Genomic DNA, 144,179 nt, shown 5'->3' with positions numbered 1-144,179 from the left:
ACTTTGTACCTAACCCAATACATGCTTAATAAATGCTTGTGAATTGATCTGGAAGGTATAGTGAATATGCATGCAATTAATATGGCTTCCAGTTAATAGAGACACCAATTATTATAGTTACACACTGAAGTCCACAGGGAAAGATTCTTTGATTAGGCTCAATGCCAGTAAAAGCTTTTATATCCTGCTAAGTAGAGTTGACTCTCTGGAATGTTCCTTGCAGGTCCATGTGGTCATATACCCCTTTGACCCAAGCTTAGTGATGTTCCAGATGTTGTTGTTACCATTTAGTGGGAGACTGATTAGAGTTAGTTGGACATATGATAACATACCAGTAAGTACAGTCCCTGACTTGTCTCAGAGGCTGCTCCAGAACAAAAGCATATGTTCTGTCGAGTCAGTGCATCTCTGAAATGCATGGCTGTGGGCCAAGACGTTTTAGTTAAAAATAAACTAAGAGCATAATGATAGACTGGGAAATTAGTGCTGTCCACTCTCCAGCCAGTAGCTCTACTTGCTGTTGCTTGGGTTATTTTTTTTTTAAGTGTCTCCCATCATGCTTCAGCAGCTGTAATGGGGTGTTACTCTTTTAGAGCGACCTAGTTGACAGGTATGAATCGCCTCCACTTTAATGGAAATATAACCCACAATGCTGCTATTAACCTATGGTTTTTTTATTTTAACCTCCTGTGCTCTCCAGAAGAAAACCATTCATTTCCTTCTGGGGAAATTAGAGCTTATATAACATTCTCAGTTCTGTTCATTGCATGGCAAGTCATCTTTTTTTCCCTCCCAGATGTGTCTTGTTATTCATTGGTGTTACTCTTTGCTGGATTAAAGTCCCTGATTGCGACTTAAGAAGGAGAGAAGTTTTGTAAGTTGTAGCAGGATTTCCAGGACTGGCTGACTGTGTGGTAAGAGATTAAGTATCTGTCCACATGGATTCAAATGGCCTGTGTGTGATAGATCGGTCACTAACAACAATATGGGAACCATTCTTAGATTCCTCTTCTTGTTGTAGTCTACAGTGTAGACTGTTATTGCCTCATGAACCAAAATCTAGGCTGCAAATTAACCACTCCAACACTGATGACTTCATGGCAAGATAGTCCAGCTATAGGTCTCATTTCTCCACAGTCACAGGTCATCGGTTGGAAGGCTCAGATCGCCAATAATGTGAAATGACTAACTGCAGAGAGGGGATGTAGGGATGTGAAGACAGAGTAACTCACACTTCCTACCTCCACTTCCCACACCTTACTCCATTATCCCTAGCAAATGACTTTAGTCTCTGCGGTTCTCTGCAAGGTCACCAGCAACCTCATATTCAGTGACCTCTACTCAGTCCTCACCTTCTCTAGATCTTTTGGTCAGTCAGTCAATTAACATTTATTAAGTGCTTACTATGCACCATATACTATAAGTACTGAACACATAAATAGAAGTAAAATAAAAAGAAAGAACCTTCCCTAAAGGACATTCCAATATAATGGAAGAGAATATATGAAAGAAAACTGAAAAGCAGGGGATGAGTTAGGAGGTGTAGGAGGGTGTGTGTGTGTGTGTGTGTGTGTGTGTGTGTGTGTGTGTGTGTGTGTGTGTGTGTGTATAAACTGCAGAAGTGCCCAAAGATCCAAAAGCAGGGCAGCCAGTGTGATATGGGAAGAAGATTGTGCCAAGCCCTCTCCTAAAATGGAGTTTTTAGAGCTCATGGCTCTGCCCTCCCCGTCCGAGGATCCACAAGAGCAGTTTCTGTAGCATCTGACACTGCTAACCTCTCTCTCTTTCTGTATACTCTCTTCTCTTAACTTCTATGATACAACTCTCTCTGAGTTTTCCTCCTGCCTGTCTATTTCTTTTTCTCATTTGTTTAGTCCTCTTTTCCCTTGCAGCCCTTATATGTGAGTGGTTCTTAAGATTCTGCCCTTAGTCCTTATCTCTCTCTCTGCATTTTATTTCCAATTACGTACTGGGCCTCAGTCCCCCAATCTTGATGTAGCCCAATCAAAACTCATCATTTTCTGTTCAATGTCTACAGCTTTTCCAAATTCCTTTTTTTTTTTTGATGGAACCTCCATTTTCCTAATTATCAAGGCTTGAAACCTCAGAGTCATCTCTGGCTCTTCTCTTTTCCTTCCCTACTCCCCCCACATCCAATTAGTTGACAAGTTCTGTCATTTCAATATCTGCATTATCTCTCACATCTGTTTCCTCCTCACCACTCACATTTCATCACCCTAGTTTAGGTTTTATTATCTCTCACCTGGACTATTGTAATAGTCTCCTAATTCATCTCCCTACACCTGATCACTCTCCTCAACAATACATCCTTTACATTGATGCCAAAGTAATTTTCCCATTGCAGAAGCCTAATCAGATCACTTCCTTACTTTAAAAAAATCTTTAGTAGTTCTTCATTGCCTACAACCTCAATGCTTTCACTGGCATTCGACACCCCTCCATCACCTACCTATAATTCCCAATCTTATTTCACAGGATATCCTAGTAATACTCTACATTTTGGGCAAATTGGACTTCTTTTTGTCCTCTGATTTTGTCCTATGCTTCCCAACTCTTTCACTTTGCATCCACCATAGTATGCCTAGAATGGACTCTACCTATTTAAAACCTTAAAGCACCAGGTCAGGTGCTACTTCTTGTGTGGTCTTCACTGAGGTACCTAGATGGATCTGATCTCATCCTGGTCTCATTCCATCCTTCTATGCACATCCATTTTCTAATTTGGATTATTATTATTTGTTTAGTCTCATTCTCCTGTTAAGAACCTGCCTACTTTATTTTGACATTGTCATGATTAACAGATGAAATCCTGTTACTTTCTAGCTATTTGGAGGGGAGGAGGGTGTACATAGTGATCCCATTCTTACACACAGCACCAGTCATGAAAATGGACTTTAATAAGACATGTTGATTGGATTGGGGAGGTAGCTTTCTGTTGTGAATAGGGAAGGATCCCTTCGGTTCAAAGCTAACGTGTTTCCCAGAAATTGAAGGACATCTTCAGGTCTAACAGGGCTTAAAATGAAAATTAGAGACTATCTCAAATTCTAAGGAAGGGAGGATCTAAGAAGTGATCAAGAAAGAAAATGACTTAGGCACTTGTGATCAGGAAACAAAAGAGAGGCTTTAAGGGGTCTTCTAAGTTATGTTCTCAACATGGTTAACATGGTGGAAGGGAGAAGAGAAGCTGACTGGCATGCTCTCACCCTCTCTCTTCTCTCTCTTTCTCTCACCCTTTCTCTTCTCTCTCTCTCTCTCTCTCTCTCTCTCTCTTTCTTTCTCTCTCTCTCTCACTCTCCCCCTCCCCCAATTTCTCTCTTGGTTTCTCTGTGTCTCTATCTTTCATTCTGTTTCTCTTCTCTTCTTGAAGACTGAGCAGCAGGGAGTATAATAATTTCCCATTTACTTCCTGTTCAGTGGTGTCTAGAAGGCTAATTTTCTGGCAGTAAAAAGAGTAATCAACGGTATTTTTCCCTTCTTGAAGTTGGGAATTCTCCATGGCCTCCTTCCAAGTTAGGACTAACAAGACCCAGGAGGGGTAACCATTGCCATCTTCCTTTCAGAAATAATTTTTAAAAATATTTTCAAGATTATTTCAAAAATTATATTTTTATTACATCAGAATCATTTCTGATAGATGCACATGTTTGCATTACACTCACATTCTCTCCTGATAGTCCTACACAATCTATGTGAATTCACATTCCCTGGTAAATCCTTGTCTCATGAACAAAATTGTTTGTTTTTATTTAGTGCTACATTGATCCTCAACAGATTTGGAGTATGACAAGCTCAGTAGCATGCTACTAGCATGTAAACTCTTTGAAAGCAAACAATCAATCAACCAATCAATCATTAAGCAGCTACTCTGGACCAAATACTGTTCTAGGATCTAGAATCTAGGTGCTAGACATACAAGTACAAAAATGAAACAGTCTGGTCCCCAAGGACCTTATGTTTCTTAGAAGGAAGCAACAGGTATATATAAATCTCTGTCTATATGTATGTCTATATAAGCATATGTAAGTATATATAGGTGTATATATATGTATGTCTATGTATGTATATGCATGTACACATACACATACATGCATATATACACATACACCCATACACATATATATAAATATATATAATACATGATGCACATATCAAATAAAACTATTGGTGATTTTTATTTGGAAAAACTCCATGTAGGACAATCGGGACTTTGTCTTATTCATCTTTCTGTTTCTAACGTCCAGTGCAATGCCTTTTCTCTAGTGGATGCATAATACATTTATAAATTATCCATTTATTAGTGTATAATGATACATTATTATATATACATAATATATATTATGTATCAAATACATATTTGATTATTGAATCCAATTGAAAGGGGTATTTGTAGCAGTGGTAGCATTACTGCGGGTAAGCTGGCCTTCCTCATTAGTGGTCTTGCATTTTGATTTAAAGTTCTGTGGGACTTATAGATAACATCACTGAGACCCATCATAGCTAAGCCAGGTTTCAGGGCCTGTTCAAGCAGAGTCCCTTTAACACCACTAGGGGAAAGGGTTGCCACAGGTATTAAAAGGAAACTCTAGCATGCAACAAGTTGTCACTTCATTATAGGGGGATAAAATTTGATCTAAAAAGTACTCTAAAGACTCTGTGGTTTAACTCCCTCATTTTATAGAAGACAGAACTGAGGCCCGAAGTGGGAAGGGGGCTTTCCCAAGGGGGCCCAGCTAGTAGATGGCTGTGCTACATCTGGGGTCCTTCATCTTGTGGTATGCATGAATCTGACCTGCTTCTTAGCCTTATTCTTCTCAGATCTGGTTAACTTGTGACTAGTCATAACTTGGCACCTAAATTAGGCCAGTACTGCCTCAAGTGGGGTCTGGTACCTCAGATTCAAGACTGAAATGAAATAAGATAGTTCTTGAATGTCTAGCAGTAAACAAAGGGAGGTTTATTTATCCATAGCAGGGGAAAGATAATTTAGAGAGGGCACTGAGTTAATTCAGCTTCGCTGTGCTGACACCGGATTTTCTCATCTCCTGGTCAGAAAGCCTGAGGGATGACCCAGGTGAGTTCTTCTGCCCTGAATTTTCATAATTATTCCTCCAGGAAGCTATAGCAATACCATGAACCTTTAGTGCCTTAATTGAACCAATTACATCTTGAAGATAGTTTCAATACATTTTAAGGAGAAACTAGACCAGCTAGTATAATAATGTCTACATAATAGACATTAGAACATTACTCCTACCAAAGCTCCCTGACTCAAACTCCAGCTCTGCTCTCTGCCTTGCATTAGATTCTGATAATCCTTCCCTTCTCTATCCAGGTGAAAGGTTTTACTCTAACTATCTAGGTCCCCTACAGCAGCTATGTACCAAACTGTTAGCCAGGCTCCCCAATACTATTGCCTTTCCCAGAGAACATCTTGTGACCCTAGATAGTCTCTTGCACTGTAAGTTATCCCATGAAAATTGTTCACAAAGCCAGATGGGAAGGCCTAACTGAGCCATGGGAAGCAGTTTGCCCTTTAGAGACCCATAGATTCTCTGTAACTGGACCATCATATTCATTCATCCCTGTTTGTATTAGATGAGGGATGAAGGGTGGGTGTGGCAGGGAAAGATGCTGAGCACTACCATCTTCAAAATGGTTATGAATATTTTATGAATATGAATATGAACAAGTTCATTTCCCCCAAATGCTAGGGAATGGCCCATATGGTAGTCATTTCCTCCTTTTGAACAGAGGAATTGTAGCAGACACATTACGTGACTAGTTCCATGCCACAGAGAAAAAGCGTGTTAGTGAAAAGGAGGGTTAGATCTCAAGAGTGACTCCCTTTCCAGTTGGGGATCATGAGGCTTATTTGCATATATTCCCTCCAGATGGGGTTTCCCATGAAGACACAGATCAAAAGATAAGATCAAAGACCTAGAGCAGGAGGGACTTCAGAGGTCATCTAATCTCACCCTCATTATTTTAAAGATTAGAAAGCTGAGGTCCTGGGAGGTCATGATGTTAAGGGGGAAGGAAGCATGGTTAAGTTGGAAGATTATTGTCAGAGCACTGAACCTGAATCTTGGCTTTCACATTTACTATCTGTCTGCCTTTAGACAGGTCATGTAGACTCTTTGGGCCTCAGTCTCCTCATCTGTAAAATTAGAGGGATTGAATTAGGTGACCTCCAACTCAACATCTCTGATGCTATGAAGTCTCAAAAGTAGTAAGTTTCCCCTTCTAAAAACTCCTGTTTTGTAGTCACTAATGGGGTGGAGTGACTGTTCCTGAAGCCATCTGGAGTAATTCAATGTTTTTCTCATAGTAATTGGAGATGGGTTGAAGTGATAGGTCCAGAATCAGGGTTGGGTTGTCTATAATTCTTTCATATGGTTTATTTTTGCCTATTAGAAAAAAAAAGAAATTATACTTTTTTTCCCTCTCTTAGTTGATCAAAAACAGGAAGCTGAAGGTATGAATATTCTTCCTGTGAACTGTAAGAGAAACCAACATGCATACCAGAGTATAGGACAGGCACCTGGTTATTTGAGATACTATAGTAGACACTTGCAGTTGTCTCCCTCCCTCTCTGGTCAGAACCAGAGCCCATGGGAGCCAGGGCACAGTGGGCTGGATTGCACTGTGACTCCTTAATCTGCTGATTTCCAAGATAAGCCTCAGTAGAGGCGGATAGTATGAAAACTGGGTGCGGTCACTAAAAAAAAAGCAGCCCACATGGCAGTCCCCAGAGTAAGGTTGTAGGAGCCCAGGCAGGGGGAGTAAACTTTACTCCTGGGGTGTGTGTTAGAGATAAAGTGTCAGGCATGTGCTGATGAGTAAGCTGAGGAGGCAGTCCCATTGTAGTAAAACTGGTCCAGGAGTAGGGGAGTAGGCATAGATACTCTGGACAGCTGTCCCTGATAGGGAGAAGGGAACTTGGAGACCAGGGACATTTCAACATCGCGTGCAGAATCAAAAACCCACACACTACTGTTGCAGGGAATCCATTTGGCTTCCCTAATTCAGCTCCCCAATGACTCCCTGGTTACTTAATTTCTTCATTTGTGATTAGTGATACATATTTCAGAACTGAGCTTGTGAGTCATAAGTATCAGGGAGTAAAGGACCACAGTCCTTCCATGATGTCATCTGGACTGGAGCTAAGCTGTAGGTTCACCAAGGTTGCTCATCAGAGAGGATACATTCTAGCATCTCTTGTAGAAACAGGTCTGTCCACTCTGGTAGCGCAAGACTCCTTTAGGGGGAGGGAGAAGGAGAGGATCAGTGAGATCGTATTCAGAGAACACTTGGAGTTCCTTAAAGCAAAGACACTATATAAATGGTAAGGCCTGTTTAAATTAGCCCTTTTCATAGGGGCTGAAAAAGTATGATGGCATTTATGCCCCAATTCAACTAACCTTCTTTACCCTCTCCTTTTACCTGTTAGAGAAATTGGCTATTGCCATCCTTTGTCATTCTATGTGTACCACCCTCTTTCCCCTACCTTTAGTCAGAACTTTGTAAAACAATGAAGTAGGAGCTTTCTTTGATCTTTGATGCCCTATCTTCCCTGGTCTGGGAAGTGTGCTTCCAGAGTTACCACTCAGGTCTACCTATCTTCCTTGTTGATATGTGATGCCATCTCCCAACCGCTAAACAGATGCTCTTACCATCTTCTTCCAACCATGACCACCCTCCTCCCAATGAGATTTTCCTGTCCTATAAATTTCATCCCCTCAAAGGTTTTCTTTACAAAATGACACCAAATATTATAAGTGACTAGTCAGTGCTCCTGTGCCAATTGAAAAGTGAAAGCGGTAGCATGGTACATAATAACAACAACAACAAATCACTTTATTGTACCTAATGCATTGATTTATTCGTTTGCTAATTTATTTAGCATTTATTAAGGGCTTTCTATGTGGTAGGCATAGTGCTAAGCTTATACATAGAAGACTGCCCACTTTCTAATGGGAGAAAGGCAATAACAACATAGGAAGGGGTGCTGGAAAGAGGGTGGAGAGGAGAGTGGGGACACGCATGGTGACATGGTGAGGAGACTACAGGAAATGGAATGGATGCCTAGGTCCTTTCCAGATAACTTGTCAAGTCAACAAGCATTTGTTAAGTTTTTACTATGATGTGTCAGATACTGTGTTAAGGGTTAGGGATACAAACAGAAGCAAAGAGAAAGATAACCCCCGTTCTTGAGGAAAGTCTGGGTCTTTTCTCCAAAGAGAAATTCTGGGAATAACTCATGGAAGGGAGAAAGCAGCTGAGGTGTGGTGGGGAGGGATGAGGTCAAAGTCACCTTATCAGAACTTGGGCAGTCACTCTGCTTTGTGCAAGATGCTGCGCTAGTCACTGGGCATAAGAAGATAAAAATGAAACAGCTCCTGCCCATGAGGAGCTTATGTTCTACTTAGGTAGAGTTTAGGATGCAGAATTAGGAAGACCTGGGTTAGAAGCTCTTCTGAAATACTTATTTATCTGCATGGTCCTGAGCAAATCTCTTAGCATATTTCTTAGTCCCAGTTTCCTGATTGGCAAAACAAGAATAACGTATGTTAAGTTTAAGTTGAAAAATTATAAAGGTCAAGTAAGAAGATGCGCAGAGTGCTTAGGAGTCTAAAACATTAACAAAGCTCAGCTATGTTATTATGATGATAGAACTGTAGGATAACCACTTATCATTGTTTGTTACCAATATTTATGCAATACCTTTCATGAATATTATGTGTAACTGATGGAGGCTAGGGAAATAATGGGCATCCACATGAGTATCCATGTTGGTCTGCCAAATTTTCCTGCTCAAGATTCAAACTCTGCCCTGGTGCCACACACACACACGACATGTGTATATACACATGTATACATATATGTATACATACAGGCACATGTACACATACACATGCATGCACATATATATACATACATATGTGTGTATACATATGCACACACACATCTGATGTTGTACAACAATTATAGTCTCCTGTGCAAACAGCCTTTCAGCAGCTCTGTTCCTAATGAGACTAGTTCAGATTTAGGGTGAGGGAGCCACATTAGGGATACTGCCTGATAGAACATACGCTTTTTATTTCTTAGGCAATAATTTACACTTAGAGAGAGAAAGAGAGTGTGTGCCCCTGGGATTTCTTATCCTCTCTATGGGATTAGGGTTGGGGAAAGTTGGGGAGAAGTCAGAGAGGGAACAAGACATGAGGGAAAATGATAGAAACAATTTACAAATGAGGGATTTTTATGAAGGTATTTCCCTCTTAAAAGAAGGAGATTTCCTCTTTATTCTCAGAATTCAGGACCAATTCGCAGTAATTGATAATTGCAGGAAATTCTTTTTGTCTGTCTTTCTTTGACTTTACTAATGTGTAATCATTTCAAGGTGACCATAGCAAAGTAGGGAACTTTTATATCTTCTTCTTGTCTGAATTATTGCTTTAAACAAATTCTTAATACACATACCCTATTACTTGACCCTTTCCCTGGTATCTACAGTAGCTCATAGCTATGCAGATCCTTTGCAGTATCTCTTGTTTCTCAATATCTATTGAGAGGTCTATGTGTTCTCCATTCCTGAAGTTTTAGACCCATCTTGGTTTCCCTCTAACATGAATGGTTGTGAACTCTTATTCCCTAAATCCTTTGTCTCTACCACCATTCACTTCTAGTTAATTCTCCAGGATAGCATCCAAGTTCAAGTATTTATCAGTTAGTGAACACCAACTTAAGGCCTTTAGCTTAAACTTTTTGGTGACATGGCCTTTCATAGTTTCATAGTTTTTTTTTTTTTTCAGTTGCCATACTCAAATAATTCCTTATCTTGTCATCAACCTGCCACTACTGAGAGACTTTCCATCCTTACCAGCCTGGTTTCTAAAAAATGTTGTGGCTGGCACTGTCCTTAAAGTCTTCCTAGATTGATAGAACTTTCTAGAGCTTGTGAGCTATCTTTAACAGAAATCAGGGTCAAGTTTACTCCACAATGAGGCAGCAGGACAGAACTTTTATAGAAACCCAGAGGAAAGCTTCATCACATCAGTCAAGGAACACTTCTATGAAACAATGATAAAAGAGCCAAGAATAGTGTTGGGGGAAAAAGGGGCATGGATTGGTTCTAACTTATGAGGATAGTGAACACGGGGATGAAATCACAGATCTGCTGAAGCACTGAAATATAAAGAATACTATTCAAGTGAAATTTTCTTGGTTTTTGAGTTAATTTTTCTAATGCAACCCAATGTCATTCCTGTTTAACACAGTTTGACTGGAAAATATTGTGGATTTAAGAAAGAGGAAAAAAATGTAATGAAACATTCTATAGCATTTTTCTTTTGTCTAGGGATCCCAGGGTTTATTATAAACCAGATCCTCAAAGACATCTGAATAGGGAATTGACATGGATACTTTATGAATGAAGAAGTGCTAGGCTAGAGAGATAAATTAGATATTGAGGCATGCATCATTATTTATCTCAATGGGAATTCATTCATTTGTCCATGATACCTATTGAAAGAGGATAGATTTTGTCAGAATAAATAGCATCTTTTTCCATATATAATCAACTCCTCTTTCCTATCACATAACAAATTGTGTGTCTCATAACCTATACTATGATTTCTAATTTGGAGAAAGGTGTTATGCAAAAGCTTTGTATAGGTCCACTGGAAAAAGATGAGTAATCTTACTAAAAAGATATTGTGTGAAAGGAAAAAAATGGAAAAAAGTTATCATTGCCCCATATCAATTTCTTGACTTTTCTTATCTTTTCTTTCCATCTCTTTTCCATACTTATTTCCCACTTTCTACACAAATTATGTATGCATCTTTTTTTTTAAAGATAAAAACTGTGTTATGGATGGTCAGAAAATAATTATATAATGGGCAATAAGGTCTAGAGCTAGATGGCACAGTGGATGGACTTCCAGGCCTGGCATCAGGAAGACCTGAGTTCAAATTAGGCCTCTGACACTTACTAGCTGTGCTACTCTGGGCAAATCACTTTAACCCTATTTGCCTCAGCTTCCTCATCTTTAAAATGAGCTGGAGAAGGAAATGGCAAACCACTCCAATATTTTTTGCCAAGAGAACCCCAAATGGGGTCATGAAGAGTTGGACAAGATGGAAATAACTGAAAAACCACAGTAAGGTCACCTTTTGAGTGATAAAAGTTTATATATAAATCACACATGTAAACATACATGCATATACACATTTATGTATGTTTGTACCTATATCTGTTTAAATAGGACTTCTGATTTCATTGGTATGTGAGACTTTTGGTGAGGAATTTCTCTCTACCAATAGGAATCAATACTTGCATTTCAATTTCCAGCCTTAGAGCATTGTGCATGGTACCGAAACTTTGTGACTTCTCCAGGTAGTATGTTTCTTATGTGGGCTGTGATTCCTGATTCCAAGGTTAATTTTTTGTCCATTAGAACACACTGCCCCTCCTACACATATGTGTATATATCCATGGATATGCGTACATAGTATTACCTCTGTAAGGGACTATATAGATCTTCTAATCCAACTCCCTCATTTTTATGAATGAGGAAGGTCAAGTGATATCATGCAACTAGTAATAGAGAGCTAGAAATCCAGGGCTCCTGAGTCTCATTCCAGTATCCTTTCCACTGTACAGCCCATTGTCTTACTATACTTTGGGCTAAATTCATAAAAAAAGAAGTGATCATAACATCTTAAAATAATGCAGTCATATTTTTGCTGCTTTCAGTGAATTTACCAAAAATATGATTCTTATTTTGCTCTTTGGCTTTCCATTTCTAATGTTCTTGAGAAATTTATTTTCCCATTGCTGCTATGGTCCATTCTCCTTACACAGTCGGGCCACAACCATGATAGTTCTATACTTCAGAGACTAGACAATGTCCAAGGTAAGTCTGTCTCCAAGTTTCCTTATCACGAACATAAAATACATAGTTCTTTGATCAGATCTGGGCTGTAGTCCTAACTATGTCACCAACTAGCTGTATGACCTTGGGCAAGTCACTCATCCTCTCTGGACCCAAGTCTATATGTGCATAAAATTAGGTATGTTAAGTTTCAACTCAGAATAAAATGTGTACAGTTCATTCAGAACCCTGAAAGATAGTGATTAGATGAATAGCATTGGTATGTATCTGCGAACAATGTTACTTTGTATTATTACCCTACAAGGCACACGCATTTCTACAATTTAATGAAAACGTAGTGAACATGGAGGAGATCCGGAGAACAAGGAAATAATTTAAGGAGGCAGAATATGGATGGAGGTAGGAAAATTGATGAAAATTAGCTTATTCAGAAAAATTTTTGTTAAATCAATGAAGAACTCTAAGTCAAGGATCTTATTAATATGTAAAATAAATAATATTAAATAATATAAAATGAAATCAGAAGTCCCTCCATAACTAGGACTTCTAAACTTTGTAAATCTCATGCAATGTAGTCATTAATCTCTGTAGATCCAAGAGTTGAATCACATTTAAATGAAAATGATTTATAGAAAATTTATAGCTACTTCTCTTGGAAAACTTTTGACTACCATTTTCTTCCAACATGGTAGATTTAACCACAAATTAACATGATGTCCATTAGAATAATGCCGCATTTGGTCAAAATCTGCTATGTCCCTTAAATAGTATGCTAACCATAATGTTAAGCATGTTCCCAGAAGAGCTTCTCTACATTATGTATCCCTGACAAGGTATGAATTCCTCTTGTCCTGAGTTCTTGCACCACCATTTATTCTGGCACAGATTCAAGTTCATGTCTAGTTCACTTTAGGGAGGTCAGGTCTGAGGCAAAGATTGGACAAATAAACACAGAGAGTACTTGCAAATAATTAAGGTCTTGAATTCTTAGGAGCTAGGTAGAGGTTCAGGCCTCTCTTCAGGGAACCACATAGCTCTCCAGAAGAGGAAGAATTGGAACCAGATGGTGACATAGACCAATTTGGAAATACAGTTTGACGGAGGTGGAGTTGTGGAGGAACAATCAGCAGATGGAAATGTGGAGGAGAAAAAGGTTTGGCATGACAGGGAACCATAATATGGAAAACCAACTTGGACCATCCTTCCCCATTGGTAGGACCCCACTTATGCTAATGTTATAAGTCAGGAAAATTGTAAATAATCTTGTGAGAAAAGAGGCCTACAATAAGGAAGTTATTCAACTCTCTAGTTAATTCTTGAATTATTTTTGCTTGTAGGAGGGCACATCTAAAACAGTACTCTAGATTGAAATAACAGAGAGGGTAGGGCTTAGTAGAGGGTAGAATTATATTGATTACTTAAAATTCAGGTGGAAGTCTTTTTAGGGTTTTTTTTTTTTGCTAGATTATATAGAAACTGTCCTATATTCTATATTTTGTCAATCTGAGTGTTTACATGGAAGTGAAGGATCTTTTGAGAGACATGAGCCTCATTATGATAATTGCAGGATACAATGAGTGGGGGCAAAATAAAATAACTCACACATAACCAATATATAATAGTATTTTTTGATACATACACAATTTCCTGAGAGGTAGCCTCAAAAAGTTATTTTCTTCTCAGTGATACCTCAGGTGATACTCTTAAAAATTATCAATATTTTTGTTTTTTATATCATCTGCATGACCTGAAATATCCTTCCTCCTTTCCCTGTCCCAGAGAACCATTCCTTATGGCCAAGAATAAAAAAGGAGAGGGGAAAGCCAGTTTTGCAAAACTAAGCAACACATTCCCAAAGTCTAACATCCATAGTATTTTATACCCATAATCCCCCACATTGCAAATAAGTGGGTGGATGGGGGTTCTGAGGTAACTGTCTCAAGACCATAAATTACAGAATTGTTGTGGTTATGTATTGTAGAGGGAATTTCCAACCTGGGAATGCCTTAGACTAATGACATCATAAGTCTGGTTAAAAGAAACAAAACAAAACATTAAGAGATTATAATCTGAATCTGTGATTTATTGGCGTGAGGAAACTCCCTTGGTCAATTGAGATGGCAGCTAGTCTGTGGCATTTGATAGAGGGCTTCCTGGAATAGGGTCATTCAGCTGATTCCCTGGGTGGGCCTCTAACCATCTTGCCAGGCTGCCTCTTAAGAAATTACCTGCGTAGCAGAAATACTTATGTCCTGTAGTTTATTTTTTTCGTTCTTGTTTTTTAGAATGAAACTGGGCCATGGCCAGATGTACAGACTGTTAGGCATGGTGAAGAGCTTCCGATTTGTTCCAAGGGCAGGGGTGTCATTTGCCTTTTAAAACATTGAAAAGGAAGGCCCTGTGTGGATTCCAATGTAACCTAAAAGATAACCTGATAATACTTGACAGCTGCATTTCTTACTGCCCCAACATCCCTGATGCAATCACCTCCCAATCTATCGCGCTCCGCACCCTGGTTCAACACAAGTCTGTACACGTTCTCCCCAGAACCCTTTCATTACTGCCTCCTCTCATCAGCTGTCTCACCCTTCACAGTCTGGCTATTACAATAAGTGCTTAATATCTGTTCTTGCCTTGTTGTGGGATCACTGTGTTGACTGCACGCTGTGCTGACATGAAGCAGAAGCGGCTCGTGACAACAGACTTGCTGGGGGATTCATGGGATGGGATGGTGGTGAACCTCAAGCATCCCAGAGATTCAGCCCTATTTGGGGTGCTTTCCTCATATTGCCCCTTTCCGTCCTGGTAAATGGCCAGGAAAACACTGCCTGACAATGCGGTTGGTTTCTCCTTTCCTTGGGGCTTTTTTTTTTTTTTTGGTCTTTTTCTTTTAAGAGAGTATTTAAATATTGAATGGGATATCAGCACCAGGATACCATCTTCTGGAGCCATGCCTTTTTACTGCCTGTCTCCCATACCTGGAATGTATTTCCTTCTCACCTTCACCTCTTAGCATCTCTGGTTTCCTTCAAAGCTCAATCCAAGGGCCACTTTCCATGGGAGACTTCTTCTGATCCCCCACTCCCAGCTTTGGCAGTGCCTCCCCTCCAAGTTATCTTTTATCTTTTTTGCATTGACCTATATGTACCTGTCAGTCTTCTTTATCAAGTCAGGCAACATCACAGAATGCTCAAGTGGCTACCATAAAAGTCATGTGATCATCTTGATGTCATGGTCCTCCTCGAGAACAAAGGACAAACACAACAACATGTACCTGTTGTCTCCCCTCACTAGGTCAGTGCCAAGAGGTCATTTTAGTTATTTCTGACCCCAGCAACCAACTCAATGTTTGGCATATAGTGGGCACTTAGTAAATGCTCCTTGATTTGCATCTAGTCCTAGCAGATTTATCAGAGTGGAATCTTTTCTTTTTTTTTCTCCCTTGGAGGAGGAGGTAATGTTAAATGGTAAGTATTGCATTACTGTAATATGTCCAAGTCATGGGTAATGGGTGCCTGGTCTGCTGTTAGAGATTTTTGAATGGAGGAAATTCCAAAAAGACAAGGCCTGTGCATGAAATACGGACCTTGTTTCTCTTTATGTAACTGCAGCACAATGACTCACTTATTAACACTCTTTGAAAATGATGTCAGTCTACACTGATTCTTTATCTGTCCTGAATGCACTGAGGCATTTCACAAGCACATACAATTTGCTTCTCCATATGCCTGTCCAATGGCATTGTTGTTAATCATTTCTTTATGAATGTTAAACAGTAATTATTAAAGTATGTGTGCAGAAAGCTATATTGAGTCCTGGGTGAGTAATTATTATAACAGGAACCCTTTTCTTTAAACACACAGACACATACACATATTCCTCCTTCCAAGGGGCAGCAGGTTTCTACAAATGCATGGCAGGATCCACAGTAGAAAGCTTTATATGGAGGTAGGATTTTCTTCCTTAGCAAAAAGGCACAACAGCTCAGCATGTGGCCATGAGATACCCGCAGAAGCTTAGACATCCATTTTCTGTAAAATGGGATCAATAATAACGGTGGAATCTAGCTCAAATGAGATAATGTATGCAAAGTGATTTACAAACTTTAACTATAAATGTCAGTTAGGATTTTTTTTCATTCCCTAAAGAGATTGCAATCCGGAGGTAGGTGACCTTAATATGTAGATGACTTAACAGCCTTGCTGCTCCCTGCATTGGTGAGTAAAACCCTCCACTGTGCCTTGTGCCTAGATTCTCTGCCTTTTATTGCATCTTCAATTTTTCTGTTTCCATTGGCTTCTACCCCTCAACCTACAGACATACTCTATTATTCTAAATTAAAATTTTCTTCTAGTCATCACGTGAGCAATGGTTCTCCTTTTCTCCTTCCTTTCATTAGCGAATTTCACGTTCCCTAATGCCTCTTCCTCTCTCCCCCACTCACTAATTATCCCTTCTAGCCCCCATTACTACCACTTAACTGAAACTGCTTTCTTTGAGGTCACCAAGTGACTACTTAATCTCAAAATGTAATGGATTTCTTACATTCCACATATTCCTTGACTTCTCTTTAATGTTTGACACTGTTGACCTTCTTAAAACTTTCTTCTCCCTTGGTTTCTTTGATAAATCCCTCTCCTGGTTTTCTCCTACATCTTGGACTTTTCCTTCTTGGTGTACACTGTTCATTATTCCTCCTCCCACTATAAAATAGGTGTTACTCTGGCTTTGTCCAATTCTCTTCCCTTCCCTTCCCTTCCCTTCCCTTCCCTTCCCTTCCCTTCCCTTCCCTTCCCTTCCCTTCCCTTCCCTTCCTTCCTCTTGCCTTGCCTTGCCTGCCTTTCTCTTCTCTTCCTTTTTCTTTGTCTCTGTTCTTTTTCCCTTAGTGATATCTACTACCACAAGTCCAACTATCTGTATTGATAGATACTTCAAATTTCACATCTTAAAATTTTTTGCATATTAAATCTCAACATCTCTGTCAAATTCCAGCCCTATATCTTGACCTGAATGTCCCACTAGCACCTCAAACTCAACAGACTCCAAACTAAATTCATTATCTTCTCTGCCAAACTTAGTCTTCATTCTGACCTGTTTCTGTTAATGTCACCACCTTTTCTCCATGTCACTAAAGCTCCAACACTAGAGTTCTGCCTTTGGTTTTGTCATCTTCCATTTCCAAAGATCTAATCAGTCCTATTGATTCTGTTTCTATGGTGACTTTCACATGTGTTCTTTCTCTTCTATTCCTATAGCTACCACCCTATTTTAAAGCCTGCTCACCTCACATCTAGACAATTGTAACTGTCTCCTAATTGGTCACTCATTTCCTCTCTCCAATCCATCCTATACACCAGAGGTGTCAGACTTGGGACCTACAAAAGTCCATAGTACAACTGAATTATCAAAATGTAATTGGGAAATGTTTAAAAACATAAAGAAAATTGCAGTACAATATAGATAATGTTGATTTGTGGTTTTCTAAGTCAATATGGTATCAGCAAGGATCAGTTTCTAGCTGAGTTTGGCACCATTACTATGTACCATTCCCAGATTTAGCTTTCTAAAACAAGGTTTTCATTAGATCACTGTCTTGTTCAAATGCCTTTAATGACACCCTATTGCCTACTGAATAAAGACTATATTCCTTACTCTGACATTCAAGGCCTTGCATAATCTGGCCCCAAACTACTTTTCTATCCTCAGTTCATAACAACTCAATCAAATGAAATGCTCCAATCTCCAGATAGATCTTTATCTAAATTTAGTGTTCAAAGTTAAATGCCACTTCTTTGTATCTTCTAGGATTGCCCAAGACAGATCTTCTCTCCTTTCAACTCTTAGAGAACTTTTAAAATATACATCTCTCATGACACTTGAAGCATTAGTCATATGTGTTTTATATTGCAATTACCTTGGAATATCTTGGATTTGTGTGAAATTCCCTCCCTTTTCAGTTTGGAACTCTTGCCAATACCAGCTCCTCTTAAGGCCCAGTTCAAGTAGCATCTCTTTCAAGAGATTTTTTCCTGATACTTAAGTCATTAGTACCCTCTTCCAAATTCACTACCTATTCATCTTGTATTTACTCATTTGTGAACATTCTGCATCTCCCCATAGATAATAAACTCTTTAAGAACAAGATCTATCTCCCTTTTGCACACACCCTCTGGCACACAATAGGCACTCACTTCCTTCCTTGCTTGATAATCTAGTCAGTGGTAACATGCTTTATCTCTTTATTAAACTGGGGAGCCAGCCTGTTCCAGGGGGAAAAGCACGAAATTTGGTGTCAGAGGGCCTGGACTTAAATCTTGTATCTGCTACTTACTACTATGCCAGTATGACGTTGGGCAAATCCCCTTTCTAAGTTTTAGCTTCCTATCTGTGAAAATAAGAGGGTTGTATTAGAGCAGCACAGTGGATAGAGTGCTGGATCTGGAGTCAGGAAGATGAATCTTCCTGAGTTCAAATTTGGTCTGAGACATTTATGAGCTGGATGTCCCTGGGCAAGTCACTGAACTTTGTCTCAGCTTCCTCATCCATAAAATGGACTGGAGAAGGCAATGATAAATCATTTCAGTATCCTTGCCAAGAAAACCCCACATGGGGTCATGAAGGGTTGGACATGACTGAACAACAACAAAAGGTCCTTTCCAGATCTAAATCTATCATCCTATTATGGTGATTGCTTAGAGAGCAGGAACAATGTTTTGTACATTTTTGTATCCTCCATAACAACTAGCATTGTGTTTTGTATGTAGGAAGCACGTAAATTAGTTAATTAATTAATTAGTCACAAGAATGCATGAATGAATGACCTCAAAATGAATAGGGCAGTTTTCTTCCTCAATTCTTTTCTATAGTTTGGCAACTTTGGCAGACAATCATAAGCTGACCACTTCAGCGTCATCTACCTATACTTGAATATATTAGTCCTCAGTGGATTAGAAACCCTCTCTCTTATCCATCTCACAGATGTAAAACACTTCAGAGACCTGTAACTGTTTCCTCTTGTGTCTGAGGTTTTCTTGGCTCTGACAGCTTCCTGGGTTTGCTGACATCATCCTGGTGTGGAGGAGGACTTGGCTGACCTGCTGAGAGCATATATGTAATTGAACAAGTTCTATTAAGAAAAAGGAAAAGGAGGGAAAAAAATGTAACAATCCAGCCACACCTTCATAGCCATTGTTAAACACTACTAGTGTGTGATACCACATGGCGAGCTGAAAAGGAAGAGGTTACCCTGGGAGGTATTTCCTAAGCAAAGATTGAAATAAACCTTTGGGACTGGACGTGGTCAAGAGGAAATGAAGAGGTCATATTCTTCCTTCAAATAGGTCTAGTCTGTTAGGAAGGAGTGAATTTCAACACCAAAGAAAACATCTAACAACAGAGAAGTTAGCAACAATACAACAACAAAAACTCACAACTCATGGACTTTCCATAAAATCAGAGGACAAGGAAGGATAAGTCAAGGTCATATAGTCCATCCCCTTGCCTTCAGAGGAGATCTCAGACAAACTAGGTTTCCAGCAAAGGTTTCACAACCTTTCCTTTGTTAACATTCCAGTGGCTAACATTCCTCAGACTGGAAATTCTTTCTCATGTCTAACCTGAATCTCTCATGCTGCTACTTACATTCATTTCCTCATCTGTTCTAGTGGAAATGGAAAACAGCTTGTCACCATCCCCTACATAATAACCTTTCAGAAACCTGAAAGCTGTTAACTGCCATTAACCTCTGTAGAATTTATGCTTCCTTTAGTGAAGAAATCTGAGGACCCATGGCAAACTTTGAAGATCAGGAAATTGTTTTAAAATTACTAAAAACAAAACAAGCAAAAAAAAAAAAAAAGAAAAGAAAAGAAAAAAAAACCTTAACAACTGGCCCTCTTCTAATACCCGAAGAAAAACCCCTCCCATGAAGTACACACTTTTACTGGCCCATTTTTAAGCAGGAGACAGGGCAGTGCTTAGAGAGGGTTTTGTCTTTCCTTTCTCTGCCAGTTGTATTTCTCCTTTAAGATAAAGAGTGTCGCGGTTGTGCTACCCTGGAATTGCTCATGCAGACCATTGTTAACTTGCAGAAAGATGAATAAAGCTGTCTGACTGAGGTGGACAGAATGGTTGGGGGTGGGGGCTGAGGGTGGACTGAATGGGAGGAGAGGGATAGCCTCCTTCCAGCTTTCTGCATTTTCCCTGTCTATTTCTGAGTCAGGAGGCTGTCCCCACTGTGACACTCACACACCATGGAACAGAATAATTGTTGGCAAGGTCTGAGGGACAGTGCGCCAGACTGGGCGGGGAGAGCATTCCATTACTATAACACAATGCCATAATAGGATACAAAATTCTTTTCATATTATTTCTTGTACAATAGAAATTATTTTTTTTTTTTTAAATTCCAGCTTTCACATTGGGCAGGGAGGAGAAAGGCAACCCCTCTTAACAAGGAAGTTTTTCTTCTTGTCCTGCCCTGACCTGGTGAGACCCTGGACAGCCCCTTAGCTGACTGCATTTCAGTCACAAGGTGGGCACAGCCCAGTTTTGGAGAAGTGGTCAAGTGTAGCTTATGTCTTCTCCCAGGAAATCTTTTCTGGATTACTTCAAACTCAAAGAGGGAAATAGGCCATGTTCCAAGTCAGTGCTTTTTCTGTCTGTCTATGGACCAAGGGATAAAAAAACTAGGATATCAAGATTAAAAAGGGGCTAGGATCGTTTAATATGCCCAGCCTTGGGATATCTTCAAAGAAATTCACATTAGAAATTCTTTGGTGACTCCAGGGGGTTTAGGGTGGGCCCTCTCTGAGCTCGTGTTATGAAAGACAGCAAACAGTGTATTTCCTTTGTCATTCCCTCGGTGCCTAACACAGTGCCCTACACATGGTGGGTACTCAATAAACATTGTTGACAGTCTGACTCATTGACTGGGCATGATGACTGGGCTCCAAAAACCTGGATCCTATTTCCATCTTGGCTGTTAGGGAGCTTGCACATGTCATCTTTTGCACCTCGGTTTCCTTCTCTGTAACACAAGCAGAGCTTATGCTGGGCAGAATCTCAGCCCTGAGACTGCTTCAGGGTGGATACTAGGAGAATTCAAGCCAAGATAAGCACCCAGGGACTTTGTCATTAAAAAAAAAAAAGAAAAAGAAAAGAGAGCAAAGAACTACTTATAATCTGCGTCCAGAAGTTTGATCTCTAACTAAGATGTCAACTACTTTAGAGAAATTATTTGTATTAACCTATACTCAGGAAACTCCTTTCATTCATCAAGCAAATATAGTGTTTCTAATACACCTCCCCCATGGTGAATATACTTTCTCAGAACTCTCTTCCACCCCCCCAAATAATTTTTGTTAACTCTAAATGATTTCCCTATTTACAGAGGGATTCTTCTTTTAGTGGGGATTTAGAGAGTAGGCTTCATTCTAAGTTCCTTTCACTCAGTGAATAAATGTGATCATTCTTTTTTTTTTTTTTCCTGATGCTTTTCTTTAAAACAAAGCCCCAATCTCTTAGGTTGTTCTTGTCTTTTAACAGGAATAAAGGCTATTTCAACAGTAGAAAAAAATTCTATCAGATAATAGAATAAAAGGAAAACCAATGAATTGGTTTTCTATAGATAGAAATTCTATAGGCTTTTCTATAGATGACCACTTACCTTGTGAGACTATAACACCAAGAGTCACATAACCCTGATTAAATGAAGTGGCACTCCGTCTGATCAATGAGTGGAGCTTGGCATTCTCTTCTGCCTAAATATCCTTGTTCCTGACAATGCCACCCATATGAATTTTGAGGTTGAATCCCCTCCCAGTCCAAGTGAGTTGGCAACAGGCTTTATAGGACATTCCATTGAAATCAGGACATCAAGCTCCGAAGACAAAGACCATTGATTCAAGCACACCAAACTGGAGTTTCTCTAATCAAATATATTAAATTTGCCATCATTCTTGATTGTTTTGGTGGAAAGAAAGGGCAGCTGGATGGGTTCATGTTCTGGATTCAGTCCCCTGAGGTTTGGGGCTGGATATGTGTGTATACTTGGGGTGTGTATGTGGAGGGGGGGGCAGCAGGGAGAGGAGAAAAGGGTAGAGATGGTTAGAAAGCTCTTTGTTGTCTAAGAAAAATGATATTGTACATTATCCAGAAATTCTTAAACTAGGGCCTGTGAACTTGTTATTTGTTTTTTTTTTTTACAAAGAATATTTCCATAATTACATTTCAAAATAATTCGTTTTCCTTCAGGTCCTATGTACTTTATGTATTTAAAAACATTATTCTGAGAAGGGGTCCATAGGCTTCCCTAGACTGCCAAAGGGGCCCAGGACACACACAGAAAGCTTAAGAAACCCTATTTTAATTCATACAGAGGGGTCTAAGAACTATCCTCTAACAAGAAAAACCTTGACTAAGTAGGCTAGGAGTGTGTTTCCATCTTCTGTTACAAGTACATCAAAGAAATTGGGATCTAAATATTGAGGCAAAAAGAGAACACCAAGGGCCACCACCAAGTGTGTGCCTTTGACTTCTGATTATAAGAAATTGATCAGCCCAGTATCATTCCCAAACTGAAAGCTTTGGTCCCAAGGGTTGACCATTTATGAAACTTGGGGACCAGCCTCTCTATGCCTTTGAAAAAATCAAGTTCTAATTGTGGATCTGTAACGTCTTCCTCCATCATGTGACAGACACATGTTTTTAAACCTGAGAAACCCATAAGCAAACTACTTTTTTTTAAAGTTCTCTCAACACATTTAACAGGGATGTTTCCTGCCCAGCAGTGAGGGCTGAAGTTTCTTGCTTGGCTTCCTCCGCTTCAAACAAGACCCTGGGTCTCTGATGTCACTTCCTTTGTCTGCTTCTTTGATAACAGGATAAACCTGAACTAGCTATGAACCAGGCATTCCACTATGTAATTCATTATTTCTCCCCATTGTAGGAAGGATACTCAGTTCCAAACATTGTTTTAGTAGTTAGGGCTTCACACGCATACACACAGGCACACACACACACAGACATGTGCACACACAGACATGTGCACACACGCACACATATGCATGAATACAGGCACATACATACAAACACATACACACAAATGTAGTTTGCAAAGAAAATCATTTGTAAGAACTTTAGGATGAGCTAACAGACTCTGCCTGCAGGCAATGTGACCAGTCCACAGAATGGTCTTTGCAAAGAAGCTGGTGCCTGTTACAGCCTGGAGTCAGTCTGTTTCTGATCAGGAATGTGAAAGGCAGCTGGCTATGTTAAAAGGGCAGAGAAGAAAGCAGGCTGTGTAAAATGAAGACACAATTAAGCACAGACAAAATGCTATGAAAATGTTTCTGTTCCGTATTCAAGCTTGCTCTTGGGATCCCTTTGGGAAAGGAATTATTCTATTCTGTTCTAATTTCTCTTGGTAGGGAATTTTTAATTTGATGAAATGTGATGGTTGTCTTTTTTATCATTTGCCATTTAAATAATAATAATAGTTAATAGCTTTAAGGTTTATAAAGCACTTTATATATATATATGGTTATATTTGTTATGATTCTTAAAACAGCACTATATGAAGAAGGTGCTAATCTCCATTTTAGAGCTATAGAAACTGAGGCCAACAGAGGTTTTGTGACTTGCTGAGAGTTACATAGTTAGTGTTCTAATTCAGGCCTAACTCAGAGGTGGGGAATCAGTGGCCTCAAGGCTACATGTGGCCCTCTAGGTCCTCAAGTGCAGCCCTCTGACTGAATCTAAACTTTACAGAACAAATCCCCTTAATAAAAGGATTTGTTCTGTAAAACTTGGACTCAGTCAGAAGGCCTCACCTAGAAGGCCACATGTGACCTCGAGGCTGCAGCTTCCCCACCCTTGCAGTCTATCCCTTCCCTAGCTACCTGTAAGGAAAACAAAGGAACTGTCTTCTTTAGCTCAAAAACATTGAGTCAGGCTACACTTGGAAGGATATAGAGCCTTTCCTGAGGAAATCTAAGTTTGACCCATTGGTCTTGATCTCTTGCCATAGAGAGGGATATCAGATTCCACTGAGCATTCATTCCCCAAGTGCCTTCCTTCAAATACCCCAACACTGATGAGTTTCTAGTTTCTTCCCTTCCATATCCTTGCCTTATCCAACAGTTTCTCTTTATTCCCTACACATAAACATATTTATAACTATACCTGTCTGTCTGTCTCTCTCTCTCTCACTGCACTGCTCTGTTTTTCACTTTGTGCTGTGATCCTTAAGGAGCATGGATCAAACCAGAGTGGAGTGAACCACCATAGGACATATTCTATCATCCAATGTGCCAGTGGTGCCTTCATCTCCTTAGCAACCTAATATAACCCTAAAGATATAGGCTTAGAGATTTAGACCTGGGAGAGACCATAGAGGACATCTACCCCAATCCCCTCATTTTACAGATGAAGTATGAAGCCCCGAGAGGCTAAGAATCTTGCCAAGTTCCCACATGTAAGAAATGGTAGAGTTGAGATTTGAATCCAAAGTCTTTCAACTGTACCATGCTTTCCCTTTCTACTTTCAGGAATCTATAATAGGAGTTTATAGACTATGATAGGAATTCCAGCCTTCTTTTCCATATGCTACCCCAGATGATCTAGAAGTGTGTAAGGTATATGTCATCTCCATGACCAGAGCTAGCATCCTCCTGGATCAGAAAGAAAAAAGAAAACTATTGGACGATGAGCAAAAACCACTTAACCTTGCCACAGTGGGCCAGTCACAGAACTCTCAATATCTCCTTTTTCTCATCTGTAAAATAGAAGGTTTGGAAAAGATTCTCTCTCAGGGTCTTTCCAGTTCAAAAATTGGATGATTCACATACAAAATAAATGCCTTTATTACTTCTTCAGAAAAAAGGGGAAAGTTACCATAAAAGTCCCTTGAGTTCAGGAGGCTTTCCATTACAAAATAAATTAATCTTATGTCTCAAACTTCAATAAATGATGTGTGTCAATATATGTGTATCCACTATCTTTTCATTAATTTTTCTTTTTTTCTTTGTCTTTTAAAAAAGATCATTTTCCTTCCCGCATAGGTTTCTCTACATATTCATATGAATACTTTATGTTTCTTTTCTACTTGTCTACACTTTGATTCTCTAGGAATGCAGGAAGTGCATCACTAGTGTTTTAAATTCATCCTCCCCGCTTTCAGCCCCACACCCCAAGCATTTCAGAAACCTTTGTTGACTAAAAATTGAATCCATCTCCTACCGAGAGAAGGCCCCTCCTTTCATGGGTCCCCTATGCATTTCCTGGGCTGCTTGGACTGTCTCATCACCCATTCACTTTGTGCAGGATTCAAAGAAAATATCTCAAGCCCTTTGATACTTACTCTACTTTTATTGATCTAAATATCTGGCCCTGTGCTACTTTAGAGCTCTCTCCTTATACCGAGACTTCCTCACACTGTCTCTTTTTACCCCAGCTCAGTCACCACATAACAACAACAGTAGTGTGCTTAAAGTTTGCAAAGCACTTTGCAAATACTATTTCATTTGTTCCTTGCAACAGCTCGGTGAGGTAGGTATTGTTATTATCTCTGTTTTAAAGACGAGGGAATTGAGCCAGATAGAGGTTAAGTGACTTGCCCAGGGTTACATAGCTAGGAAGTGTGGGAGGTAGGATCCCAAGGTCCAGCACTCTATTTAGAAACCTTTGATACAAATCTCTTTTAATGATGGCTCTTCTCTCATTCCCTTCCTGAATACTGAAGGTATGAGAAAGATAGAGAGTAAACTGAGGTTGGAGGCTGCAGATTCAGCTACTTTGTTAAACAAGAAGACGACAGGGGGGAATAGTACCATCACTCCCCAGCATGGAATGGAGGGAGTGGGACGATAAAAGGAGGGGCAGAGGGCGAGACATGATGGGAGTGCTGGACAGTTTTCCAGCTCCTGCTGATCTGAGTCTTCATACTCTGGTGCAGTTATGAGGATGCTAGACACATCCACAGTCAAATGTTAAGTACTAAAACTCCTTCTAACGCCAAACATATATCAGCAACTTTGAAATTATCTTTTGATTTGGGTCATCCATGTACTGCTTCCTCGTCTGGTGCCTGTAATCAAGAGTTTCATGTCAAACTGCCTTTTTTGGGGGGTGGGGGGTGGTGCTTTTTGGGGGAGTAGGGGTAAAGGGTTCTTTCCTGCAACTTCTGGGGGGGCCTTATCCTTCTCCAGTTCATTTTACAAATGAGGAAATGGAGGCAAACAGTGTCAAGTGACTTGCCCAGGGTCACACAGCTAGTTAGTCTGAGGCCAGATTTGAACTCAGTCTTTCTGACTTCAGATCTGGCATTCTATCCACTGTGCCAATCTAGCTGTGAAATCTCTGCCTGGGGAAAATGGAAATCAGCCCTAACTCCATGGATCATTGGACGAAAAAGGTCCCCGGGTCCTCAGGACTTGAGATCTAGCTGAAATTAATATCATCCAGTGGGATTCTGACCCAGACATCTTACTCCAGTAAAAAACCCATCTGGCCTAAAATAATTCAACATGCTAATATTAGAAATCCATATATATATACATACACATACATACATACACATACACACACATACATGTATAGGAAGGGCTATTTCCTTCTATCCTGCCCCCTCACTCTTTTCAGACTTCTGCTTTGGCATAAGCAGTGGGTGGGGGTCTCTAAAGGAAACGTGGGGCCGTGCTGTTCATTTCAGTACACTCTCTCACAGGTCACCACATTTTTTGGTTTACAAATCCCAAACTGCATTGGGCTGATTTCGGTGTTGCTTAGCAATGGGGCTTGTTTTCCTTTTAAGACTCTACTGATCTACCAAGAAACTTAGTTAAGTGTTTAGAAGCTCACTGAGGTTAGTGTTCTCCCTCTTTATGTGGTGAAAAATTCTCATGTTGTAGTTTTTTTGATGTGGCCGCTGCAGCCAATGAAAGATTCTTTTCTTCTTTATTTTCAAAGTTTCAGGTTAGGCTCTTTTGGTTTCTCTTCAACATTTCCTCTTCAAGATAGCTGAGAATAAATGTATTTCTCCACTCTCCCAAAGAGTTTAGCCCTGTTTATCATTGTTAACTCTAGAGTTGTTAACTTTATAGTTATTAATATGACAGACTATGGCAAGGGAGAAAGTGAGTCACTGTCTTGCAGTCATTACACATATTCCTATTATCAACAGGGAGCATCCAAGCAATTTCCAACATAAAATGATGAAAAAATAAATAGCTGACATCTATATGTCACTTTAAGATTGTCAGAGCTCTTTATATGTGATGTCATTTGATCCTCACAACAACTTTTTGAGGTAGGTGTTATTTTAGCCACATTTTGTAGATGAAGAAACTGAGGACTCCCAAATCTAATTTTTGTAGAACTTTAGAATTGGAAAGGATCTCAGAAATAACACACAACTCAGACCTGAATTGGTGCTTGATCTGATAAGTGGTCATCCAGATTGAAAAATTCCAACTTTCAGCCATACTTACATAGCATGAGGTCTTTCACCATTGTGGTTGCTGGTCTCTGAACACCATCCTGCTTTCCAATGTCCTTACTAAAATGTGATACCCAGAACTGAAGATGATGCTCCAGGTGTGGTCTGACTTGGATAGAGGAGACTGAGACTATTACTCTCCAGTCTGGAACACTACATTTCTCATGCCAGCTAAGATCCCATTCCATTCCATTTCTTGGCTTCCACATTGTATCATTGACAAGAGTTTGAAATCCACTAAAATTCCAGATCTCTTACTGACAGTTGTATATCATCTTTATTTGATAACTCTATTTGCTATCCCTTTGTCCCAGTCATTGCTTAAAATATTAGGTACCATAAGACCCTGGACACATTCTATTGGAAATCTCCTTGACATTGAACTTCGGGCTCAGATTCTTGAGATTTGGTTATTCAATCAGTTCAGAATTCATTTAATTATACTTTCATCTTATCTATGTGTTTCCATATTTTCCACCAGAATAAAATGAGAAACCTTGCCGAAGTATTTGCTAAATTTTAGACAAACTATATCTGTAGCATTTCTCTTATCTTCTAGTCTAGTAACCATGTAAAAAAAAGGAGTGAGGGTCATCTGTTCTTGATTAAGTCATGTTATCTCTTTGTAATGACTATTTGCTTTTCTTGATATTCACTAGCCAATTCTCTAATAACATATTCTAGAATTTTTTCGTCAGTTAAAATCAAACTTACAGATTCTCTTCTCTTTGGGAAAATCATGACATTTATCATTCTCCAATGCTGTGACACCTCTCTAGCTCTCTGTAATTTTTTCCCAGGCAATCCAGATATTATTTTCTTTAAAAAAAAAAAACTCAAAAAACCCCCTTATTATTGATAACTTTCATCTTCATATCATGGTTATTTCAACTCCCTCATTTTAATAGTAAATGCTTTTTTTGTGACAAGGAAAAAAATAAGATGCTTTTATCTGACGTGGCAACTACATCTTACATCATATTAAATATTATGTCTTAGTAGTTCTCCTTCTGTCATTCTCATTGGTTTTTCAAGTACTGGGAGGTTAAATTTCCTTTACCCATCTTTTATTTGCATTCTTTTAGTCACTGTTTATTGTTCTTTGGTTTCTACTTATCACTCAGTTAAGAACATTTTTCCCCCCTAAACACTCACTATATGCCAGGCACTGTTCTATATACTGGGGACATAAAGAAAGGTAGTACCTGCTCTAAAGGAATTCACATTCTAATAATGGACAGAGCATGCAGATGACTCTATACAAACAAGTTATACACAGGATAAATTTGAAATAATCAGTAGATGGAGGTATCAGTTCATGCAGGTCTTCTCAGGTTTTTCTGAAATTTTCATATTTATTCTTGGTTACTGAACAATACTACCATATTTATATGCTATTTTTCTTCACCATCCACCAGTTGAAGGAGTCCCATTTTTTTTCTAGATCTCTGCTTCCACAAAGAATGTTATTATGAATATTTTGGAGCTTTGTTTCTGTCTTTGATTTCCTCAGGGCCATGGTGTCCTGTCATCCCATACTGTCTTTAGCATAGACTATTTTTTTTTTTTTTGCCATCTTTGCCATTTTGCATGATGTCAGGTAAAAATTCAGAGTTAGTTTAATTTGCACTTATCTTACTATTAGTTATTTGGACATTTTCTCGTGTAGTCATTTATAGCTTGAAATTCTTTGGAAAACTTTTAATATCTTTTGACTATGTCTATTGGGGAATGGCTCTTGGTATTATGTTTTTGTCAGTCCCCTATATATTTTGGATGTTAGACTTGTGTGATTGATATTTGATATGGATGTTTTTCTCTCTCTATTTCTCTTCTAATTCTATATAGAATTAAGTGATTGTTTTCTGCAAAATATTTTTAATTTTGTGTACTCAAAATTATCCATTTCATATTTTCTGATCTCTTTTATCTTTTATGCTTTTGGGATTTATCCTCCTAGTGATAATTATTGTCTATGGTATCCTAATTGAAAATGTGTTTTTTACTGCAATCCTTTTTCTTGCAAAAACTCAGTACTGTTGTGCGAGTATTCCAACCCTGGTTTCATGTTCTCTGTTCTATGGGAAATACTAGGGTTGGATGAGATCAATATCCTGTAAGAATTAAGGGTAACCATTATGCAGGGAATTTTTCCCTTTAATTTTTAAATTAATGAATTTTTAATACCCATTTTAAAATTTTTGATTTCTAAATTTTATCTTTCCTCACTCATTGAGAAGGCAAATATCATTATATCAATTTTACATGTGATGTCATGCAAAACATTTCTATATTAGCCATGTTGCAAAAAAGCATGAAAAATAAAAAAGTGAAAAGGTATATTTCAATCTGCACTCAGAGTTCTCTCTCTGAAGGTGGATAGCATTTTTTATCATGTGTCCTTTGGAATTATCTTGGATCATTGTCTTGATCAGAGGAACTAAGACTTTCACAGTTAATCATTATTGCAACATCACCGTTACTTTGTACATTATTCTCTTGGGTCTGTTCATTTCACTTTGCATGAGTTCGTATAAGTCTTCCCAGGTTTTTCTGAAAACATCTTACTCATCATTTAATAGTGTTCTATCATGATCATATACCACAACATGTTCAGCTAGTCTCTGATAGGAATCCCCTCATTTCCCAATTCTTTGCCACCACAAAAGAGCTGATACACATACACACACACACACACACACACACACACACACACACTTACCTATAGATCTCTTTCTTTTTCCTTTGATCCCTATGGGATACAGATATAGCATTGTTATTGTTGTATCAAAGGGTACACAGTTTCATAGCCCTTTGGGCATAATTCCAAATTGTTTTCTAGAATGATTGGACCAGTTCACAACTCTACCAACAGGGTATTAGTATATCGATTTTTTTACATCCCCTCCAACATTTGTGGTTTCCCTTTTTGTCAGGTCAGCCAATCTAATAGGAGTGAAGTGGTGCTTCAGATTTGTCTCAATTTGCACTTCTTTTATCAATAGTGATTTAGAACATTTTTTCATGTGACTATTAATAGCTTTGGTTTCCTCTTCTGAAAGCTGCCTCTATCAGAGAAACATCCTGTTCAAATTTTCCCCTAATTTTCTGTTTTCTTCCTAATTTTGACTGCATTGGTTTTGTTCACGTGAGCCCTTTTTAATTTTATATAATCAAATTATCCATTTTACTTTCTGTGATCCTCTCTATCTCTCATTCGTTCTTAAATTCTTCCTTTACCCATAGGTCTGACAGGTAAAATTTTCCATGCTCTTCTAATTTCCTTATAATATTACCTTTTATTTCCAAATCATTTACCCATTTTGAGCTTATTTTGGTATATGGTGTGAAATGTTGTTCTATGCCTAGTTTCTGCTAAACTGCTTACCAGTCTCCCAGCAATTTTTGTTAAATGGTGAGTTCTTGCCCCTAATGCTTGATCTTTGGTTTTATCAAACACTAGCTTATTATGGTCATTTACTACTGTGTAGTCTATACCTAATCTATTTAACTAGCTTTTTAGTTGATTTCTAGGGTTCTTTAAATATACCATGATATCATCCACAAAGAAGGATAGTTTAGTTTTCTTATTGCCTATTTTTTGCCTTCATTTTTTCTTGTCTAATTGCTATAGCTAGCATTTCTATTACAATATTGACTAAGATCAGTGAAAATAGACATTCTTGTTTTGTCCCTGATCTTATCGAGAAGGCTTCTAGTTTATTCCTAGAGTAGATAATGCTTGCTCTTAGTTTTAGATAAGTACTACTTATTTTAAGAAGGGCTCTATTTTTTCTCATGCTTTCTAATTTTTTTTAATAGGAATGGATATTTTATTTTGTCCAAAGCTTTTTTTTGCATCTATTGATATAATAACATAGTTTTTGTTATTTTTAATATTGATATAGTCAGTTATGCTTATATATTTCCTAATGTTAGACCAATGCTGTATTCCTAGAATAAATCCCACCTGATCATAGTGTATGTTCTTTGTGATATATTGCTAGTATTTTATTCATTTATTTGTTTTGCGTTGATATTCATTGGAGAGACTGATTGATAATTTTTTCCCTTTGTTTTTACTTTCCCTGGTTTAGGTATAAAAATTATATTTGTGTCATAAAAGGAATTTGGTAGGACTCTTTTGCCTATTTTTAAAAATATAGTTTTTATAGTATTAGGATTAATAGTTCTTTAAAAGTTTGGTAGAATTCATTTTTAAATCTATCTGGTCCTGGGGATTTTTTTACAAAGTTAATTTATGACTTGTTCAATTTCTATTTTCTACAATCAGGTTATTTAAGTATTCTATTTCCTCTTCTGTTAATCTAGGCAATTTATATTTTTTTGTATATCTTCATTTTACTTTCTCAGTTTCACTGGTATGTAATTGAACAAAATAATTCCCAGTAATTGCTTTAATTTCATTTTCCTTAGTGGAAATTCACCCTTTTCATTTCTGATACTGGTAATTTGGTCTTCTTTCTTTCAAAATCAATTTTTAAATCAATTTTATTGCATTTTTCATAAAAATAGCTCCTATTTTTATCTATTGGTTGAATTTTTTTTTATTTTCAATATTATTAGTCTCCCCTTTGATTTTTAGGATTTGCATTTTGGTGTTTGTTTAAGATTTTAATTTTTTCTTTTTCTAGTTTTTTTTTAGTTGCCTTCCCAATTCATTGACCTGCTCTCTCCCCTTTTACTAATGTACATATTTAGAGATATAAATTTTCCCTTAAGCACCACTTTGCCTGCATCCCATAAATTTTGGTATGTTGTCTCATTGTCATTCTCTTTAATTATTGATTGTTTTTCTGATTTGTTCTTTGACCCACTCATTCTTTAGGATTTGATAACTTACTTTCCAATTAATTTTTAATCTATGCTTCTATATTCCATTCCAATAATTCCATTATTTAATATCATTTTTATTGCATTAGGGTCTAAAAAGGCTGCATTTAATTTTCTGCTTTTCTACTTTTATTTCTGAGTGAGTTAATAGATGATCAATTTTTGTGAGCATGCCATGTGCAACTGAGAAAAAGATATATTCCTTTCTATTCCCATTCAGTTTTCTCCAGAGGTGTATCATGTCCAACATTTCTAAAGTTCTAATCATTTCCTTAACTTTTTTCTTATTTATTTTATAGTCATATTTATGCATCTTTGAGAGGGGAAAATTGAGGTCTCCCACTAGCATAGTTTTACTGTCTATTTATTCCTGTAACTCATTTAGCTTTTCCTTTAAGAACTTTAATGCTATAGCATTCGGTGCATGCTTGTTTAGTATTGAATATATTACTTCAAGGACTATGGTATCTTTTAGCAATATGTAGTTTCCGTGTTTATTTCTTTAAACAATATCTGTTTTTGCTTTGCTTTGTTTGAGATCATAATTGCTAGGTTTGTCTTTTTTTACCTCATTTAAAGCATAGTAGATTCTGTTCTAGCCTCTTATTTTAACTTTGTGTATTTGTTTGTTTGTTTCAAGTGTTTCTTGCAAACAACATATTGTTGAATTTTGATTTCTAATCCATAGTGCTATGCTCTTCTGTTTTATGGTTGAATTCATCTCATTCATATTCTCAGTTATGATTACTGTGTATTTTTCTCCATTCTATTTTTCTTCTATTTATCCTCTCTCTTTCTTTTCGTCATGTTCCTCCTTAAAAGTCTGTTTTTCTTTTGGCCACTTCCTCTACTAATCTATTTTCCCTTTTATCACCCGCCCTCCTTCTCCTACCTCCTTCCCCTCCTACTTTTCTGTTATAGATTTCTATAGCCAATTGACTGTATACATACATACATATATATTTCCCTCTGAACTCATTCAGATGAGAGTGACATTCAGGCATTCCCCACCCCTGCAATTTTTTCCTCAACTACAAAAAGTCCTTCCTTGCATACCTCTTTTATGTGAGATAGTTTCCCTCATTCTTTCTCTCTATTTCCACTTCTCCCAGTGCATCCCTCTTTCTTGCCCATTCATTTTTTTGAGACCATCCCAATATAATCAACTTACTCCCATGTACTCTATTTAGAGTCCTTTTCATTGCCCCAGTAATGATAAAGTTCTTAAGAGTTACATGTATCACATTTCCATATAGGAATACAAACAGTTTAAATCCTTTATTGAGTCCCTTATGATTTCTCTTTGATTTTTACTTTTTTTAAGCTTCTCTTGAGTCTTGTATTTGAAATTTAAATTTCATTAGAAATTTATTCTTAGAATAAAAAATATTATTTCATTAAAAATACTTGAATGTTTTCTATTTCATTAAATGTACATTTTCCCCCCTGAAGGTTTATATTCAGTTTTTCTAGGCAGGTAATTCTTGGTTATAATCCTAGCTTTTTTGCCTTCAAGTATATCATATTCTAAACCCTCTGTTCCTTTTACATGGTAAAAAGATTTTATGTGGATTTTATTAAATGTTGTGTGATCCTGACAGACTTCATGGTATTTGAATGGTTGCTTTCTGGTTACTCTGTGACTTGAAAACTCCAAAATGTGACTTTAATGGGAGTTTTCATTTTGGAATCTCTTTCAGGAAGTGATTAGTAGATTCTTTTCATTTTTATTTTATCCTCTGGTTCTTGGTTATCAAAGCAGTTTTCCTTTATAATTTCTTAAAATATGATGTCTAGGGTCATGATGTTTAGGTAGTCCAATAATTTTTAAATTATCACTTTTCATTCTCTTTTTCAGTTCAGTTGCTTTTCTGATGAGATATTTCACATTTTCTTCTACTTTTTTATTCTTTCAACTTTGTTTTATTGTTTCTTGATATCTCATGGAGTCCTTAGCTTCCACTTGCCCAATTCTAATTTCTAAGGAATTATTTTCTTCAGTGAGTTTTATATCTTTTCTCCCATTTGATCAATTCTGCTTTTTAAGTAATTATTTTCATCAATGAAACTTTGTACTTCTTTTACTACTTGGCCAATTCTGTCTTTCTAAGTGTTATTTTCTCCAGTAGTTCTTTGGCATCTTTTACTAAGCTGTTGTCTTTTCATAATTTTCTTCTCTTGCTCTCATTTTTTTGCTTAATTTTTCCTCTGTGCTATATTAAGAGTTATCCTTCAACTTTGAAATCCTGGGTAGACTAGGTCCATTTATATTTAGGCAATATCCAAAAGAACTACCCCAATTCTTACATCTGTAGGATCATTTTTGTTGCGTTCATGCTTTGTTTTTGAAGAAGAGGAAGGTCACCAGCCTCACTTTCTCCTGGAATCAGTGACCAGATATTCATCAGGATGACTGGAGATGGCTCAGGAAGCAATGAGAGACCTTGGCCTTTTCAGGTACTCACTTAGAGTGAGATAATGCCCATTGAGTGAACAGGCCTCTTTAAGAAGGAGTCAATGAGAAAAGAAAAAATAACTAAATCAGACTGGGAGGGAAAGAGAAACAGTTACTATTGATAATCGCTCTAAGCCAGGAGGGTCCAGAAAATACTCATTAAGTGGAGCTTGGGCAGGGATCTATTGCTGTCCAGTCTATGGGCTTCAGAGTGCACTAGGTGTAAGGTCTTAGGAAAGACAAGAAAGAAAGAGAGAAAGAATGAAATCTAGCCAATAAACCCCAATTTAACTGGGCATTCTCTGGTGATCCAAATTTGCTTTCCTGTGGAGAAAAGAAGGAAGGGGAGAGGGAAACAGAAGGAAGAGGATGAGCTAAGTTACCCAGCTAATTGGTCTCCATTCAGGTAGCTTGGTCTACTCACAGACTGTGTTCATTCTTTGTTTTCAAAGAAGACCATGACATCAAAGAAATGATGACATAACTTGCCCTTGACTTTGTTTTGAGTGAGGGAAGGCTGTGCAGGTCACCAGCCTCACTTTATCTTCCTGAGCCATCTCTGTAGGGTCATAGTGTTTCCCTGGACCAATGTGCCTACTACCTCTTGGGGAAGGGGAGTAGGAGAGGTGGGGTGTTTGAGTCAGGGTTTTAGGGTGCAAATTGCCTCCTCTCACATTAAGAACGAGGGACCTTTTGGGAGATTTTCAAGGGGTTAACTCTGCATTAATTACCAAGATTGCTTCAGCCTTAGGGATCACAGGACCATTCTGATCTATAGGATTTGGGAGACCTTGAGAACCCAACAGTGAGAGTGAGAATGCCATAGGATCCTAGGAACAATCACTTTTCCTATTCCTGTCACTGCTAAATTCTCTGATTTGGGGGAGTCTTTATTTGCAATATTTGTATGGTGATGAGGAAGGTGCCTTTGGAAATCTCTCTCCGAAATCTTCCCAGGATCCACCTCCTACCCCTTCTTGCCACCCCCCCCCCCCCAAGTTTTTCAAACATCTCTGATTGTGGCTTAGCTGTCACAATGTCACTTTTGTCATTTTCTTCAAAACCTTAAAATGTAGTACAGTGTCTAATACATAGTAGGTGCTTCTTTTCCTTTCTTAATCTTTTTCCCCCACATAAAGTAGAACTATTACCACTTCCTCTTTAGTAACTAATTTGTCCTTGTTGGTGAGAATTGGATCCCAAATATGTCTCTTTTATTATAAAAAGTCTAGAAATTGTTTGCTGCTGTGCTTTGGGCACAGAAAGTTTGGATACTTACAGTCCCTATCACAGTTCTCTCCTTCTACCATCCCAAGCCAGTGATCTGTTGCCTTAACTCCAAATATGTTTCTTCTTTCTCTGTAGGAGGTCTGCCTTACACTTTGCTGATAATATAACTTCTGTTTCTATTCCTAATGACCTTGTCTCCAAATTTTGCTTTTACCCCAGTACCTTGCACAATTCTCTGCATACTATAGGCACTTAATAAAAGTTTATCCAATTAAATTGAATTGAATTCTACCTCTAATATTTAAAGAAATTAATTTGGGCTATTCAATGAAAGGTCAAATACTGAAACTTAAACACTTTTTCCACATGATGAGAAGATGAGACTCATTAAAAAAAGACCCTGATGCTGGGGAAGATTGAAGGCAAAAGGAAAAAGGGGCAGCAGAGGATGAGATGGAAATAATGAACCTGAACTTATAAATAATGAACATGAACTTAGACAGACTTTGAGAGATAGTGGAGGAGGGAAGGGCCTGGTGTGTTATGGTCCATGGGGTCATGAAGAGTCAGACACAACTGAATGACTGAACAATAACAACAATTCTATCTCCTTTTAAAATCTGAGTTTGCTGATGAACATCTGTATATCCATCTTATCTTTTTTAGATGCCTCCCCCTCTACTTCTCTTCCTTCTCAGTCATTTGTGATTACATAGCCAGAAATTCATTATGGAAAGCCTCTAGTTTCTCTGGAGCCAGCTTCCTTTTCATAGCCTCAGGCCATGGGATCCTAAAAGTACCATCTCTTAACTCTTTAAATTTGATTTAATTTATTTAATAGTTACGTGCAAGTCACTGTGCTAAGCTGTGAAGATACAAAAATGAAGCATTTATTGTCCCTAAAGATCCGTTCTCAAAAAGGCATATATACTCCTCCTCCTCATCCTTTTCTCCCTCTTCTTCCTTTCCACTTAATCATCATTAACATAAAATGTTTTTAAATTTGGAAAAAGTGTTTTATATATATTATCTCATTAGATCCTCATACTCTCTAAGCATGGAGCTATAGGTATTATCATGTCCATTTATAAATGAGGATATTAAGACTTACAGGAAAAGGTTTACTAATTAATTATCTACTAATTGCTAATTAAATGTTTACTAATGTGCCAAGCATTGTGTTAAATTCTGGAGATATAAATAATAGATGGGATAGTTCCTGAGCTCAAAAAAGTTGCATTCTACTAGGAGGAGATGGTTGTTGTCCTCCATTTTGAAAGAGGACCAGAATGACATCACCATTGAAAAGTGAAATTTCAGTGTTTCCAACTGCAGCTGATCAAATCAATATGAGCTCAGAATGTTCTACCACAGGTTGGGCACAGATAGTCGTGTAAATATTTGGGGTGGATATCCCAAATTTTTGAATCCTGCATTTACTTTGTGCTGTCTCAAATCTGCTTTGCTCAAAGAGCACAGAACCTTTTCTGATGTGGGCACGCCATGCTGAGTGGTCCTGTGCCAATGTCTCCCATATTGCACAGTCCAATCTGGAGTTCTTGAGAGAGACCTTGACAGTGTCCTTGTATTGCTTCTTGTGACCACCATGTGATCTCCTGCCCCATGTGAGTTCTCCATAAAATAGTCTTTTTGGCAAGTGTACATTTTGCATTTGAACAACGTGGCCAGCCCATCAGAGTTGCTCTCTCTGAAGCATAGTTTGAATGCTTGGCAGTTCAGCCCAAGCAAAGACTTCATTGTCTGGTACCTTATCCTGCCAGGTGATCCTCAGAATCTTCCTAAGACAATTCAAATGGAAGTGATTCAGTATCCTGGCATGGTGCTAGTAGACTTTCCATGTTTCACAAGTGTATAACAATGAGATCAGCACAACGGCTCTGTAGACATTCAGTTTGATAGTTGGTCTAATACCTCTTCTCTTCCAAACTTTTCTTTGGAGCCTCCCAAACACTGAGCTAGCTCTGGCAATGCATACGTCAACCTCATTGTCAATGTGTACATCCCTGGAAAGTACACTACCAAGGTAAGTGAACTTATCCGCAGCATTCAAAACTTCTCCATTTGTTGTAACCATTGGTTCCATGTATGGATGGTGTGGTGGTGGCTGAAGGAGCACCTGTGTTTTCTTGGTATTAATTATTAGGCCAAAATTAGCACAGGCAGTAGAGAATTGATCCATGCTTTGTTGCATCTGAGCTTCAGAGGCTGCATTGAATGCACAACCATCTGCAAACAGAAAATCATGCCTGAACACTCCCTCCACTTTGGTCTAGGAGGAGATAACACACATAGGGGAGTGGTTAGCCCAGGAGGAGTGTTTTGATATGGGAACTCATAGGGATGGTGAGTGGAATCAGCTAGGTGCTACAGTGAACAGAGCACTCGAGTTGGAGACAGGAAGATCTGTGTTAGAGTCTTGCTTCAGACACTTTAGCTTGGTGATGTGGAACAAGTAACTTAGCCTCTGTCTGCTTCACTTTCCTCATCCATAAAGTGGGAATAATAATAGCACCTACCACACAGGGTTGTTTTGAGGATCAAATGAAATAATCTTTGTAAAGCATTTTACAAACCTAAAAAGCTCTATATAAATGCTAGTAATAATAATAGTAATGATTGTTATCATTAGGAAATCTATAGAGCCATTTTCAGAAGTAATTCTACTATTGAGTAGATTGTGGTTCCCAGAGGACGAAATGAAAAGCCGAGTAAGAAGTGGTTTTGGTATATGGCATCAGGGCAGATGGCAAGAAGTTGGCTGGGGCAGACAGCTAGATGACATATGAATTATGATTTTATTGGTCTCATAAAGATCAAGTGACTTTCCCAGGGTCATCTAGGTAGCATGTATTGGAAGTATGATTGGAAATCAAGGCTCTCCTGACTCCATGTCAAATATTAAGACTGTATTTGACTTTTCCATCTGTATCTATTATAAATGCTAAGATGATAGGATCACTATTTTCCAAGATTCTCAACATTTGTGTTTCCCCAAGTAGCTCCTCCTTATTGGTCAGAATCAGAAATAAAAGAAGACAGGAATATTTGAGAAGAAGATTTTCAGGCTCTGAGATTTATTTATTCTACCCCCCTCTCAGTTGCTGTATTTTACATTATTGTTTTAGTTGCCCATAAAGTCTTTTTGGAACAACTCAATCTCGTCTTGTATAAATAAAGGGTTAGTAGAAGTTTATTTATGCCAAAATTATTGCTAATCTATACAAGTCACAGCATCTCAGAGATCAGGCATGGGTTGGTGGTAGGTAGCAAGAGAGGAGCCACCTGTTGTATCCACTCTATTGGAGTCACTCCAATCATGATCACAGCCAAGGCCAGCAAAGAGAAGGTACAATGATTGTTTATTGAGCAGGGTGGAGAGGTTGCTAGGCAACTATGTCAGAAGCAGAGAGGCAAATGGTGGCCTCACCAACATACGAAGCCAAGGGTCATACAAAGGAGAGTCCAAAAGAAGTGTTGTCAGTGAACATATCAGAAAATGGGAGTCACGGTTTATAGTTTTAATCGATTCCTAGACTCTGCAAGGCAACAAAATGGTTCCTGATCTCAAGCTGTTTACAATCTGGGAGGTGGGGGGGAGATTCAACAATTTTCTCTGAGTATGCTCCAGACACATTCAGGCAGAGGGGTTCTTTTATCCCTTCTAGTGGATTCCCATATAATGGTCACATCACAGGCTAACCTATTAAATGACAAGATTCAGTACAAGAGCATAAAAACAGTTCTGGGTAAGCCTCATTAGAAACCAAAGGAAAACTAAGCAGTATCTTATGTGGGACAAAAGTTGAGGCTCAGCTGTCAATGCTGGCCTACCCTTTCCCTCCCCTTCCTAACTGAGATGTTAAGTTTCTTTATAGGCTGGAACATTCTCTATGTGAATATTAGAAACTTGGTGGTTTTAGAATTTTCAGAGACAATTGGTAGTATTGATTCAGATACAGTTCCTAGAGTAAGAGGTAAGATATAAAGTAAGGGGGAATATGATCCATGGCACTGGGGCAGATGGCAAGAAGAAGGCCTGGGTGGGCAGTTGGAGGACATAATGTGGTAGGTATCAGAGAAGTTAAGTGGTTTTGCTCAGGGTCAACCAGGTGAAATATTAGAGGCAGAATGCAAACTGAGGTCTCTCCTGACTCTAAGTCTAATGCTGTAGATCTGATTTCTTCAGCAGTGAAATGGAAAGTCTTTATGTAGTCAATTTTGAAAGCATTGCTTTCCTATTACTTCTGGAGCATGGATTTGGGTCTCAATTTCAATTACCCTTGGCTCAGCCACTACCCATTGGAGCCCCCTATCTAGAAATACCCTTTCCAAAACTTTTAGACCTCATCTGTGCACTGTTTACTTAGATTAGGAAAAAGTTGTGGCAATATAAAGAAACATCAAGCTGTAGCTAATATAAAATATGCCTTCACTTTCATTCACCCCTTATCTCTTCTACTCACTATGACGGAGTTCTGTCTCCTTCTATCTGCCATGATGGAGTTCCAACTCCCTCTATACTTCATGAGAGAGTTCCATCTCCCTTTACCCTTCATAATGGAGTTCCATCTTCCCCAATCCTTCATGTTGCCTCTGAACCCACAGGAGGGTACCCTTTGTACCCACAGGTAGGGAGTTCAGATACTACCTCATTAACTTCTGTGTTTCCTACTGTGGTCAGAAAAGATTTTAGGAGAACAGCTGAGTCATTCATGGAAATAACTCAGTAAGGTGTCATCAGGTCTTGAGGTGTCCTGATCTATCATTTTAGCAGGAGAGGAAGGAAGTTTCACTTCCAGCAACTATAATGCATTCCAGAGAAAGATTATTGTCTACCTCAGGGGTGTCAGACTCCTCCAAGTACACCAGAACCAGAATAAAATATAATTGGGAAATGTTTAACAAAATAAATAAAATTATAATACAATATAGTTAATTTATGGTTTTTTTAAGCCAATATTCCTCCCACAGGGATCTGTTTCAATTTGAGTTTGATACGATTGGTGTACCCCACTTTGGCCCCAGGGAGGGGATATCTGCAACCATATTAATTCCCCACATCTTTAACCACACTCATCCTTTCCCTCTCTCCCTTCTTCGATTCCTCCTCTTCCTCCTTTCTTCTAATCCTCTTCTTCCTCCTCTTTTTCTCTCTGTCTCCCTCATTGTTTCTTTTATCTTCAGTTTGTCTGAACAATCTAGTTTCCTTTTCTATCAGGCACCAGGCAAGCTGAGAAAAGGGACAGATAATGTTACATTGGATGTGACTACCAGTAGGGATTGGAAAACACCCTTCAGAGAAAGCTGGCATCAAATCTGTTCAGAAAACATGTCCCTACAAGAGTAATAACAGCCAGACCCTGGTGCTCTGAAAGATTCCCTGGGCACCAAATATTGCCACAGAATAGCATGGAGGAGGGGGAATTGTTGAGGATGCTCTGGCTTAGAAGGAGAAGCAATTTTCAATGAAATAAAATTACAAGGATCACTTTAAAAAAAGAAAGCGGAAAATGTGCAAAATAAGAAAAGAGGGCAGCGCTCAGTTTGGTCAGTGACACCACTTGCTTTATTTCTGTTGGCAGAGGCCTCTGTCATTAACATTCACAGTGTTATTGCAGGCACTGGCAGCCTGAAATGATCAGCAGATTCTGATGCAGAATGGGTACTTTAAATATGCATTTACATCTTATTACTTGAATAAAAAAGAAAATGGTGCCGAATCCAGAGATCATGTGGTATGAATCAGGGTCAGTTCTTGAGCTTACCCATAGGAAATTATTGTATGCTTGTACATATGTATGTACTTGTGCATACGCATACACACACATACATACATATACACGTACATATATACATATCTATATATCTATATCTATCTACCTATCTATCTACTTACCTACCTATCTATCTACCTACCTATCTATCTATCTATCTATCTATCTATCTATCTATCTATCTATCTATCTATCTATCTATCTGCCTGCCTGCCTACCTATCTATCTTTCTATCTATCTATCTATCTATCTATCTATCTATCTATCTATCTATCTATCTATCTATCTATCTATCTATCTACCTATCTATCTTTCTATCTATCTATCTACCTACCTACCTATCTATCTATCTATCTATCTATCTATCTATCTATCTATCTATCTATCTATCTATCTATCATCTATCTATCTATACATATTCACTATCCTCTGCCAGAGTGTAGACACTTAAAATAAGGATGTTAGGGTAATGGTTTGGCCTTATCATTTACATATATTAATATGTTCATAGCCTCCCAGTTCCCTTATTATGTTGTAGTCAACTGTTGTAAGTCAGGCTTGACTGGTGGTTCAAGTTCATCATCGTCCTAGCATTTATACAACATTCTAAGGTTTGTAAAGAACTTTATAAATATTGTCTCATTCTATCCTTACAACCTACCTGGGGAGAAAGTGCTATTATTATCTCCATTTCGCAAATAAGGAAACTGAGACACACAGAAATTAGGGTCACCCAACAAGTAAGTGGCTAAGGCTGGATTTGAACTTAGGGCTCCCTGACTCCAGGTTCAGCACTCAATTAACCATAACGCCTAGTTGTTGTTCTTTAGCCATTTCGGTTGTGTCCAACTCTGTGTGACCTCATTTAGGGGTTCTCTTGGAAAAGAAACAAGAATGTTCTGCCATTTTCTTTTTCAGTTCATTTTGCATATAAGGAACTGAGGTAAATAGGGTTAAGTGATTTTCTCAGGGTCACACAGCTAGAAAGGGTCTGAGGGCAGGATTTGAACTCATGAAGATGAATGAGTCTGATTCCAAGCCCTGTGCTCCATCATCTAGTGCTCATAAAACCTAGTTGCCCTATCATAAATCATCTAGGGGTTAATTTAAGGAATTTTAATTAACCATATCAAGGTAGCTAGGTGGCATGGTGAATAGAATGCCAGGTTTAAAGTTAGGAAGACTCATCCTTCTGAGTTCAAATCTGACCTTAGACACTTACTAGCTATGTGATCACAGGTAAGTCACTTAACCTGCTTTGCCTCAGTTTCCTCATCTGAAAAAATGAGCTGGAGAAGAAAATGGTAAATCACTTCAATATCTTTGCCAAGAAAATCCCAAATGGGGTCACAAAGAGTTAGACACAACTGAAAAATAACTAAAGAACAACCAAACAACAATAGCATTTAACCTTATCATGGAAAGGATATTTAACAAGGGGATAGCATTAACACATTTTCATTTGCTATGGTGCTGTTCTGGTTATAAGCATTTATACAGCTTGGGAAAGGAGTGGAGCACCCAATTCCTGGTGTGATGGGTTTTGTATTTGGACCAATAGGAAACTAGAGTCAGTGGTTAGAGCCTTAGTCACCTGGAACAATTCTTAAGTCTTAAGGGCAGTTGCAGTACCTTTAAAGGAAAAACTAGGTTCTCTTTCATGGATTAGGGCTATAGCAGCCTACTTGGCTGGGTCCAGAAGATATTGTTCCTGCTTTACCGGCTATGGCCATGTTTCTATACACGTTGACAGAAGAAATGAGAGTAAGTGGTTTGATTAATTGATTGTCATAACTCAGTACAATTATGTGTTATAATATATTATATAATATATATTATATCACATATAATATGTGGTAGATATTATATATGAAATATGTAACATATAATATACACCACACATGTGATACACATATATCATATACATATACACATGTGTAAATGTGATACATATACGTATAAGTATATAGAATATGCATATCATATATACATACACACATATATATATATATACATGCATACAATGGTATTTAAGAGAAACAGGGGTCACTGAACTTGCCTAAGGAGCGTAGTCCAGGCATTTTGACTTAGAAAACCACATGTTAACATTATGTATGTCCTACTGCATTTTTATTTATTTTGTTAAATATTTTTCAATTACATTTTAATCTAATTTCTGCCACAGATCAATGCAATCTGAACCATATTTAATACTTCTTCTGCAAAGAGTAATGCTTTTTATGACTGAAGAGCCAAGTTCAAGTCTTGGCTCTAACTGGCCCCTAAGTGATGAATATGATAACAATAACTGATATCATACTTTAAGCAGCTTACAAAGCACTTTACATTCCCTCTTTACCATAACCCTGGGAAATGAGTGCAACCAATGTTATTTTCCTTATTTTAAGATGACAAAATTGAGACTCAGTCATGCTGTTATCATCTGCATGTGTCTGATATGGAATCTGAACCCAGCTCTTTGTGGTTCCAAGCCTAGCACCATGCTATGTTGCATAATTTCTTTGGACCTTAGTTTCCTCATCAATAAAATGAGGTAATAGGTTGTATTACCTTCAAGAACCCTCCCTTCTAGCTTTTTTGTTCTATGATTCTATGACAAAATTATTTTATCTTGCCTTATTGGACCTTGAAATAGATGTTACTTTGGTAACTTGAAGTAATCAGAGTTCCTGCATCTATTGTGCCCATGTATGTTATCTCCTTTGATTCACTCAACAAACTCATGAGATGGGTAGAATAAATATGACACCCCTCATTTTAGAAATGAGGAAAGTAAAGTTCAGAAACTTCTATGAACTGCTAATAAATATAGTTAATCAGTAGCACTTAAGTCTTGTTTTACTTCAATTCGAGTGCCCTTTTGCTGCACCACAGCTCATTCTACATCACTGACGTAATAGAGCTACAGTGAACTGGTGATATTGAATCCTTTGGTCCAGGGCTGCTTAAACTTTTCCCACTCATGACCCCTTTTTGCATTTAGGCTGCATTTGCTGGTGTTGCGTGACCTGAGGCATGAGCAGTGAGTGCCAAGTGTGTATGTTTTGTGTTCAGAACCAAAGCTGCATGCAGTCAAGTTGCCAACGCAAGATGGGCAAACGCTGCTAGAAACAACTTGGATTCATCACATCTTTGATTTTTAATTAATTCTTGGTCATTGCATGCTTAGAAACCTTTTACTGCTGCCAAATTTTTCACAACCTCATGTGAAGTCTCTATCCACAGTTTAAGAAGCAGTGCTCTAGTCCCATCTCATCAGGCCATGTACGTCCATAGACACAGCCATAATAGCTAATGTCCACATTCGAGGTTTGTAAAGTGCTTTACACATGTCTCATTTACTTCTCACTACAGCCCTGTGAGGTATGTGTTGGTATCATCTCCATTTCGGAGGTAAGGATATAGATACTGAGGAAGTTTAAGTTACTTGCCCAGAGTCACATGGTAAGCATAAATCTGAGGCCAACTTTGACTTCAAGTCAGTGGTGTTCCGTTTTCTAAATTAGAGGTGCGAAACTGGAGGCCTACAGATGGCAACAAAACTCCTGAGTGAGGCCAGAACAAGCAATGTTTGAAATAAATAAAAATGCAATACGACATAGATAATGCTAACGCGTAGTTTTCTAAGTCAACATGACGGAAGCATTTCTATTTGAGTTTGACACACTGACCAAACCACCTTGTTAATACTTAAATTTCTCCAAAGACCTATGGTTTATCAGCAAGGGCATGCTTCCCACCAGTACAGATTCCAACTTTTCTATACTTTAAAGTGAAATGTGTGTGTGTGTGTGTGTGTGTGTGTGTGTGTGTGTGTGTGTGTTTCGAGGTGGGGGGAAGAGGTAAAAAACAACAAAACAATGAAAAACAAAGCTTCATTAGCTTGTAATCAACCCTGGGTGATAAGCCTCTCCTAACCTAAGCTCAATCTAGTGATAATTTATCACCTAACCTTATTCAAAGTCTTTCTCATTTGATTGAAACTACTAAATTTTGTGGTCTACTGATATAACCATTGGAAATAAAAATGGTAAATTAATACAAATTAAACTAATCTTTGACTTTTAGCTTCAAGTAAATGTGCTGACATCTTTGAGCGTCTTTAAGGCAGTAGGAGAGAGAGGTAAATCTTACATATTTAGGTGCCCCAATGAAGGTTGTGTAGGATGAAAGCTCAATGCTTCCCATTTGAGACTAAGGCAATAGGGTTGGGGGGGTGGGGATAGGTAGGGAAGGGGAAACCTGGCTCAAGAAAGTGATTTCTCTGTGAAGAACAAGACTTGAAACTTCAAAAAATTAACAGGTGCTCTATTGACTAACATCTCCCCATCTTATAAATTAAAGGCCCAGCTGGACTGAATGAATGTATGTTGCCAGATGGCTAATGAGAATGTTATCTACCATTTGGGATGTTTCCTTGACAAATGAATATATGTCTGAGCAGTGATCTATGTTTATTTTTTTATGCATTTGAAAACTTTTTTTAATAATGAGATAAACATTGAAGGAGAAATCTGACCTTGGACATGGATAGTCTTGAAAAAGCAAAAAATGTCCTTTATGGTAATTGTACTATTTTTTCTTTATTAAAAAAAACCAAAAATGAGTTATAAACAACATTTCTTTTTTGTGACCTTTTAGTGTTTGTTTGCTTTTGAAAACATATTTCTGCTCTAGCTAATGTGAAAATTTAATCACATTATAATTGAGTTATGCAATTATAATGAAATTCAAATCTTTTTGCAAAGACTTTTGTAAGACTGCAAAAATGCAATGAATCATATTTGTTGTGTAGGTACTCTAAAAATGATACTTTCTCTAAAATAACTAAGTGAACCATATTACATATCAGCCATCTTTAACTGAGTTACAGTTACTCTGATTAATTACGAACAATTAACTCTGAGTTGTTACCCATGTGGTTCATGGTAGAATTGGTCACACTTTGGTGATTGGTTGGAGAGATATGGCTTCATCAGTATGGATGCTGTATCCACTGATATATAGAGATCACAACCCCATTGCACTGTCTTAGCCTATGTAACTTCTTGTCCATATTCCACCTAAAATTTTTCATTATCTTCCAAAAGCCATGGAGGTATTTTTTTCGTTCTTTTTAATACCTTGAGAATGTCTATGTAGGAGATAGATCTTTGAACTCTTTTGCTCCATTCTCTTAAAAAAAATAAGCCAGACCTATGATTTCATGTGTATAGGGAGCTTCCAATGAGGAATTCTGTCTTCCAATGCAGATCTGCAACTGTGCTGACACACTTTGAGAAAATTGTGCAGGAGGATCCAAGGGGTTTTTGAACTTTCTCAGGCTCACACAGCTAGTCTGTGTCTGAGTTTGTTGCTGAATCCAGGTCTTTTGGACCACAAAGCACTACCTGGCACTGCCTCTATTGTCTACAATAATGGTTTTATGTAAATTCTTACATACTTAAAGAGGCCTATTCATTGAATGGATGTATCTCACTCAAAGTGAAAATCTGATCAGGCCTTAGCCTAAAATGGCCAAGGTCCCGCGTTGCATCCTGGGCTATGTCCAGTCATCCTAATGAATATCAGGCCACTGGACTCAAATGACTCTGGAGGAGAAAATGAGAAAGTGACTTTGCGCAGCCCTCCCTCACTCATATCAAAGTCAAGTGCAAATCACGTCATCATCTTGATGTCATAGTCCTCTTCAAGAATGAAGGACAAACACAACATACATAACATTTTTTTGTGATGTGCATCAAACTGTTTTCACCCTCCATGAGTCTTTCCATTGCCTTTTGAGTTATTTGTAATTTTAATTTTTCTGGGATTGTGGTGTGCCATGATGTACAGCCATCTAGCAACCCAGGAGGTGGCTTTGGAAAGCTTTTGTCAGTTTGGAATCACTGAAAACAAACTTCATTGTTGTCTTATTTTAAGAAATTGCCACTTCCCAACCTTCAGCAACCACCACCCTATTCAACATCAAGGCAAGACCTTCCATCAGCAAAAAGATTATGGCTCATTGAAGGCTCAGATGATGGCTAGCAATTTGTTTTTACCAATAAAGTGTTTTTTAATTAAGGTATGTGCATTTTTTAGAAATAATACTATTGAACACAATAGACTATAGCATAGGGTAAACATCACTTTTTTTGTGCACTAGGAAACCAAAAAATTCATGTGACTTGTTTTATTGTGGTGATCTGGAACTGAACCTATAATATCTTTGAGATACGCTGAGTAACAGTGAGGGAGGGAGGGAGGGAGGGAGGGAGAGAGAGAGAGAGAGAGAGAGAGAGAGAGAGAGAGAGAGAGAGAGAGAGAGAGAGAGAGAGGAGAGACAGACAGACAGAGACAGAGACAGAGACAGACAGACAGACAGAGAAGACAGAGACAGAGAGAGACAGAGAGAGTTGCATGTAAAGACCAAATTATAAAGAACTTTCAGTGCCCAACAGAAGATTTTATATTTGATTCTAGAGGTGGCAGGAAGCTCATTGACTCCAATTTTGAAAGAAGTTCTACTGTGGGGAAAATTCTATCAAACAGCATCATGTGCTACAGAGAAATCTTTCAAGAAAGGAAGAGTCAATTGATGCAGCACATGAACTGATTCTTCCTTTGGTGAAAACAATTACAAAACAATTAGGATAGTAACATCAAAGATCCGTGATCACAGATCACCTTAACAGATATGATAATTATGAAAAAGTTTGAAATATTGTGAGAATTACCAAAACGTGACACAGAGACATGATGTGAATATACGCTGTTGGAAAAATGGTATTGGTAGATTTCCTGGATGCAGGGTTGCCACAGACCTTCAATCTGTGGCAAAACAATATCTGTGAAGCACAATGAAGTGTAGCACAAGGCTTTATGTATTTATATAGGTAGTATATTAAGAACTAAGGATACAAATAGAGACAGAAAAACAGTCTCTACCCTCAAGAAGCATATATTCTAATAAAAGAGAAATATAATGTACAGGAGAGAAGGGAGGTAATCCCAGAGGGGAAAGCTCTTGTAGCTACATTTATATATATTTAAATCTATATCATCATCTGCATCTCTGTCTCTGTCTCTCTATAGCTCTCTCTGTTAAATGTATAACTGTTAAGACAGAGTCTCCTGAAGAATCTGCCTCATGTTTTCATGCAGATAACCTTGAAACGTGGAGTCATTCTCTTAAAAATTTTAGAAAGATGAGAAAGCAGAAAGCTGAGTTAGTAGTTGGCAGTGTAGTACAAGACTTAAAATTTTGTTGTTATTCAGTTGTGTCCTTCACGACTCCATTTAGGGTTTTCTTGGCATTTTGGTTTGCCATTTCCTTCTCCAGCTCATTTTACAGATGAAGAAACTGAGGCAAACAGAGTTAAATGACTAGCTGAGAGTCACATAGCTAGTAAGTGTCTGAGGCCAAGTTTGAACTTAAGTGTTCCTGATTCCAGACCTAGAACTTTAGTGACTCATGACCAAGCTACCCAGACAAGTCAAAACCTCCCTGAGTCTTGGTTTCTTCACCTATACAATGAGAGAGTTGATCAGATAACCTCTGAAATGCCCTTTGGCTGTTAAATCTCTGTTAATCCTCTGATGTCATTTCAATCACTTTTCTTTATCTTGTTTTTTTCTATTTTTTGAAAAACCAAACCAAACCAAAGCCCAACTGATCATCATTCTTCTGGAATTTGCCCCCCTTAAAGGTAATCTTGAGAATCAGTCCTGGAGTACTTTAATAATTGTATCACATCCAGCAAGGATTGCTTCTGTATGTCTCTGACATACCAAAGGGTGTAGTTACTATATGTTCTAAAGTATTGGATACATTTTCTTTAAGCAACAAGTCCTCTTTGTGTACCTAATGATTCATTGAATCAATGCTTCATTTACACAACTTTTTAGGAACGCCTCTATTGCATAAAGTAAGGTAGCTACACCTGCACGTCATTGCTAACATCTTGAGCCAGACAGTCTCCACAAATGCTTTCTTTACATTTTACTTAGTTGCATTGCTTGGTTTAGTTTTATTTTTTAAAATTACATTTACTAAGGCATTTCAAACATTTTTGTAACCATCTCTTCATTTATCATGGTAGCCTGAAGACCAAGGACTGATGGTATCATATTCCCTAGATCTATTGTCTATTAAATTCAGTTCAATTCACAATGTATTAATTTGGTGCCGACTACTATGTGCCAGACATTCTGCTAGGTGCCGGGGATACAAAGAACAAAAGCTTTTCCTGCTCCAGAGAAATCTAAATTGCTCTAGGGGACACAGTATGTGCACAATTAGTAGATACAAAGTCATACAAAGCAGTTTCAAGAGAGGGATATTGCTAATTTCTTGGCAACTATCTGTGAAGGTATGGAGACCTTTCAATCTTTGTTGGAAGAGGGTGTAACCACATCAATGAAATAACAGAGCTCCTGTATTAAAATGTCACACCTGTAGACTTCACTGTGTGCCTGTGTAGACCTGGCAACAAAAGTAAGGCACTAACCTTCATACTCCCACCATAATCAGCTCTTCTGTTTGCTTGGCCAGAAGGATTATTCTGGTCTCATTCTGGTTATAAGTATAAATTCCCAAGGCTTAGAACCAACCAAATGTGTTCACTTGAGAATGACAAATGCCATATGAAAAATCAAAATCCTTCCTGTTTGGTATCTGGTTATAAGTACTTGCACCAACATTACATATCCTCTCTTTGAAGAGGAGCAAATGAGAAGAGTTATTTGGGCTTATTTCTTCTATGTTCCTGTCTTCCCTTTTCCCATTCATCTCACTCTTCCATATTCTTCCATCCCTCTTTTCCATCTATCTCATGCTTGAGATTAGGCCCCCTTCTTTGTCCTATCCCATAGACCTAGAAAATGGACGTTATTCTTTGTCTGGGCACCCCTAGTCCCTATCTTCATGAGGGCCCTGATGGGGTCTCCTGAATGTGAACTATCCTCAATAGCTGTCCTTTAATGAAAAACGGGATAAAGAATTGAAGTAATTAACAAGTACAAAGTTAGGGAACTTCCTCAAACAAGAACTGAGGGTTAGGCTCCTTTCAGTGCTGTGAAAAGCCATATCCCAGACTTTATGGATCTTTAAACACACTTCAAATGGGAATTAGTGCTTGCAAAAGAGTCAGTTACAAAAAGCTAACAGAAATGGGAATGCTTTGGATACAGGTCACTGGACCTTCCTTCCCATCATCTATATCTTTGTGGGGACAGATGCTCCAGATTGGGGCCAGAACAACTTCTCTAGTTTAAATTCTGTGAAGCACCTGCAGATTTCCTATTAAATTGCTTGCCGAATCAGGAATAATGATCCTCAGGGGGAAGAGATATGATTTGCATTTGAATTAATATGGAGTTCAGAGTCACAGATTCCTCATCAAGAAGGATTTAGAGCAATTGCTGATATCCTGGGGATCTGTGACCAGCTCATTATTTTCATCTCACAGGGTAGTACTAGAATTTTTAATTTTTTTTCAAGTCTTCTCACTAAAGTTTGGCTCTCTTTATCCCCAGGATCATAATTACAATAATTTTGAAACATCAGTCTACTCAGATATCAAGGTGTTGAATAGATAATTTCACTTTAATGAATTTGTCTCATCTGGGCTTATTTTCCACATCTGTCCTAGGCTGAATAGCTCACTGTTTAATATGAGATCTGTTCTGTCCCATTACTTCCTCCCTGTTGATTTCCTTGAGGTGGAACTGATGCATTGCCAGTTGAAACCACTGTCAGTTCTTTCCTATTAGACAATGTACATGATCCAAGATTCTTTTCTAAGGTCATGGCTGCCAAGTCAGAAGAATAAAAATAAATACAATGGCATGATCATGTGGATACATTTCAGGATTCTGAGTACCTTGCACTTCTAAGAGATTATTAAATAGCCATCATCATCATCTGGGCCTGGTTCAAGTCAATCAGATATGGGTCCCCTTATGCAGAGTTTACTATGGAAGGAAAGGATGGAGAATGAGGACATGTTCAACCAAATAAAGGGAGATGGGGACAAAAGTAAGTACCACAGGGAGGCCTTGTGATGGAACTTGAAAGTGAAGGTAATGAGCTTCATTCCAAGGTTCTTAACCAGTGGTAAAGGCTTGAAAGTTTTTCAGATAATGGTAACCCACTTGAGTTGGAGACTGGTGCTAGGAGGCACCAAAGTTTAGGGTTGTAAGCAGTAATGTTCTAGTAAACATTTAACAATCTGTTCTCAGGGGAAGAAAATGTATGTGACACATCTTTAGTTTTAATCTGAATTACTAACATTTTCTTTCTTAAGCCTAGATAACCAAGCACAAATTTGTAGCATTTGCCAATATCTGAGGTGTAAGAGCTCACACTGAAATTTGACAATTGGGTTTTCAGGATTCTACTCAAGCTGGCCCAGCACACCTCTGGTTGTAGGAGAAATTCCCCACCACTGTCAGCAATCCACACAGCTGCCTTGAGCAGGGTTAATTCTCTTATAGGTCTACTCAGACTCTTGGAGAAAAACATGCTGGAGGTCCTATATAGAAAAACCACTAGCATCTCTCTGCACATGTATGAGGGAGAATGCTCCTCAAATCCCACCCTCCTTACACCTATTAGATATGCTCAGTATAACATTCCAATAGCACCTGATATGTTTAAGACACCTTGCTAGGCAATGGGATGAACTCCTGGTCTATGAAGAGTTTATTCTTGAGTGGGAAAAGGTGTGTGTGTGTGTGTGTGTGTGTGTGTGTGTGTGTGTGTGTGCAATATATTATGTAAATGGCCAGTAGATATCTGATCATTTGAGAAAGAAGGGAGAGCTATCTATTAGGGTAATCATTATTTAATTCTACTTCACCCAGGATCTTCGCATCAGCTCTAGTACTGGCAAGTCTTTTGTTCCTGAATTCTCTCTAATCAAAGGTTCATCCCCAACACTAACATATTTTGGTCATTACACATGAGTGAGTCTCACTCATGTTAGGGTTAGGTCTGTTCCAGTTCCAGTCCTGAGTGGAGGAAGGATAGGGGCAGAGTGGAACAGAGGTTGGGGAACTCTCCTTTCCAGAATGCTATTTGAGGGTTTTTACTAGCCAAGTTCCAATTGAATGTGGGGTGTGGCTACTGAAGAATGGGAGGTGGCTGGTGTAGTCATGGTTCTCCTTTGATAATCCTGTAAAGCTGCCCAACCAGCTGCACTCACCTCCAAAGGACCCTGCTTGGCATCTTCTTTTGCCATCAGAAAAAAGTGATGGCATGAGCATGTGGAACACCTGAAAGAAAATAAGAATTCCCTTCCACCATTAATCATTTGGCATGAAGTTGGAGTTGTTCCCACACACAGAGTTCATGTATTTGTCATCATTTGTACTTTGGGTTTATGTAGTCCTTTTATTTTCTTGGAGGATGGAAACAGAACTATCTCAGTCTCAGAAACTGCTATTTTATATCTGCTTTTGACACGCTATGAGGCATTCCTCTTTCCTTTGGTGGCAAGCCAGAGTATTGGCAAATGACAGGACTACCACTTTGGTTTAAGCTTGGTAGATCACCATGGGAAAAATGCTTTTCAGAACTGATACTATGAACTGAAACTAAAGTCCATTGATGCCTCATCATGGCATGGAGGTGAGCCAGCCTGGGCGAAGAAGAGGAAGCCCTAGAACTTCCAAGCAGGAAAGGCCTTCTATAGGCCAATGATTCCATGTCATGGAAGGAAAACCCTGTCTACCCTCTCCATTCTACCTGAATTTGAGGAGGCTTAGCACCTAAAGAGTAATGGAGTTGTAGCCATAGCAAATGAGGCTAAATTAAGAGCATATACTAAGGAACAAGGAATTTGCAATGTGTGTTGGTGGAAGGAGTATCCAAGCTGATGAAATCACTGATAGCTAAAATGTAGAAGTAACATGATTAAGATGAAAAGAAACTGTCTTCTATTTAAATCCTGTGAAGCATTTAGTGGGAAGGCAAATCCTCTTGGAATACAATACAACAAAAAGAATGATTTTTTTCATCCCATTCAACCACCTTATGAATCTCTTTATACAGGTGGGTATTTGAGACCAAAGGCAGATGAAATAAAAAAAGGCTAATTTCTGGCTTGATTTATGCCACAAAGGCGCTTCATGATGCCAATGCAGCCTGGAAACAACATGAGAGAAAAATTTCTGACCAAAAGCTATAAGTTCTGGTCTATCAAGCAGTCAATCAATTAGCTATTATTTATCCAATGCCTACCATGTTCCGGGCATTATGCTATGTAATAGGATACAAAGATGGAGATTAAATTATACCTGCCCTCAAGGAGGACACACACCATTTAACTGCTCTGACAGAGGAGAAACTATTTAAGTATATGGAAATATATTCAAAGTCAATACAAGTTAATTAACTTTTGGAAGGGAGAAAGTATCTTTGTGGTAGGTCAGGAAAGGCTTCAGGTAAAGATAACATTCTAACTGAGCTTTGAGGTAAACTAGAGATGCTAAGAGGTGGACTACATTCTAGACATGGCTGGCAGAGGCAGGAGATGGAGTGACTGTCAAATGAGAAGACAGACAGCTGGGTGATGTCATGTATAGAACACTAGATCTGGAGTCAGGAGTGCAGCGTCAGACACATAACTGGTTTTGTGACCTTGAGCAAGTCACTTAATCTCTGTTTGCTTTGTTTTCCTCATCGGTAAAGTGGGGATGACAATAGCACTGACTTCCTAGAGTTGTTGTGAGGATAAAAGTGAAATAATGTTTGTAAAGAGCTTTGCAAACCTTAAAGTGCTATATAAATTTTAGCTATTAAATTAAGATCAGTGAGAAATCCAGTTTGGCTTGGCCATATAGAAAGAAGTAACACATCATAAAGGTGGAAAGGTGGCTTGAAGCCAGGCTGTGAAGGGTTTTAAATAGCGGAAGAGACTGTATTTCATCCCAGATGTAACAGAAAGTCATTGCTTTGTCAAGTGGGACTGGCTCTTTCAGGGATGTTAATGCTAGCATTTGCCAAGAAGAATTTCTTAACTATTTCTACCCCTCCTACCCCAAAATAGGCAGTTAGGTGGATAGAGTGGATAGAGTGCTGGACCTGGAGTCAGGAAGACCTGAGTTCAAATTTGGCCTCAGACACTTACTAGCTGTGTGACCCTGGGCAAGTCACTTAACCCTGCTTGCCTCAGTTTCCTCATCTGTAAAATGAGAAGGAAATGGCAAAGCACTGTAGTATCTCTACTAAGAAGACCTCAGATAGGGTCAGAAAGAGTTGGACATCACTGAAACAATTGAACAACAACAAATCCTTAAGATATCTGAAACTTGGAATATAATGGAAATGGTTGGGGTTTATTTTCATCTCTCATGTACCCTTACTGTAGTAACCTGAAGCAAGTTTTTACAAAGTTTGCATCATCTTCTTATTCTAAATAATTGTATGTGATAGCTTTCCTTCAGTTAGGATAGGTAACATGTCACATATGATATATACTCATTAGTTATAGTTGAAGCAAAGGAAAAACTCAAGGAATTAAATGGTTTGTGTGAAAGGCAGTATGATGAGCCAGCATGTGTGGTGAGAGGTCTGTGGAGATGTCACATTTCCCTACCGGACCACAAGAATAAAATAAAAAGTGACAGTCCTGTGGGCATTGCCTCACCCTTCTCCTTTCCCCACCCCCTCAAGAGCCATCCTTGTTACAGACAGAAATAGATAGAAGCTTGCCTTAATTATCAGCGATAACAATAATTAAAGGGTTTTGGAACCTCAGTGGTCACCACAGCAATGCTTAATAGTAATTATTGGGTAATTACATATTATTATATAGAAAATATGTAATTATATAATTGTTATTATTAAGCATGATGGTGACCATTGCAGATAGAGCTTCTCCTTCCTTTGTTCTGTTTTCTTTGGGTTGGCAGTTGAACTCATCGGGGGATGGATGAGGAGCAATAACTGGATGGAGGATCTGTTTGCTTGGCTCCAAGGGAATAGGGGAAGTGAGAGACAGACTATGAATTCACCAAATCTTGTGACTCACCTGAGTCCAGACTGGACCAGCTCTTTTGGCATCTTTGATAGACCCAGGAGACAGTTTTTAAAAGACTGGTTTTTTGGCACTGGACATTCTGGCTTCAGTTTTCCCAACGTCCTTTCAGAATAAGCCAAAGTTCCCTCTTCAACATCTAAACTGAGAAAACATTGCTGGTTTATGGCAGTGGGACTCCTTTGGCATTCCACATCAAACCAGTACCTGGTGGCAGCTAAAAGAAAGAGATGCAGTTCTTTCTTACAGGTAGAAGGAGATGGAGAATGAAAAGGAAATGAATCGCCCAAGTAATAAAAGTAATATTATCATATGTTTGTTTAGAGATTTATAGGTTTCAAAATACTTTCACTGGAGGATAGAGCACGGAATTTGGAGTCAAATGACCTGACTTTGAATGCTGTCTGTGCTGCTAAATACTCACGTGCCTTTGGAGAAGCCACTTAATGTTCTCCACACATCAGGTTTCAGTGTTCACTCTAAGGTTCTTTATAATTCAAAATCTTTGAGTCTCACAAAAGCCCCATGAAACAGGAAAGGTAGGTGCCACCATTTCAGTATGATATAATATCAAGAATGGGGGATATGGAGTCAGAATCATATTTTTACCACTTACAACCTAGGAGACTTTGGGCCAATCACTAAACTCCTAGGATCAGAGATCTAGAACAAATCTGAGAGGTCACCCAATCCAATCCTCTCCTTTGATAGATGGAGAAACTGAGGCCCAAGTAAGTGACCTAAGAATATATAGGTAGTGAGCACTGGAGATGGAATTTAAGTCTACACTGTCTCTCAATTTCCACTTGTATAAAATGAGGAATTTTACCAAGTCAGGGGTTCTTAAAAACTGTATATGTATGTCTGGCGTGTGTGTGTGTGTGTGTGTGTGTGTGTGTGTGTGTGATAATCCCTTTGGCAGTTTGGTGCCAAAAGATGATGAAAAAAATCATAATTGCAGGAAATGCTAAATTTTAGTTAGAGTTCTGTAAAAATTAAGGTGTATTTTTTCTCATTTCAGTCTTTAAATCCAATCATATGTCTCCTTGAGGTTTGTTGACCTCCCAATTAAGAACCCTAGTACTAGATGTTACTTAAGCTTCTAGCTACTTCTAGCTCTAAATCTATGATCCCTATATTACAAATGATGAAACCTAGGCTCAGATAGAGGTTAAAAGAGTTGCCCCAAATAACGTGGGGAGTAAGTGACGGAGCCAGCACTAGAACCCAGGATCCTTGACTTCCAATTGTGTCCTTTCTAGTACATCCTATTATTTACCTTAGTAGAAATTCCTCCTCTTGAACAGGCAGAGGAATGAGTTCCAACCCTTAGTGCTACTCTATCTTCTAATGGAACAGAAGACAAGTTGGAACTTGCTTCCTCCCTTGCTGCATGTGAGCCAGGTCACAAGGAGGGTGTTGCTAAGCTATTTGTGGGAAGCTTTCCATAGGCAGTTTGATTAGGTAAGAGAAGAGGGTGTGGTTTAGAAAGACAAGAGGCGAAGGAAAACCTGGGTGGGTGGGTGTTATTAAACCCTTCTTTATTGCACCAGGTAGCTCAGGTTCTGTTTGGAGGGCATTTATTTCTGAGGTGGAAGAGTTGTAGTAACTGCCAAGTTGGAGACCCAATAACCTGAGTGATTCCTTACTCAGACCTTCCATTTACTAATGATCAAATTTTCAAATGCTCTGTTGGAAAATCGCTTACTTCAAGAGTGGATGGATAAGAGCAGCAATCTTCTCCAATGAGGAGCCTGAAACCTAACCCAACATCATGACTGGGCACAGACCCACCCTTGGAGCCCACTCCTGGAGCTCAGTCAGTCACTTTCTTGTCTGTGAACAAAGGACCAGAGGTGAAAATTCAAAATAATGTTGTAGATTTCTCAAGCTCTTTTTGCCTTGGGAAGCCAGAGAGTATCCATACATGACCTGGTCTCTATTCTGTTTTTATAGAAAAAGAGTGTGAGATATTCCAAACTTTAGAGGGCTGACTTGATTGGAGAGCATTTATTGTTGGAAATAACCACTTTAATCCTTATAATAATTAATAAAAACAATGACAATAATATAATAGCTAGCAAGGATAACCTTAATTTTAAGGTTTCAAAGCTCTTTACTATATGATTTCATTTGATGACTCCTATTAATATAGGCTTAAAAAGTTGTTTTCCCCTCTATTGGGCAACCAATTTTAGTTACTTCAAAAGCAACATTCACTATTTAAAAACTGTAACTCTTTCTGGTTCGTTTATGTCAGGATGAGAGTCACTACAGAGAAATTTAGATGATCAGAGCAAAGAAATTCTCATAACAATCCAATGAGGTAGGTGTTATTATTATACCCATTTTACAGATAAGGAAACTGAGGTTGGTAGAGGTTATGTGGTTTACCCAGGGTCACACAGAAAGTAAGTATCTCAAGCAAGATTCCAACTCAGGTTTTCCTGGCTTCCAGTCCACACCTTGTGCCATCTTGGTTGTCTCTATTGCAAATCAATAACCTCTTTCGAATTCTGCTGATGTGAAAGGTGCCAGTTCCACTCTAGCATGATGGTTGTGACCTCAAGTGTCCAGTACTAGGGTATTTTTTTAAATGTTTCATCTGACATTTGGAAGCTGGGGCAGGTTGGCCCTCCATTCCCCATGGCAAGGGGTGGAGGTGGGAAGCAGGGGGAGGTGAATGAGTCAGCAAGAGGACTGACTCAGAGAGAAAAGTGTCACTTTTAGAGCCATGTCATCAAACACCCACATTAGGGATTTCCTTTCTAAGACTCAGAGCTGGAAACAATAAGTCTCACCTGGATTTTTCTTTACTAAAATACATCAGGTGTGACAGGGGGTGCATATATTGATGATTTCTTGAATGGGTTTGATGCCATGATTATCTATGGGAGTACAGTGTAAATAGCCACTCATTTAGTCAAAAATCCTCCATTCACAACTTTGTTAGTAGTCCTGTACTATGCTAAGTGGGGCAGCTAGATGGTATAGTGGATATAGTGCTGGGCTTGGACTCAGTACTTACTGTATGACCCTGTGCGACCCTGTTTGCCTCAGTTTCCTCATCTGTAAAATGAGCTGGAGAAGGAAATGGCAAACCACTCTAGTATCTTTGCCAAGAAAACCCCAAATGGGGTCAAGAAGAGTCAGACTTGTTTGAAAAGACTGAACAACAAAAAACAACTCTAGGTACTGGGAATCCAGAGTGCCATGGCAGTCACATGGGAAAGAAAAGGGAGTAAATATTTACGTAGTACCTACTGTGTACTAGGCACTATGCCAACCAAGGCTTTTGACAAATATTATGTCATTTGATCTTCACAATAACCCTGCCAGGTAGGTACTCTTACTAATCCCATTTTGCAGTTCAGGAAAGGAAGGCAACCAAGATGTTTAGCGATTAACCTGGGGCCACGTAGGTAATAAGTATGTGAGGTACTCAGGGCTCCCTGACATTGAGGCACAATGCTCTGTCCCCTGTGGTACCACCCATGACTATAACAAGTTTGGGGAATGCTTTCATTCCTGTCTTTGCTCCGTGTTGATGCAGATGATACCAGATAGTTAATGAATGTTTGTCAAATTTAATTGTTAAATACAAGAATGTAGAGTCAAGGGGTCAACCTGACAACACCGATCTGTTGTTGGCTGTTTTTATTTGCTTGTTTTACCCCAGGACACTCAGACCCAGGGAGACCTATCTTATTAATGAGAATCTCTTTGGGAACAATGAATGACCCTATGCTTAAAGCTAGAAGTGACCAAACAACCCTTTCCTTTTTCAGATGTAGACACTGAGGCCTCACGAAATTTAGTGGCCAGTTAATAAGTTGAAGAGCTGGGTTCTGTAACCAGTTTCTCTGATGCCAAATCCAGATGCCAAAACTTTGCTGTTTTCCCCGTTAGCTCTGGTGTGCCCACAAAACTGGCTTCTACAGTTTCTCCTGTTGCACTTTTAGATCTGGGATTCAGAGCAAGAAAGCTTCTCTGCTAGTATTTTAAGATGTTCCCTAACCAAGATCAGTGGATCTAGTTCCAGAAAACCAAGTGATGGCATTTAGTTTGAGTGTTTCAGCGTGATTCTTGAAAACTTTAGTGAGTGGCTATCCAAGCTGCGCCATCCTTGGTTACAACTATTTTGGTGGTCTCTAAGTGGTAAGAGCAGCAATATTGCTTTTTTCTCCACATAGTTTCCCATAACACAGTCTCTAAATATAACTAGTCTCGGATTCATTCACGGAATGCTTCTGCAAGTCAGGGCAGTGAAGATCTGAACTCCTTTGATCAGATAGTATAGGGCAGACAGGCTTTACATTTTGTGTACCCACAGAACACAAGGCCCAGTTTAGACCTGCTTTGTAAATGCCAGGCCCAGCTCAAACCAGGAGGCTGAGGGAGGGAAGTAGAAGCAGGAGGGTTTTAAGTCTCCTTTAAAAAAAAGAACAGGAAACTTATTGTAATTTCAAGGTGGGGGGAGAGTGTCCTTTGAGCCAAATGTTGATTAATGTTAATTTTAGAGTAAACAGAAGGAGAGAGACAGGAAAGGCCAGTGGATTCCGCAGCTAAAAATATTCTCCCGTCAAGAGACCCAGCATGTGTGGATTTAAAACCTAATAATTATTTGGGAATAATGATGACCTGTTCTTATATAATTAACCTGTGAGATTTACCTGGATGGCTAACGCTCCTGTCGTGGAACTCGCTAGTCACGCTACGGTCCTCAGACCACAAGGCCTAATCCAGAAGTATCCTCAAACCAAGCAGCCTCGTTTCCCTTGTCTATAATAACTGCCTTATTTTTCTGGAATATAGGAGAGATATTGTTCGTTAGGACCTGAGTCAATTGAAAAAGGGAGTAGCATCTGCAAAATCATAGATATTTGTCTTGTTACTGAAGCTTATATGTTTGGGGGAGTAGCCAAAAGAAGAATATAAAACAGGGCTTAATTACGGATTCTTGAAGAAACCCCACACACATTGGAGCCTCTCCTCGTGCTTCCTTAGGGATTGCTGAGAAAAGAAAATGTTAATCAGCCCCTCAGTGTTTTGGCTCTGATTAAGACAAGCTGTGAAAGAAATGGAAAGTAAGAGGGAGAAGAGGGTCTATGTAGGTCTGTGAAACAGTGGGTCACAGTTCAGACTTCAAAGCTGGAAACGAGGGGAAATTAAAAGAAACATGAAGGTAAGCATTTCCCCCTAGGATTATTGGAGGAGTAGATCTTGGGGTGAATATTCTCCCCCCAAAGCTCTACTAGCCCAAATGAGAGAGGAGAGCCCATTTTGGGGGGAATGGTGGTTCAAGCTTATGACCTAATTGATACTGGGAATTCTTGGTGAGGAAATTTCCTCTACCAGTTCAGGCCAGCACCTACTTTTCAATTTATGATCTTGCAGAAGGAGACAGCTAGGTGGCTGAGTGGATGTGCTCAGGGTGGAGTCAGGAAGACCTGAGTTCAAATTCTGCCTCAGGCACTTAGCTGTGTGATCCTGGGCAAGTCACTGAATCTCTGTTTGCCTTAATCTACTGGAGAAGAAAACATCAATCCAGTATAGTATCTTTGCCAGCCAAGAAAACCTAATTAGGGTTGTAAAGAGTTGAACACAACTGAATGTTGGAGAATTGCTTGGGGACCCTGAGGGGGTCAAAGAACAGTTTTTCTGCGATCACTCAACCAGCAGAGATTGGGTGAAGAACTTTAATCCAACTCTAATAGACTTCAAGTCTAACTCTCTATCCATTACATTAGTGGTTTTAAAATTATACACCAGAAGATAGGCCACAAAATTCCACTATCTGTGCCCCAGTTCCATGATATTTATACTTGCAATCACATGCACATAAAACAGGATATACCTGTAGTGCTCCATCCTGTTCATAAGATCATAGATTTTAGAGCTGGAAGGAACCTCAAGAGTCCAAACCCTGCCCCTGCCCCTCCCACCCCACTCTACAGTGACTGCTCCAGGGTCACATACCTTTTAAGTATCTGAGGCAGAATGTGAGCTCAGTTCTTGCTGACTCCAAATCCACTGCCCTATCCCCTATGCCTTGCTTCTTTATCCCACTGGCAATGACTAATACTGCAGGTTGGTGAGCCCCAAAGTATGAAAAACCATGCATTGTCATACTGATTCAATTTCTTTCTTGCATCAAGTATTAGGTATTGTCTAGGATCTTGGAGAAGTTGCTCTAGCTAGAAGGAGAGCTGAGGTAAGAAGAGATAAGAATGCTCTTAATTAGGAGGGGATAGAGATGGAAACAGGGACTCAGAAAAGAAATTCTTACCCAGTCCTCAGCCATGGAATGGGAGTGGCCTTAGACCAACTGAGACCTGGGAAAGACCTTAATTTAAAAAGGACAAGGTCACCCACTGTATCCTGGATCATAGCCAGTCATCTTGACCTTTGGCTTGCCACTGGACTTCAATGACTTTGGAGAGGAGAGTGAGTCTGAAGACTCTGGGCAGCTCTGCCCCTGTCATATCCAATTCACATACAAGTCAAGACATCACCCTTGTTATGTCATTGATCCTCTTCCAGAATAAACCCTGAACGACCACAATCCCAGCTACCCACCTAGTAAGTAATATTGTTGGGATGAAAACCTAGGTCTCCTAAAGAGTTAACTTTCCAACAGAAAGAGACAGTATCAAATTGGGTGCCCAAAGGAGCTGTTGTATCTCTATCCTTGGAGGTTTAGAAGAATAGGTTGAACAATCTCTTTTACCTTGTCTCTTCTGTAGCACCTAGTATGGTACACTGGACATAGAAGGCACTTATTAGATGCCTTTTTTTCCCTGCTTTTTTTAAAATTAAAGTTTTATTGATGGGTTTTGTTTTATATTACGGATTATTTCTACTTTGTGAGAGATCTCTTGAAAATATAACTAGTCTCGGATTCATTCACGGAATGCTCCTGCAAGTCAGGGCAGTGAATAACACGGGCACTTCACTGCCCTAATAACACGGTGTCCTCATCAGAAAGTGCATTCGACATTTCCTACCTGTATCCTTTCCACTTTTCTATGAAAAGAAATGAACAAAAATTTATTTTTTATTCCTCTCCCCACCCCAATTTCATTGGGGCAAAAAAGAAGAAAAAAACCAACTTTTATTGGTGGGGGATAACAAAAATACATCTACTTGCCAGGGGCAGTGCTTTAGAAATGATGGTCACCAAAAGGAACATTTAACATGGTAGCTTCAATGCAAGTAGTTCAAATGTGACAAAGATAACACTTAAAGACCACAGAATTCAGAAGCCAGTGTTGGTTCCAGAGTCTTGAAGCTAAAGCATATTTCTTTTCTGCTGCCCAAACTGATGTGATAAGTTTGAAATTAAAAAAAAACAATGTAAAAACAGAAAGCTACATGTGCTGCTAATGTCATTACTATATTAGAAGATTATGCATAACTTTGTTTTTAAAATGGGAAACTCCTATTGGTTTGTTTTGGTGGTGGTGGTGGGATTGGTTATTGGGAAGTGGTAATAATAAAGCATTTTTAAGAATCTGGTCATTAGATTGCTGCTGGCGGGATTCTGCCTGATATCTTTGAAGCAAGTCTAGCATTTGCCATCTTGGTCTTGATGTCAGTCATGTCTTCATTTCCAACTAGGTTATAGGACTTCTCTGCCACACTCTGAAACCTCTTCATCCTGGAAGATCACTCCCACCCTGGAATTTACACCTTGGAAATATACTCCGAACCTGTAGTACCCATCTCTCTCTCTCTCTCTCTCTCTCTCTCTCTCTCTCTCTCTCTCTCTCTCCCTCCCTCCCTCCCTCCCTCTGTGATTAGGTGACTTCTCTCAGAACCTCCATTTAAGGAGGATGCCCAGAGCAACCATATCTTCATTTCTCACCAGCCTGCACTCCAGACTTCTCTACTATGGCCCCACCATACTGGGTACCTTCAATTCTCCTCTCCTTTCCCTTTTCAGCTTCCTTTTATATGTTGTCTTTTCCCACTAAAATGTAAGCTCCTTGAGGACAGAGGTTATTTTTCTTTTTGCTTGTATTTGTATCTTCATCACTTAGCACAGTGCCTGGTACCCAGCAGGCACTTAATTAATTCTTATTGACTGAATGGTCTATGTATACTTGAAAGTGAGCTTTGTATTTGACCTAGTAGCATATAATGGGAGTAGGGTCTTAGGCAGAAGAGTGTACTAGTCAGTGTGACAAAACATTGACAACCCTCAGTTCAGACTCAAGCCACTTTCTCCCTTTTCTCTATATTCTCCCTCAGTTTTAAGACACATAAAACACAAAGCCAATTCACCACTGATATAAAGGCTTAGGAGCGTAAAACCATTATCAGGCCATTAACATCTTTTATTTTTTTTCTAATATATTTTTATTCACTTCATTTAATATTTCTCAATTACATATTTTTAACATTCATTAAAAAATTTGAATTCCAAATTCTCTTCCTCTCTCCCTTCCCCTGCCCTTCCATGAGAAGGCAAGCAATTTCACATAGATTTTACATATGAAGCCAGGCAAAATATAATTCCATATTAGCCATGTTACAAAAGAAAACAGATACAAAAAAACCCCACACAAACAACAAACCCAAGAAGAATAAAAGAAAAACTTACGATTTGATCCTCATTCAGACTTTATCAGTTCTTTTTCTGGAGGTGGGTAGCATTTTTCATTATAAGTTCCTTGGAACTGTTTTGGATCATTGTATTGTTCAATACAGTAGCTGTCATTCAGAGTTGATCATTGTACACTGTTGCTGTTATGATGTACAATGTTCTCCTGGTTCTTTTCACTCCACTTTGCATTAGTTCATATAAGTCTTCTGAGGTTTTTCTGAAACCATCCTGCTAATCAATTTCTATGGCACCATTAGCATCTTTTAAAGAAAAATTCAAATTCTAACTTCTCCATGATATCTTCTCTGATTTTCCTCCTCCCCAAAGTAATTATGAGCTCTCACTCTGATGTCACATAGTATTTTGTGTTACAATTATCAAATGCACTTCTTACATATTTTAATTATCTATATTTGTGTCCTTTCCCTTTACTATATTCTAAACTGCTCCATGAAAGTAGGGAACATTTATTTTTGGTACAAATTTTGTTATCTCTTCCAAATGCATACCATCATATTTTGCACAGAGTGTTTAAAAAATGTTTGTTGATTGTTTTGAGATGAATTGGATTGAATTGGATTACAGGCACATGGCGTAGTTATAGACTCCAACTTTGCCAGTTTCATGAGCTCTGGTTCAGGAATTCACAGTACTTCTGTACAATCTTCAAAAGGTCAGTTCAATCCTTTCACTGACCATTTTCTTCTCTACTGGTCATATGATAGGTATTGAATCATGATTGCTGCTAATAATGATTGTCTGCTATGGATAACTATGATGGTTTTTCATAGAACATCTCTCTGGCTAAGATTTCTCTAAACTCCTGGACATCCAAGGAAGGACCTTATCTCCTGAGTTTCCTAAGTCTCCTTGCTTCAAGCTAAAATGCATTTTAATTCCCTAATCTTTTTTGAAACAAAAGGACCAATCTGTTCTCCAATTTCTCCAAAACTCATCTAAGTAGCTAACTAATCAATTAATCTACTTTCCTCTCCTTTTACTCACTATTTGTTGCTTTATGTTAACTCACCAGGATGCCCTTCCTTCAGCTGGACCTGGGGCTCTGGAATCCCTTATCTCCTATCCCATTTTCTTACTAATACTATCCATATAGTCCTTTACATAGAATATAAAGAAGGTCACACCCTGATCATAGGGATCTTTACTCATTCAGAAAACATTGATTAAGCATTTGTGTGTGCGTGTGTGCACTCGAGTGTAGGGATATAAAGACAGATAAAGTTATTGTCTCTGCTGTCCAGGAATAGAGATAAGATTTGCAAGATCTCCTATACCTGAATTCTATGTTGATGAATCAACACCTACATTTCCCTGAAAGCTAATCATAAAGCTAACTAAAAACTGAGGAAATGGGCAAGAACCTAAAATCAAATCACAATATCTCAGAATTGCAAGAGACCTCAGAGGTCATTTAGTATGAGCATAAGGATCTCATCTACAACTGATAAATAGTTGGTCATCCAACCTTTGTTATATGTCCTTGGTTAAAAGGAACCCATTCTCTTTTATCCCATAAATTAAAAAGAAAATAAATTTTAAAAAGAAGTCCTTGAGTGAGAGGAATCCACCACTTCCTAAGGCAACCCATGGTATTTTGGGATGGCTCTAATAGTTAAGAAATTTTTCCTTACATCAAACCTAGATTTGTCTCCTTTCATCTTTCATCTGTTGTTCCTAGCTCTTCCCACTGGGACAAAGTAGAATAATTCTATTTCTACGTCTACAGGACAAGTCTTCAGATAATTACTTTAGCGACAGAGAGGATGTATTAGAGGTGGGAGAGACTTGAGGCAGACAGACTTACCAGCAGGCTATTGAAATAGCATAGGCATGAAGGGATTAGGTTCTGCACCAGAGTGGTAGTAGTGTCAGGAGAGAGAAGGCAGCATATCTGAGAGGTGTCACAAATGTGAAATCGATAGACTTAGGCAAGAGATTGGATGTGAATGGTCAGAGACAGTGAAGAGTTAAGGGTGACACCTAAATTATGAGCCTGAGGGACCAGGAGGATGGTATTACCTTCTACAATAATAGGAAAGGTAGGAGGTGGGGAAAGTTTAAGGGGAAGGTAATGAATTGTGTTTGAGACATACTGAGTTTAAAATGTCTACTAGTTATCTAGTTCAAGATGTTTGAAAGGCAGTTGGAAATGTGAAATTGGAAGTCAGCAAAGACGTTAGGGCCAGACAGGTAGATGTGAGAATTATCAGCATAGAGATGATAATTAAATCCATGGGAACATGCTTTTCCATCTTGTACTTGTGAAGTTTATTTATTGAACCCAAGTACAAGACTTTGCTGTTATACCTATTAAATTTCATTTAATTACATTTAGCCCAAGCTTCTAACCTGTCAGAAAACTTTTTGGATCTTAACTCTGTCATCCAATGTATTAACAATCCTTACCATATTCTACACATTTGATAACATGTCACCTTTATTCAAATCATCGATTAAATTATCAAATGACTAAGGACAAATCCTTGGGGAAGCCCACTAGAAATCTCCCTCCAAGCTGACATTGAGCTATCAATGACTGTTCCTTGGACCCAGTCATTCTACCATTTTCTCTTCAAGAAAAACATGAGACACTTTGGTCATAAGTTTTGCTAAAACACTTGGACAAATTATATTGATAGTAACCCTGTAGTAAGCAAACTGGTATTGCTGGCTAGTTATTCAGTCATTCTGACTCTTCATCACCTCATGGACCAAAGCATGCTAAGCCTTTCCATCCTCTAATATCTCTAGAAGTCTGTCCAAGTATCAATCTGGTAATCTTGCCCACAAAAAAAGGGACAAAATTTTGTCTAGAAGGTCCCATCCTTGATGAAACCATGATAATTTTTTTTGGTGATCATCATTTCCTTTTTTAGATATTAACTAACTGTCCCTTTAAAAGTATAGAAAAGATTTCTGCCAGCAATTAAAGTCAAGCTGATTTGTCTATTGTCTCCCTTTTCTGAAAATAAGGATATTATGTTGCCTTATCCTGCGCTACCTTTTCTGTTCCCTGTGAGCTTTCAAAAATTACTGATAATGACTTGATAATCACATCCAGCATTTCCCCCCCAGTTTTCCCTATGGTGATAAAGGCTACCACCTATCTATGCTTGCCCATCTTACATAAATCAGATCCATGTCCTCTCATAAATTGAATAATCAAGGTCCAACCAAAATGCAAGGGGTTTACTTGACATTGAAAAGGTTCTAGTGGAGTGTACAAGTTATCTATCCATAATTCCCTCTTTCACTGTATTATCAGCTCATTTCATTTTGATCATATATTTCTTTGAAAATAATCTTTATATTTCTTCTCCAGAATAATTTCATGTTTGTAATATGTTACAGCCTGTGCATACCCAATATGAGCCTCTTTATTGGCCATATATTTTTGGGTGTTCCTGAACTTCATCTTTTTGGAGAATATCATATTCTACAATTTTTGGTCATATGATCTCACCAAAAGAATATTGGTATTAAAAGCTAGACCTTTGTTGAAAGAGAACATTGAGATTATTTTTAAAAATCATGCATTTTCTCAAGGCAATTCAAGTCTTCTTCCTACTCATTTTGATGATCACTTCGTTATGTATTTGCATTGCCTGTCCAACACACACACATGTATATATCTATATAGTATGTATGTATAGAAAACACATGCATACATGTTTATATACCTACACATATACAATGCATGCGTGTATAGGATATAAACATATACATACATATATTTGTATGTATATATATGTGTTTGTATATTACATATAATATATATATATATCTCACTGATGGATGATCATAATAGGTTGGGCATTTCCTATTCTCTTCATTCACTTAGTTTTCCAGTTTTTCCTGTGTAGATGGTTAGGCTACGCTTTTGAGTGATACTGGATCTCATTTAGGGGGATCTGTAGTGTTCTAGGACTTCATATAGTCAGCACAATGTCATCCACAGATAGGAACATCTGGAGGACTTCACCATCTATAAAAAATTCCTCTATGACTTGGATTTTGTTATTTGCGCAAATCCTTTGCCAATGGCTCATTGTGGCATGAAAAGTACCTATTAGAGATTGTCTATTAATGACAATATAGCCTTTGACGCATTTTTGAGTAGTGTTTTTCCTATTAGAATGTAGGTCTTTAAAGGCAGTGACCATAATATTTCTTTCTTTCTTCATATCTCCTTTGCTTAGCTCAGTGTCTGGCACATGGTAGGTATTTAATAAACGTTAGTCCAATGACTAAGTCTTAATAAATGTTTGTTGACTGACTATGGCCTAAATCTGGAGAGATTCACTTCTAGCACTTTGGTGATGAATTCTTTAGCCCCGGTAACTCATAAAGAGACCAAAATATAAAATGGCTCTTGGTCCTATAAACTACTAAATGGTATCTAAATATGAGTTATTATTACCATTTACTGTGGAAAAAAGAAGCCAAGTGCAATAGTGCTTCACAGCTCTCAGTCTCTAGAGATACCACCTGCAGGATCCACCTGTGGGGGCTGGCCTGGGCATAGAGATTGTGCGGACCCTTTGGTGGTTTAGCATCTGGATTCAGTTCCCTGGAATCTTAACAAATACCTTCCTTGAGCCAGCCATTTTGACTTCGACAAGAATCAAAATGCATTCATTCTGTTGAAAGCACAAATACTAGACTGCAGGAATGTGCTTTTGTGTTTTGAACGAGACACAACTAAATTTTAAAATAAAAAAGTTACCAATGTGGTCTCCCCTAAATCAGCAGAAACACTACAGAATGAAATGCAGGAAGCTTTGTGATGGACTCTGTCAGTCCTTAAACTGCTATACCACCGAACTATTTATTTCTCCTTATTTTAATTGTGTCTAATGTCATCTATTCACCAGATGCACTTAAAATCACCAGTAAAGAATCTGAAAAAACTTGGGATATTAATTATTTCCTATGACAACTTCCATAACCAGGGCCAGGTAGGATGCTTTGAGAAATTATCTTCAGAACTACCCCTTATTTGCACTTCCAACTTTTATGAGTTTGGTCAGTATATTTCTTTTTTTTTTTTTGAGTTTTTAAAAAAATTAACATTTATTTAAAACTTTTTGAGCTCTCAGTTTTCTTTTTTCCTCCACCTCTCCCCCACTCACTGAGATGGCAAGTAATATGATATAAATTATACATGTGAAATCGTGCAAAACATATTTCCATATTAGCCATGTGGTTACTGTATGTCAAGCTCCAAAGTACTGAGGGGAAAATAGTCTGGGAAACACTTGTCTGAGGCAAATGTGGGTCTTCATTCAGGTTTTCAGTGAGGGAGGGATCTATACCCCACTAACACTCCTTAACTTTGCTGCCCCCTCAAGGAATGCTGGGAACTGAAGCAGCCTCCTTGGAGCGTGAGGCAGCAGCTGTCCCAGGCCTTGGTCTCATTCCTGCTTCCTGTGTGGCCTGACAACCTCCCTGGAGAGGCCAGTCCCTCGGCATTCTTTGGGGCTACGTACTTCTTTGTCCCAAAGAGAAGGCCAACACACTATGCTGGGGTCACACAATTAGGCTGGCCCTGGGTCCAAAAGAACAAGTCCCCCCAGGGCTGACCTGGAGGCTATTGACTTGTCAAGCTTTCTCTTTCATGGATGTATATAATGCCTGTTCTCTGGGTTCTCTATAGGAGCCTCCCACATTCAGTTATCACTGCTTTATAAATATAATGCATCTGTCTGCATGTGTTGAAAGAAACAATCAGGTCCATTCTTCCACTAGGAATCACCTGTTTTCTGGGCAAAAGAAATGGGGAATTTTAGAGTAGGAAGGGGCCTCAGCTATGACCTCTTCCAAACCCTTACATTTTACAGAAGAGGGACCTGAGGCTGATAGAATTTGACCAGGGTCACCGAATGAGTTAGAAAAAAATACTCTTCTCACCCAGAAGTGGTTCCCTTCCCAATATCCCTTGGCCTCTTATTCTTTTGTAGGGTTTTTTACCTGGAACAAGAAAACTTAAAAAAAAAATGTATATTTCAATATAATTGGTTTCCTTTTAATTCTACATATTTTTATTTTTATGCATTTTAAAACATGAATTCTGAGAAGAGGTCCATAGGCCTCCTGCAAGAGGGGTCAGTGACACAAAAAGGCTAAGAACCTCCATTCTAAGGTTTGGGGGAGGTGAGGAAAGGGGAGAGTGGGAGCAAGAAGGGGAGAATCCTTAAAAACTGAAAGTTTATACTCGGAGTAGTGTCGTTTCCTAAAAGCAGAAAGCTTATTTTAAGAGGAGACAGTGAAAAGCACATTGGCTCTGAACTCTGAGAGTCTGTATTAAAATCCAAGATATGTAAGCCTCTCTTGAGAGCTGGTTTCATTATCTAGGATACGGGGTGTTGGGTAGGGGAGGGTTAGAGGATATGGCCCCTGAAATCTCAACACTAGATGCCTGGGATGGGGAAGGGGGCCTTATCCTTCCATTATCTCCAAATAATATCCAGGCAGAGTAGAATGGATCCCTTCCTTGATTCCTCCCTTTTTAAGGAATGAAAATCAGGCTTTTTGTTCTCTCTTTAACGGAGAACCAGCCGCCTTAAATTTGCTCAATCACTTGGGCACCAGTTAGCCCATGTACTCTTGTTGTATTCTTGTGTTTCTATTGATAGCACAGGTTTATGCAGACTGTTCAGCCCTAGCTGAGGCATTTTAGGGTCTGTGGCAGGCAGTGAAGGTGAAATAGAAATGGAAGCAGGACCTTATTTTGACTTTTTAGTACACTTGGGAGTCCATTTCATCTTTCTCAGAGAGAGTTAATGTTCTTCTCTAAGTATCTAATTTACTACTGGAAAGTGACTAGGATACTAGGGAAAATCTGGCTCAGTGTGGGATTTTTTGGAAATAAACTCCATGAACTGTGTTATTGCTATGATTATGTGACTTAGAGTTTTTCCTTTGTGTACAGCTTCCCCTACCCCTTCTTCTCCTCTCCTCTTCCCATTCACTTTACCATTTTGTTTCACAGCTGTTCTTTTTGTCTTTCCATGGAATCCTAGAGTGTTATTCCTGAAAGGGATCTTGAGGACAGGGTAGTCCACCCTCACACCGTTTTAACAGATGAAGAAACTGCGACTCAGACAAGAGTAGTGACTTACCTAAGATGACATAGCTAGTAAGGGACAGGAAGCTAGGTCTTCTCATCTTAAACCCTAGAATCCTAGTTTATCCTTGATAAAGCTCATAATAAGTGCTCCCCTTGTCTTTTTTCTTTGTCTGTTCTTATCTCTACGCATCCCTAGATCTTTCTTATCACCTTTTCCAGAATGTTGTAGAGGTTCAAATATCTAGAAGTAGCAGAGCCTCAAATATCTAGGTTGTTGGGAATGATCGAGATAGAAAAGAAAGTCTCTATAGTCTAGAGCTCCATACTCTTCAGGCTTCTGGATCTGATTTTCTACTTCAACTCCAACCCATGGATCAATAGATCGCTGGATTGGAGTCAAAAAGACCTGGGTTCAAATCCAACCCCAGACACTTACCAGCTGTGTGACCCTGGGTAAACCATTTAATATCTGTCTGCCTCAGTTTTTTTAACTGTAAAATGGGGACAATAATAGTATCTAACAGGGTTGAGATAAGATAAGGATTAAATGAGATAACAGATGTAAAACTCTTTGCAGACTGTGAATTGCTGTATAAATGTTGGCTACTAAGACTCATCTGATCCTGTTCTCCTACTCATATCTGTTCCCTTCCAATTCTCTCACTATCTAGTCTTAGCTCTAGTCTTACACTATCATCTATTGCCTCTGCTGCCATCTTTGGCTCAGGGGTGCAGCAGCCTTCATCCCTGTCATGGTGAATGCCGTATAAAGCACCACAGCCCTGAAACCACACTGTTTACCCAAAATTTTTTTCAGAAGTTCAAAACTATGGTTTCTAAACACTCTCATGACTCTCCCGTGGCTGGGAGGAGGATCCCTTGTATGAGTAATGTTGCATTAGGTCAGGGAACTGAGCAGGGAAAAGAAGAAAATTAAAAAAAAACTTCCTTTTCCTAAGCATCTCTAAGTAGTAGTAGGTGGTCTTCATGCAAACCCACTTGATAAAACCCTTGGCCTTGCAATATTTCAAATCACTAATAATATCAAAGCATGGATAAGTAAACTGAATAAAAAGAGGAAGATGTTCCTTTCTATAAACAACATGGTCAACATAGTGTTCTGTGTTCTCAGTTCAATATAATGTAGGTTCCATGAAGGCAATGACTATTACATTTTTATCTTTGTCCTTTCCCCACCTCTTTACTTCCCCAATAATCTGTGCTTCAATTATTGTCCATTTCCAGTGTCTTTCAAAATAGATGTTTTGGTAGGCAGGCTCTAGAGGTTGTCTTTTCTACTACATGTCACAATCTGAACAATCCATTTGCCTTTTCCTATGTGGAATATTGGACATCCCAGGAAGACAATCTAGAAAAAATTGTCTAAGAACATTTTAGGAGAAAGATCACTTTCAGCTGAAGATAGGGACATCTTTAACGTGAGAGACCTGAAAGATTTACATCAGTGGAGATCTGGAAGGACTGAGTGCATTTCAGGTATAGGACATAGCCTTCATAAATAAGTTAAGGAGATAAGAGGTCTTCTCTGACTACTAGGTGGGTCAGCATGGAAGCCAGGATCTTTTCAGGTTGGCCAGCTTGTTGTATGTGGTGATGTATAATATATCAATTTTAAATATGAATGAGGTAGAAGGGTGTATTAAAGGATCTGGTGTGTTAGTCAAACTATGTGAAAAGAAAAATGTTTTATCCCAATTTTACTAACAATAATATATAGTGCTTTATGGCTTGCAATATATTTTACAAATATCATCTCATTTTAACCCCACAATAACTCTGGGAAGTAGGTGCTATCATTTTCCCCATTTTACAAATGAGAGCACTGAGGCAGAGGTTAAGTGACTTGCTCATGGTCGCACAGTATTTAAGAGTAGATTTGAACTCTGGTCTTCTAATTCTAGAACCAGCATTCTACTGAGTCACCTAGCAGACCTTCACCTTACATTGACTAGTGATTATCATTATATATTTTTTACACACAGAAGTCTCAATTGCATGTTGCATTAGGTAGAAAAAAACATGCTGTGTTATTATAGTTCTCTTTAAAGTTTAAAGTGTAAGTAAGAATACCACATTTTTTCATTTTGAAATATGTTTTGACTTATACTTAATTTTCTTCCCAAGTGGATTTCAAGTGTAGACTATATCTTCAACATATATTCTCCTAAACTGTATATTTAACTGTGAACCTCTGCAACGTAGAGACAACTGAATTCTGCAGCATATTAATGTTAGTGATAGCACATTTATTTATAGATTCCCCCCACCCCCTTCCCTTCCCTGGCTCTCAGTATGAAGCCCATACACAGTAATTAAACCATTATAAAAACACAATGGGATACAACATAATAGAATTGTCCTGCTGTCAAGGCACACATAGTGGGAGAAGCAGAGTAACAAAAGGAACAGAACGCGTTCCATTCAGGCCTGCTGAGGAAATGTCATGAAACAACACCTACCGAAGGGATGGGTTCAAAGAGCCGGACAACTGGAAACAGAGACCTGCGCTTTGGATGCCATTAGCCAATCAATCAAGTAATCAAGCAACAGATAACTACCCAGCACCTAGCATCTGCTAGGCTCTGGGCGGGCCCTTGGGAGACGCAAAACCCAGATCCTGTCTTCCATGACTGAACATCCCAAGGCCTTGGTGTAAGAGCAGAGCAGGGATGGTGGTCCCTATGAGAAGGAACTCCTCTCCCCTCTCCCTAATATCCGTATCCCTGGGATGGAGTCATTGTGGGCTACTTACATTTCTGTACTAACAAGAGAAAGACAATAGAAAGATGAGAGCTTTGTACACTTAGTGGTCAGGAGATTATATATCTATAACCAACCAACAAAGGAACATGTAGGAGGAGAATCAGGAGAAAGAAATATCAGAGAAGTCAAGGGAGGTGAGAGGATCTGATGGTGGGGGCAGCCTAGAGGGAGTAAACACTGTGAAAAGCTGCAGAGGTCAAGAACTGAAAAAAAACTGAGATTTAACTATGGGGTAGAGCAGTTTCAGTTGAGCAGTGGGATCAGAAGCCAGGGTGCAAGAAACTGAGAAGTGAATAAGAGATGGAGAATGAATGAAAGAATGCAAAATGGATTTATTAAGTGCCTACTGTGTGCCCAGTCCTATGATCAGTGCTGGGGCTAATATACAAAAGTGGCACAGTTCCTGCCTTTAAGAGGCTTATATCCTAATAGGAAAGACAATACATTTGGGGAGTGGTAGTGGTTGGGGAAGGGAGTGGTGGTCTGAGTTTTAGAGGGTTAGTGACTCAATCCATAGTGCAGAGATAAAGAGAGAGAGGTTCTATAACTTCCCTCTTCTTATATGAGTGATTCTGTTTTTAGCTAGTATATAATGAGCAATCACAACCGCCTTTTGCCCTCTGTTTACATTTTGCCTTTCCCAGCTTCCCCTGCTCTGCTAGGATGAGGAGGCCTCCAAATTCGGTCTCTGGTCATTTGCTGGTGATGACCAGCCGAAGGGTTGTTTTCTCTATCAGTTTGGCAACATGAAGAGAAGTAGGAGAAAATAACCCTTCGGCTGGTCATCACCAGCAAATGACCAGAGCCTGAATTTGGGGCCTCCTCCCCCTCACAGAGCAGGGGAACTTGGAAAGGCAAAATGTAAACAGAGGGCAAAAAGTGGTAAGGGGGATTTATTGAAGATTCCTAAGCTTTCTATTAGGGAGACAGGATGCAGGATAGATTGCTAACAGACAATGAGGTGATAGAAAAATAGAGTTTATTATACACTTACATGGACCAGCCCCTGTACTAGACTCAAGGCAGGAGACCAGTTGCAAGCAATTGCAATAGTACTGGTGATAAGGGTCTGAACTAAAATCATGATGGTAATAAAAGGGAAGGGGTGGTTGTGAAATACATTGTAAAAGGAACCAGTTAGGGAGTGAGTGAAATCCAATAGTTTCTGGAAGATAGTATGATGGACCACAAGGCATATTTTATTTACAAATGTTTCGAATATTCATTTATAAGCTGGTCATCTGGAACTTGAAATGTGTTTTCTCACAGGAACAATATGGTCGCTTGGTTCCCAGGACAGACCACAAAAGTCTATTTAAGCCATGACGTATAAAGTATGGCTGTAAGGGTGTTGTTTAAACTACACTTAATTTGTAATGTTATTTCTATGGGCAAATTCATTCTGAGTTCCAAGACGGAGTGCCAAGAATAAATTTTCCACACTGGGTGACAGTGGTTCTCCTTGTAACAGAATGTGGGAGGCTAACACTCCATTGAAGGACAGGGTTACTATACTTGGGCATCAGTAACATGTTATTTCTCTGTATCTGCACAAGTCAACACCACCACCTTACATTTGTATGGTACTTTATAGTAATCTCATTTACTAAGAGATGGCATTATTTCTCTATTGCTGCCTACTCTCTTTTTTAACAGCAACCTGAGAACATCATTCTCTAGGTCAGTTATTTCTCTGGTTTTCTAAGTTGGGTAGACAAAAGGCATCTCTCATCAGGGGTAAGTTTCTGAATTCTGACTGTTCTGATCAGTTCATCCATGCAGACCTTTCCAAGCATTGGCAAATCAGAGACTTTATAGCTCGTTTATGTGTTAGCACAATTTTTTTTTAATTTCATGGAAGTGAGTCTCTTTTCCCTGAGAATGAAGACTTTCTTCTCTCATTTGCTTTTGCATTCTCTGTGAGGTAATACAAATTGGTATGGAGCAGTATTCCATTTTTTCCTCTTGACTAAGGACTTTCTTTGTCTTTCTGCACCTAACACAGTACTATGCTTAATAAGTGGTTATTGAACTGATTTGAATTGACCTGGTCTATGGCATGCAAGGGCATTTATTTCTAAAAGAGGTTGGTGGCATTTCTCTGATCTATTATGCAGTCATAATTATCAAGAAGCTAGTGGAGCTTTGTCCCAGGGCACTGACATCTTGGGGAAGGGGTTCCCTTTCTCCCTGTGGGAAAAAGTCACCTCATGATCCCTCTGTATTGTATAAAGCAACTGCACCCCCAACTACTATGCCAAATATCTTGTCAATTAGATTCTTCTCTCCTGGGACATTTCATTCTCAAGTCCCTCAGAAGTATGGGCTAAAAATGATCCTTTGGGAGATGGACCACCCATCCCTGGTTTTACCCCACCTACATTAACCTCTGCATTATCACACAGGGGGACCCAACTCATTTTGTCACATATGCAATGAAGGCTTTGCTATTATGTATCCTCCTGGGAAATGATGCTAAAAAAGTAAATGGGATTAATGAGTAATGTTTGCCTCAGTATTATCCTTTTTCCTCATCCTGCAGGATCATAGGATTAGATCATAGGATATAGAATTGAAAGAGACCTTAGAGATCATTAGGTCTAGATCATAGGATATGGAATTGAAAGAGACCTTAGAGATCATTAGGTCTAATTTTCTCATTTTATAGTAAAAGAAACTAAGACCTAGAGAGATGAAGATAGTAAGGGGAAGAATTGGAATTTCAACCATTGTCTTGGTACAACTGTGATGCATAAAAAATTCCAGAGACATAATTTTAAGGTAATTAATCATTTTATTAGTCATGCTAGCACATAATTAGTAAAAGCGGTCAATGACACTCTTGAGTGGCAATGATCCCTCATGGAACCCACTCAGTGCTTATATGCCCTTGGAAGAATGTGTTCCAAAGAATGCAACTGACTCTGAGTGGTTAACAAGTAATGAGAGTGAATGAATATTATCATGAGAAGCAAACCTATTCTAACGAAGGAATGGGGAACTTGACTTTGATCATGTCATTTACTTTCAAATCACCCCCAGACTTGGGCAATCTAGACAAAGGATCTACTCTCCTACCCTAACCATCTGAGTGGAACACAATGGACCAGAATTCTCCTTAGATTAAATTCATTGTAAGGTTTTCTAGTTGGGTGAGGCAAAAACTCCACCTAGATAAGATATTCTAGGTGGGGCAAATTTTTGGGAAAGGTAAGGGATCTCCCCAATAATTAGCTATTTAATAATCATTTCTCTGACTTCTAATCTAGTATTGCTTCCATTCATGCTGTTTCCACTAGCTTCTTTGGTCCTGTTGGTCTTTAGAATCGGGGGGTGATCTGTCTGATGAATACAGTAGCCTTAAGAGCTCTAGATCTCTTCATGTCATCACTGGAGTGGAGAATACTTAAGATCACAGTTTCAGAATAGTTCTGAGTGTTGAGATCTTTTCAAAGGTGACATAACTGCCTAGATGGGGTGGGGAGAATAACCATGACTTGTACTTCTAACAGTTATTTACTAAGTCTTAGTGTAAACTGAACCAACCTCTCTAAGTTTACTGAAGTTTAGAGAGAGAGATACCTCTATTTGTTTCTGGTGCTACTTTAATTTTTGCCAAATTTTACCAAGATCATTGGGCTCATTTTAATGAGTTCAAATCTGGCCTCAGACATGTATTAACTATGTGACCCTGAGAAAGTTACTTAACTCCATTTGCCTCAGTTTCTTTCTCTATACAATGAGATGGAGAAGGAAATGGCAAACCACTTTAGCATCTCTGCCAAGAAAACTCTAAATGGGGTCATGGAGAGTTGAACATGACTGAAACAACTGAACAACAACAACCAAGCCAAGCCTAGCCTGTATAGAAGGGAAAGGTTTCATCAGGTGCCATCAGATTTACAATTTCTGATGAATGCAAGGAAGAAATCATAGCATTATTCAGTTGAAGAACTGGAAGGTCAATTTCTTTTTTTTTTAAAGCTTAATAGCATTTTATTTTTCCCCCAGTTACAAGGAAATTTTTAACATTCATTTTTACAAGATTTAGAGTTACAAATTTTTCTCCTTTCCCTCCACTCCCCTCCACTGTTCTGAAAATGGTAGGGAGTTTGAGATAGTTTATACATGTGCTATCATGTAAAAAAAATTTCCTTATTAGTCACAGTTGTGAAAGAAGAAATAAATTAAAAGGAAAAAAAAGCATGAGAAAGAATAAAGTATGTGAAAAAAATATGCTTTTATCTGCATTCAGAGTCCATGAGTTCTCTATCTGGATAGCACTTTATCTGGATAGCACTTTCCCTCATGAGTCCTTTGTACTTGTCTTGGATTATTGTGTTACTGAGAAGAGCTGAGTCATAAATACTTGATCATCACACAGTGTTGCTGATACTATGTACAGTGTTTTCCTGGTTCTGCTCATTTCACTTTGCTCATTTCACTTTGCATCATTTTCGCTTTGTAGAATTTTCTGAAATCTGCTTCTTTATCCTTTCTTATTGCACAATAGTATTTCATTACATCCATATACCACAACTTGTTCAGCAGTTCCCCAGCTGATTGGAATCTCCTCAGTTTTTAATATTTTGCATCACAAAAAGGGCTACTATAAATATTTTTGCACATGTAGGTAGGCCCTTTTCCTTTTTTTATGATTTCTTTGGGATACAAACCTAGTAGTGGTAATGCTGGATCAAAAGGTATGCACAGTTTGATTCCCCTTTGAAGATAATTCCAAATTGCTCTCAAGAATGGCTGGATGAGTTCACCACTCCACCAACAGAGTCTCCCAATGTTCACACATCCTCTCCAACATTTATCATTTTCCTTTTTTTTGGTGTCATATTAACCAGTCTGATAGGTATAAGGTGGTATCTCAGAGTTGTTTTAATTTGCATTTCTGTAATCATTAATGATTTAGATCACTTCTTCATATTCCTACAGATAGCTTTGATTTCTTCATCTGAAAACTGCTTGTCCATATCTTTTGTCCATTTACCAATTGGGGAATGACTTGTATTCTCATAAATTTGACTCAGTTTTATATATTTGATATAAATTTATATTCATATAAATATATTTCATATAAATTTATATAAATATAATTCACAAATTTATATTTATATAAATATAAATATGTTTTATATATTTGAGAAATGAAGCCTTTATCAGAGATACTTGCTGTAAAGATTGTTTCCTAGATTTCTGCTTTCCTTCTAATCTTGGTTGCATTGATTTTGTTTGTTCAAAAGCTTTTTGATTTAATATACTAAAAATTATTTATTTCATATTTTATAATGCTCTCTGTCTCTTATTTGGTCATGAATTCTTCCCCTCCCAGTAGATCTGACAGGGAGACTATTCTTTGCTTTTAAAATTTGCTTGTGGTATCACTCTTTTGTCTAAATCATGCACCCATTTGACCTTATCTTGGTAAAACGGTGTAAGATAATGATCTATACCTGATTTGTGTCCTATTGTTTTCCAGTTTTCTCAGCAGTTTTTGTCAAATAGTGAGTTCTTATCCCAAAATCTGGGGTCTTTGGGTCTATCAAACACTAGGTTACTATGATCATTGACTACCATGTCTTGTGTACCAAATCTATTCCACTGATCTACCACTCTTTTTCTTAGTACCAGATAGTTTTGATGATTACTGCTTTATATTACAACTTGAGAAATGGTATTGCTAGGCTACCTTCCTTTGTATTTTTTAAAATTAATTCTCTTGACATTCTTGACCTTTTGTTCTTCCAGATGAATTTTGTTGTTATTTTTTCTAGCTCCATGAAATAATTTTTTTGGTAGTTTGATTGATATGACACTGAATAAGTAAATTAATTAGGGAGAATTATCATTTTTACTATATTGGGTTGGCCTACCCATGAGGAATTGATATTTTCCAGTTGTTTATATATGACTTTATTTGTGTGAAAAGTGTTTTATAATTGTGTTTACATAATTCCAGGGCTTGTCTTGGCAGGTAGACTTCTAAGTATTTTATATAGTTTGCAGTTATTTTAAATGAAATTTCTATTTTTTGCTGCTGGACTTTATTGGTAATATAAAGAAATGCTGATGATCTATCTTAAATCCTGCAGCCTTGATAAAGTTGCTAATTATTTCAAGTAATTTTTAGTTGAGGCTCTAGAATTCTCTAAATATACCATCATATCCTCAGAAGAGAGATAATTTTGTTTCTGCATTGCCTTTTCTAATTCCTTCATTTTATTTTTCTTCTCTTATTGCTATAGCTAACATTATTGAATAATAGTAGTGATAAAGGGCATCCTTGATTCATCCCAGTCTTATTGGGAAGGCTTTTAGCTTATCCCCATTATATATAAATCTTGCTGATGGTTTTAGATAGATACTGCTTATCATTTTTAAGAATGCTCTCTTTATTCTTGTGTTCTCTAGTGTTTTTAATAGAAATGGGTGCTGTCAAAAGCTTTTTCAGCATATATTGAGGTAATCATATGATTTCTGTTGGTTTTGTTATTGATGTGGTCAATTATGTTGATAATTTTCCTAATATTGAACTAACCCTGCATTCCTAGTATAAATCTCACCTGGTCATTAGTGTATAATACTTGTGACATGTTGCTGTAATTACCTTGCTTATGTTTTGTTCAAAATTTTTGCACTGATATTCATTAGGGAGATTGATCTATAATTTTCTTTCTCTGTTTTATCTCTTCCTGGTTTACATATCAGCACCATATTTGTGGCATAAAAAGAGTGTGGTAGGATACCTTCTTTGCCTAATTTTCTCAGTAGTTTATATTGTATTGGAATTAATTGTTCTTTAAATGTTTGTTAGAATCCACTTATGAACTCATCTTGTGCTGGGGAATTTTTCCTAAGGAATTCATTAATTCCTTTTTCACTTTCTTTTTCTAAAATACAGTTATTTAGGCATTCTATTTCCTGATCTGTTAATCTACATAATTTATATTTTTGTAAATCTTCATCTGTTTCTCTCAGCTTAACAGATTTATTAGCATATAATTGGGCAAAATATTTCCCGATTGCTTTTATTTCTTCATTAGCTATTCCATCATTTTCATTTTTGATGCTGAATATTTGGTTTTCTTCTTCATTTTTTTTAAGTTGAATTAACCAATGGCTTATTTATCTTATTGGTATATAAAATCTATGAAACCAACTCCTAGATTTACTTATTAGCTCAACAGAAATTTTTTTTAACTTTCAAATCTTATTAACCTCACAATTGATTTTCAGAATTTCCAATATGTACTTAATTGATGATTTTTAATTTGTTCTTTTTCTAGTTTTTTTTAGTTGCATGCCCACCTCATTGATTTGTTCTTTTTCTATTTTGCTGATGTAAGATTTAGAGAAATAACTTTTCCCCTAAGTACTGCTTTTGTTCATCCCATAAATTTTGGTATTTTGTCTCATTGTTGTCATTCTCTTTAATGAAATTATTGATTATTTCTATGATTTGTTCTTTGACCCACTTATTCTTAGGATTAGATTATTTGGTTTCCAACTAATTTTAATCTATACTTTACTGCCCTTTATTGAATGTAATTTTTATTGCATTATGATCTGAAAAAATTGCATTTAATATTTCTGCTTTTTTTCATTTTATTTTAAGGCTTTTATGCCCTATTACATGGTCAGTTTTGTGTGCTGCTGAGAAAAAGGTACATTTCTTTCTTTTCACATTCAGCTTTCTCTAAAGATCTTTCATATCTAATTTTCCTAATATTCTATTTATCTACTTAGTTTCTTTCTTGTTTGTATTTTGGTTGGATTTATAGAGTGCCAAGAGGGGACAGTTGAGGTCCCCTACTAGTATACTTTTGCTGCCCATTTCTTCCTGTAACTCACTTACCTTCTCCTTTAAGAATCTGGATGCTATACTACCTGGTGCATATTTGTTTGGTATTGATATTGCTTCATTATCTATAGTACCTTTTAGCAAGATGTAATTTCCTTCCTTATCTCTTTTAATTAGGTCTATTTTTGCTTTTACTTTGTCTAAGATCAGGATAGTTATTACTGCTTTTTTAAAAAAAATAAAACAAAACTTTAGCTGAAGTATAATAGATTCTGCTCCAGCCCCTTACTTTTACTCTGTGTGTATCACTCTGCTTCAAGTGTGTTTCTAGTGAACAACATATTGTAGGATTCTGTTTTTTGTTCCACTCTGTGATCTGCTTCTGTTTTATGTGAGAGTTCATTCCATTCACCTTCACAGTTATGATTACTAACTGTGTATTTCTCTCCATTCTGTTCTTTCCTCTCTCTCCTTTCACCTTTTCCCTCCTCACCCTTTCCCTCTGTCTGTTACCTCCCCTCATCTGCCCTCCCTTCTGACAGTCCCAATCCCCTACCCACTCCTGCCTTATTTGATCTCTTCCCCTCCTACTTCCTTGTCAGGAAAAATAGATTTCTATATTCAACTGACTGTGAACATTATTCCCTCTTTGAGCCAGAACTGGCAGTGTGAACTCAAGGCAAAATGTGGCCCTCTAGGTCCTCAAGTGTGGTCCTTGGACTGAATTTGTTTTGTGAAGTTTAGATTCACTCTAAGGGTCATACTTGAGGACCTAAAGGGCCACTTGTGGCCTTGAGGTAGAAGATTTCTCACCCCTGGTTCAAGCAGTGCTCATTGCTCCTCTTCCCATCTTCTCCTCCACAACATTACATCTTTCTTGCCTCTTGATGTGAAATAATTTACCCCATTGTGCTTCTCTCTTCCTTGTGTACTCATTGTACTCCTCGTTCTCAACCCTTAATTATTTTGGTCATTTCCTCAAATTCACTTTATGCCCATACCCTCTATCTATGCATATTCCTGCTAGCTGTAGTATTAGTAATACAAATTTTAAGAATTACAAGAATCATCTTCCTATATAATTTAGCTCTATTGAATCCCTTATGTTTTTTCCCCTCCTTTTTAAAAATCTGTTTATACTTCCCTTGGGTCTTGATATTGGAGGTCAAATTTTTTCATTTAGTTCTGGTTTCCTTTTGAAGGCTTGAAATCTTTCTATTTTGTTGAATTAGCATTTTTTCCCCTTGTTGTATTATGCTTAATTTTGCCAGCCAAGTGATTCTTGGTTGTAGTTCTGGCTCCTTTGCTTTCCAGAATACCATGTTCTGTGACCTCCAGTCCTTCAATAACATAGCTGCCAAGTCCTGTGCAATCCTAATTGTGACTCCCCAATATTTGAATTGTTTCTTTCTGGTCACTTGTAATATTTTTCCCTTGACCTTATAGTTCTGAAATTTGGCTATAACGGTCCTTGGAGGTTTTGGTATTTTTTTTTTTTTTTGAGATCTCTTTTTTTGAAGTGTTTGGTAGATTCTTTCTATGCCTATTTTGCCTTTTGATTCCAAGATAGCAAAACAATTTTTCTCGATAATTTCTTGAAAGATGCTGTCCAGGTCCTTATTTTTGATTACAGCTTTCAGATAGTCAAATGATTCTGATATTGTCTCTCCCTGTCTATTTTCCAGGTCAGTTTTTTTTCCACATGAGGTATTTTAAATTTTATTTCATTTTTTCATTCTTTTCATTTTGCTTGACTGATTATTGATGTCTCATAGAATCATTAACTTGCCCAATTCTAACTTTTAAGGTGTTGTTTTCCTCAATTGGCTTTTGTACTTTCTTTTCCACTTGGCCAATTGTACTTTTTAAAGAGTTGTTTTCTTCAGTAGATTTTTGAATCTCCTTTTTCATTTGACCAATTGTACTTTTAAGGCAATTTTACTTTCTATAAGTGAGACAAGTATGTCCCAGAGGCAGAAAGTGATTTGCCTATAGTTAACACAGGCAATAAATAGTAGAGCTGGAATTTGAACCCAGATATTCTAATGTCAAATTCAATGTTTTGTCCATTTATGCTACATCATTTTTCAAATCATTACAGAATTACCTAATTGCATGATATATAGCCCAGAGCCCCCAAGACAATGGTACATAGATTAGGTCTAACCCTGGGAATCTGACCCATGAGAATAATTTCCTTTCTTGAGTTCATTTCCCCCACCTGGAGTTACTCTAAGGATATCTCTAAATATAGCTTATGTTTGGCTCCTGTCTGATGTTCTCCATATTTTGGTAATAGAGTCCAAGATTCTTTCTGAGCACTCAAAATAGCAATGCAAATAGGCAGAACAGGCTTATTTTATCCTTTATTTTCAAGTCAATCAAGAAACATTTTTTAAAATACCTACTATATATTTGCCAAAAGAGATTGAGCTTGTCTGTCAGCTCACACAGAGAGAGGTGGCCCTCTGACAAGAGTCTGTACTCCTGAGTCTGATTAGGAATTCTGTGTTCTATCATCAAAGCTGCAGTGGACATGTTCAACTTCTGTATTAGAAATGTCAAAGTGAAATAAGGAGGACTACCAAACTAGGGTCTTTAATCAAGGCAAGGAAATTGCAATTTGGGACATCATGCAACACCAAAATACTGGAATGCGCACAAGGTGCAGAAGGGGCAGAGTCTAAATACATGTTAACAAGGAAGGAGTCTGACGAAAGGCACAGCTTCCTGAAGCAGTTACACAAATTGTTTTGTATAAATTGTTTTGTATAATACAGAAGGTTGGGGAGACTGAGTAGTAGCTTTATTGGGTCAGAACAGCAGGCTCCAGATGCAGTAAGGGGGAATTTCCAGAGATACCACAAGACCAGCTCAAACCAGTTTGGAACTATTCCAACCATGGGGATGGGGTCAGGTATCCTGTTTGATGGATGCATTCGATAGGAGGTACCCCTCAAATGGCTCTAAACAAAGCCTCACTATGTGTAATTTCATTAAGGTGATTGAGGGAACTCAACAAATTTCACAGGAACTCACCTGATCAATCTCGATTATTCATGTGGGCTTCGACCAGGGTTGGGGAATGTCTGGCCCTCTAGTCAAAGGGTCGCACTTGAGGACCCTGGCTTGGACAATGGGGAAGCTTGACAATATGGCCACAGACACACAAAGCTCAATTAAATCTCCTTCCTTTTGGCTTCCTTTCACCAAGACTGCCTTCGTGGCTACTTTTGACTTAACTCTTTGGCAAATGATCAAGACTTGCTACCTGAACACAGCTCTTATTCTTTTTCCCTAGAAGCTGTGGCAAGCTGACTATTGGAACTTGACTTGGCCTGGCCCCATAGCAGTCATCACATGATGAGCTGAGCCTGTAAGGGAGAGACAATAAGCAGTCCTTTTTCTCAGAGTAGCAACTTTCCATTTTCTAAAAAATTGTTAACATGAAAAATCTTTCTCTAGAACCTATAAATCATCATTCTCCATTTTTCTCTAAAGCTTCATATGCTGGGAAGTGGGAAATTATAGTTCTTGCACATCAGCTTTTACTTCCCAATAAGTATTCTGAAAAAGGCTTAGAGGTGATTTTAACAAACTATCAACAATAACAATAGTAATTGCTCGTTGACATGACAATTCAGAGTTTATAAAGTGCTTTGCTCATAACAGCTCTGTGAGGTGGGTAATACTAGTATATTAGCTTCATTTAAAACTTAAGTAAACAGAATTCAGTGGCTTGCCTGTAGTCATATAAGAATATGTGGTGAAGCTGTGACCAAATTCAGGCCCTTTGACTCCAAACCTAAGCATTCTGAAGATAGCCCATCTTTGAAAGATATAAAATTTAATAAGTATAATTTATCTTGGACAGCTAGGTGGCACAGTGAATACAGTGCCGAACCTGGAGTCAGGAAGACCTGAGTTCAAATATGATCTCAGATACTTATTAGCTGTGTGATCCTAGGCAAATCACTTAATCCTGTTTACCTCAGTTTTCTCATCTGTAAAATGATCTGGAGAAGGAAATGACAAATGACTCCAGTATCTTTGCCAAGAAAACCCCAAATGGGGTCATGAAGTGTTGTACACTACTGAAAACAACTGAATAATAATATAATTATCCACTATGAGCATACACAATAAATGAGTATGACTTAGTCCATCTGGCTCACCCTTTCTGATCCCCACATACTCCTTCTCCTCAGTATGAGAATGAGATCCTGATGAAAATGGTGAGCAGAAGCAGAGAGGAGCTGGGATTTCATCCTCTGAGGTTGGGCAGAGAATTCACAGCCATCAAACATCAACCTTCAAACTTGTCACCAGCCAGGGTGGTTCTGGGGGTGGGGGGAGGGAATTGTTGGCTTTGGAGTCAGGAAATCTGAGTATGAATTCTAGCTTTTCTACACTGCAAGTTTGTGACTTTGGGTGAGTCACTAAACCTCTCAGCCTCAATTGTAAAATGAGGGGAGTTATACTAGCTGACAGATAAATTATCTTCTGACTCTACATTTGGAACCCTATAAAAGTAATGAGCAAATGGGAAAGAGGTTTTATTGGTAAGTTTGTCAGGGAGAGATTTCATATGATCCTAGACATAGAGCTAGAAGGAACCTCATAGCTTGTCTAGCTGAACCCTCTCGTTTTACAAATGAAAAAATTGTGGTACAAGCAGGTTAAGCAATTTGTCCAAGGTCATACTGGTTAGAGGGAGGTTTAAACCCCAGGACATCTGAATGGATTTCTTCTGGAAGTCATGGATATGTTGTGGTAGGAGAGTTGGAATATTCCTTGCTCCCTGTTGCCACTTCTAGACTTTCACTCTACCATCACGTAAGAATATGTAGTGAAGCTGTGATCAAATTCAGGCCCTTTGACTTTAAACCTAAGCATTCTCAAGATAGCCCATCTTTGAAAGGTATAAAATCTAATAAGTATAATTTATCTTGGGCAGCTAGGGGGCACATCTATCATCTTCCATCTACCATCATTCAGCAAGTTCTTCTTTGAGGTTCATACTGTCCTAATTTATTACCCAATCCAAAGCCCAGGAGCTATTATCTGTTATTCCCTAGACATTCTCCTTCCTTTCTCAATGAATTTGAGGCTTCTCTCCTATCTACTCTTACTAGGTGATGGGATAAGGGAAACACACATTTATTAAGTGTTTACTGTGTATCAGGTACTTTGCAAATATTATCTCATTTGATCCTGACAACAGTCCTGTGAGGTAGGTGGTATAATTATCTCCATTTTATAGTGGAGATGGAGAGAGGTTAAGTGACTTGTTTAGGGTTACATAGCTAGTATCTAAAGCTAGATTTGACCTCAGGTCTTCTTGACTCCAGGGCCTAGTACTGTACCCACTGTACCACTTGGCTGCCTCATTTTAGGGGATTTCAACATGCATTTTTGATGGTGCCTAAATACCTTAACCTCTTAAGTCTTTGCAATCTACTTAGTTCCCATGATCTACTTTTCCATTCCATCTCAGCTACACTTAAGGGTCAAACACTTGATTTTGTAATGATTTATAAGGGTTCTTCTTCCATGTTTATGAATTCTGAAGTTCATTTATCTGATCATAATCTTTTATCCTTTCATCTTTCCCTCTGCTTTACAATGTCTAATGTCATTGTGACTTCCAATCCTTTTATCTCTCAGTTATTTCCTGCCAGGCCTAGAGGCCTGTGGGCTACCCGAGTCTTCTTACCTCACCTCTCGAGGTCTTCGGTTGGCCAAACCGGATGCTCGTATGAGAGAAAGGACGTTCCAGAGTCGAACAAGGGTTGAGCTTTATTTCAGGGCCTAGTTACAAGGGCAGGGGAATTCTTCCTTAGGAGGGATAGAAGAATCTCCCAAGGAGGCAAAGATCTTACAATAAGAGATTGGAAGTAGAAGTACAAGCGGGGAGAGAGGGGGAGGGGAGAGAAGGAGAAGAGGAAAAGCGGAGCCTTGTGTCCTCTTTGGCTCCTCACGTGCTAAGAGAGCTTTCAGGCTTCCCTGATCCTACTTAACTCTCCAGTCGCATAGTTTGCATCTGAATACCGTGCTGTTAGATAACAATAGTGTGCCCAGATCCAGGACAATCTCGAGTGCGGGGAGATCTCTCTCCCATCACGTTTCTCACGGGAAGAGGCGGAAATACACGAGATAGCTCGGTTCACCTCGATTCCCAGCCGTTTCCTGGGGGGGTCTCGTGAGAGCTCTAAGATTTAGAAGTTCCCACCTTTACCCGCCCGAGACTGTCCACACGGAATTGAGCTTCCAACCCCAACAATTTCCCAGGCCTTTACCAGTGCACTGGTTTACACTCTTCCCTCTTCTTTACATTGTCCCTTAGTGAATCAGTTAATCTTCACACTGTCCTCCACGCTAGAATCTCTTGCCCGCCTTGTTCTTTTAGAAACCAGGCCTTGACAAACCCCAACCTTTTAGTACTCCTCCCATCAACTTCCTTCATGATCATTCATTTGTGCTAGTATGGAACTAGATGAGATAATAAATTTGCTGATTGGATTCATTGTAAATTTGGTAAATAGTCTCAAATAGGCCCATGCTACAAATATTTTTGTATCTCTTCCTTCCTCCTCCTTGTTGATTTAAGTCTCTCTGTACTCCAATTCATGCTTCATTCAGTTTCCAAGGTGATTTTTCTAAAATGTAGGTCCAGCTGTTATCTTTTCCCTTCTCTCCTTTCCCTGCACAAAAAAGGCTCCTGTGATCTTCTGCTATCTCAAAGATATAATATAAAATCTTCTCTCTGGCTTTTAAAGGTCTTTAAAACCTGATCCATTTCCAGTCTTTTAAAGTCTTACTCTACTCCATGCACTCTATATATCTAATCTGATCGGGCCAGATTTTAGTCTCTTCATTGCTTGATTACAAGACTTCATTGCATTGGCTGACATTCATGCCTGGCGTGGCAGCCCTCCTCTCCTCCAGTGTCTAACTTCCCTGACTTCCTTCAAACCTCAACTTGAATCTCAACTTCTATAGAAAGCCTTTCCTAGCTCCCTCAACCCTAGCTGCTAATGCCTCCTCTAGGTTTTAGTGCCTTCTCTCAGATATCTTGAATATACATAGTTATTTGTATATTATCTCCCTCGTTAGAATGCGAACTCCTTAAAGCTCAATTGACCCCATGGCTCACATTTTGCTTTTCTTTGCATCTCCTGCATTTTATTACAATACCTGGCTCATGATAAGCACTTAATACATGTTGTTGACTGACCTACCGTCTGTCCCCAGTGAAGGCTATGTACCATACATGGAGGGAATCATTATCTGAGCATCTCCTGTGTGTAAAATCTTACCCTGGGCATTGTGAGGAACTACAAAAGGAAGGAGAACACCTCTTCCCTGCTTTCAAAGAGACTGTAGTAGACATAACTTCATCTATTTGAGTTTCACATAAGGAAAGCAACATTGTATAAAGTTTGTTCAGAGTATTTTATGTGCTTTAGTATTTAATTCTAAACCAAGGATATAGAATTATTGTTATTAATTTTTGGCTAATTTTATACTAAAAGGGATGGACACTCATTAATATCAGTCTTCCGTGTCCCCTTTTTTCCATCTGTATTTCTGTTTCAGAAGTCACATCTCTGAAAGGTGGAAAGAATCAAGCAAGAGCTTGGGTCTAGTTGGACAGAGGTGGGGAAACCTGATGTGGTAAATTCCTCCATCTCTGGCAGTCTTCAGAGTATCTGGATGACACCTTGCTTAAGCTGTTACAAGGACAACTTGTACTTCTGCTAGGCATTGAAACTGTATGTGGGAATGTAATGTGGGAATCAATAGAATATGACAATAGAATATGACAAAATTGATTTCTCTTCTTCAGGCCAACCATGTGTGCCTCAGTATTTGGTTGTATTAGAGAGGACAAACTGGTTATTTCCCAACATATAATAACTTTGCGATGAAAGGATTTGGCATTTTGGTTTGAGATGGCAAACCCTGAGAGTTCCTTCGGTCTTTCTCCCTTTGTGACAGTGGCAGGGGATAGGGTGCTTTGTCTGTTAAAAATAGACACCTTTTGGGACATACTCTCTCAATTTGACTTTCTTGTGTGGCTAAGAGTGCTGTCTGTCACTAAACTCCCAATAAAGGGGTTGGAGCTCCTTGGGCTTGGTAGTGGTTTCTTAATGTTTGGCTAAGATTCTAGATTCAAGAATGTGTTTAGGGTTGGATGCTTATAAAACACTTTCCTTAAATTATTTCCTTTGATCTTCATGACAACCCAAGCAGGCAGTGTAAGTGTTATTTTATCCCCATTGAACAGGTGAGAAAACTGAGACTTAGGGAGGTTTGCTGTTTACCCAAGATCATACAACTACATGGCAGAGCTGGGACTCAGTCAATGACCCCAAGATCTGACTCCACTATGCTCACTCCATTTCTCTGACCCAAAGATCATTTCAAATTGCCTCATGAGCAGTTCATCAGAGATATAGCCCTCATACAAGAAAGACAGAGAGGAAGGTTGTCTCCTCCTGCAAGATCCATTGGAGAGCATGCATTAGCTTACCCCACATAACCAGGTTTTGGTATTTTCCCTTAGATGGACCCTACTCTGAGCAAGCTATTGTCAAATCCCAGTGGCAGTCACTGAAGTCTTTGCCCTGAGCTGTGAGGGGGAAGGATGGAATGACTCTAAATTTCTGGAAAGTCACAAGATAAAGAAAGAGAACAGCCACAGAGAAAGCAACACTGAACAATCTCCTCGTGCAGTTTGCTTATTGTTTGGAGTCTGAAAATCTGCCAAGTGTTCATACTTCTTACATGTCAGCAGTTTAGTTTGAGACAATAGAGAGAACAGTCATTTTGGCCTGTACCTAAATTTCAACAGAATAAACAGCTTCAGAAGTTGAACTCAAATGGTCTTCTTACCTTATTTGCCCCGACCCTTGGTTGCACTGCACCAGCAAAGGAAGAATCTAGAACATGTGATACTGGAAGAGCTGTGTTTACAAGTCCTGGGTTTACACATTCTCTGAGTCACAGCCACTACACTTGGATGGTAATTGAGGAGGGATGTGGGAAGGAACCATGTTGCCAACTTGAGAACCCACTTCTTAGATTCAGTGTTTTAACTGAACTTGAAATCCTGAAACTCTTGGAGTTGGGAGACTGTTGTGACTTGGCAAAGCTCTAATTCTGGATTCTTTCTTTCCTTTTCTTTTTTTTAATATGGAAAAGACAAACTTAAGAGAAGAGATGACAAGTTATATTGGACATGAAATTGCTCTTGGAAAACAGTTTTGCTGAGTTAAGCATCAGAAAGTCTTCAATTTATAGACTGTGCTTCCCTGAAATGACATGGAGTTTGGATAATTGAGGGACCACTGCTCAGCTGTGACAGGAACACTCCAGGAACTCTGGCTAACTCCCAGCACAGAGGGGAGCACAGAGGTCTTGGGGGGCAGCTTTTTCATTTTGAACTGTGATATCACTTGCCTGCTTCTTCCCAATCCCAGCTCTGTCCAAGGAATGTACTTTATATTTGAGTAGTTCTTGGATATGGCCCTTTGACAGAATTTTCCAGCATCACTTTTTGTTCAAGTATCTTTTCCTGGTGGGCACAAGGAGATCTTGCTAGGGAGCACATCCCTATATGATGTACTACCAATTGATCCTATCCATCCTTTAAGGCTAACTCCTCTGTGACCTGCAGAATCATAAATCTGAGAGCTTGATAGGTCGTTAGAGACCAAATTAGACCAACTCCCTCATTTTACAGAGAGGTAAACTAAGGTTCATAGAAGGGAAAAGACTTGTCCAAAGTCGCACAGGTAGTGAGTGGCAGAACTGAGATTTGAATTTAGGTCATTTTTAGGTGTTATTTTGAAAATTTCCCCATTCTACCTTCCCTGGAAGTGATTTCTCTCTCTGTTCATACTTCTTTATGCATTCATATTATACCTTATATTATCATTGTGTCCATGTATTTCATCTCCCTTGCTAGATTCTGAGCACCTCAAAGGCAGTGAACTGTGTCTTATTTACTTGCACATCTCTTCCCAGACCTAGAACAGGAGTTTATACACAGTGAATTTTTAATCAATTTTGCTTGAATGAATGAATGAATAAATATGGAGAAGAGGGAAGAAGACATTTTTCCTTGTACCACTAGCAAGTTTTGGAGAGGGAATAAGCATTTATATAGCATTAACTATGTGCCATGAATTATGTTAAATGATTTTCCAATATTATTTCATGTGATCCTTACAACTATCCAGTGAAATAGATGCTAATACCCCATTTTACAGTTGAGGCAAACAGATTTGCTCAGGGTCATACAGCTACTAACTGTCTGAGACCAGATTTGAACTCAGGTCTTCCTGACTCTAGCTAGTCCCAATGCTTTACTCACTGCCCTACCAAATGGCACATAAAATTTGATTCTAAGGAATTTCTAAACCCTACATTTTTAAAAAAGTATGTCAAATGTCTCTTAAAACTGAGTTAGAATCCTGAAGTAAAAGCTCAGAATTTGTCAGTCCATATCTATTAGGATTTGTGTCTGAGGGCTACTTTTACCTGCCAGTTACCCAAATAGCTTGGCATGACCATCTCATCATGAAGGAGCTATGTCTAAGCCAAGTCAAATCTAGGTTCCAAAAAAATATTTAGTAGAGAATACTGAAATGGCTCCTTCTTTGAAAGACTTGATATGATGAGGAGTTGATTATTAGCTGGCAAGAACTTGGTAGTGTCAAAGCTATTGTGCCAATTTTTCACTCAAATGATTTTATGTTATTACCTGAATAACAATATTATCATTAATTACTTTGCATTCCATTGACTTATAAAAATTGCTAAGATATATACTGTCTTAGATATGAGAGAAGAGAACTTCAAAGACGGGTAGATAATCAAAAATTAATCAATAAGCATTTATTAAATATCTTCTATGTGCCAGGCACTATGTTGGGCACTGGGGAAATAAAGACAAAAAAATGAAACATTTTCTGACTTCAGGGAGTTTACATTTAATAGGGGAGATACATGTATGCATAAATATGAACAGAAAAAATACAAAATAGATACGAGTACTTAGGAAGAGAGAGGAAGCTAGGTGTGGACGGGATGAATCAAGCAGGCAATAAACATTTATTAAGGACTTACTGTGTTAGATCCAGTGCTAAGCATTGAAAATATGGAGAGAAAAAGAATAGTTCTAAAGCAGCTCCCATTCTCATGGAGAACCAACATGCAAATAACTGTGTACACACTGTTCAAGATATTTACAACAGAAATGTAAGGAAATGTCAGAGAGAAGACACTAACACTAGAAATACTTCTTGTGAAAGGGAGTGCTTACACTGACTCTTGAAGGAAATGAGGGAATGTCTGAAGCAGAGGTGGGGGGGCGGGGATGGCCCTTACAAAGTCAGGGAGACAGGAAATAGAGTGGTGAGTGAGGAACAGAAAAGAGGACAGTTTGGCTAAACCACAGAGTGATCCAGATAAAGGAAGCAGTGGTTTTGGGAGGGGGGTTCTGGCTTTCCCAGTGAAGGGCTTTCTGAATTATGGATAGCCAGGCTTTAAGGTTAGTTATCCTAGGCACTGAATTTTCCCAGTATGGACCAGAAGGCCAACATATGTCCATGCATTTTACCGTTTAATATGTTATGTCCACAAATGGAATTCTCCCCAGGCTTGTGTCTAAAGGTGCTTGGGCTAGGCCTCTGTGTTGTAATGCCATCCTGTCCCTGTCCTACTACCCTCAAGATTAAGGGGTAAACTCTATGCCTGCAGAAGAAATGCGTCTGTGGTTCTTGGGAAAGTAGAGATTTAAAGGAGTTTCCTTCATATCATGAAGAGCCTCAGGATCCTTCCATGGGCAGCATTTTTACTTTCGCCTCTCTTGATTGAAGTGTAAATTGCGTGTAAAAGTAGTATTATTCAGTTTATGAATTCATACTTTGAACTACTCTGAAATGAAGTTTAGTCTACACTTTGAAGATCTTCAAAGGTTATAGCCGCTGGAACCAATCTTTCTTTATCTGGGCTGTTAGTTGCCAGAGTTACAATAGGAACCCAGAGAGACAAGTACTTTTACCTCTCAATCGCAGCTTGTGAGGGATGGTCTAAAAAACCTTTTTATCTATGTTTTGAGGGACTGTTTTTTTTTTTTTTTTTTATGAATTACCCAAAGAGACCTACAGAAAAGAAGCCTTCCTTCCCTTCCCTTCCCTTCCCTTCCCTTCCCTTCCCTTCCCTTCCCTTCCCTTCCCTTCCCTTCCCTTCCCTTCCCTTCCTACTTTCTTTCCTTTCTTCCTTCCTCTGTGGGAAGAAGAAAAGGGAAAGATACAAGGAGAAATCTAGGTCAGTGGTGTTGAACTAAAATAGAAACAGGAACCCTGTTCCTGTTACTGACTTAGAAAACCACAAATTAACATTACATGTGTTGTATTTTTATTTATTTTGTTCCACATTTCCCAATTACATTTCAATCTGGTTGGGACCAGCAGGGAGTTTTGTGGACTCCTTAAGCCTGGGGCCATGAATCTGATACCTCTGATCTAGGTGATTTAAAAACAATAGCAACAACTAAAATCTACTTCAAAAAAATTATATGCACCCAGGTAGACTCTTGGGTACGTGCTCTTTCCTAATGAATGAATAGGTCCCTTAACGAAAACTCAATGGGCACATTGATGCTATAGCTATGGTTTCATGTAGAAGGCAGCAGAAAGAGCCTCAGTACTGGAATCAGAAAACCTACTTTCAAATCTCACTTCTGATAAGGCTGCCTGTATGACCTTGAAGAATCATTTAACCTTCCTGGGACCTAGTTTCCTCAAATGTAAAATGAGAGAATTGGACACCTGGACTTTATGATCCTTTTGAACTCCCCATCTGCGATGACCTGACTTTAATCTGAACAGGACCTAGGCTGATCTCCTGCCATGCTTAGTAATTCTTTCTCTTGAGAGCTTCTCCCACAGTAAAGTGATTCCCTTATCCATCTATTATGTTGACTTAAAATGCAAACAGAAAACAAAAATCAGAAAAGGAAGAAAGCTATGTTTTTAAGAAAAGGAAAATCATTCCCCTGATTCACTGAGGGCTCTGAGTAGAGTCTAGTAGAATTTTGAACTATCATGAAGGGAAAGGAAGAAAAAAAAGGAAGAAAAAAGTTACATGATGCCTTTATTATATATTTAAAAGAAATAGCAAGGTGTGCATAATAGATCTGCTGTTTCATGTGCAATCATCTTTTTTTTTATTCTACTAGGTTATGGAGATGCTTATTTTATTTCATAAATTACAAATAAAATAAAAGTTAAAAAAATACAGAGACACAGCAATAAGTAAAATCTAGCTGGTGCCTGAGAGGAGCTGGTGAAGCTGGGTCCATTTTTGTTACGTAAAGGTATCTGACGATTGGTGTCAGACCAGAGCAGCATGTAGGCAGAGTGGAAATTAGAGTTAGCCCACGCTACCCTGAGAGCAAATAGATGGATAAAACATATATTTGACAAGGATTTTCAGCTTATAGATATCACTAAGATTGAACAAGTGGCTGACAGTAAGCAAATCAATCACCCTTGACAACTGTGGATATTAGAACTTGTTGCCTTTCACTTTTCTAACCCACAGAATGGTAGTAGATCCAAGATAACCCTCCCTTCTTGGCAAGAATTCACAGCAATATTTGTACTTCTCAGCTGCTAGGGTGTCCTTAAGGAGACAGGCCCTGTAATAAAGCTAGGAGTTAGGTAGACATTAGGAGATTATTCCTTCTGTCTCACTGATGAGGAAACTGAACTGAGGAGGAAACGCCAAACACCTGACAATCATACAATACATCAGAAGCAATGCCAGGTCTGGGACTCCTAGCCTTTGACCTCCCTTCTTGTTGTGTTCATTCTCCTTGACTCAGTGGGTGAGGTACATGGATTCCTTCAAAACAAAACAGGCTTTGTTTTTAATTCTCTCTCTCATGGAATCTCTTTGTTATTCAGTTTTATACGTGGTCAATAAGAGGCTTGGGGCATATGCCCTCTTTCCTGGTGGACAAACCAGGCCTTGGACAGCTATTCCTGTAAGTGAAAGGGCATGTGTGGTCGCCCTTTTCTTATCTTCCCTTTCTTTTGCTATACAATTATTATTGTCAATTTTTAGTTTTATAATACTATTTACTATTTACTCTCTGTCTTTCCTCCTTTACCCAGCAAGCCATTCCTTGTAACAAAGAATAAAAAGGAAAAGAAAAAAAATAGTTTACAAAACTAGCCAAATCTGCTAGTATTTGCAATGATGTACACCCATAATTTCCCACTTCTGTAGAACAGGCAAAGAGGTGCTTCTTTTTTACTCTTCTTTAGGATCTAGGTCATTATAATTACATAGCATTCAATTTAATTTTTTGTTTTGTTTGTTTTTTCCATTTATACTGTTGAACTCATGTATATTTTTTATTGTTTTTGCTTATTTCATTTAGCATTAGTTCACAGAAGTCTTCCTAGGCTTCTCTAGATTGTTCATTGCAATTGTTACTTGAGGCATAATAAGATATTTCATAATTTATATTTATTCATATTATTTATATACCATCTATATATATTTATATAAAATTTGTTTAGTTGTTTCTTATTTTATGAGTACCTACATTGTTTCCAGTTCTTTGCTCATGCAATAAAACGGGAGATCATGACTATATTGGTGTATTTGGGAACTTTATGTATTTGAGCTCCTTGGCACACATACACACACACACACACACACACACACACACACACATCCCTAGTACTGGGATCTGCAGATCAAAAGGTAGGAGCATTTTAATCACTTTCTTCTCATAATTCTGAATGACTTTCCAGAATAATTGTACTAATTCACGTCTACCAATAGTATATTAGCGTTTTCATCTTCTGTAATCCCACCAACATCTTAAGTCTTCTCTTTTCAACCACACCGATGCATCTGGGTAAAGCCCTATGTGCCAGCAGGATCTGACATCTTCCTACGTGAAGATGTAGATATAGTATAATAATTACTAACATTTATATAGCACTTACTATGTTCCAGGCACTATACTAAATGCCTTCCTATTATTATCTCATTTGATTTCCACAACACCTCTGGGAGGGAGATGCTATTATTATTCTCTATTTTACAGAAGAAGAAACTGAGGCAAACAGATTAAGTGGCTTGCTCAGGGTCTCACAGTTAGTTAGTGAGGCTGCATTTGAACTCAGGTCTTCTATGTGTACAGAAATATACTAACACCTCAAGTAACTGGCACAACTAGGAAATGAGCTGTTTCACTTTTCTCTATCGGTATATCAAGGACTGCCAATTTTATCCACTTGAGTACTTCCTCCACTGACATAGATTGTAATGTCTCTGTAACGTAGAAGATTTTGCCATGAGGTGTGACGAGCAGAAAGTTCACCGATGTGGTAGCAATCAGGCTCCAAACCCAGCCTGACTAATTCTTACTAGACAAACACACAGGTCATCAGTGGGCTAGCGTTTGAAGCCTTTTCCAGGGTGGTAGGATGTATCAAACTTGTGTTCTGCTGTTAGCATGGCATTTGGGACCTCAGAGTCACCTCCGTGAGGTGTGCCACAACACTGATTATTTTCGAAATAACTGAAGTTGTACTATTTATGTGTTCACCAATTTTTATACTGTAAACATTTTAAATAGAAATCTTTCGAGAAAGTAGAGCATACAGTATAATTTAATCATTTTTGATGGTTTAGTGTTTTCAAGGAGAACATCAAATATTTGTGAGGAGGTAGTGGGCCACTGATGGTTGATTGCCATGTCTTTATAGCAAATAGGACCTTTAGCAAATATATAGAATAGTACAGTTTGCCCTTAGTCAACAGAAGGGTTCTAGCTTTCTCCTATCTCCAGGTGGTTGTTGCTCTTTCTCTCTACCACAAGCCTATTTGTTGCTCACCACCCTCAGATCCATTTATTGTCTTCCATTTCTAATGCCTGAAACTTCTTGTAAATCTTCTCTGTGCATCTCTTTTTATTTTTCCCCTTGTTTCTTCGTCTTTTTTCCCTGCCACTTCCATGCTTCTTGACTTGCTAGTTGCATCTTGGATACCCGGTACCAGCCAATGAGACATTCTCTTTTGCTTTTGGTTGGGGAAATAATTTATCATGTTGTGTCAGATACAATCTTCTCTTCTTGAGTCAATGGCTGTTCTTGCATTTGCTAACTTTGTGATGTGTTTTTTCCCCCATAAGCAGAAATGTTTTCTTTTTTTGATTAAAAACAAACAAACAAACCTCTAGAGTTCAACCTTTTCCTAGGCGTGAAAGAAGGCTAACCTCTGGTTAATAGAGACCTCAGTGAATAGTAATGCACATTTCCTAACATCTGGTACATGAACACATCTCTTGGTAGACCAAATCTGCTCCAGAGCGTGCAGCCTGATTCTTAAGTTAATTGGAAAGTAAGATCCTACCTTGCCACCATATTAAACTCTTACATCCTAATTGTTAATTTTTCCCCTTGAAAGCAAAATGATAAAAAAGTAATAAGTTTCATACTGAGAACAGATGTTCATATTTTTGGCCAGATTCTTACATGGCATGTATTCTCTGGAACTTCTTATCAGCCAGACTCTTTTGTACTTTGTATCTGAAGTGTTTCCGGTTGGCCAGGTTCCTTGATGAGAGATGGGCATTTATGCCATGCTTATATCAAGAAATTGGGCGTGGATCTTGTTGGAAGGGGGTAAAGCCTTCCTTAGCACTTTGCTGCCCATCTGATTCATGAGGACAACAATCTGATCTGGAAATAGCCTTCTTTCTGCACATAAAAATGGACACTCTTAGTTTTTTATCTTATTAGCTCCTATTTCCACTGAGTAAGGCATCTAACAATCCTTTTGTTCTCTTTATTTCTTCATTTATTTTCTTTTGCATAGGATCTCAGAAGGCTTTCCTTCCATCAAGATTCCCAAAGGGTTTTGAGCATTTCTGCAGTTAGCTAAAATCATACCATGTCTGAAATGGAGTTTTTGGACACTACAGACTATGCCAGCAACCAAACCAGAATATTGCTCTGGTAAGAGCTTCCAGATAGGCACACTTCATTAAAGTCATTTCATGCCTTCCCAGGATGGAGTGGCCTTCGTAATTCCTTCCTTTGACATTAGATTTTCTAGTCATGTGACTAGACACCTATTATTTCTTAGGCTCACATACTATCATATGTGAACATTGTTGTTGAGTTGTTTTTAGTCTTGTCTGACTCTTTGTAACCCTATTTGGGGTTTTCTTGACAAAGATACTGGAGTGGTTTGTCATTTGCTTCTTTAGCTCACTTTATGGATGAGGAGACCAAGGCAATCAGGGTTAAGTGATTTACCTGGGATCACATAGCTAGTAAGTGTCTGAGGCCAGATTTGAACTCAGAAAGAGGAATCTTCCTGACTCCAAGTCCAGCATTCTATCCACTGTACCACCTAGCTGTCCCTATATGTGAAAAGAAGACTGCCTTTTCTAAAGTTGTAGTAGGAAATTTTTGCAAAGGGCTGTCTATCTACCTATCATCTACCTTTCTATCTATTATCCATCCATCCACTCATCCATCCACCTATCATCTATCTACCTACCTACCTATCTATCTATCTATCTATCTATCTATCTGTCTGTCTGTCTGTCTGTCTGTCTGTCTGTCTGTCTGTCTGTCTGTCTATCATCTATCATGTGGTGCAGTGGATAGAGTGGTGGACCTGGAATCAGGAAGACCTGAATCCAAGTCCATCACACTTATTAACAGTGTGAACCTGGGAAACTCACTTAACTCTGTTAATATCGATTTCTTCATTTGTAAAATAAGGATAATAACAGTACCTACTTCCCAGAGCTGTTGTGAGGATTTAATGAGATAAATTTGTAAAATTCTTAGCACAGTGCCTGGGACATGCTTAATAAATACTTGTTCCCTTATTTATTTATCATCTTTATCTACCTATTGATCTATCAATCTATCTGTATATTCACATTTACATAGAAAAACTAGATGGCAGAGTAGATACAGTTTGAAACCTGGAGTCAAGAAGACTTGTCTTCCTGAGTTCAAATCTAGCCTCAGATACTTACTAGCCATGTGAACCTAGTTAAGTCACTTAACCCTGTAACCCTGTTTGTTTCCATTTGCTCACCTGTAAAATGAATTGGAGAAGGATATGGCAAAGCATTCCAGTATCTTCGCCAAGAAAACCCTGACTGCAAAATGACTGGACAATAACAAAATACATTTATAAATGTGTGAATGTGACAAAGACATAAAGAGAGGTGTCAGAATTATATCATCAGCTCTTTTTCTTAAAGCAGCTGGATCAGTGATCTCATTATCCAAATGCTATTTCTATGAATGGAAATCTCTTGAAAACCCAAGTTAAATTTGGGAGCAAAATAGAGATTTAAGTTTAAAGAAGAATGAGAATCTGGCCTACTGCCTCCTTTATAGTAATTAATCTCAATCCCTTCCAAAGACTTCGAACAAGTCCAGGAAGATGACTTGCAATTCTTCTATTTCTGTGAATATCCTTCATTTAAAATCAACATTTCATACTTTCTGTAGACATGGTTCTCTTTAAAAAACAAAACAATACTAAACTTGTTTCCAATCAATTTGGAGGTAGTTAGCTTACCCTGAGGTATAGCAAAGACGTGTGGCACTCCTAGAATATAGGAGTGGAAATTAAACTGCTTCCTCCAAAGTTACCAATAACCTCTTAATTGCCAAAGCCAGTTGACTTCCCTGAAGTTTTTGACTCTCACCAAGTCACCAAATGCCCCACAACATCCACTAACAGTAACTCTACCTTGATTTCTCTTCTTTTTTTACTTCTACCTTTCTTACATGAGTTCAATTATCAAAATTAAAAAAATTCAAGCTGTAAATACTCAGCTCGAACCTCTTTCTTGGTGCTACGAATCCTCATTACCAACTGCTTTTTAGACATTGCACATTGAGTATCATGTAGGCACCTGCAGCTTAAGGCAAGTTCAGAACAAAATTCATTCTATCATCACCTCCCCATGACTTCTTTTTCAACCAGCTTTTCTCTTATGGCCAGGGGCACCACCATCCTCCTGGTCACAGTGACTTACAACCTCATTGTCATTTTCTCACAGTAGGCCCATCTAACTAAGATATTGTCAAATAGGTTGTCCCTTAGTGGTTCCCATAGACAAACCCTTCTCTCCATTCATATAGCCCCTATCCTTGTAAAGGCTCCCCTCATCTCTCACCTGCACTAATGTAACATGCTAATTGGGCTTTTTGCCTCAAGTCTCTCCCCACTCCAATCCATGTTCTACTTAGTTGTCAAAGTGATTTTCTTACAGGGCAAGTCTGTCCATGTCATTCCCCTTCTCAGCAAACTCTAGCACTACCTATTACCTGTGGAATCAAATCTAAAATCCTCTGCCTATCATTTGCAGGTCTTCACAACTCAGCTTATTCTAGCTTTTCTTGTTTTCTTATACTTCAGTCCTCGTTGAAGTATTCTACTATCCAGCTAGACTGGCCTCAAACAAGATACTTCTTATCTCACCTCTCAAGAGGTGCTTGGAATATTCTTTTTCTTTCCCTTCTCCTCCTAGCTTCCCTTAAACACCTTAGAAACTCAGCTCAAATTCTTCCTTCTGCAAGAGACCTTTCCTAGTTTTTTATTCCCCTACTTATTCCTTCCCTCTAAGATTCTCTTTCATTTACATTGTAGATGTCTTGTATGTACACAGAAATTTGCATATGCAAACTACTTGAGTACAAGGATAATGATTTGCCTTTCTTTTTAATTCCCACTTGTCTTTGCATACTGCCTAACATATTGTAAGTAAGCACTTAATAGTGCTTGTTTACTAACTGATTGAGGTCCGAAGGCTAGGGTTCAGATCCTACCCAAAACAGTTGTGTGTTCATCCTTCAATGCCAAAGAAGACCATGCCATCAGAGAAACGATGACATGACTTGCACTTGACTTTGTTTTGAGTGAGGGAGGGCTGTGCAAGTCCCCAGCCTCACTTCTCCTTCAGAGCCATCTGAATCCAGTGACCAGATATTCATCAGGATGACTGGAGATGACCCAGGATGAGGCAATTGGGGCTAAGTGACTTGCCCAAGATCACGCAGCTAGTGAGTGTCAAGTGTCTGAGGTGAGATTTGAACTCAGGTCCTCCTGACTGCTGTGTTGGTGCTCTATGACAAGTCACTTGGATTCTCTATGACTTTCTACTCTCTATGATTTTCTACTCTGCAAAATGGGGATACCTCTACTATCTACTTCAAAGATTTCTTGGAAAGATCAGGGGCTATAATATATCTAAGGCATCTGGCAAAATAATGGATCCAATGCAGCATAGACATGGCAGTTTATTTTCTCTTTTCATGATGACCTCCTACTGCTCCGGGCACAGTGTCCAGGAGGGATGCTTTGCTGAACTCCTTATACTTACAACTCTATGTAGCTAAACTCTCGATTGCTGGAGCTAATTCTATCTTATTTCCACAGTTAGCTCTCTTCTCTGCTGCCATGGGCCAGGCTCCTTAAGTCACTTCCTGTCCCCTGATTTTCTGCGTATCTCTGTTCCCTTCTGGATTCAGTATCTCTGTAAGACATCATAGGTAATGGAAAGGGATGAGGGAAAATTCTGCTCCTTCCAACCTCTCCCCTTCTAGTAGTGATAAAGAAGTTATACCACACAAAGTGGCCCTCTGCTTCAAATATCTCTCAGGCTAGAAAGTTTAGTTTATTAAAGGTGATCAAGGTCATGACCAATCTTTGACCAACCAGTTCTCAGCTCCCTTTTTCATTCAATTAGGGAAATGTTTTTCCACACTTTATTAAAGGATAACAAGACAGACATGATTTTTTGAACTTAATTTAACATATTAACATCCTGGTAACTGTGATAACTTTTTCCTTACTTTCAATGACTATACAATAAAGCTAAAGGATGGGGAGATACCAACTCCTTCCCCTTCCCCTTCCTCCTCCCTGCCAAAGAGAAAATCCTTAACAATCTGATCTCTCCAAAATTGAACTGTGCTACTTGGGAGATGGTGGGTTCCCTCAGGCAAATGTTGGATAACAACTTAATATATTGTAAAAAAGGATTTTTGGCACTAGATGGGCTAGATGACTGCTAAGGTCCCTTATAACCCGAAATTCTGTGATCCTGTGAAATTGTTAAGTGACCCAAATATGGCAGGGTATAATTTTTCTTGGTGTGACAGGGCTGGGGCAGATGATCCCTCTACTTTGTTGCTGGTCTATGCCCACAGCCCTGTAGCACTGTGACAGTGTGTAGTCAATAAGTATCGACTGGTTGGCTGGCTGAGAAACCACAGAGCAGACAGACAAGTTCAGCAGTAGGAACTGGGGGAGCACTTTGTGTGCACAAGGGATGGGAAGACTGAGTCTAAAAGGCTGAGTTGCAAAGGGCAGCAGACGCTGCAAATAGTGACTGTGACCACAAACCAAAGGACAGTCTTTATGAGCTCAGATCCTGTAGGACAGCCACGCCTGCACATTTAGATGAGCAATCAGATAGTTATTGCCAGGGTCATCTTTGAATACGAAGGTTAGTAAGAAAGACTTAAACTGGACAGGTGTTTAACTGAAAAATGGGATTCCCCAAATCCTCCCCAAATCTGTTTCTCTATGTGTCAATCATCAGAGTGTCCAACAACAACTCCAAAAGAGCAATGTATTCTGTATATCCCATCCTTACATATTTGAAGCATTCAAAATTACATATCATTTCTTACTAATGTTGGTGTTGGGGGGGAAACAACTATAGGTTCACTGTTCTATCTGGTTTTTATTGATGTGATTATGCTTCAAAGATCACTCTTTGGCTCAGTGTTGTATGCAAAACTGTCTAATGATGAGTTGGGCTATAATGGGGTTTTGTTCAATGTAAGGCATTTCTGTACCTATTCATTTACAATCAACCCTCCATTATCTGCATGAACAGAAGGGAGAAACAGTATGAATGATCTAAAATAGTGGCTGACCCAAAATAAATGTTTATGTTAATTTGTGTGTATATGCCACAAATGTGCATCGTATTTACTTTCCTAATTATATTTTACTTAACCTATTTTAAAAGTTAGTTTACATTCCCTGAGTACACATGAACTATGGTCAGGGGAAATAAGGAAGAAGTATGTGGCATTAAGAAAGTGTCCTGGAACTTTAAATGTCAAATAATCCACAAAGCACAGAATCTATATTCAAATAAGATATATACATATACACACACACATACACATACATGTGTATTTATACATATACACTCATATATGTACACACAGATGCATGTATATATACACAGGTATCTATTTATGTGTATACATACAGATATACACACATATAATATGTGCATGTATGTATACACATATATCTATATACACACATGCATAAATATAATGTGCGCAGGTGTGTGTGCATGTGCATGTGTGTATCTGTGTGTGTGTGTGTGTGTGTGTGTGTGTATGTGTGTGTCTGAATTTCCTGTTCCTAAATTCTTCCTTAGGCAGCTAGATGGCTCAGTGGTTAAAATGCTGAGCCTGGAGTGAGGAAGATCTGAATTCAAATCCAGCCTTAGACATGTACTAGCTGGACAAGTCACTTAACCTCAGACTTAGAGGTAACTAATGTGCTAGGTCTGAAGTCAGGAAGACCTGAGTCCAAATTAGGCCTCGGACACTATCTGTGTGACCTTGGATAAATCACTTAATCCTATTTGCCTCAGTTTCCTTATCTGTAAAATAAGCTGGAGAAGGAAGTGGCAAGCCACTCTAGTATCTTTACTAAGAAAACCCTGTAAACAATATGTTCCATGGGATCATGAAGAGTCAGATGTGACTGAACAACTGAATGACAAAATTCTTCCACAAGTCCTATACTAAAGCACCATTATATGTATGAATGATATTATGGATTCACAGGGGAAAAGGTACAATTAAACATGTAAGTAGCATTTGATCAATTTATTAGAGTAATTGAATTTAATAATTACTCAAAATTACATAGTGCTTCCAGGTTTACACAGCACTTTCCTCATAATAATCTCAGGGGCCAGGAAATACAAATATTATTGTTCCATTCTACAAATGAGGAAACTAAACCTACGGAGGTTAACGTCTTCACCAGAATCACAGAACTGGTAAGTGTCAAAGTGAAAGTTTGAATCCATGTTTTTGTAACTTCTAATTTAATGTTCTTTCCACAACACCCGATTTCCTGATATTTTAATTCAATAGATCCTAAAAATGATCTTTGAACCTCTCTGAGTTTCAAGGACCTTCTTTTATTTCAAATACAAAGCCCCTTATACCTTGGGAAGCAAATCCACTCAGTTTGGTGACTTCTACACTAGACAGAGCTGCCTTGATTGGTGAGTGAGTGTAAATTCTATCAGGCCACTAAAGGAACTCAATAGTTTCCAACTTTTTGAGTTTTCTTTAGACCCTTTTCAACAACAACAAATAGCTGTGTTGCACTTCAGGAGAATTTAATATACCTCTCATAATATTTTAGATTTGTCCACTAAATGCTTAGAATAACTATAATGATAAAACACTATCATTAAGGTTTCAGGTTGCTGCAGAAAACAAAACTATTATGTTTCAAGTGTGCACATGCTATCGTCACAGGAAAACTACATTTGTAACATATTGAGACAATTTTTTGTTTAAGATATAATTAAAGACTTTTTAGCATGAGTTGGTTCTCAGCATAATGCTTGGCACAAAGCAGGCACTTAGTAAATACTTATTGATTGATTGAATTCATTGGGACATTATCAATAACCTACCCATTAAATGGGAAGTAGTAGTTGCATTGCTGAGTAACAATCCTTTTATAGATCAAATCATCTTGACAGTGACTCCTCAGACATTCCCTTGCTTGGCCACCACTGATTTGAGTTATCTCCTCTACTTAGAATACAGCTAGAGGGGAGGAGGTGGAGGGAAGATGGTGGAGTAGAAAAACACACATACACTAGCTCTTCCCCACAGCCTGTAAAATACCCGTAAAGAAGGACTCTCAACAAATTCGAGACCAGCAGAAGCCACAGAACAATGGGAGGATGAGATTTTGAGACCAGAGTGACCTGAAAGACTGATGGGAATGGTCTGTCACACAGGACATGGAACAGAGCCCAGCCCAGACTTGGCTGCGTGGCACAGAGAGGAGCTGGACTGAATAGGCTTCAGGGACAGAATCTTCAGCAACAGCAAAGATCCCTCAACCCACAGGTGCTAAAGGTCAGTGAAAGGGTTTTTTTGGCTGGCTGAGAAGGGAGCAGGGTGTCCCCATAACTCAAGCCTCCTCAGGTGGCGGCAGTGGAGGCAGCAGCAGACGGGGGCTCCCAAGGCAGAGAGCAGCCCACATCCATTGTCAAAGGCCTCATCGTAAAGCCCCTGAGGGAACTGAGCCCTGTGTGGTGGCCCTGCCCCCACCTGAGCAGCTGATCTTAATCTCACACTGAATAGTGCCCTTGCCCCTGCCCTAAAGTCCCTGAGGGTTTGGAGCAGCTCATCTGAATCTCAGCCCTCAGTGCTGGCTTGGTGGAACTGGAGGCAAGGTGGTTGCGGAGAGGAAATTCAGAACTCAAGTAACTGGCTGGGAAAATGCCCAAAAAAGGGAAAAAAATAAGACCATACAAGGTTACTTTCTTGGTGATCAGGTGTCTCCTCCCATCCTTTCCCGTGAGGAAGAACAAGGCATACTGTCAGAGACAGTCAAGGCCCTTGCCTCCAGGGCTTCCAAAAGGAACTTAAACTGGGCTCAGGCAATAGAAGAGCTTGAAAAGTGAGTTAGCAGCTTGCTGAAGGAGAATCAAAAAATGCTAAGGAAAATAACACCTTTAAAAAAGAGGCTAATCCAATTGGAAAAAGAGATCCAAAAAGCCAAAGGAGGCTTACAAAAGCAGAATTAGCCAAATGGAGGAGAAGGTTCAAAAGCTCACTGAACAAAACAGTTCTCTGAAAGAGAGAATTGAGCTCAGGGAAATGAATGACTATGAGATAAACCAACCAGTTAAAAAACAAAATCAAAAGTTTGAAAAAATAGAAGATAATGTGAAACATCTTATTGGAAAAAACAACTGACCTGGAAAATAGATCCAGGAGAGACAATTTAAAAATTATGGGACTAACTAAAAGCCATGACCAAAAAAAGAGCCTAGACATTATCTTCCATGAAATTATCAAGGAAAACTGCCCTGATTTTCCAGAACCAGAGGACAAAATAAATATTGAAAGAATCCACTAATTACCTCCTGAAAGAGACCTGAAGAGAGAAACTCCTAGGAATATTGTGACCAAATTTCAGAGTTCCCAGATCAAGGAGAAAATACTGCAAGCAACTAGAAAGAAACAATTTGAGTATCATGGAAGTACAATCAGGATAACACAGGATCTGATAGCTTCAACATTAAGAGATCAAAGGGTATGGAATAGGATATCCTAGAAGTCAAAGGAACCGGAATTAAAACCAAGAATCACCTACCCAGCAAAACTGACTATAATACTTCAAGGGAATAAATTGTCATTCAATGATATAGAGGACTTTGAAGCATACATATTGATGAAAAGACCAGAACTCTATAGAAAATTTGACTTTTCAACACAAGAATCAAGAGAAGCATGAAAAAGTAAACAGGAAAGATAGATCATATACGACTTTCTAAAGCTGAACTGTTTATATTCCTACATGGAAAGAAAATATTTATAACTCTTGAATCTTTTCTCAGTATTTGGGTAGTTGGAGGGATTGTACACACACACACACACACACACACACACACACACACACGCACACATACACATACACATATATAGACAGAGAGTACAGGTTGTGTTGAATCAGAAGAGATGATATCTACACACACAAAAAAATAAAAATTAAGGGGTGAGGGAGGAAAATACTGGGAGGAGAAAAGGAGAAATGGCAGGCTATAACTCATAAAAGAGGTAAGAAAAATCTTGCTCAATGGAGGAGAAAAGGGAGAAAGGAAGAGGGGAAAAGTGAAGCTAGTCTCTGCACATATGGCTGGAGGGAATAACATGCTCACTAAATTTGATATGAAAATCTATCTTACTCTACAGAAAAGTAGGGGAGGAGGCAACAAGTGGGGTGAGGGGAATGATAGAAGGAAGGACAAGTGGGAGAAGGGAGTAACTAGAAATAAATATTTTGAAAAGGGACAAAGTCAAATGAGGGAATAAAAAATAAAAAAATAAGGGGGGATAGAGTAGGATAGAGGGCAATATAGTTACTATTACACAACATGATTATTATGGAAATCTTTTGCAAAACGACACATATTTAGTCTGTATTGAATTGATTACATTCTCAGTGGGGATGAGTGGGGAGGGAGGGAGGGAGAGAAGTTGGAATTTAAAGTATTAATAATGAATATTGAGAATTTTTATTGCATATAACTAGGAAATAAGAAATACAGGGAATGGGGTATAGAAATTTATCTTGCCCTACAAAAAAAGAGGGGATAAGGGAAAAGTGGGGAGTGATAGAAGGGAGGGTACATTGAGGGAAGGAGTAATCAGAATACAAGGTATTAGGAAGTAGGAGGAGGGGAGTGATGGGGAGAAAAATTGGACATGTTACAAAGTGATGTAAAAGCAATTAGTATTAGAACAACTGACTGAATTAATTAATTAGAATAAATCAAAGACATCTTCAATTTGGGGAAAAGAATTTTAGTCTAAATTTCCTAGAGGTAGGTAACCTCCGGTAAAATTTGACATTGATGGAAAAGTTAAGGTTTTAATGGTAAATTTGATTTTATGATTGCTATTTAATCAGGAGCTAGAACACATCTAGAAAGGCATGTAAGCCACTTAAGACTTGCCTCAAAAGATGTTTCTTAGCCAAAGTGAAATTATAGTATACTTGAAACCAGGTTATTGGAACTTGCTATTTTAAGATGCTAGGGGACTATTAAGTGACTGTTCTTCTGAGTCTAAGTCCAGGTATGGATAGCAAGAAAGGAGGTCTGAGCCTCCAATCCATGATGCCAGTAAGCCTGTGAGATGCTGGTATGAACTGCAAAAGGTGATCTCATGGGAAGGGTGGGAGAGTGGCTGTTCAGCCTGGGCTGAGGTAGTATTCTCCTGACTCAATTTCCCCACTGACACCTAGCAGACTTTAAGCCTGACTGAATGCAATTCCTACCTGGAATTGACATGAAGTTGGGGAGATGTTGGTTCCCTACAATGTCCCTACTCTTAGTGGCAATTGCCTATAGTCAAAAGATTTGTAAGAGTAATACCAGATTTATTAAATTATAGATTGTTGGTAGGGGAACATCCAAGGTTAAGTCTAAAATTAAGCTATTAGGCTTAGGAATTTAGACTGACAACAATAAGTAAGGGTCCTTTAATTCTTAATAATACTGTGGAGACAATTAGGTTAAGGGCTTGTGAAATTAATATACATAAATATTATTTGTGTCTCAGTTGGTTAATGTTTAAAAAAAATGTCTTTTGTGGTCTATATTGTAAATACTTTAAAAAGAAGTGTCACCTGACCAAAAGTTGGAATTGTTTTATGTGATATGAACTGTGTTAAAAAAGAAAAATGAAATTTAATAATAAAAAAAAAAGAGTAGATCTAGAGGACTGGGCTTGTCTCACTTTTCTGTTTGTATTCCTGGCACTTAACACAGTGTTTGGCACATAATACTTACAAATGCTTTTTTTGAAATTCATTCATTCATAACATCCTTTCATTGAATCTCAAATCTCCTTTCTAGTAACAATAGAAGTATGTTTTTTCATTCATTCATTCCTCACCTTTGGAAATTCTTCTCTTCAAATCATAGTTTAATAATGATCTTTTGTAGGAAGTTTTCCCTAATTCCTCCAGCTGAATATAAAGTCTACTCTTAAAATTTTCCTATGGTACTTTGTCTGGATCTCTCCTTTGTTCCCATCATATTCATACTCATAATGCTTATTTAAGGGCATGTTATGTCTACCCTAGTACTGTCTACTTGGGAAAAAATATAATTTAGGTATACTCAGTATTCCAGCTGTATGCATTTTCATTTGCTGTCCTCCCATTCTCAGAAAGCCCTTCCTCTTCCTCTCTGCATCCTGGCTTCCCTGACTTCCCTCAGATCTCAGCTAAAATCTACCTTCGTCAAGAAGCCTTTCCTAGTCTTCCTTAATCTTCGTGCCTTCCCTCTGAGATGAACTCCAATTTATCCTGTTGATACCTTGTCTGAACGTGGTTGTTTGCTCGTTACTTCTCCCATTAGATTGTGAACTCCATGAAAGCTGTGACTTGTTTTTGCATTGTATCACCAAAGCTCAGCACAGTGCCTGGCACATGGTAATGACCTAATAATCTTGACTTTATGCCAGAGTGCATAAGGGAATTTCATACTTTCCAAATGTATATTCTTCAAGACTATTAAGTGAAAGATGCAACTTCAAAAGCAGTTATTAGAAGAACTAAGATGGTCATCCATCTTCTGTGACAACATTTAGGTTTTATCTTGCCTTGAGTAAAACTTTAATAAACTCGGTTATCTGGTTTCCAATTCCTCTAAACTAATTTGAAAGCATCAAATTAGAAATGAAGACAGAAGTCATGAAAGCAAGCACACTGATAGCAATGAGAAGGAAGAGTGGGCAGCCTGAGAGTGAGCAGGAGACAGAAAATCTAAAAAGCAGATAAAAGAATTCAAAATCCACAGCAGCCTGAGTCCATTGAGTAAAACCCTGAGGGCAGCATCCTTTAATGGCATAGTTCAATCCCTGATGTCTATAATGACAACCCTGATTCATCAATAAAAGGTTAAACTTTCTTCAGCAGACTCAGAAAAAGGCATAAAACTGTGAGATACATTATGAAGATAGTTAAGTTTTTAAAAATCTAGTTGTTCTGTTTAAAGATGTAACCCTTAGTTATCCAGAAAATTTAGTTCTCTAGTATGACTGATACCCTTATAGTTCCAGATAGCTGAGATTTTTACTTTATTTCCTATAGACTGTCCTTGAAAGGAATCTTAGAGAATCCTAAGTGTTTGTGTTTCTCAACCATTTCAAGGATTCTGCATTATTAGATGGTTCTGTAAGTTTCCAACCCAAACTGGACTGCCATTTTAGGATAGGCCACTTGTACTCTATATCATTATAATATTTGACTCATATGATTTTATTCTGACTTCTTCACTTTCAGAGCTCACTTCCATATGGAAGTTAGGGTTGACGCATTCAAGTATCCACTCTAGGAAACATTTGTGAAGAGGTAACACTGCAAAAATATGGGTAAAGGGACCTGAATAATCAAAGCAAAGAATCCCAGTAAAACCTTAGATATCCTCTACTCTGACATTTAACCAAAGTAGGAATCCTATGCACAACTTCCTTCAGTAGTCAGCCAAACTCCCCTTAACAACCTACAGAGATAGAGAACTTGATATATCTGAAGTAGATCATCCATTCCATTTTTGGACAACTCACGTCTTGCAGAACTTTTAAATCTGCTTCCATGTAATTTCTACCCACTGAACTTAGTTCCCTCCTCTGGATCCAAGTAGAAAAATGGGTAGCACAGATCTCATTAGAAGGTTCAAAGCACATTTGTCATCATTAATCACTCAAATCCACAGGCTATAAACCTTCACTTGTGATTCTTTAAGCAGGGCAACCAGAGAACATATTAATTAATTAAAAGAAAAATACATTTCATTAAACATAAAGACAAAATAAATGATAAAAATTATATTTTAAATTCTTATTTATATGGAAATTATTTATATATATTTTATATTAATATATTATTTATTTACGTAGATAATTCATCTCTCTCTCTCTCTGCTTTTCACAGGTTCCCATACCATTAGTGGTGAACAGAGCATGCATAGAAAACATGCATGAAAAAGTGTACGTGCATAGGGTACATATGTAGCCAGTGCAACTCATACTTCACTACCTATGGGGCCAGAAAACCTGGGTTTTATTCCCTCCTCTAATGTTTACTACCTCTGTATCTTTGGGCAAGTAGCTTGCCTCGCCTGGACCTCAGTTTCCTCATTTGTAAATAAAGGGGTTGGACTGAATGGTCTCCATCCAATGTTCTTTTCAACTCTTGGTCCTATAACTGTGTCCCAGCTAGATTCCCTTTTCTTCCTCTAACACTACATTTTTTTATTTCCCTCAAGAATTGCTGATGTCATCCATGGTCTGTGGATATCATACAGTTGAAGGTCTCTGTGCTGCAAGCTGGTCATGTGCACTGCTGAGCTATTCTGTCTTCTCTGCTTCTCCTCTTGGTCTTCTAAGATGCCGTCATCTTGATATTTATGCCTGGTACCTGTCTATATCTTTGTTTCTTTTGTTCAAGCAGCTAAGTAGCACAGCGGATAGAATGCCTAGCTTAGAGTTAGGATGACCTGAATTCAAATTTACCCTCAAACACTTACTAGCTGTGTGACCCTGGACAAATCACTTAACATCTGTTTGCATCAGTTTTCTCATCTGTAAAATGGGGATAATAACAGCAGCTACCTCCAAGGGTTGTTGTGAGGATCAAAAGAGATTATTGTAAAGAGCTTAGCATCGTACCTGATCCGTAGTAAACCTTATGTAAATGTGAGCGATGATGATGATTCCATTTACTACTTTTTTCTGAGTTGTGACTATTATGTGATGTCTTGTCCAAAAAGTTGAGTTCTAGCTGTTTCAGCAATAGCTTCAGAGGCGATTTCAACCTTTTTGTGAGTCAGATCTATAGCTGCCATAGTCAGTTAGCAAAAGTTAGCGAAACTCTCAGGTTCATGTTAAATTTATCTTTTGAATTCCTTTATTAATTCCTCTGTGAACTCCTCAAGCTCTCGCTCTTCAATTTGCTCTTTGGGTTGAGGTGGAATATTCTTTTTAACTGTTACAATGTCCAAAGTGTAACGTAGGTTCATTTAAATTTCTCCTTGGCAAGATTTAACTAGAGTGTGGAGGGGGAAAGGGAAAAAGGGAGTGGCAGTTTCCTAAATTTTTGTCTCACATTACTGCCAATAATAAAAGCACTCTTCTAGCTGCAACCATTTTTTCTTTTCCATATAACAATCCTTCAATTATTTGATGACAGCAATTATGTCTCCCCTAAGTCTTTATTTTTCCTGGATAAACAATTCCAGTTCCTTAAGCTGATCCTCATATGGTATATTATAATTTTCTCATTAAATCAGAGCAGGACATTTAAAATAATCTAGTTAAACTCTTCCATTGAATTTTAACTTTTTTAATTTTGGCGAGACAGTCAGGGTTAAGTGACTTGTCTAGGATCACAAGTAAGTGTCAAGTGTCTGAAGCTGAATTTGAACTCAGATCCTTCTGACTCCAGGGCTTGTACTTTATCCACTTGGCCACCTAGCTGCCTGAAATTCTTCCATTTTAAAGAGAAGGAAACTGAGTCCAAAAAAGGTTAAATAACTTGCTCAACTTTCCTTCTTTAAAATACACACATTCTGAAGGCTTACTTAAAAGACTGTCTTTTGAGACTAACTAACTATGAATAAGTCTAATAAATCTGGAAAATTTCACTGCGCACTTTTAGAGTGTCTTAGTCCTTTCCAAGCATCTTCTTTCTCCTGTTTATACACTAGACTGGACAAATCCACAAAAGGAAGCTCAGAGGGATAAGGTACCCTAATGTAAGTGAGGAGGATGAGAACAGAGTGCCCAGAGTTTGGGCCGCCCTTGCTTGCAGTAAGCAAAGGAGGAGGCTACACAGGGTTGGTTAACTTTGATCGTAAATACCTTAATATTACGCCAAAGACCATGCTGGGAGAATGTTTGAGGATCCACCCAAAGGGTAGAAGTTTGCAGCCCCACCCCTTCCAGTGAACACAGTACAGTCAGTGAGCAGGGGGGCAAAGGAATTACAGACTGGACTCCTCACTTGTTTCCACTATGAACTCTGCGTAGCAATGATTTATTCATGCTTTACTCTGGATGAGACTGATTAGGAAACCAAGCACCAAAATGATCTGATCTTAAACTTATTCCCAAGTACTGTTTCTTTTGCACTTAAATGCTTTCATATGTAAGAGTTCTATTGAAAATGCCACTATTTACTAAGTTCTCTTTTGCCAGGAACAAAAAGCCACTTTCAATAATTTTATTTTAAAAAAAAGGTTAAAAAAACACTACCCTGGGGTTTGCTTTCTGCTGCTCTGCTTTTCACCATATGCCAAAAAGAAAAAAAAAAAGGTGTTTTCTTTGTTTTTTTTTTTTTTTTTTTTTGCTAGCAACTGCTTTTGGCAAGGCCATTAGCTGAACATCACAGCGGGGGTGGCAAGGAGAATTTTGCTCAAGATTGCATAATTTGGCAAACTTTCCCTCTACAGTAGTCACATTTTTGCAAGTTTCAGTGAACTTTGTAGAGTTTGCTTCACCATAAAAGTTTGTTGCAGTAGAAGCCCAGCATGTTGCGTTTCCTTGGTTTGTGCTTGCTTGAAGGACCTCGAGCCTCCTTGTGCCAGGGTTTGTCCATGGATTGAGGTTATGTAGGGCCTCCCTGAATCCTCTGACTGAATTTGTCAGGCATTCTCCCTGCTTGGGCTGAGAACTCTGGCCCTTTATGTGCAACATGCCTGAGCTGAGAGTCAGCAAACAAAAGGGCTAATTCCTCTTGGGAACGGGCCTGCCTGTGGATGAGTGTGGAAGGGCCCCTCTGTGTTTTATAACTGAGCCCCATTTTCCTTCAAGGTTGTGTCTCTTGGCATTTTCCTCTTGTGCTGAATGAACTCTTCTTCAACTACATCAACTTCCATCAACTATTAGTCCTTCAGGCAGACACTGTGACTCAGGAGAAGCTGAGGATGTTAGAGTTGTGTAGCAAAGCACCATAGTTTGATGATACCTTCCCCTTGGATTCCATTAGATGCCTAAATTTAAGCAAGGAGGTAAAAGAACTGAGAACATATCCTGAGAACACGAACTGTGTCCTGGATTTCCCCCATTGCCCCTCTTTGTTTAAGGGAATTTTTGTCCAGTGGTTAACCAAAAGAAATCTGCAACTTCAATGATAACCTTTAGAATAGTAGAACTGGGATGGGACCTTAGGGGTCATTATGTCCAAATTCTTGATAGGTGGAGAAACTATGTGTTCACATTAGAAGAAGCCCCAATGGAAAGAATACAGGTTTGGGACTGAAAAGATTTCAACCGCTTCCTAACTTAGGACAAATTGCATTACATCTTTGGGGCTCAGTTTCCTCCTCTATAAAAGAAAGGGTCAGAAAAATGTTCTTTGTGTTCTCTTTTTGCAAATCTGTTAATTTAAGGTGCGCTTCTTCCAATGTACCAAAAGACCTGTATGGAATTTGGAAAGAATTCCCTCCTTTCTCCACAAAAAGCTAGCCTGCCTTTAAATGGTCAGTACCGACATCCTCAGTAGGGTATAGATTCTAAGCCTTTCTGCCACGCTAGATAGATCGAAGGTCATGCGTAGGGAGCTAGTATATAGAAAATAGTATATAGAAAGCTATAGTATGTAGAAAACACATGCTATATAGCATAGTGAATAGAACATTGGACTTGCAGTTAGGAGGACCTGGGTTCCAATACCACCTCCAAAACTGTCTAACTGTATGACAATGGCCAAGCCACTTAACCTACAGGAGCCTCAGTTTCCTCATTTGTGCAATAAATGTAGATAATGACATCTGTAACAGCTACCTCTTAGGGTTGTTGGAAGACTGAGTGAGATGAACTCTGTGTAAAGGGGCTTGCAAATTTAAAAATGTTATAGAGATGCCAGTGACTATTGCCTATTACTGATATTATTATTAGAAGATAAGTGAAATGAGTACTGAACATAAAGCATAAGTCAACATTCAGGATGTTAGACAGAACTAGAGGATAAGGAAAAGATTGGAAAGCCATGGATAGGATATTCTGGTAGTTTAGGGGTCAGTGTTGAAAGGTTCAAGGTAGTTAGAACAGGAAGCAGCATGGTCAGGGTGCAGGGCTTATCAAGTCATTTTCAGTTGCGTCCAACTCTTCGTGATCCTATTTGGGATTTTCTTGGCAAATATATCAGAATGCTTTGCCATTTCCTTCTTCAGCTCATTTTACAGATGAGGAAACTGAGGCAAACAGAGTTAAATGACTTGCCCAGGGTCACACAACTAGTGAGTGTCTGAGGATGAAGAACTTGAACTAGGAACATGAATAAAGAAAAGGGGATGGATCAGAGATATTATGTCAGTAAAACAATAGAAAAAGAGGTGAGGGAAAAGGGCACCAAGGCCAATTTTGAGCTTTTGAGCCCTTGTGATCACAAGGATGTTGATGGTGACTTCAACAATTATACAGTCATTGTCCTGGAGACCAAGTCCTGAAGATACCTCTTCCAAATTGTGGCATACCACTCACTGGCCAAAACGCTATTCCTTCCTTTTATTTGTGCCTAATTTGATTCCAAAGCTTCACCCAAGACCTGTATCTTCAGACTCATAAGATCATGGCTGTAGAGGCATTCAGTCCCACCTCACTATCCTATAGATGAAAGAAACAGAGGCCTGCAGAGGACCAATGACTTGTCCAAGGTCACAGAGGCAATGTCAGAGACAAGGCTTTAATGAATTCTTTGTTTTCAGAAATCCTTTTTCTATTTCTCCATTCATACTTATACTGAAACCATGAATCACGACAGAAGTTAAAGCTCTTACTGTTCTTGCCTATGGAGACATTGCAGTGTGATGTAATGGAAGGAATCATTAATGGTGTAGAACCGGGGGACAAAGCCTGGCTCTTTCGCTCACCACCTACATGATCTTAGACAAGTCACTGACCCTCTTTGGGTCTTAGTTTTTCCATTTTGAAAATGTAGAAGTTGAAACTTGCAGTTCGAAGTCCTCTAACCCTTCAACCATTTTAATAATCTGCTAACTGATCTTCCTGATTTCAATCCTTCACTTATCCAATCCATTCTTCATGTAGCAATCAGAATAGTCTTCAAAATGTGCAAGTTGGACCATGATGATGAATGTTCTCAGAAATCTTCAATGCCCACCTAGTGCCAATAGAACACAACACAAACTCCTTAGCTGCGCATGTCCCTGATCCCACAAGGCTTAGTGTCTTCCCTCCCTAATTATCTGGCTCTTATTTTGCATTTCTTTAGTGTATGCTTCTAAGCTCTTAGAGAGTAAGAATGGTTTCATTCTTTGTACTTTTTTTTATACTCTTCAATCCAAGCAACATCAGCCTCCTTGCTTCCCATGCACAAGCTGCTTCCTCTCTAAGCTCTAAACATTTTCTCTGGCTGTCTCCTATACCTGGAACTCTCTTCTTCATCTCTGCCTCTTGGCTTCTTTAACTTCCTTTAGATCCCAACTAAAATTCCATCTTCTGCAGGAAACCCTCCCATAGGACATGCTCAATAAATCCCTACAGAGTTGAACTCTAACCTACATTTCCAACCTTGTTTCATCTGACTTACCATCACACGCTCTTCCACTCAAAATGAACTGCTATTTGTTCCCTGATTTCATCTTGCACTCTCTAACTTCCATATAGTATGTATTTGAAATACATTTCCTTCACATTTCCATCAAATCAATTTTTTTCTTCCTTTATGACACTCAAGTGTCACCACCTCCAGGAAGGTTTGTAGATCCCACTCACTGAAAATTGTGTCTTCCACATTAAAACAATAACAAACTAAATAAAAAATCAATTGTAGATCTTCTAGATGTCTTTCTTTCCAATTCTAATTTATATCATACATGCTCATCTACCACTTACAAGCATTCCTTTATCAGCTTACACTGATAACTGTTAATGTAGAATCTTCTCTGGATTTTTGGGGAATTGGGAATATGTGTGTGTGTGTGTGTGTGTGTGTGTGTGTGTATGTGTGTGAACCTCTGAGATCACATCATCTAACATCCTCACTTTATGAATAAAGAAGTTAAAGTCTAGAGACACTCAGTGACTTACCCAAAGTCATACAACTCATAAGCTTTGGAGCCAGTATTCTAACCTGCATCTTCTGTGTCTACTTCTCTTCCCCCCTTCCCCTTGGATGCTCAAACAATATAGTCAGCTTCTGCCTGGCTCTGGTAAAGTCCTTGATAGCAGGGCCTATTTTGCTTTTCATACTTATATTCTCAGCATCAGGTACCATGCCTTTCACATTGTAATTTCCTAATAGATGTGGAATTGAGGTAACCCTAGTTAGATCTGTAGCTGCTAGACTTGCTTGACCTGTTGACCTAATTTTAAGTAGTATTTCTCATGTGGGCAGATCAGAAAGTAAAGAAGGGCCCTAATTTGTTGATGATTTCAAGAGATGAGGTCCTCTGGAAAGTCCATACCATTCTCATGTGTCCAAAGTCCTCTTCAGAAGCCTGAGGTTATTTCAGACTTGACTGGGAATTCATATCACAATACCCTTGTTTTTCCCAACTATGTAGGGGTAGTCGATCAAGTCTATTCCTGTGAAATCATCCTTGGAGTTTCTTTAGACCCACATCACCAACCCCTCTGTCTGTCAGTTATCCCTATACATAACCCATAAGGTTCTCCTGTAAGAATGCTTCCATCTATGTCTTGAGAGACACAGTGAAAAACTTCCTTTTCCTTTCATCTGGACTAAATTAGTATTGCTGTTAGTGACTAGGTGAGTGATTAATTTCAATACAAGTTTCAAAATGAGATGTTACAGGTATACCATTTTGGAAGGAGTTAAAAAAAGAAATATAGAAACTGAAATGAAAGAGCAGGGTCATGTTTTTATTATTATATGAATGCATGCATTCATTCACTTATTAAATATTTGTGGATATCATCATAATTGTTGTAGTAGGACGTGGCTAAGCAGGTCAGACCAGGGGAGGCTAGTGCTGAGTGTCTAGCTCTGGGAAGATATGATTAAGGCAGAGATAGAAAAGTACAAGTAATTATGAGAGTTCCCTGTAGGAGAGGGTCATGTATAGCGGTTCAGGCAGAAGGAATGATAATGACTCACATTTATGTAACATTTTTAGATTTACAAAGAAATTTCTTCACAACCCCATGAAGTAGAGAGTATAATTTTCACCATTTTAGAGATGTGAAAACTGAGGTTTATGTCCTGAGTTATGCAACTAGTTCTACTGCTCAGATCTGATCCCAGGTTTTCTGACTCAAAATTCAAGGTATCTTCCGCTGTACCACAGTGACTTTGAGACAGAATGACTGGGCAACAAAAGAATCAGGGCCTCAGAAGAGTATTAGTATATAGGAATCAGACTGTAAGTGAAAACTCTGGGTAAAAGGCTTCTGTTTGATATTTAGAGCTTCTGGGGCAATAGAATGGTTGCCATGGGTTATGAGAGTAAAGCCAAGGCCAGATTACAGGGTGTTGGATCAAACTAGATAGAGAACACAGGAAAGGAAGATACACGTTCTTGTATGCTTCCTACCCAAAGGCAGAACAAGTCTCAGGGTGTGGATTGAATTGAGCTCTAAGAGTAGACAAGTAGGAGGACTTTTCTTGTGGGAGAACATGACAGCAGAGAGTCAGAGAGTTCCTCCATGTACTCCTTTATACCTGGGTGATTTCCTCATCCTTCTTTTCTATTGACCAGCATTTGTACCATGACTACTGAGTGGACTTTATGCTTAGATTGATCTGATTTTTACCAGCTTTCATTTGACCAGATACTCTGGGGCTTCAGCAAGTGGAAAATACTGATTAAACTTCTTTTCAGTGTCCAGAAGACATAGGATCACAAGATAACAGAAGGGTCCTTAGAGGTCATCAAGGGCAATCTTATCATTGAGGAAATTGAGGTCCAGCAAGAGATGAAGTGACCTGCCTCAGTTCCCACTGGTGGTAAGTGGCCAACCAATGATTCAAATTTAGTTCCTGTGACTCCAAAGTTACTGTTAGTTCCCATATAGAGTTAGTGCATTATATTCATGTTTTTACCATTCAGAGGTACTCAGCGTCTTCTTCACAATCATCTGTAGGGCCACTTGTGTCAAGAATGTCAGACTGGATGTCTTTTATAGGTAAAACTTCTGCTGGACTAACCATGATAAGTGAGTAGAGCTAACTAGTCCAGAACACAAGGAATTTGTCCCATGGTAGTGAAATCTCTGGGAATGTGCTTAATCAGGGGTAGCATGCTGCTGTTTCCCCAGGGTTGTGCTCTTTTTTCCTTTTCTTCCTTCTTATGGGATTGAACTTCATTGCCTTGGTGATCCCTGAGGCACCTCACCAGCCCATGCCACGAAACAGCAATTATCTCTTGGACCATCTACCCAGCTTGGTACCCTTCTTTTGGGAACCATCTCTCTTCCCAAACCTTACAAGAGGTAGGTGTGATGCTTGGACCACTCCTCCCAGTGTGATGGCACCAGTTAAAATGATCTCAGTCTCCCTATTCTCTCACCTTCCACCCTTAATGTTTTTGTCCCAAGTGAAAATATTTCTAGTCCTAGTTTCATAATTGAGTTGTGACAGAGGCAGCAACAGTATAATATCTTGGTGAGTGAAATTCCCTTTGAACCAGATTCAGGAATGCAATGACTGGTGATGAATACATTGTCTCATCAAAATTTTTCACCCTCTTAGGATCAATCTTGCTTTTGGGGCTGAGCATGGAATGCATAGGGGAAAATTATTTAAGCCATTTTCAATAACAACAACAGAGTGTGGACAAGAAACTATGTTTTCTTATTGCTTTCTGATAATTCATAGTCTATTTATAGCCTTGGACCTATATATGACATTATCTTGGGTCTTGATATGGCAGTTCTGTTTGCCACATGTCCACCTTGGTGAAATCATGCCTACTCATACAGTGCCACCAAGCATCTGTATGCCATGTAATATTAATAATGATATCTGCTAGTATTGATATAATGGTTACTTTTCTGGATTTTGCTTTCTTCAGAGACTCATCCTTCTGCAAGATGAAAGTAACTTGGAAACTCATGCTCCTTTAGCCCCTCATTTGCCCTGGTTGGAGAAGATGGGAGATAAGTATCTGGGAACTCCTCCATGATCCTTTCCTGTTTAAGGATGGCAGTCAGTGAATTTTCCTCATTATTCCTCACCTGGCTATTTTCCTAGACTTCATCTTCTCTGGAAACTCATCATTCTGCAAGATGAAATCAGCTGAGAAACTCAGAACCCCTTATATCATTTCCCACCCTGGTTGCAAAGGTAACCTTTCCCCCCTGTACTTTTTTAGCTTTTTTATATATTGTCTCCCCCATTATATTGTGAGCTCTTTGGGGGCAGAAACTGTCATACTTTTCTTTGTGTCCTCAGCACTTAGTATGGCAAATAGTAGGCTCTTAATAAATGTTTATTGACTCTGACATATATAATCTCTTTGTCCAATAGACAAGCTTGCCAGACCCCCAAACAGAATAGCTGCATGAGAAGAGACTGAGATTCTAGGCTCAAGAGAAAGGGAACAACTGGAGAAGAGAATAGGTCACCAATCTGTGCATAGGAAGCAGCTACTATCTCTCTTTCTTGTTTTCAGTCATGTAACTTCATCCAAATGTAATCTACAATACCTGTAGGTCAAGGTTTCTATGTTCCTGATCAGGTCCTGAAGTCATAGTAGGCCTTCAATGGTGTGGTGAGCTAAGCCCAACTCAGGCTGGTTTCTTTATAGTTTAGGTCCCATATTGAAATGGAATTAGATACTCAGAGGTCATTCAGCAATTAACGGAAGGAGGTTTACTTAGCCAGAGTATAGATCAACAAGGATCTAGCACTCAGTTTGCCTCCTCCTCCTTTCTTCCATATTTAGGAACCTGGTCAGTAAGATAGGGTGAGGTGACTCACACCACCTTGGTACATCCATCAAGTCTGAAGGGACTTGGCCCTGTGTGGGTGGAATTTCTACATCAGGGGTGGGGAACCTGTGGCCCCTAGACCTCATTTAGCCTTCTAGGTCCTTGGGTGTGGCCTTTTTGATTGAGTCCAAGTTTTACTGAACAAATCCTTTTATTAAGGGGATATATTCTGTGAAGTTTGCATTCAGTCAAAGGATCTTACTTGAGGACCTAGAAGGCCACATGTGATCTTGAGGTGACAGATTCCCCATGCCTCCTGCAGACCATTGGGTGACCAGGAAACCATCGGTATAGTCATAGACCACCAGAAAGCTTTGTCAATGGAGACTTGGTTCGAGTTCTTTGGAGTACTTGCTCCTTACATGCATCTGTGCTCAGAACTAGGGACATGGAGATATTCTAGAGAGTTGGATTTTGATTCAACATAAGGGAAAGCACGAATGTTCTGAGCAAGATCTTCCAAACAAAGACTGTGTGACCACTTGCCAGGAATGTTGTTGAAGGGATGTAGATTTTGGAGTTTCCTTCCCACTCTGAAGTTTTGTGGTTGTAGGATTTAGTGATTTGTTTTTCCATTGATCACAGACTATGGATGGGCCTTAGTCTGAAGGAGGAGACAAAGAGATACATCTAGATGGAATAGGAGGAGGGGATGAAGAGATGGTTCCTCCAGAAGCCCGCAAGAAAGGAAAAAACTCAATGAGTTAATTACTTATTTTGAATAGGTGAGCCCCACTGACTTGTTTGAATTTTCTCCTGGACCCAAGCAGTTCCTTTAACACCTATGGTCCTATTTAAAAGGGCTTTCAGACTACAGGAAGTTGTGTAATTCAAGCTCCCAGTGTTGGAATGTTCAAGTTTCAAAAGTCTACAATTTTCTTCTGTGCCTTAATGGCTATTCGTTGAATTCCCTTTTTGAATCACATTCAACACAGAGACAAGAGAGTTTTCCTTTGTCCTCATCTCCTTTAATAAAGAAACCTTCTTCTATGCAATTTGCCTGATAAAATGAGGACTTTTTGATAATGAATAATCTTGGTAATGTGCATTTAATGTTCTCACCTCCTATGGATAATAAAATTTACTTTACACACTTGTCTTGAACTATCTTAAGATATGAAATTCATGTTACTTTTTCCTCCCCATTTTACTATAAAAGGAAGTGTTGAATCATCCAATAAAAAGAAAACATCCTCAGGGTGGGGGAGGGCAGGAAGATGAGCCAGGTGTCACCATGGATAGAGACCTGGGTCTGGAGTCAGGAAGATCTGAGTACAAATCCAGCTTTACTTACTACCTGTGTGAACCTAAATAAGTCTCTTAACCTCTGTTTGCCTCAATTTCCAAAACTATAAATTGGGGACAATAGCGTCATTTACCACATAGAGCTGTTGTGAGGATCTTGTAAAGTACCTAACACAGGGCCTGGCACATAGTATGTGCAATATAAATATTTATTCCCTTCCCCTTTGGCATTAGACAGACAAAACCCGAAGTCTAGAATGAAAAGTATCAGACAAAAACATTCTTGTAGGGCACAGGTTCACCAGTACTCCAATGGTTCTGTGATCTCACTTACATGGGTATTTCTTCCAGTGATGCAGACCACAGTTCCTCCCTGTCCAACCATCCTGTGGAACTTTTGTCCATGTTCACATGTATTTCAACTCCCATGTATAACACCTAGTTCACCATCATGCAACTGGAAAGAGGAGGGAAATGGCATCCATTTTCTGTCACTCACTCCAAAGATAGATGGTGGTCACCAGTGGATCAGGAGGGGAAGAAAACAGTTTCTTTACCTATGAGAAAATAAAACTGATGACTTGAGCCAGAAAGAGAAGCTCATCTCATTGCACCCCTTCCCCTTCTCCACACACCATTTTTCTAGAAAGACTGTGATGTTTCTTTTTAAATCATGACATTTATACTGGTTTTATGTTCAGTGAGTGCAGCAAGAAAGGTGGATAAGTAACTTGTTACCTGGGAACAGAACAAGGATTCTTTCATAAATGAATGTCAATGAGCTATAATTTTCTGCTGGAGCAGAATTTCTACACCTGACAGTATCCTTAATATACTTTAATTAAGAGGTTAATCTGTTGTAGAAATTGCTTTTCTCTGAAGCCACCTGAAATCAATTTAAACTCAATTACAAGTGGTTAGCCATTGTTTATGTGGTTAAAGATTAGAGAATACATTTTTGCTTGTTAGGAGCCATCAGAGCAGATTTTGAATGTCATGATCAGAGGCGACTCTGAATAGCTGAGTGCTCTTTAATGGGCATAGAGAAGCCATTAGAAAATGCAATCAGTCATATTTGATGACTTGACCTTGGGACTCAGATAGAAAGGGGTCTAATCGTGCCTGTCCCATAAGTGCCACTAGGATTGCTCTGCTGAAATTAATTGATCATTACGAGCTTTCTGAGAGCCTAATACACCCTATTTGATGGAATATAAATTGCAAAAATAATCTGTAAATTATATAACAAGCTTCAGAATACATTCACCCTCTCTCAGCCTCTTTAGCATAGATTAAATCTGACAGCTAGTTTCAAAATCATCAAAATTGTTAAACTCTCCCAGTAGTTTGGAAATGGAGGAGTTTTACAAAGAAGTGGGTGGGGGGGACTTATTGCATGGCATGTACCCAGTATGTAAATTGGAATCATAATCCATTTTCTAGCCCTAAAATAGAGAGATGGAAACAGGTCTGAAAAGGATTTTGGTGCTTGAATACATTATTTTATTCAATTGCTTGGTGGAGTACTTAACCACTATTAAAAATCTGGATGCATGTCAGAGACAGGGAAGCTATTGAGAATCCTTGCCACTTCAATGCTGAGTATAAGAAAGGATTATAAGCCTTTAACAAGCCTGCCAGCCTACTAATAGGATCTCTACTATAGCAGTTGCAATGATACCCTTATGACAGTGGACTCTTCTCTACTTATTGGGGGGATAAAGATTTTTCCTGGTCTTTTAATGTGTTAAAAATGATGAAGCAGAGAACCTGTTTATATGCTTTAACTCCCTGAGAAGATAGGCTCACAGATTTAGAATTGGAAGGACCATTAGAAGCTTTCTGGTCTAGGAGTTCTTAATCTAGGATCCATAAGTTAATTTTTATTAATATTTTGATAACCACATTTCAATGTAATTTGTTTTCTTTGAAATCCTATATGCTCTATTTTTACCCACTTAGCAACAATCATTATCAAAGATTTCCATAGTCTTCCTAAAGGAACCATGACACAAAAAAGATACAGAACTCCTGTTCTAGTCCAATTCCCGTCATTTAACAGATGAGGAGATTGAGGCACAAAGAAGATAAACAATTTGCCCAAAGTCATACAGTCAGTGAGTAGCCAAAATAAGATTGGATTCATGTCTTTTGACTCTTTCTACTTGCTACACTCAGTGGTCACACTTGGAGAGCTTTGGGATAAAGTTACTGAAGAGCTTCCTTTACAATTCTCTGCCTTTGTTGATTGAGAACACTTCATTGTTGTGTGCAGATGATCTGGTGTTTTCGGATACTGGACATGATGTCATTAGGGCACCTGACAGGTGCTATCAAACTGGAAGTCTCCTGACATTGCCTTGGTGATGGGACATTGCATCTGTCATCTTTGCAGGAAGAGGTTCATCTAGACCATCTTTGACACTGTGGAGGAATCACGATTACACTGCAATCTGTGTTGTCACAGGATTACACAAGCTGAAGAAACAATGAAGGCAATGATTAAATTTATATACTGACCCTTTTTAATCTCTTAAATCTCCTGGTGATCTGTCTTCTAATTGTTGGGCCAAATAAAGCTATATGTTTCTTCCTGATTAAAATCATGGATGAAAACCACATTTAACATATTGAAACTTTGGTGGGTGATCAGATTCAAGTTAAACCACTTCCTGTCCTGTGACTGAGTCAATTCCCATGATACTCCACAGAATTTCTGATAGATCTATTTCTAGGAACTGAAGGATTTCAAGTGATGACATCAGGGAATCAAGATAGGGCTGAAACTCCACTGAAAACTTCAGTTTCTGCTGTACTCCTAGAAAAAGTGAAGCAAATACATGTCATCATCACTTCCTTAAACATTTTTCTCCATTTTGCATGTTGTATCTCAAAAAACTTCTTGAAGGTAGGAATTGTTTTCTTTTTCTCTTTGTATCTCTAGCTCTTAGCGCTCTGTCTTGTTCAGAGTAGGTGCTTCAAAGCATTTGTTGAAATAAATGCAAACTGTTGAAATGTGAAAAAAACAGATGTACTTCATATTTCTAGTTTTTAGAGATAAGAAATCATCTTAAAAATTTGTAAGAAAAAAAGTCAAACCAAAAATAATTCCTTTAAAACATCCCTATTAACTCTTTCCTGTAGTTTGACATGAATAAAGGGCACAGATTTTTCTCCCATTGTCTTTATATCATTGAATACTCAATATTCCTTCATCTAAACTCCCTTTGTCCCCATCCAACACAGTAGCCCTCATCCTATGCCAGGATAAGAGGTCTAAGCAGCAACAACACAGGACAGAGCAGACAGAACTGACCTTGTAATGACTTTACCATTATTTACAGTTCAGTTTAATTCAATGTAAGTAAACAAATATGTATGAAGGGCCTATTCTGGATAGGAGAGGGGCAGCTATGTGGCACGGCATACTAGACCTCAAGTCAAATCTGGCCCTAGACACTTACTAGCTCTGTGATGCTGGGCAAACTATTTAAACTCTATTTGCCTTGATTTCCTCACCTGTAAAAAGGAAGATAACAATGGCACCTATATCTCAGAGCTGTTGTGGGGACTAAATAAGATAATAATTTTAAAATACTTTGCATAGTGCCTGGCACATGGTACATGCTGTATAAATGTTAGTATATGTGTGTATATATATATATATATATATATATATATATATATATATATATATATATATATATATATACACACACACACACACACACATATACATACATATATACACATACATGTACATACACATATATACACATATACATGTACACACACACACACACACACACACACAGATATATATATCCAGATGGCTCAAGAGAAGAAAGTGGGGTTAGTGACTTTGCACAGCCCTTCCTCACTCAAATCAAAGTTAACTGCAAGTCATGTCATCATCTTAATGTGATGGTCCTCTTCGAGAATGAAGGACAAACACAACCTGTGAGTGAGTAGCAGCTCCTCTCCTCCCCTTCTCTCCCCTCCCTTTCCCTTCCCTCCTTTCTCTTTCCCCTCTCCTCTCCCTTCTTCCCCTCCCTTTCTTTCTTCTCCTCTGGTGTTCTAGACAGGGGAAGGTACTCTCTGGAGCTCATGGACTGGACAACAAATCCTTACCTACCTAGCACAGAATGAATGTAATAACTAAATTGTAATTGTTTCTCTTTTACCCAGGAACCCTGAGGGTCTTCCCCTCCCAGTTTGATTTTTTTTTTTTTATTAAAGGGGACATTGCTTGAGTAACTTAAAGAAGTCTATTCATTGAATAGGTATATCTCACTCAAAGTGAAAATGTGATAAAACCTTTGCCTGAAAAGGGTCAGGGTCTCCCATGGCATCCTGGGCCATCTCCAGTCATTCTGATGACTATCAGGCCACTGGACCCAGATGGCTCAGGAGAAGAAAGTGAAGTTGGTGACCTTCCACAGCCCTCCCTTCCTCAAATCAAAGTCAACTGCAAGTCATGTCATCATCTTGATGTCATGGTCACCTTCAAGAACAAAGGACAAACACAACAAAAACACACACACATATACATATATACATACCTGCATATATATACATGCACACAAATATATATAGACATACATAGACATAGACATATATGTTTATATTAATTATTATTAGCAATTTGGTATAGGGATTAAAGAGTCCAGTCAGGAAGATATAAGCTCAAGGGGACCCTATAGTAAGTACCAACTGTCTGACACTGGACAAGTCACCTAATTGCTGTCTGTCTGTTTCCTCTTCTGTAAAATAAGAATAATAATAGCACCTACCTCCCAGGTTTGTTTTAGGAATTAAATAAAATAATATTATAAAGTGCTTAACACAGTGCCTAGAACATAGTACATGCTATATAAATGCCAGCTATCATTCTCATCATTATGATCATGCTATATTGTATCATATCATATCATCATCATCATCATCATTATTGGCAAGTCAAGAAGCCCTAGGTTCAAAGAACCCCTCTGCCAAGTACTCGTTGTGTGACCTTGGGTAAGTCACGTAGCCTCTTAATATTCTAGGCAATTTTCTAAGATTGTAAGATTCAGAAAAAGTACTGCTTTGCATTTGTAAAAGAAGTTCCTTGTTAGGAATGCCCTATACTGATAAAATCATAGGAGTGGGAGAAAAAAAGTACAGATTGCTCTGAAAGGTTCTGGGATTTCCAAGGCAAAAAAAAAAGAAAGAAACAGTACTGGTCCTCAAGGAGCTTATATTCTAGTAGGGAAAATAATAAAAATCCAATAAGTAAATAGAAATAAAGTAATTTGGGCAGGGACAGGTTTGGGGGTTAAAGAGGGCTCAGAAGTCTTGGAATTGAGAAAGGTCTGGGTCAGGAGGAGGCACCATTTGAGCTGAATTTTGAAGGGAGCTAGGGATTTCAGAGGGAACATAGTATATTCCAGTCATGGAGGACAGTCTGTGCCAAAAAGGACACTAGTAGCAAGAGTTGCAAAATTGTGTATAGGTCATTTTGGTTAGAAAAGAGAGTATCTGAAGGGGAGCAATGTGAAATTGTCTGGATGGGATCCCGATTATGAAAGGCTTGTAAAAGCCAAATAAAATAATTTGCATTTTATCCTACAGGCATTAGAGACTCAGAACATTTTAGACAGGGGAATAATAGTTACCTCCACTTTAGGAACAACAGTTAGGAGAGGACAGATTGAAATTTCAAAACCTTTCCCACGATAATCTTATGAATTAGGTAGTGAAAATGTTTTTCACCCTCACTTCACAGATGAAGAAACTGTAGCTCAGAGGCACTACTGGGCAAGTCACTTGAACACTCTCTCCTTTGTAAAATGAGAGGTTTGGACTAGAATGTCCTCTGCCTCTGATTCTGTTATCTAAAAAATGAGGGTTGTGGAGCAGATGATCTCTTGGATACCTTTTAGCTAGGGGTATTCAAACCAACTTGAACTGGGGCTGCAAGACCTGATTGTTAAATTTTCAACAGAGCATTTATGCCTCAGAAATTATTAAACACAACAAATCAGGACTTGATTTATTATTTTGCTGATTTTGTAGACTTGAAAGTGTTGGAGAAATGTTAATTGTTCAGGTGAAATTTAAAAGTATGTCATGTACACTTTTTTGGGGGGGGGGAAGGTGGTTGTTAAACATTTACTAGCATACTCCATGCTTTCAGTACTAAATCCTAAGATTTATGAAACCTTTACCATCATTGGATAATGTCTACAATTCTACCACTAGAACTTCATTAACTTAAAAAATCCATATTTATTAAAATGTAAAACTTCCTGACAGGGTAAACACTTTATGATGAGAACAATCTCATGATAAAGTCATCATTCATAATGACTCGTCATCATCATGACCACTAAGAAGGAGCCAATTGACAAAATATAGCGATACTATTGTTAAGTTCATGATAAAAATAAAAAAAAAAAACAAAGGAGTACAAGGCATAGTTTGTCATGCCTCTTTGATTTGGGGAGCAGGAATTTAAAAGAATTCAGAGAAAAAATAGATCTTTGTCCATTGGTTAAGTTAACAGGCAAATGCTGAAGGGGTTGTGGAAAAATAGGCATGTTGATGTACTGTTAGTAGAACTGTAAACTGGTCCAATTATTCTGGGAAGGCAATTTAGAATTATGCTCCCAAAAGTTAATCACAGTGAATACCCTTTGACTCTCCAATACTATTGCTATGCCATTATCCCAAAGAGGTCAAAGAAAAAGGAAAACGTTTTATATGTATAATAACTCTTTGCGTGATGGTAAAGATCAGGATATCAAAGCAATGTCCATCAACTGGGGAATGGTGGAACAAGAGTGTATGAATGTAATATGATACTTTTGTCCTCTAAGAGATAAATTCTGAATGATTTAAGATCCCTAATCAACTGAATGATCAACCATCATTCCAGAAAACTGATAACGGAGAATATTGCCATCCTTATGAAAGAGATGATGGTCTAATATACAGAGGAGACACGCTCTTTTGGATGTGGTCAAGGTGGGAATTTATTTTGCTGGCCTCAGCTTGTATTAGATGCAGGGTTTCTATGTTCCTTCCTTCTTTCCTTCCTTCCTTCCTTCCTTCCTTCCTTCCTTCCTTCCTTCCTTCCTTCCTTCCTTCCTTCCTTCCTTCCTTCCTTCTGTCTTTATAGGTTGGGGGAAGTTTGAAGGAGAAAAAAAGTAAATGCTTGCTAATTAAAATTTCTTTTTTAAATGAGAGTTGGGAGATTTAGATTTCAGTCTTGAGCTGCCATTGGTATGACTATGGCAAATCACCTTCCCTCTCTTGATATCAGTTTCTTCATCTACTGGATCATTAAATTGAATCATATGATCTCTAAGGCCATTTTCTGTTCTGTCATGATCACAGCTTTCTATTTTATTTAGGGAGGCTGCAAGATACAGTAAAAAGAATGCTGGATTTTGAATCAGAAATTGATGTCAAATCTCTGGTCTCTTATTGGCAATCTCTATCTCTCTGGGTCTTAGTTTCCTTATGCTTAAAACAAGGAGAGAGATAAACTGGAAGGTCCCTTATATCTCTGAATCCATGATATTCTAATTAAAATTTCATTTGGGCCTTGGAGTAAATCATATCATCCATGCAAATTTAAGATATCTTTATGGTTTGCCACATTTTGGTTGACCAGAATGCCCCTGAGTCAGTGCTATTAAATTCATTCCAGTAAAAATTACACTCTAGAGAAGGTTAGTGTTTGGGTTATATCATCATCAAAATCCATTAAGATGATGATTCAACTCATTAATGTCAACCCAGGAGGTCGAGTTGAATACCTCAGTCAATTATTGACCTCAGAAATAAGTCAAAGGCCATGGAATCAATATCTCCACTATAAATCCACTACAATAGTTAATATTACCTAAATTGAGTCATTCAAGAGAGACCTTAGGTACTTGGCTGAACTAACCATGCACATACATGCCCACAAAGTTCACTTACAGGTTAAGGGAACTACTCACTGAGGAGATAATGACCATTGATTTAGTCACACAACAAAAGGTTTCCTTTCTGTATGAAATATTCAGACAAACACAACCTTTTGCTTTGTATTTTGACAGCTATCCCGGGCTATATTTCCCTAGAAACAGCAAGCATAATATGTCATATTAAAATGCCTAAATCAGCCAAATTGTCTGGCATGGAATTCCTGGGCTGAACAACATTTACCAAGAAAATAGGTCATCTCCTTGTCCTCTTGTATTCTTTTGTTCATTCAGTGGGCACTTCAGCCAAGTTCTGTTGACAGAATGAACTGTGGCTTACGCTGCATACAGATGCGATATTAGGTTTGGATACTATGTTGAAATACTTGGAATGTTCTATTTATTTTTTTTAAAGAGAGATTCCCTGTAGTTTACATATGACTTTAAGATCTGGAGAAGGCAAAATTATGTCTAGTAATAGCATCTGGTGCTGTGCTGCTGAAAGAGCCAGCACTTGATAAATGTTTTATTTTCAGTGAACAAAGCTTTGAGCAAGATCCTGGTCAAATATGTGAGGTTAGCTGAGAGGTCCTCTTTTAAGACACAGAGGGACAATGCCTATAGGCCAGGAGAGATTATCAAAAGACTTCCCTCAAGAACCTGGTCAATTTCAATTGTCTCTGGCCATGGTACATGGTATTTTTGTTTGTCCTTTGACTTGGACACTACAATCTCACTTCTCTCTCTCTCTCTCTCTCTCTCTCTCTCTCTCAACTGTTAATATTCCTCCCAACAACCCTGTGGCGTCATTGGTAAAGAACCCCTTCTCTTGCTCTCTCGCTCATTAACAACTGGTGGTGCAGTAGATCAAGTGCTCTGCCTAGAGTCAGGAAAACCTGAATTCAAATTTGGCCTCAGACTCTTACTAGCTATGGGACCCCAGACAGTTACTTAATTACCATTTGCCTCAATTTCCTTAAGTGGGGATAATAACAGCATATATCTTGAAGGATTGTTGTGAGGACTTGTAAAGTGTTTAGTACAGTGCCTGGTGTATGGTAGAATCTAAATAAATGATTATTCTCTCCTTCCTCCAGTTCTATAAAACCAGTTTTGGTATTGTTCCATGAATTCTTCTAGGTAAAATGCCAAACACTCTTTCTTTACTGTCTTAGTCCCTCTTAAACCCCACAATGATTCTAGGTATCTTCAGGATACATTTTGAATCCATCAAACCCTAAATTTAGGTCTGGAAAAGTTGTCTCATACTCATTAAGCATAGCACCAAACAAGTAGATTGGTGTAAGAAAACAAATGATTATGTTTATAGATCCAAACTTATACTTTAACAAGGCAACTCTTTAAGAAATCAATATCCTGGAGTCTAGAGGAATCTCTTGTATCACAAACAGACCCTAGATCAGGGATGGGAAACATGCAGCCTCCAGAACACAAGAGGCCTTTTAGGTAGTTGAGTGTGGCCTTTTGACTGAGTCCAAGTTTTATAGAACAAATCCTTTTAATAGGGGGATTTTTTCTGTGAAGTTTGGATTCAGTCAAAGGGCTGCACTTCAGGACCTAGAGGGCCACATGGGGTCTTGAGGGGGCAGGTTCCCCACCCCTGCCCTAGATAGTTGCCTTCCAGGGAGTTCCAGAAAAAATACGTATTTTCCTACACCAGACTTATCTGGACCCCAAAATTAAACAAAACACACACACACACACACACACACACACACACACACACACTCAGAAAATTGGGCTGCCACTAAGAGAAAGGTAACATTGAGTAACCAAGCAGTTTCATAAAAAGAGAGGGCAAAGATAAAACCACATAAATCTTAATAGGCTATTATCTTGTTTAGGAGAGAGATGTCAGAACCTTCTTCCTCTATGTTTATCAACAATACACTTCTTTCTCAGACCATTCTGGCAATGATGACAAAAAGGAATCAGTCTGAGAATTCTATGAGACACTGCCCTGTTTAACACTTGTTTCCCCTGACACTTTTTATTTATAAGAGTGTTCTACATGATACACAAGACCTGTTGAGAATTAGGACTTTCTGAGGTCTTCTTTTTAGGTGATATTTTGATACAAAAACCTCTCTACCAAGAATTCCCACTACAATGATCTGGTGATTCATTAAATGAGCCTAAATAGTGATTTAAAAAAAGTTAAACCAAAAAAAGGGGAAAAATTAGTGAACTACTTGAACCAAAACCAACCTACATATTAAAAAAGTAACTGGTATAAAATTAACTCAGAATACTTTTGTAATCAACAAACAGGAAGTCAGAATGGAAACAAGATCTTGGTGAGTCTTAGGCAAAGTTTGAAAGGTATAACCTTCCTCTCTTGTCCCCCACCCATCCACTTTGTCAAGCTCCAGTATTCATTTTGTTTCATGTGTTATTTAGTACCCTGCACACAGTCTTTTAGCTGTCACTTAACATGCTATACTTATTATAAATACATGCCATTTGCAAAACAGAGAAGAATTCTATGGCATCTGTTTTTACTAATTTATATAAAAAAATGATGTTAAAATGTCTCTTTTCATTTCATCTTATCAATGGCCTGCCTTTTTTGTCCCTGCTCCTGGTTTGGGAAGTGGTCCTTCCTTTTTCCTGGTTCACATTTAAGAGAGTTTGGAAAGACTGCTGAGGCCTCAGAAGCCTAGGTCCTACCTAGATCTGAGGATGAATATTCCTTACAATATCACCAATAAGGGATATTCACTCCTCTACTCGGACACTTCCAGGAATGGGAAGACCATCACCTTTTGAGAAAGTCCATTTCACTTTCAGCTTACTCCAACTATTAGGAAGTTTTACTTTATAGCAAGCTTATATTTACCTTTCTGCAATTTGTCCCCATTGCTCCTATTTGGACTTCTGAAGCTCAGGATTGGTTAGGTGCTTCTAAATCAGAAGTGTTAAATGCCAGGCTCCCAGGTGCATACAGCCCACAACATTCCTCTGTGAGTTGAACTAGATTAAAATGTAATTGGGAAATATTTAACAGAATACATAAAATATATAAATGTGATTTTCTAAATCTGAATGTGGCCCCCAGGGGTCATTATGCATGGTTTAGTGTCCCCTTTTCTATTTGAGCTTTACACTACTATTCTAAACCAACCCACTGCCATGACATCTCAATCATCCATAGTCTAAACTCTTGAGATTAAGACTCTGATGCCCTCTTCTAGAGAAGGAGTATCTTGTCCCTGGTAGGACAGTTCATCTAGTATACTCATTTGTCTACATTCCAACATTTGGAAGTGTCATTCAATATGTTCCAATAGAAAGCTATTTTTTTACTACTTTTACAAGCCTAGGGGAATCCTTCCTGCCAAAGTCTGAATAAATAAAAACTATAGTTTACATTTATTTAGGAATTTTACTACATTTAAATCTGTTTAAAGATATGATCTCCAGAATCACATTCCATTTAAAATTCTGACCTGCCTGTATTTAAGCATGTATTTGTCTAGCAAACACTATTTGCCAAAGGAAATGTGAGTGGCAGTGGGGAATTAAAAAAAAAAATGTCAGTGATGCACTGTTGACATGCCTCTTGATAGTTTTGACAGTAAGTACAGAACTGTATGCATCTGGAAAGACATTCATTCCTGTACACAAGAACACATAGAGGGGAGAGCTAGCAAAAAACATAAGGTAGAGAAAGCATAAGCATACAGGTGCAAGATGAAAAAAGAGAAAAAGAAGTAAGTCATATGATAAAATAGATTCCTCTCTGAATTTTGTCAAGGCATTTACCGTTAGTGATAATCAGTAAGCTCCTTCCAGTTGGTTAAATGGTTTTTCACCTGTTGCCTGTGGTACAATGGGATAGGTTTTAATTGATTAGAACTCATGTCGTATCCCACAGTTGGGATATTCATAAGACAATGTGAACTAAAGACCCTCGTCATGATTTGGAAACCACACTCTGATCTGGATGTATGAGGGTGTATATATTCCTTGGAAAGTGCCCATTTGGATGTGAATTCACAAAAGTGAATCTGGTCCATGTATTTTGGAGAGAATAAGGACTCTTGAAAGGGGGTTCACCGGCATGTGTCTTTCTGTGGGTTATTAGGAAGAGGCCAGGGAGGTAGTTGATGTTAGATAACAAAGGATAACTACTGTTGGTGAAACCTGGCTTCTCTCTCTAGGCCTAGTGCAATCTTATCTAACGTATCTTCTCAATCTAGCACTAACTTACATCTCTTACCAGAGAGGTCTACTGACTTTCCAAAGCATATATCCAAAATATTACAGGAAAGAAAAAACCAAGAATTAGCAAAACTGATGATTCATACATACCTTTGATGATTCACAGGAATACAAATGATACCATCTAAAAGAACCTAGAAAACATGACTAAAAATCACGAGGTCTTTGGTAAGAAATTCAGTAAGGACACCAGAGGTGTCCAGAAATAACCAGAAGGTTTTTTTTCTTTATTTCTGCCCTTTGTAGGCAAGGACTTTTGGAAAAAAGAGAAGACCTGGGAAGTAAATTATAAGTTAAGTGCATAGTGTCTAGGAATAGGATTTGGATTTCTGTGGATTAAATATAGGAATTAAGGGCTCTTGGTTAGCAAGAGAATCCACAAAATAGGGACCAGTAAGAATTTATTTACCTGAAATCTTGCAAATCTAATCAAAAGGACTTTAAACTGAAAAGGGGGGGGGGAGGGGGAAGAAAGCTCATTGTGCTAATCTGAAAATCTAGATAACAAAAAGTAGCTACAGAATTAGAAAAAAATAGTAGTAGACATGACCAGAAGTTCACAAGTAAGAAACTCTGAGAAAGAAGCCATCATTAAGACCCATATCCTCAAATTTCTGTTTTGTTGCAGTTGTTGAGTCATTCAGTCTTGCCTGACTTTTTGTGACCCTCTATGGGTTTTTGTTGTTGCTTGTTTTGGCAAAGATAATGGAGTTGTTTACTATTTCTTTCTCCAGCTGATTAAGGCAAGCAGAAGTTAAGTGACTTGCTCAGGGTCACACAGCTAGTAGGTGTCTCAAGCTGGATTTAAACTCAGACCTTCCAGACTCCAGGCCCAGCTCTCTATCTACTGAGCCACTTAGCTGCCTCCTATAAATTTCTATATGTTGTTACTCAAAGGCTGGGATTTATTCAAGGGTAACTAAAGATCCTAACACAAAGAGTCAATTGTGACTTTAACATTTAGAAGAAAAAATGAACTTATTCTGATTTGCCCAAAAATATAATGGAATAATGAGTAGAAATTGTAAAGCAGTACATTCAGAACTGACATAAGGAAAGATTTCTTAACATTCAGAGCTATCTCCAATAAGACTTGCCTTTTGAGGTAACACATTACTTGCTGATAGAGGTCTTAAAACAAGGACTGGGGGGGAGGGCTGGAGCCAAGATGGTAGAGTAGAAGGATGGACTTGCAGAAGATCCTCCCTATAGCCCATAAAATATCTGTAAAAAATGACTCTAAACAAATTCTAGAGCAGCAGAAGCTATAAAACAACAGAATGAAAGATATTTCTAGTCCAAAGCAGCCTAGAAGACCAACAAGAAAGGTCTATTGCACAGGTCTCAGAGCGGAGTGCAGCCCATGGAGGCCAGCCCAGCCTTGGCCATGTGGCAGACAGGAGTAGAACGGGCTTCAAGGGGCCACTGGCAGCAGTAGCAGTTCTCAGATTGCTCAACCCACAAACACCAAAGACAACTTCAAAGGTCAGTGAGAAAGTTCTTTCACCTGGGTAAGAAGGGAAGGTGGTCTGGCCCTGCAAGCAGCAGCCACTGCAGCCACAGCCTCTATTTTTGGAGCCCTTGGCTTAAAGACCCTAGGGGAATTGAGTGACTGATCTGGGTCTCAGCCCTGAGTGGCAGCCCCAGGGTGAGGAGGAGCACTGGTTGGCATGGTGGAGTTGGTGGAGGTTCTGGAAAGGAAATTTTACTTGCAGATCCTGGGCAGAAAAGCTTCAGTAGCTCCCAGAGTAGAGTGCAGGCCATTACTCCTCTCCCTTGATTGTGCCACCTTGGAGGAACTGAGAACTTACGGCTCCCCAGAGTATACCCTCCTCTTGACAAAGGACTCAAAAGTCAAGTAACTGAATGGGAAAATGCCCCCAAAAAGGGAAAAAATAAGACTATAAAAGACTACTTTCTTGGTGAACAGGTATTTTCTTCTATCCTTTTGGATGAGGAAGAACAATGCATATCATCAGAGGAAGACGTAAAAGTCAAAGCTTTTGTATCCAAAACCTCCAAAATAAATATGCAATGGTCTCAAGCCATGGAAGAGCTCAAAAAGGATTTTGAAAATCAAGTAAGAGAAGTGGAGGAAAAATTGGGAAGAGAAATGAGAGTGATGCAAGAAAATTATGAAAAGAGAGGCAACAGCTTGCTAAAAGAGACCCAAAAAATGCTGAAGAAAATAACACCTTTAAAAATAGGCTAACTCAATTGGCAAAAGAGGTCCAAAAAGTCAATGAGGAGAAGAATACTTTAAAAAGCAGAATTAGCCAAATGGAAAAGGAGGTTCAAAAGCTCACTGAAGAAAATAATTTTTTTTAAAAATTAGAATGGAGCAGATGGAAGCTAATGACTTTATCAGAAACCAAGAAATTACAAAACAAAACCAAAAGAATGAAAAAATAGAAGAAAATCTGAAATATCTCATTGGAAAAACAACTGACCTAGAAAATAGATCCAGGAGAGATAATTTAAAAATTATGGGACTACCTGAAAGTCATGATCGAAAAAAGAACCTAGAAATCATCTTTCATGAAATTATCAAGTTAAACTGCCCTGATATTCTAGAACCAGGGGGCAAAATAAATATTGAAAGAATCCACCGATCATCTCCTGAAAGAGATCCAAGAAGAGAAGCTCCTAGGAATATTGTAATCAAATTCCAGAGTTCCCAGGTCAAGGAGAAAATATTGCAAGCATCTAGAAGGAAACAATTAGAGCATTGTGGAAATACAATCAGGATAACACAAGATCTAGCAGCTTCTACATTAAGGGGTTGAAGGGCTTGGAATATGATACTCCAGAAGTCAAAGGAACTAGGATTAAAACCAAGAATCATCTACCTAGGAAAACTGAGTATAATAGTTCAAGGGGCTAAATGATCATTCAGTGAAATAGAGGACTTTCAAGCATTCTTGGTGAAAAGACCAGAGCTACTGCCAGAGTCATTTTCAAGGTTTCCAGAAGACAAGCGATACTAGGGCAGTCTGGATAGGTGCCTCCTATCTCCACCATGAAGCAGCTTTCATCTGTAATCTACATTCTGTCAACTTCATCCTCCTGTCTGCATCATTCTACACAACTTGCTTAACAGAAATACACAAGTTCTCAACGGTTCCTTCTCTGGTGTCAGATTCAGCACTCACAGCACAGTGCTCTAATGTAGATTTCTGCTCTAAGGCTGCCCAGTGCTGTGAGCAAGGAATGGATGAAGATGGTTGGATGGCAGTAGCTATAGGCTGGAGTCTCTGGTTTCTTACACTCATTTTGCTCTGCGTGGGTAAACTCTGAAAGATAACACCTGATGAATCCAAGTACACACAAGCATAAAATGTGGGACTCCATGGACAAAACTAGCAAACTCCACCAGTTTCCTACATGAAAGAAAGATAATAGTCTTGAAAAAAGATTCAACTTCCAGTTTCAGCAAGGATAACAGTACTTTCACACCTAGTTTCAAAAGGTTACTATTTAGTCCTGATAGTTTTCCTCTCTCTATAACTTAATGTCAGATTTATTTCCATAAACATTTGCTGGATTGAATCAACAGGGAGAATTTATGAACTATCAGTTGTGTTCCCAACACCATCTTGACACTCAAGGATACAAAAAAGAATAACCAAGAACCATTCCTCAAAGATAAGTGATCACAAGATATGAACAGTTTTTGAGAGAATTGCAAATAATAAGTTATATTCATTACCATTTGGAAACTTGTTCCAAATCAATAATAATAAGAGAAATACATTTAAAAATTCTGAGTTTTCACCTCTCACTTTATTATTCTTTCATTACTTAAGTGTGTTATTCTTGAAGCAGGGACCCTATTTCTACTAAGGTAGAAATGTGTATGGCATAGTGGATAGCAATGATTTGACCTGCCTGACTAGACTGGAGTTTGAATTTTAGAGAATGATGGTAATTTTAGGGAATAATGTTAGTTGTGTATTGTTTGAACATGTTGCAGAGTCTTTGAAAGGTAGGCAGGGGAGTAGACATTGTAGGTTTTTAAGCAGGATTGAAACATGGCAAAAGCTTTGTTTTATAAAGAGTAATTTGGTACTGCTATGCAGAATGGATGAGAGATGGCTTAGCTTGGAGGTAGAAGTGAAGCCATTTTTCCATTATAACTTTGCATGCCAATTAGGCAATTCTTTATCTACAACTGAAAATCCTGGGAGGAATAAAGGACAGTCTTCCTTTTTCTACAAGCCATGGCAAAATGTTATATCTCCTCAAGATGGGGGGTTCGGGAGAGGGGGGCAATCACACTGGTTAAATAGTAAGCCTCAAACTCTGTAAGTTCTGTACACAAACTTTCATTCCAAAGTTTTTAAGGTGGTTGTTTTGGCCTGAGATGTGTTTAGATAGATCCCTTTGGTGTAGAAAAACCTCCCTGGAATGTGTAAAAGGAAAGTCAGCTCTGTGTCACTTCCCTATTCATTTTTACCCACCTTTACAGAGCACACCTGAGCAAAAGAAAGTAGAAGTCAACATATGAAAAGGTCAGGTCAACTTGTCCTGAAACATCACTGGAAGCCAGCCTGACGTCAGTTGAAAAGGTTGATAACCATTCCTCTTTGTGCCTCAGCCACATAACAGCCTTTCATTGTTGCTTCCTGTTATTGTTTTTCTCCTAACGTTTGAGCCACTCATTTGTTTGAGCTGGCTGGATCTTTCATGTAATTTATGTACCTTTATTTCTCTGTGTTGTTTAGGCTCTGAGGTAAGATCTATGTCACAGGCAATGGGAGTCTTCTTTTTTCCTCTTGTTTTTTCAACAGAGTTTAGATTTGGGTTCTACCCATAGCCACGTGATGGTCTCTTTCTCTTGAGGAACTGAGACCTTCAGATTTGTAGTCAAGATTGAATGGATTCCATTCTATTAAACTGTTTTAGGAAGATAAAGCAGGCTCTAATATTCACTGTGAAAGTCAATTTACTTTAGAAATAGTTGCTATATTCTAAAGTTACTGTGAAATCCTCCAGTAGTTCCATTTTAAGATGCTAATCCCAACAGTAAAAATCTAACCGAGCAGAAAATGAAGTTTATCTGGATTTAAGAATGAACAGAGATTAGACTCTACCAAAATATGAAAGCACAGATCAGGTTAAAAGTACACTCTAACACAAATATACTAGAGTCATGTTTTCCAGATAGACCGAGACACAGTAAAACAACAAGGAAGATCAATAATTATTTCTTTTGCTCTAAAAATAATGTTCCTTCTTTATAGCTTTTCAGCAAATAGATTAAATCCAAGTTCCAGATTTGGGTCACCAGACTCAGCTTGAAGACTCCACTGATTGGCTTCTCCTTGTTCTCAAATACAGAAAAAAGGTAGATCTAGAAATAATTAACAGAATGTTTTGGTGGAAGTTCCTGCTGAAATTTCTGGCTAGCTCAGAGTCTTTTAAAGCAAGTTTCCCACTGAGGTGAAGGGGTAGTGTTGGAGTTTTAAAATAAATTTTCACAAAACCCCTAATCATTATTCTCTTTTAAGCACCCAATTCTTTCTTTTTTTAAAATTAAATTTATTTATTTAACTTTTAACATTCATTTTCACAAAATTTTGGGTTCCAAATTTTCTCCCCATTTGTCCCCTCCCCCCACCCCAAAACACTGAGCATTCTAATTGCCCCTATCACCAATCTGCCCTCTCTTCTATCATCCCTCCCTTCCCTTGTCCCCATCTTCTCTTTTGTCTTGTAGGGCCAGATAACTTTCTAATACCCCATTACCTGTATTTCTTATTTCCTAGTAGCAAGAACAATACTCAACAGTTGTTCCTAAAACTTTGAGTTCCAACTTCTCTTCATCCCTCCCTCCCCACCCATCCCTTTGGGAAGGCAAGCAATTCAATATAGGCCATATCTGTGTAGTTTTGCAATTGACTTCCATAATAGTCATGTTGTGTAAGACTAACTATATTTCCCTCCATCCTATCCTGCCCCCCATTGCTTCTATTCTCTCTTTTGATCCTGTCCCTCCCCAAGTGTTGACTTCAAATTGCTCCCTCCTCCCATTGCCCTCCCTTCCATCCCCCCCCACCCTGCTTATCCCCTTCTCCCCCACTTTCCTGTATTGTAAGATAGGTTTTCATACCAAATGAGTTAAGCACCCAATTCTTTCAAGATTGGGAAAGACATAGGCATTTTGAAACTATACCATAAAATTAGAAAGGTACTACTTCTTTCACTTTCAGTTAGTTCTGTCAATAGAATCCTATTTTGTCTTAAAATTCTTATGATAATTATCATCTATGAATTAATCCATTATATGCACATCAATAAGGTAGGATATCTATTCATCTTCTGACCCTTAATGGAAGGTAAAGACTGAAAATAAACTGATATAACCATTCCTTCTTTTTGGAAGAGATTTGTTTCAGATGTTTCATTGTATGTTCATAATACTTTACAACACTACATGTTTTATATGCAAAGTATGTAGGAAGTGTCTACATGATAGAAGCTGATCAATTTTGTGAAAAAAATCAGTTCAAACTGTCAGTTTGTATCACATGGAAATGAAACATGGCTGACAGGCTGCATCTTAAAAACTGAATTATGCAGTTAGTTTTTGTCACAAGGTCTCAGTCACATTAATACAGGAAAAAACTTGTACAAGGCTGGGTTTTGATTTCTGTGGAAATTATTTTTATATGTATATTTCCTAGATTTTTACCTCTATCCCTTCCCCACCCTGAGAGTCATCTCCTGGAACAAAGAAATTGGAAGAAGAAGAAGAAGAAGAGGAAGAAGAAGAAGAAGAAGAAGAAGAAGAAGAAGAAGAGGAAGAGGAAGAAGAAGAAGAGGAAGAGGAAGAAGAAGAGGAAGAAGAGGAAGAGGAAGAAGAAGAGGAAGAAGAGGAAGAAGAGGAAGAAGAAGAAGAAAAGGAGAAGAAGAAGAAGGAGGAGGAGGAGGAAGAAAGAAAAAAGAACATAGATCAATGCATAGAAAAAGGATGATATTTATTTATACACACATTTATTTATTTATACATGCATATTTATTTATTTATACACACATGTTGTTCCATATCCATGTGCCTCCCTTCTTCCAACTGGTGCAAAGGATTTGGGTGAGATACTTTCTCATATCCCTTCCTTGGTGTGGAGGGGAGAGACAGGTTTTTTTTTTTTAAATAACAATTTTATGACGTTTGGTTTTGATTACTTTGTGGTCTGACACATGCTAGGTGATTAATAAATTCAAATTGAATAACCACCATCTACTTCTCTATTGGTCTATACTTTGATATTTCTATGGATATATGATCTCATCTAGGTGGATATACCCTCCAATAATACAGATTACAACCCCTACATAATTATCCATCCTGTGCAATTCCTATCTATGTCTTCCCATAGAGATTACATAGGGGCTGGTGCTGGGTGATGAGGAACCCAAAGTGCATTGCATTTTCCCCCAGGTCTAATATTTTCCAGATACCAACAGAGCCTGCGTGATTTCTAATATTTCCTTGTCCTTTCTTGTAACCAACTCTTCTTTTCCCCAATCATTTATCATTCTGATGATTTCTTTCATGCCATTTCTTTTACTCAAAATGTGCTGCAGCCTGATGAAGACCACCATTCGCTTCTCCATCAGACTTTCTGCAAACGGAGCTTTAAGTCTTTGAAGACTGTGACAATCTTGCAATCCTAGATTTAGATCTAGAAGGGACCTTCCTTGATCATCTTACATTTGAGGAAGACGCATCTTGCAGAGGATAATGGTTTGTTTGAAGTCACAGTTATAGTAATTAGAATTCAAACCCATTTCCTCTCTGATTCAAATCTAGTTCTAATTACACAGTGCCATGCTACTTCCCTAACTGTCCATTCTTTGCTTTCCTGACCCCATTTCTCCATCTGTAAAATGGAGATAATAATAGCACCTACCTCCAAGGGATGCAATGAGGATGCTATAAGATAATATTTGAAAGTGTTTTGCAGAACTCAAAGTGCTACATAAATGCTAGTTGTGGTGATAAGAAAGAAGAGGAGAAAAGGAAAGAGTAATGTTTAAGGCTGGAGTAGTCATTTTAAACCTGAGGATTCGTCTCCTGACTCCCATTTCACTTACAAGTTGCATACCAACAGCTAGTCTGGGTCCATTTCCTTTCCGGGTCCTATGGTTACCCTTGAAGAATCAGGGCACATGTCTCTATTTCCATTGGTTTCATGGCTGTATTTCCCCTCTCCTACAACATTATCAGTTCAGAATAATTTAGTCAGAAAACTTAAAATAGATTTTAGAAAGAGGTATTTACTAAGGTGGTACATTAAAAACAGTTGGCACAAAATGTCCTCTTCGGAAGTCTGTGCCAGACGCTTTCATACATACATGTAGAGCTGAAGTCAAAAGCAGACTCAAGTTTAGAGAGCAGTAGTGGGGTGCTTATTAATAGGGTGCTCAGGAAGTTACTAGCAAATCTGTTTCCATCTAGTCTTGGTTACCAATGTAGACACTACTACAAGCTTCTAGTATACCAGTAAAGATCCCCCCCTTGGGAAGATGGAATGTTCAAAACTTTCCAGACCCTGTGAAATTTGCAAAGCAGTGCTTTGGCCAAAAGGAGGATGTGAAGAGAGAGATCTGGTCAAAGCTAATGCTCAGGCCTTTCTTCCCATCCCTGGAAGGCCCTCTTCCTTCAGTACAATGCTTGATAGTCACACTTGTTCCAATTTGAGGAACTCCATCCCTTCTCAATGCACTTAAAATTTTACAGATGATTCCCGGTCATGGTCAATTTTCTTCAGACTATTGGAACA

General features: G+C 38.5%; 1 long non-coding RNA gene across 1 annotated transcript; it reads left to right on the top strand.

The window, feature by feature from the left end:
• Positions 1–60,834: 60,834 nt before the first annotated feature.
• LOC140508862 (uncharacterized) lies at positions 60,835–121,462 on the top strand. The gene is made up of 3 exons (XR_011968506.1): positions 60,835–60,981; positions 119,842–119,966; positions 121,033–121,462. It is a non-coding gene; the product is annotated as an uncharacterized lncRNA (long non-coding RNA).
• Positions 121,463–144,179: the final 22,717 nt, after the last annotated feature.

Source organism: Notamacropus eugenii, chromosome 5 (genome assembly GCF_028372415.1).
Source record: "Notamacropus eugenii isolate mMacEug1 chromosome 5, mMacEug1.pri_v2, whole genome shotgun sequence".
NCBI lineage: Eukaryota > Metazoa > Chordata > Mammalia > Diprotodontia > Macropodidae > Notamacropus > Notamacropus eugenii.
This window is presented reverse-complemented; position numbering and strand designations above follow the sequence as displayed.